The sequence below is a fragment of the Saimiri boliviensis genome, chromosome 21, assembly GCF_048565385.1.
Source record: "Saimiri boliviensis isolate mSaiBol1 chromosome 21, mSaiBol1.pri, whole genome shotgun sequence".
NCBI classification, from domain to species: Eukaryota; Metazoa; Chordata; class Mammalia; order Primates; family Cebidae; genus Saimiri; species Saimiri boliviensis.
The window spans coordinates 13,936,286-14,075,309 of record NC_133469.1 but is presented as its reverse complement, the minus strand read 5'-3'; the positions used below and the strand labels follow the sequence as shown (position 1 = coordinate 14,075,309).

The 139,024-nt window shown below is 54.5% G+C and overlaps 4 protein-coding genes and 1 pseudogene across 11 annotated transcripts; all 5 read right to left on the bottom strand.

The window, feature by feature from the left end:
* Nucleotides 1–14,188: 14,188 nt before the first annotated feature.
* IL2RB (interleukin 2 receptor subunit beta) lies at nt 14,189–37,549 on the bottom strand. The gene is made up of 10 exons (XM_003932892.4): nt 37,402–37,549; nt 31,494–31,614; nt 30,924–31,038; nt 29,853–29,931; nt 26,362–26,467; nt 24,844–24,992; nt 23,054–23,219; nt 20,977–21,091; nt 19,135–19,219; nt 14,189–16,253 (listed from the first exon to the last, which is right to left on the bottom strand). Exons 2-10 carry the CDS (start codon nt 31,579–31,581, stop codon nt 15,501–15,503), a joined length of 1,656 nt encoding a protein of 551 aa, XP_003932941.3. The 5' UTR covers nt 31,582–31,614; nt 37,402–37,549; the 3' UTR covers nt 14,189–15,500.
* A 30,564-nt stretch (nt 37,550–68,113) lies between these two features.
* C1QTNF6 (C1q and TNF related 6) lies at nt 68,114–87,537 on the bottom strand. 6 transcript variants are annotated; one of them, XM_074390790.1, is made up of 5 exons: nt 87,262–87,537; nt 82,799–86,408; nt 78,490–78,555; nt 71,737–71,974; nt 68,114–69,160 (listed from the first exon to the last, which is right to left on the bottom strand). In XM_074390790.1, the coding sequence occupies exons 4-5, from the start codon at nt 71,966–71,968 to the stop codon at nt 68,613–68,615; spliced, it is 780 nt and encodes a 259-aa protein (XP_074246891.1). In that variant the 5' UTR covers nt 71,969–71,974; nt 78,490–78,555; nt 82,799–86,408; nt 87,262–87,537; the 3' UTR covers nt 68,114–68,612. The 6 variants fall into 6 exon arrangements, 5 of the variants coding, with proteins under 5 accessions (XP_074246891.1, XP_074246889.1, XP_074246890.1 ...); XM_074390788.1 differs by lacking the exon at nt 87,262–87,537 and adding an exon at nt 77,268–77,437 and having other exon boundaries at nt 82,799–86,873; XM_074390789.1 differs by lacking the exon at nt 87,262–87,537 and having other exon boundaries at nt 82,799–82,928; nt 85,005–86,873.
* A 6,200-nt stretch (nt 87,538–93,737) lies between these two features.
* On the bottom strand, nt 93,738–100,147 carry SSTR3 (somatostatin receptor 3). Of its 3 annotated transcripts, none has more exons than XM_003932890.4 (2): nt 99,422–100,147; nt 93,738–95,511 (listed from the first exon to the last, which is right to left on the bottom strand). In XM_003932890.4, the coding sequence occupies exon 2, from the start codon at nt 95,477–95,479 to the stop codon at nt 94,223–94,225; it is 1,257 nt and encodes a 418-aa protein (XP_003932939.1). In that variant the 5' UTR covers nt 95,480–95,511; nt 99,422–100,147; the 3' UTR covers nt 93,738–94,222. The 3 variants fall into 3 exon arrangements, with proteins under 3 accessions (XP_003932939.1, XP_003932940.1, XP_074247021.1); XM_003932891.4 differs by lacking the exon at nt 99,422–100,147 and adding an exon at nt 98,161–98,591; XM_074390920.1 differs by lacking the exon at nt 99,422–100,147 and adding an exon at nt 96,092–97,158.
* A 13,618-nt stretch (nt 100,148–113,765) lies between these two features.
* LOC141582568 (uncharacterized) lies at nt 113,766–115,137 on the bottom strand (annotated as a pseudogene).
* Nucleotides 113,766–133,126, bottom strand: RAC2 (Rac family small GTPase 2). Its single transcript, XM_003932889.4, has 7 exons — nt 132,956–133,126; nt 130,084–130,155; nt 121,005–121,122; nt 120,170–120,232; nt 119,508–119,667; nt 115,197–115,329; nt 113,766–114,535 (listed from the first exon to the last, which is right to left on the bottom strand). The coding sequence occupies exons 1-6, from the start codon at nt 132,988–132,990 to the stop codon at nt 115,199–115,201; spliced, it is 579 nt and encodes a 192-aa protein (XP_003932938.1). The 5' UTR covers nt 132,991–133,126; the 3' UTR covers nt 113,766–114,535; nt 115,197–115,198.
* Between the last annotated feature and the right edge of the window lie 5,898 nt (nt 133,127–139,024).

Here is a 139,024-nt window from a genome sequence, read left to right as displayed (position 1 = left end):
GGGTGTGAGGTGTGTGCAGGGTGTGAGGTGTGTGCGGAGTGTGAGGTGTGTGCGGAGTGTGAGGTGTGTGCGGAGTGTGAGGTGCGCGTGCAGTGTGAGGTGCGCGTGCAGTGTGAGGTGCGCGTGCAGTGTGAGGTGCGCGTGCAGTGTGAGGTGCGCGTGGCGTGTGAGGTGCGCGTGGCGTGTGAGGTGCGCGTGGCGTGTGAGGTGCGCGTGGAGTGTGAGGTGTGTGCAGTGAGGCGTGTGTGTGTGCAGTGTGAGGCATGTGTGGTGTGTGTTTACTGTGAGGCGTGTGTGCAGTGTGCAGTGTGCAGTGGGTGTGAAGTGTGGGATGTGTAGGGTCTGGCTGGGATGGGACAAGGCCCTGCGCCCAGGCTTTTCCCTGACCAAACCTGGCCCCCGTTTAGCTGCAGGAACCCGGGCAGAATCCCTGACTTCGGAGATGCACTTCTTTGAAAAAAAGTTCACCCCTTCTTGATGAACAGGAAGTGTGTGTGAAGGCCCAGCACTGTGGGGGTGGCCCGGTGGGGTTCTCTCCTCCTCTCCCAGTGGCACACCGGTGTGTCAGGGCCAGGTCTGCGTGTGCACTGAAGTCCAGGTGATGATGGTTGCACATGTGTGGTGCCTACCCATGTGGCCCCTCACCCATGCCTCAAGCATGTATGTGCTCCATGCTCTCTGGTGTGTGCTCCCTAAGGAGGCCTGCAGCAGTAGGCGGGGGCCTCCCTGACATGCGCATGGGGGGCACCTGGGTGTCCTGAGGTGTGAAGGCCCGTGCCCATGGGGCTGGGCATGAGCTCAGTACAGCACCACCTCCAGGCAGGGCCAGGGCAGGAGGGCGCACTGTGGGGCTGGTTAGGATTCTGGGTTGAGGGCCCCTTCCCACACCTTCTCCTGTTCCGTAGCACTCCCCAGAGCCCTGGCCCCTGCCTGTGAGCCCAACCCTGACCCTAAGACGGAAAACCATAGCCCTGCCCCACTGTCCCTCATCCCAGCCCCAGCAACTCTCCCTTCTCCCCCCAAAATCCCCTCTTCCAGGCCCTGGCCCCCACCTTGCAAACGTTCCGAGGGACAGGGGCTTGAGACAGAGCAGGGATGGTGTGGAGGTGGGTGAAGACACCCCAAGCCCAGCCTCTGTACCCATCCTGTTCTTGGGAAGATCAAGAGGCCCGTGCCGCCTGCGAGCCTCACAGTCTGAAAAGCAGATCTTGCACAATCAACGTCCTCTAGACCTGGTGGCCGCCTGGCCATCGATCCGCCATGGCCCTGGGGGGAGGGGTGGCACTGAGCAGGCAGCAGCAAAATGCTGAGAGAGGTGTTCAAAAGCTCAGACGTGGCTGGGTGCGGTGGCTCACACCCACACCTATAATCCAGGTACTTTGGGAGGATCCCTTCAGCCCAGGAATTTGAGACCAGCCTAGCCAACATAGTGAGATCCTGTCTGTACAAAACATTTTTTTAAAATTAGCCGGATGTGGTGGTACCCATCTAGCTACTAGGGAGTCTGAGGAGGGAGGATCACTTGAGCCCTGAAGTTGGAGGCTGCAGTGAGCTGTGCCACTGCATTCCAGCCTGGGGGACAGAGCAAGACCCTGTCTTCAAAAGAAAAAGAAGCGGTGAGGAGAGAAGAGAAGAGAAAAGCAGGGACCAGGGTCCCAGAGAGCCATGACGGTGGGGGACAGCCTGCCAATGCGTCAGGGACTCCCTCTGTCAATAAGGGACACTCTTGTCCTCGGAGCAGAGAGATGCGTTCATGCGGATGGCACGGAAGCCCTGCTGCTCTGGGAATCTGCATTTCTAACACTGGCCTTCAGCCCCCTTGCTCTCCAAGGACAGAGAAGCGTCCTGGAGGCCTGGTGAGGGGAGCTGGGCATGGTGGGGGCCGGGCAGTGGGGAGCACAGGTCTGACCCCGCAGCACAGGGCAGACCAGGCCTTGGTGTGCCCACCACACTCAGATCACCAAGATCCAGCTGAGGGCTGGAGAGCGGGCAGACCCCACCAAAATGCCATTCCCTCCACCTGCTGGTGACCCACAAGACGTCCCCAAGCTACTACCTGATGGCCTATGAACTGTGGGTGTTAAAGCTGGGTTGCTACAGGCAAAAAAAATTAATGTAGGGTGAGCCCCTAGTCCATATGAGTGGTGTCCTTATCCAGGGGGGAAATTTGGAGACACAGCCTCACGCGCACAGGGAGAATGCCATGGAGGTAAAGGCGGAGAGCGTTGGCGATGCTTCTACAAGCCAGGGAACTCCAGCGATTGCCTGTGGGACACCAGACGCCAAGAGAGAGGCCCAGAGTGGTCTTCCTCACCCCGTCAGAAGGAACCAAACCTGCCGACACCCGGATCTTGGACGCCAGCCCCCTCGTCACTCAGCCTAGAGCAGTGCCTGGCGCACAGGAGGAAGACATATTTGTGGAATGAACAAAGGACACTGTTAACTCCTTGGATGATAAACAGGAAGGGTTTTGAGAGCTGGGCCCTCCAACATAATCAATCTCAATCATGCTGCAAATCCAGGCTTCAGAGTGGGAACATGTGCCTCCTTAGTGGAAGAGGAGACAGGTTCTGAGAGGAGACGTTGACCTGCCCCAGGTCCCACAGCCCACTGCGGGTAGAACATGGACCCCAGCCTGGTCTCTTTGATGGGGTTGTGTTGATGTTTTCAGGGGCTGTCCTAACAAATGACCCCAAATGGGGGTGGCTTGAAACAGCAGGGGTTTGTTCCTTCACAGCTCTGGGGCCAGAGGTCTGAAATCAAAGTGTTGGTAGGCGCATTCTCTCCCCAGAGGCTCTAGAAGAAACCCCTCCTTGCCTCTTCCTAGCTTTGGGTCCTCTGGCAAATCTCGGTGCTTCCTGGCTTGTAGGTACAATGCTCCAATCTCTGCCTCCCTCATCACGCGAGCTTCTTCCTTGTGTGTCTGTCTCAGAGTCCACTTGCACACACTTTATAAAGACATCTGTCACTGTGGATGACGGCCCCACCCCGTTTCCAAATAAGGTCATCTTCACAGGTTGTGGGTGGGCATGAATTTCGAGGGGACACTGTTCAGTCCTAATGTAAGAATAGATGGTACTATTCTGGGTGGGAAGAAGGGATCAGATGGCAGGAGGGTCACCCCCTCCTCATCCCCCACCCCCGTCCTGTGGGCTAGCCACATCTCAGAGCTCAAGGAGGCTGCTGTGATAAATACCTTACCACCTTCTCCACTCTCTGCTGAGCTGAGCCTGTCTCTGAAACCTGCAGGGGAGGCCCAGGGGCTGTGGTGAGGTGGTGAGGGGCGGGCTCTGTGTGCCCCAGCCAGACACGGTCTAGACGGTGGCTGGAAGCGTGGGGCTCCCCCGGGCTCCAGGGCTGGGTATGAGCTTCCCAGGGCTGCCAAAGCAAACTTCCACCAATAGGGTGACTCAAAACAGCAGACACTAATTCTCTCCCAGTTCTGGAGGCGGCCAGTCCAAACTTAAGGTGGCAGCGGGACTGCCTGCCCTCCCGGGTGTCTCCCGGGGAGGATCTTTCCTGCCTCTTCCTGGCTTTGGTGGTTGCTGGCGGTCCCTGGTGTGCCTTGGCTGGTGGCAGTGTCCCTCCAGTCTCCATCTCTGCCATCTGACGGCTGTCCCTGTGTGTCTCGCGCCTCCTCTCCTCTGCTTCTAAGGACACCAGCCATACTGGATTAGGGTCCAACCCTAAGGACCTTATCTCCTTTTTTCTCTCTCTCTCTCTTTTTTTATTGAGACGGAGTCTCACTCTGTCGCCCAGGCTGGAGTGCAGTGGCATGATTTTGGCTCACTGCAACCTCTGCCTCCCGGGTTCAAGCCATTCTCCTGCCTCAGCTTCCTGAGTAGCTGGGATTACAGGTGCCTGACTGTGCCTGGCTAGTTATTGTATTTTTAGTAGAGATGGGGTTTCACCATCTTGGCCAGGCTGGTCTCGAACTTCTGACCTGGTGATCCACCCACCTCAGCCTCCCAAAGTGCTGGGATTACAGGTATGAGCCACCACGCCCCACAGGACCTTTTCTTCTTTATATCCACAACGACCCTATTTCCAAGTAAGGTCATACTCATGGGTCCAGAGGTTAGGCCTTCAGTGTATCTTTTGGGGTCCCTTCCACACATATAAACACACCCACAGCCCCACAGATGTACATGGATGGAGACACGTGGAGGGACACAATCCAGCCCATAATAAGCATAAGCACGGTGAGGTGGGCAGGAGAAGGCTGGCTGTTGACAATGCTATGGGTAAGTGTCCCACAGGTTCCACGTGACCCTGAGTCCTCAAGTCACTTCTGAATCGTGTCCTCTGTCTACACCTGAGCTGCCACCATCCTTATCGCCTGCCTCAAATCACAGTTGTGACCTGCTTCCTTCTACCTCCCACGGGCCTCTAAAGCCTGAACTGCTCAATAGATGCACCTTTCCTGAGACTACCCAGGCAGGGTCCCCAGAGGCCACCTCTGCCACCTCTTTCCAATGCACGATGTCCCTGCTGCAATTCACTGGTTCATTCATGGGACTGGTACTGAGCCTCAACACAGCCACCAAAGAGAACAAGAAAAACCACATGACAAGGATAAGGAATCTGGGCCAGGTGGCTCATGCCTGTGATCCCAGCACTTGGGAGGCCAAGGTGGGAGGAATATTCGAGCCAGGAGTTCAACACCAGCCTGGGCAACATAGCAAGACCCATTGCACTGGCACTGGGTAAATGCTGTGCAAAGCCTATTCCTGTGGCTGGCTTCCTCCCGGGCTCCTGCACACTGCAAAAATACAAACATTAGCCAAGTGTGGTAGCGCGTGCCTGTAGTCCCAGCTACTAGGGAGGCTGAGGGGAGAGGATGGCTTGAACCCAGGAAGTTGAGGCTGTAGTGAGCCATGCTCGTGCCACTGCACTCCAGGGGCTGGGCAAGCCCCGGTCTTTAAAGAAGTTAAAATTTAAGGAATGTAGGAAGTGGCAAGGAAATATATATATATATATATATATATATATATATATATATATAAAATATATATAAATATATATAAATATATATAGATGTGTATATATATTATATATAATATATATAAATATATAATATATATAATATATATAATATATATTATATATATAATATATATAATATATATAATATATATATAATATATATAATATATATAATATATATAATATATATATAATATATATAATATATATATATATATTTTTTTTTTGAGACAGAGTCTCGCTCTGTTGCCCAGGCTGGAGTGCAATGGCGTGATCTCAGCTCGCTGCAACCTCCACCTCCCAGGTTCAAGGGATTCTCCTGCCCCAGCATTCCAAGTAGCTGAGACTAAAGGTGCCCACCATCATAGCCAGTGGTTTTTGTATTTTTCAGTAGAGACAGGTTTCACCATGTTGGACAGGCTGGGGAAGGATTTTTTTCTAGAGCCTTCAGGGGAGGAGGGAGCCTGCCAACACTTTGATTTCAGACAAGAATAAAAAGAGAAGGAACCAGGACGAGAGTGAAAAGGAAATAGAACAAGCCTGTTGCTGCCCTTGAAGAAAGCAGCCAAGCCTGGGAAGACAGACAGTGGGACAGACGCTTGACCACGGTACTTCCTGCTCCCCCCCACCCCCCATGTCACAGCACCCGGCAGAGGACAGGACCCTCAGCAGTACATGGAGATGCTTCTTATGTGTGTGGAGGAAAAAGAATCCGTCAGAATGGCCTGTCATTGACTCAGGTGTGAGACCTCTCAGGAGTCCCTGTCCCGGTGGCTTTTCTTCCTCTGTCTGTACAGAGAGGCAAGGGTCCTAAGGCTTAGAGTACTCTATGGCTTACAGCACAGCTAGCCAGGCCCAGGATAGGCCTGATCTCCAGTAAGAAAAATGGTCACTTTACCCCCATTTTACAGGGGGAGAATACAGAGGTTCAGAGCCGGGATTTGCTAGAGGTTACACAGTCAGGAAGCACCAGAAGCTGGATTCAAACCCAGGACCCTCTGGCTTCAGAGCCAGCTGTCCTGCCCAGTGCCACCTTCTGCTGTCTCTGTGTTCCTCTCCCCTGCCCACGACACCTTTCCTGAGCCCTTACCCTCTGTCTCAGCCCTGGGTCCTGGCCTCTGGCCTCTGTCTGAAGGTGTGGCTGGGTCAAACTTAGACCACCAGGCCCTGGCCTGCCCAGATGCCTCTTTCCCAGAGGGACGGTCAGGGTACAGATGCTAATCAGGGCTTTGGGGTTTGAGAGCAGCTGCTGCAAGCCACCTTGGGGACACAAAATGGAAACGCTGCATGCATCACTCAGCCTGACCTTTCCCTCTGCTGCGGGATTATAGCAGGTGGGGCTCCCAGAACAGACAGGGGGGACCGTATTAGTCCATTTTCATGCTGTTATGAAGAAATACCCAAGACTGGGTAATTTGTAACGAAAAAGAGGTTGAATGGACTCACAGGTCCACATGGCTGCAGAGGGCTCCCACTCATAGCAGAGGGTGAAGGAGGAGCAAGGGGCACAGCCTACAGGCGGCAGGTAAGAGAGCGTGTGCAGGGGGACTGCCCTTTATAAAACCATCAGATCTCGTGAGACTTATTCACTATCACGAGAACAGCAAGGTAAAACCTGCCTCCATGATTCAATTACCTCCCACTGGGTCCTTCCCACAACACGTGGGGATAATGGGGGCTACAATTCAAAATGAGATTTGGGTGGGAGCCAGACGCATTCACTCGGGTTCTCAGAGCGTCTGCGTAACGGCGCCCCCTTTCCCGCCTTCCTTTCTCCTTGTCTTTCTTCCTTCCTCCCCTTTGCCCATTTACCAACCTACACATGCATTCAACGATCATCTTGTGGCAGGTGCCGGGGTTCGGTAATGGATGGGTCACCAAGGATGGTGACCTGGAGAGTGTTGCAGCTGAGCTCAGAGAGCAGGGGTTGGGGGCGGGGCGGGGTGTGGGGACAGAGCAGCCAGCACAGCCGAGGTCAGGAAGAAGCGATCTTTACAACAAATCCCGTAAGGTGGCTGTCCATCCACCCTCTCTGTCTACTGTGCAGACACATTTTGCTGGACTTGTTTCCCGTTTTTAAAATAACATTGGCTAATATTTAAAAATAAGGACAGCTTTCAGGAAAAACTGAGTTTTCAGCCTCTCTTAAAAATGTGGAAGATCTAGCCTGACCCCCAACATGGCAGCAATCAGTGGTGGCTGCCCTGGAGCAATTTCAGTTTGACACAGACCCCACCACTCCCTATTGTATCACACTGCACAGATTAAAAACAGTCACTAGAGTCAGGAGCCTGGGTCTGAGTCCTGGCTCCATCACTCATTAGCCTTTACAAGCCTTTGCACTACAGGGTACTTGATTTTAATGGGCCTCTGTTTCCTCATACAGAAAATGAGACAATCAGCCCTAGTGTTGTGAAAATTAAAGGAAAGAATCCGGCCAGGCGTGGTGGCTCAGGCCTGTAATCCCAGCACTTTGGGAGGCCGAGGCGGGTGGATCACAAGGTCAAGAGATCGAGACCATCCTGGTCAACATGGTGAAACCCCATCTCTACTAAAAATACAAAAAATTAGCTGGGCATGGTGGCGCATGCCTGTAATCCCAGCTACTTAGGAGGCTGAGGCAGGAGAATTGCCTGAACCCAGGAGGCGGAGGTTGTGGTGAGCCGAGATCGCGCCATTGCACTCCAGCCTGGGTAACGAGAGCAAAACTCTGTCTCAAAAAAAAAAAAAAAAAAAAAAGAGAGAGAGAGACTACGTAGGAACTTAGAACAGGGCATCTGCTGAGTGTTCACTGTCAGCATTTCATCACTGTGGCTAATTTGTACCCAAATCCCAGCCCCTGTCAGCATCTGAGTTTGGGAGCCCAGCAAGGTAGGTTTCATTGTTAGTTTCACATTTGCATAAATCACACCCAACAGAATTCTCTCGCCAACACATACTGTTCCCGGCTGATTGCTCAGACCGACACTGTAACAGGTGCTCTCTTACACCCACTGTTACGAGAATCACTGGACCATTGACCAAGGACTGCTGACCACCCAAACACTGGGATTGGCTATCAAGCCCATTCCAAGCAATCCCAGCTCCTCAAACGGAAATGCTCGATTTGAACAGTCCAGTGCACAGAGTACAAGCTCAATAAATAGATTAGAATGAATGAGTAGTAGTTGGGCACAGGGTGGGCTACCAGACCTTGAAATTTCTTTCTTCCTTTTTTTTAAGATGGAGTCTTGCTCTGTCGCCCAGGCTGGAGTGCAGTGGCACAATCGGCTCACTACAGCCTCTGCCTCCCGGGTTCAAGCGATTCTCCTGTCTCAGCTTCCTGAGTAGATGGGACTACAGGCACAGGCCACCACACCCAGCTAATTTTTGCATTTTTAGTAGAGAGGGGTTTCGCCATATTGGCCAGGCTGGTCTTGAACTCTTGACCTCAGGCAATCCACCCACCTCAGCCTCCCAAAGTGCCAGAATCCACTTATTTCTTTCATCTTTCTGTGCCCAGCCACATCCACTTATTTCTTTCATCCTCACAACAGTCCTCGTATTCTCCCTGATTACAGATGAGGAAACTGAGGCACAGAGAAGCTTAGGTATTTGTCCAAAGTCACAGCTGGTAGGCAGCAGGGCCAGTACCTAATCCGGGCTGCGGGGCTCCAGAGTTAGGATCATAATCACTGCACCACACTGCCCCGAGGCAACCACAAAGGCTGAAAGGGCAGAACGAAGGGGATTTTTTTCACTGCTGTGTTGGAAATAGATGCTCAGTGCCACAAAGAAAACTTAGCACTGAGACAAAGGATTGGCTGATAACTTAAAACTTTTCTAAACAGGTAAAAGCCATGGAGAGCTAGGACATGTCTGTGAGCACATCTAACACACGTATCTTGGTTAAAGTACAAAGACGTAGAATGTGCTACGTGCCTGTAAGCATGGCAGGTCTAACAGCTACATAGGATAGGGCTCAACACAGCTATTAGCACACTTATTCTTTAATAAGAAAACTTTAAAGATGAACGTTTTTACTTCCCACAGCTGGATCCCCAGGACCGGGACTTGCATGTAACAGCCCCTCCTGTCTGTTGAAGGAATAAGTGAATGAATGAACAATTCCTCCCTCTTCTAAGAACCATCCTTCACCAACTATCCAAAACTAGCTGGACTCTGGCTGAGCCCTTCTTGCTAAAGCCCTTCATGGCATCCATCATCCCTGGCCAGGTTAGAAGGCTCCACCGGGGTGTTCATGGCACCATTTCCTGACCACAGTTTGTGCACACAGGACCAGGTTGATTTTCTTCCCACCGAGGGAGGGCTGTGACTGCTGGTCCACTTGTCTGTGTCCTCCAGGGTCACTCCCCACTCCCAGACAACGCTGGAGGCTCTTTGTGGACAGAGCTATAGCCAGCCTCCTCTCTATGGCCACTGCCCTGTGTGAGGCCAGGTCAATAGAGGAATGGAAGATGAGAAACCTCCTGCCAGCTCTGCTCCTCCCTCCCTCTGCATCCTGGCTTCCTGGAATCGCAGACTGGGCACACCACCCCCACCCTCCACACACACCAACCACCACCCGACCTGCGTCTCTCACCACTCAGTGCTTCCTGCCAGGCTCTATGATGGGAGCCTCGAGTGTGTAATAGCAAGGGTGGTGGAAAATCTCTGAGCAAGTCAGCCTAGGGGATGTCCCAGGCCCGTCACAGGTGCCGGTGGTGAGCTCAGATGTAAGCAACACTCCCTCCCCCACTGCCAAACGCACTGTGTGGCCTGGGACACAGCAGCATCTCCCCCTCAGGGCCTCTGGGTCTCAACAGCTGAACAGGACTCAGAAGCTCTGTCATTCCTGTCTTGCTGGGTCACTGTGTGATTGTAGAGGACATCTGGGGTGCTCACACTTTAAAAGCGGTGAGGAGCTGTGCCATGTGAGCGCTAAATATTGCCAGGGTCTAACCCCTTGCTTCACTGCATTCTGGCTGTGTGATTGTGGGCAAGTCACTTGACCACGCTGGGCCACAGGCCTAGCTATAAAATGGGCTAAGAATCGTACCTCCCTCATGGCATTCTTTTAAGGATCCAGCGAGTTAATAACACAATGTGCTTAGAACAGAGTCTGGCGCCTCTAAGTGCTCCATACATGCAGTTCTTGAAGAGATCTTGAGGGACCAAGAACATTCCACAGTGGCTCTCACGGATCCTTGACGCCAAAGCTGTCCCTCCCCACCCCACTACCCCACCTGTTGATAAAACCCAAATCGTCAAAGAGTGGCTACTAATCTGCAAGAATAATTCCTCTTTCTTTGAAACGCCATCCTCAACCAACTACATCTGAAACCAGCTGAGTCTCAGCTGAGCTCCCTTGCCAAAGCGCAAGCCAACATTCCCCGCTCCTTCCCCAATTAGAAGGTCCCTTCAGAGGCTTCTTGTGCCTGGCTTTTCTAACTAACGGCTTGTGCTAACAGGGCTCTGCCCGATGTTCTTCCAAAGCTATTAGTATCACCCTTATGTCCCCAGAATCGAGCCCAGGGTCTGACGCACAGCACAACAGCTGGTTAGAACAGAGGTAGCTCAGGAGGGGGACAGTAGGAGGAAGTGACCTACTCTGCTTGGGGGCAAATCAGAGGGTCTCCAGAAGCAGAGATGCTTGAGTGGGATTCTGAGGGATGCATGGGAGCCCGAGGGCAGACTGTTTGGGCTACTGAAAACTCAGGGATTAGCAGGTGCCAAGGCAAATGGGGCAGCTGCAGTCGCTGCTCTCATCCCCACTCCCCAACCCCAGCGCCAACTCTTGACATAAAATACATGGAGCCCAGGTCTCAAGCCATATTCCATGTGGCACCTGGAACCACAGACTATCAGGGCTAGGAGAGCACATTGAAACCATCCGGGCCAGGTGCAGTGCTTACACCTGTAATCCCAGCACTTTGGGAGGCCGAAGTGGGCCAATCACCTGAGGTCGGGAGTTCAAGACCATCCCCGCCAAAATGGAGACATTCCATCTCTCCTAAAAATACAAAAAAATTTGTTGGGTATGGTGGCATGCGCCTGGAGTCCCAGCTACTCAGGAGGCTGAGTCAGGAGAATCGCTTGAACCCAGGGGGCAGAGGTTGTGGTGAGCTGAGATCATGCCATTGCATTCCAGTCTGGTTAACAAGAGCAAAACTCCATCTCAAAAAAAAAAAAAAAAAAGAAAGAAAGAGAAAAAGAAAAGAAAAAAAGCAATCATCCAATCCAATCGGCCTGCCCAATTAACAGATGGGGCAACTGAGGCATAAGAGCAGATGGGACCTCCCCCAAAGTCCCCCAGGTCATAGATGATCACATTAAGGACCTCAGCCATTCTCCTGAAAATCACAGTGGGTCACTGGAGATTTAGCACAGGTGTGGTGTGGCCAGATATGACCCTTAGCCAGGTCAGCCTGGCAGGGCTCAGAGGTGGAAGGATCTGAGAGGCAGGCAGCCGTGGGGTCAGGCAGACCAAGGAGGAGACTGAGCAGGAACACGAGCAAGGGGTGAGGGTGTCAGGTCTGTGCCATGGGCGTCACCAGGATCGGGATGGGAGTAGCCAGTGAAATGCTAGCCCAGAGGGACACTGGGTCAGCTTGGGGGTGTGGGGGCAGCAGGAGGGGCTCAGTTACAGAGGAGGAGGAGGGAGAAAGGCCACCTCAGCCTGACCAACCTGCTTTGCCCTCAGCCTCCTCTCTTGGCCGCCGTTCAGCCCCATCTACCTACCAAGCTATCAAAGGGCTTTGCTTTTTCTCCCACAATCACAGGTACGGGTGGTGGTATCTTTTTGGCTTTTTTCCCCTCGGCTGACTGTCAGGAAGCTGAGAATGAAATTTACTAGGTATTTTCCCATTCACATAATCATCTCCTGTGTAGCCTTCTATATGCTAAGGACCAGAATCTCTGGAGTCAAATGTACCTGGGTTTCAATTCCAGCGCTACGCACCATGGGCTGCGTTTCTCCACCTTCCTGGGCCTCTGTTTCCTCCTTGGCAAAGTGGGGAGCGAAGCTCCTGCTTCTCAGGTTGTTCCCAGGCGATGAAAGACGACGCTCAGACCACACTGGCACAATGTGTAGAACAACTATGTGCTCTTGCCTCTTCTTACTGTGCTTTTTGGTCTGCTTTACAGCTGTCAGTGATGAGGACAGTGGTGGGTGATTCATCCTAGACTGGGCCTACAGTTTCGTTTCCCCCATAATTTACTTTGGAAATTCAGGCACCAGAAGTTGCTTGAATGAAGGACGGAAGGTGGGGGAATGGGGGAAGCAAGGAACAGACCTAATTCAACAAAGAGAAAACACGAGAGCCTGGAAGCCGCCCCCAACACCTCTCCTCCTTTTCCTCTTACCGATGCCTCGTGCTCCCTGCTCTGCACCTGACGGTTCTTCAGGCCCCCAGCGGACGCTGCCTGGCCGCCAGCTGGTGCTATTTCTCTCTCCTGAATCTGACCCAGGCCCCTCTTGTGATCTAATCACCACCCCCACCGCCAGCTGCTTCCTCTTTGTCTCCTCACCTAAGATCCACACTCGGCCCCACACTGGACATGACACACAGTGACCGTTGGCCCACCCCTCCATCTGCACCTGGTGTAAGGTGGCCCTGACTCTGCTCCCTGCCAGCTCAACTCTCTCACCAGGCATGGCAGGGACAGCTGGGTTCCCTGGGCTTGCCTCTCGCAGGTCCCTCTCAGCTTTCCAGTCTCCATCCTCTCAGCCTTAGTTTTCCCTGCCTGGGAAGTCGGAGTTGGGAAACATGAGAGCTCCTTTTGTTTTAGGAAGCTGAGGAATTGTGTGGTCCAGAGATGTCATCAGATATCAGCTGATGAGGCTGCCTATAGCACCATATCGCAGACTCCAAAGCTGTACCCAGGCTCTGCAAGAGGGCTGTGGTTGATTACAAATGTCTGCCACACATGGGTGCAATTGATTAGCAATGTCTGCTATGAGTATGGCTTTATAAATGCCAGAAATTGCCATCCACGATCTGGTCCAACTTTCATCAGGGCTCTATCCATCTACCTATTTATCTATTTACCTGGGGAGAGAGAGAGAGATCTGTCATCTAGTGCAACACTTCCCCAGGCATAGCCTTGTGGGATATGGCCACGAGATGACGCCTAAACACAGAATAAGACACACCTGACTCCTATTCGTGAAAAAGCTATTCCCTTTACTTACAATCCTATTCCTTTCTCTCAAGTAGGAAGTTTGCATTTGGCCCTGGAATTCCTTCAGCAGCTTCCCAGCTGCTTCTAATTTTCCCCTTTAAGCGAAAACAGACTTTCAGGCAATGAACATCAACACTATTTTCTTGCATTGTACTTACTTTGTACAGTTACCTTTTATTCATAGTGAAAATCGTTTTCTTTTCATTTACAGAGTAATATATTTTTCTTTAAATAAATGTATTTTAACAAACAATGAATTGACTTCAAGAAAAAGTATTAAGAAAATAATCACAAAGATAGCACACACAGATCATTAGAAGATACCGATGTATAGATTATTAAGATCACAAATGACTAACACTTAAAAACTGTAACCCTCCCAAGACGTGGGAGCCTCCCGGAGCAGGCACATACAATTTCCCTTTGGGGGATGAGGAAACTGACTTGTAGAGAGGTTTAGTAGGTTGCCCAGGACACACAGCAAAGGTGTGGCGCTCCCTGTGGTCTGGAACATGCAGGACCCTACAGCAGGAGGTGAGACTGTCCTGTGAATAAGCTCTTCCCAAGGCACAGACCCAAGACTCAGACAACCTCAAGAAAGGGGAATTTATTTTGGATATAAAGGCAACAGGAATCCCGACCAAATGGTCAGCAGCCCTCTCGGCAGTAGGTATTTTTCTATTGGGAGCCCAAGGTCCTCTGCTCAGTGGCTCAATTCTTGTCCACCTTCTCCAGGTAGCTTAGTCCGCAAGCGCCTGATCCCAGGGGGCTCCCTCCCTGAGTTCAAATGCCCAAGGCAGAGATGATCTGTTTGGCTAGTTCAGGCCCGGCCTACCTGATTGGACAGAGCTTGGTGCCAAGCCCCCTCATAGGCTACTGCTCAGCCTATGGGGACATGTGGTCAAGTGCCCAATCAGCTGTGAGCAGGGCCTATTAGTGCAGGCGCAATGCGATCTGCCTCGGGCAGAGGAAAGATAAGGGGAGGGGAGGGGAGGGGAGGGGAGGGGCGGGGCGGGGCGGGGAGGGGCGGAGTATGAGAAGGAAGGGGCCAGTTGTGTGAGAGGGGGAAGACTGTGAGGTGTGCGGATGCGTCCCTTGCAGAAGGAGGCATGCCGGACCTCATGGGCATGGGACTTTGCCTGTCTGTGTGAATGTCAGGCGCAGGGAGCCCAGATGAGGTGGCGCCAGGTAATTCATGTGTCCATCCAAGGTATACGATGGGGTGCTGGGCACTGTGTCCAGGACAGTGAAAAGATAACGAGACCCTGTCCTGTGGAGCTGCCCTTTTGAGACCAGTGTGCCAACCCCTGCAGAGCTGCAGAGAAGACCCCTCCAGTGGCGGGGGGACTGGGAGGTCCCAGGACTGGCAGCATCAAGGCCCAGCACTAGGAGGGGCTGCTGCCTGGGCCTCGGACCCCAGGGTTTATTCTCCAGCAGCTTCTCCTGTGGGTCTGTGAAGCCACTGTGGGAAGACGCAGCAGGCATCTACCTTGTGGGGGGACCTGTGCCCATACTTGGGGCCCAGCATGAAGGAGGCAGCAGCCAGGTACTCTGAGGTCTCAGAGATCCCAAGTGACAGGGCCTCTTTCTCCAGTCGCCCTGGGTCCCCGCCAGCTTCGCCCTGCAGCACTGACGTTAGAAATTTCTGGCAGATTAAGGGAGGCAGTGTTTCCCTCCAGGGGAGTTTGTCACCTAGGTGAGGGGGAGGGCACAGCAGGCTCAGGGAATAGCAGGTGTGACAGAGGGGGTGTGCGGGAGCTCTGAGCAGCTCAGAACTGTAGGGAGGGTTGCTGAAGGGACTGTCCTCACATGATGCGGAGGTGCAGGTGCCAGGCTGAGGAGCGGGGCTGATGGCAGCGGGAGCCATGCAAGATTTTTGAACCAGGGAGGAGCATAGCCATATTTGGGTTTTGGAAAGCATGCTCAGGCTGCTCTATGGAGGGGGAGGGAAGGGAGGAGGCTGGGGTGGAAAACCCAGGGAAGAGGTGGGCAAGGAGCCCTGGAGAGCTTTGGGGACTGATGGGGAATAGCCGCAGGGCTAGAGAGGGGCGATGCTTCAGAGACTAAACTCGTGGGACTGGGTGATTGAAGAGGGAATTGAGGAGTTACCTCCCCCAGCAACACACACAGTTCCCAGCTGGGGCAGCGGGACCAGGGAGCAGCCATGGAGGTTTGGAAATGGATGAGCCAAGTGTGCAGCGGTGGGGCCAGCTGGGTGGAGGCGTCCAGAGGCACCTGGACACTGAGTGTCCTCAGCAGTGGACTAGGCTTGGGCACAGAGCCCTCAACAGGCCCCCGCTCAGGCCCGGCACAGAGAAGGCAGCTGCCTGCCTCCCACCCTGGCCATCTGTCTACACCAAGTGACCTGGGTCCTGATCTTGGAGTTCTTGGAGGGACAAGTAGGCATCGGTGTTCAGAGGCAGGCGACAGTTAAGGACCCTGACCTGGCTCTGCCCAGGAGGACTGGCCCAGGGGAAATCAGCCCTCTCTCTGTGGCCAGGGTCAGGGACCTCCTCCCCTGCCTCTCGCAGCACCAGCTCTGCGGGTGGCCGAAAATCCACCAGGTCTGGGACTCCTGGGGTGGGAGGCCTCAGGGGCTGGGGGTCCCAATCTCTGGGGACTCTCTCCTGCAAGGAAGGGGGCAGCCTTTCTTCACTGGCCCCGCTGCTCCCAAGGGCAGTGTTTGGGGGGCTGGGGCCACTGAGGAGACTGGGGGAGAAGAGCAGCAGGTCATCCCCCGGGGGGAAGGTGCAGTAGGCATCGTCCTCCCCTGACAGAGGCCACAGCGGATGGGAGGACGACCCTGTGGGCGCCCCGGCCCCACCCTCATCAGGCTCCTCCTCCGTGCAGGGGTCGTAAGTGAAGTACACCTGGCAGGCCTCGATCTCCAGGGCGTCCGGGAGGCGGAAGAAGAAGTAGCCCTGGTTGGTGAAGCAGCTGGTCAGCGAGCGCTTGCTGCCTGAGGGTGCGGGCTCGGGCGCCTTGGCCTGCTGCAGGAGCAGCTGCGTCACCTTGTCGCTCTCCAGCACTTCCAGCGGCGAGATCTCAGGCGTCAGGCTGCCAGGGCTGAAGGACGATGAGGGGAAGGGCGAGGAAAGCCACTTCTGGTCGGAGAAAGGCCAGGGGTGGGTAAGTTGGGGCGTCCTTCACCCTCCACGCCATCCTCTGGACTCTCAACAGCTCCTGACGACTCATCCTCCTGAAGCAGTTGGCCCAGGGTTGCCTCCTCCAGGAAGCCCTCCCTGACTGTAGCTCTGCACTCCCCCAACCCACCCACTGGCTTGGGGAGCCCTCTGGGTCACCCGCCCAGGGAGACTGCCTGACCCACAGCCCAGCACAGGCCTGCCTGGCTCCCAGTCGTGCCCAGGAATATTGACTTGCTCAAGAGTGACTGTTTATTGAGCACTTGCAGTGAGCCTGGCACTGTTTTAGATGCTGGGGACACAGCAAGGAGAGAGTCCTCAGACTGGCCAGCGGGCACGAGCACAAGTGTGTGAATCGATCCACCCGTGCCAAAGCAGAAGGGCACTGAAAGCACAGCCTGTTCACCTTACAGATGCCCAGAGAGGGACATGCCCTGGCCCCATCAAGGACCCAGGGTCCCCGCTCACACTGTGGTGGGAATGTCTCTGGGGGGAGCTGATGGTTTCCTAATTCGCCTCCCCCTCAGTTCCCTGCAGCCCCCACTCCCTCTGCCTTCCATCCCGTCCCCACACAGGGAGAGGAAAGTGCCCATCAGAGCATTTCTCAGTTGCTCAGGAATCCAGAGAGCCTTGGCAAGGAGTGGGGAGACCTGGGTTCTAGCCCTGGCCCTGGCACTCACGGACTGCGTGACCTTGGGCGGGCTCCTGCACCTTTCTTAGCCTCAGTTTCCACAACAGTTAGCCACATCTCTCCTGACTTCCTCGCTGTCACCCATCAGGTCACCAGGGAGACGTCAGGTAAGCAAATGGAGATGTAAACACCCGAAACGGGGTAAGATGCAGACTGTACAGCAGCGTGGGGACAGTGATGTGGCAGGGCCTCGGGTGGGTGAGTTGAGGGTACTGCCAACCCTCTGTCCCGGGAGCCCTCAGCAGCTGGACTATGGCCCCCTAAGCAGAGGGGCCAGGCCCGACGGGCTCTCCAGCACTCTGTGCCCAGCGCGGGGCTGGCAGGTCTCATGGATCTATTTCAGATGAATTAATGAACCAGCAGTGAATGCCCAGTTCTCCTTTCCAGGGGGAGTCCCTGAGGCTGAACCAACTGCTTCACAGACACACACACACACACACACACACACACACACAGACTCACATGCATGCACACATGTACACGCATGCGCACATCACTCAATTAAATCTGCCCCCTTCCCACAACCGGGAGTTATGTCACAAAAGAAAAGGCCGAGAGGGACAGAAAGGGTCAACTGAGGATGGCAAAGAGGAGTCGCTGGCTGGGCAGAGAGGAAAAAGCATGGGTCAGGGGAGGTTCATGATACCTGGGGCTATGGCAGGGCCGGGCCGCGCCGCAGCCGCGAGTGAGCAGCCAGAGAGGCACTGGCCAGGCCTGTGGCCAGCGCCAGAGAGCCAGGCCCACTGCCTGCAGCCAGCCACTTCCCGGGCCTGTCCTCTGCCCACAATGCCTTGAAGGCCGCTTCAGGAGAAGCTCGTGCCCGTCACACACACTCCCACACTTGCACGCACATTCCAGGATCCCCTGGGAAGCGGAGGGTGGGCTTGGTGGCCTCTGTGGGCCCTAGGGTAGAGAGGATAGGGGTAGGTCTCTCACCCAGATGCAGAAGAAGTGGGGCCCGCTTGGCCAGCCCCAACCCCCAGCCACATCGTGCCTTCCTCCCAGTGCGATCCACACACTAGGCCCAGGCAGGATTCTAGACCCAGGATGCCCTCAGCTGGAATTGGACCCTCCCACCTCCCAGTGTCCTAGGCCCATAAAATCAGGACTTGAAGCCGGAGAGAATCTGAGCACGCAGCTAAGCTAGTCCAGCCTCCAACCGGCTCACTGGGGAATCTCTTCCACCATGCTTCTGACACACAGGCAGTCATGGCTTGCTTGAGTACCTTACAGATGGGAATCTTGCTACCTTTCAAGGCTGGGGGAAGAATTTTAAGGAGATACATTTCTGCACTCCAAGAGTACTGCAAGTAATGGCCAGGTGCGGTGGCTCATGCCTGTAATCCCAGCACTTGGGGAGGCCAAGGTGGGTGGATCACCTGAAGTCAGGAGTTCGAGACCAGCCTGGCCAATGGTGAAACCCTATCTTTGCTAAAAGCAGAAAAATTAGCTGAGCGTGGTGGTGTGTCCCTGTAATCCCAGCTACTCAGGAGGCTGAGGCAGGAGAATCGCTTGAACCTGGGAGGCGGAGGTTGCAGTGAGCTGAGATCACGCCACTGCACCCCAGCCTGGTGACAAAGTGAGACTCCGTCTCAAAAAAAAAGTGAGGTCGGTGTTTTGTGACTCAAAGTGACCGGAAGACTTGTTAGCATCTGAGCTAAGTTACGGAGCCTGCTCAGGAATTTTGGGCAGGGACAGGAGAAGCACAGGGCACAGGACATGTCTGCACAGACCGTAGGGTAGAGAGAGCCCACACTGACAGGTTCTGTTCATTCAGCAGACTGGCAACGCTAATACCAGATAGGGTCCTTTGGAACACTTACTGTGCACCGGCCCATGTTCTCAGGGCAGGACACATAATAGCACTGTTTTTCTCCCCATCTAACAGGTGAGGAAACTGAGGACCAGAAAGGCTCCACAGCTGCCCCAAAGTCATGCAACCAGAAAGTGGTGGAGCTGGGATTAGAACCCAGGAGGTCCAGCTCAGACAGAAAGTGCCAGAGATAGAGAAAAGACCCATGCCCACCCAGGAGGCTGCTCACTTCAGCGTTTTGTCCCCTCTGGAAAAACACAAAATTAGCTACTCCCTTGCCACCCCCTCGTCCCACTCACACCCCTGTCCTCCTCTGCCTCCCTGCCCCGGCCTCCTACCTGGAGATCTCCTCCATGCTCTGAGCTCAGCTGGGAAAAGAACTTCGAGGGGTCTGGGATGTGACATTTCAGGACCTTCTTCAGCCTGGACAGAGGAGAGGAGGGAAGGAGGGTGAGAATGGGAAGGGCCATGGCTTCCTGCTGTCAGCGCCACAGCTCCGGAAGCAGGGTACAGAGCCACATTTACTTCTGTATGCATTCTGCCGATACCGACGGAGTGCTCACTGCGGGAGGACATTGTGTTGGGTGCTGAGGAGGCAAGAATGGCCAGCAAAGGAGGTCCCTGCTCTCAAGGAGCTGACATTCGGACGGGGAGACAGATACAAAGCATGTGTTCGTTCCGTGGAGACAGAGAACGGGGTGCTACATGAGATGGAGAGGTGGGGGTCCGTGGGGGCAAACACACCCACCAGAGAGAGAGTCAGGGAGGGAGGAGTCCAGAAAAAGTGGAGTGAACCAGAAGGAGGGAGAGAAGAGAGAAGCTTCCTTGTCAGGGCTGCCATGGATGGTGGTTCAGGTTGTGTATTGCCCAACGGCATTAGGCTTGGGCAGGGAGTAGGAGAGGTGGTGGTGAGTGAGGCTGAATTCGAGCCCACGTCCTGCTTGCCAAGCTGAGTGCCTGGAAGAAAGATGCACCATTTTTTAGTTGCATAAAGGTTCCACATGGCTGGTGGAGGCTCTGAAGGGCCGGGGTGTACTTCGGTGCAACAGGCAGCCTCTGAAGAGAATTAAACAGGAGAATGACGTGGTCAAGAAACGACTGAAGGGACGCAAGAGTGGCAAGGAGGAGGGCGGTCTGGAGGCCACTGAACCCCTGCCTGGAAGAGGACCTCTCGCCCTGCAGGGATATCGTTTCCCTTGAAAGCCTGCAGGGAGCTGGGGGAGGCGACGGGTGGGTGGAGGATGCCTGTCTTCTTGTGAGGAAAGGGGAGACGGGCTCTGAACACTGCTAATAACCACCGATCCAGGACGGGGGTCCAGAGAGCAGCACCCCACCAAAAAGAAAAAAACTTCAGGGACTTTAGTGAGCAGCCACCAGCTTTGGTATCGGCAGGAGGGGCGGGGCCTGGAACCACTTCCCCACGGATCCCGAGGGACGGCCACACGTCGGCACCCTCCTCTGCCATCCTGACCCCGATGTGTTGTTACACGCCTGCGTGATTATCTGCCTTCCCCTCTGGGCTGTGGGCTGCACGGAGCTGGGGCCCACGCCTACGGCCTGCACCATTCCCAGCACACTGAGCGGCACCCGGCACGCAGCTGGTGCTCAGTGGGTATGGGAATAAGCCAACGGCAGTCAGACTGAGATGGACCGGCGGGGACCCGGACACAGGCACGCGGGCACCTCCAGTCCTGAGAACAGTGCTCTGAACAGGACCCCGGGGGCGCTCCCTGGAGGGCTGCACTTCCCACCTTCCCCTCGGGCTGGTTCCACAGGTTTCCCCTGTGGGGCCCGGACACAGGGAAAGGCCAGGTTTTGGACAGGAAAGACTGTCTGGAAGGAAGAGGAAGCAGGAGTGTATCCGAGCAGGGGGCCGTCCGGAATCTGACCCGGCAGGGTGGCATGTGTGCGTGTACGTGTGTGTGTACATGTGTGTTTGTGCATGTGCATGTGTGTAGTGTGTGTGTATGTGTTGGGGTGAGAGTGTATGTGTGTGCATGTGATTGCCTGTGCATGCATGTGTGCGTGCACGTGTGTGCATGCTGGGGCGGGAGTGTGTATGTGTACATGTGTGTGCATGTGCGTGTTCATGGGGGGGTGTGCATGTGTGCTTGTGTGTGCATGTATGTGTGTGTGTGTTGGGGTGGGAGCACAAAGGAAGGGGAGGAGAACCTTCTTACCATGGTCTGGTGTTCCTGCAGTTGACCAGCAAGTAGACCAAGAGGATGAAGCCACAGGCCCCGCTGACGCCCACAAGGAGGTGGCCGGGCCAAGGGAGGGTGTCCTTCCCAGGGGCTGCCCAGCGGCGGGAGAAACAGCAAGGAGAGGGATTAGAGAAGCGCCCCCACTCACCCTGGGTCACTCCAACACCCGGTCCAGGGCCCTGCCAGGCAGGCCTGCGTCTAGGGAGCTGGGGGCAGACAGAGTTCTGCTAAGCCTGTCCTCTCTGGGAAGCCAGATTTGATGCTAAAAAGAAATGACACGGTGGCCTTCCAAGAGCTCCTTCAGCTCCAGACGGATCCCATGGGCCCACCTGGCAAGCCCACAGCCACCCACCACCCCCACGGCAGCCTGGGCTCTGCCTGGCTGCGCCCCTCCCTCCCCCTCCCTCCAAGCACCACTTAGAGGACCCCAGGTCTTGCTTGTACTTGAACTCAAAATGTGATGCAATGAGGGACAGGCGGCAGCAAACCTGCTGAGGTCCAGGCTCCCGGGGCCTCGTACACCTGCCTCACAGCAGGCCTGCCTCGCTGTCACTGTACCCATTTCACAGATGGGGCCGAGAGGTGAAAGCAGCCACCCCCAGCCCCGGCAGAAACCAGGCATTTGACATTTCAGGTTGGAGAGAAGTGAAAAGAGCTTTTCTACCCCTCCCCAACTCACAGGGCCCATGGCAACCACGGTCCCCTCACTGAATCTCATTCCTGTCTGAAAACCCGGCCCCCTGCAGGGTTACAGCAAGTGAGGGATGGAGCTGACCGCTGTACCCTCACCCCAGGCAGGGAGAGGATGGAGCAGCTTCTCTCCCAGCTGCCCCCAGGGCCATCCCCAGCCACCCCTCCTGTGGGTAACCCCCCATATAGGCACCAAGGAATGAGGACTAAGCAGAACTCTGGCACAGTTAGGGCTTGAGGAATATCTCACTTTATAGTGTTACTACTCAGCTATTTCCTTTTATATAATCCTTTACATAATCATATATTAGTTTATAGAATTAGGGCTTGAAGTCTCCCTTTATGTAATCCTCTCTATATAACCATATAATAGTTGATAGTATGAGTGCCTAAAGAGTATTTCCCTACATACATACCTATAATTATATCTTGGTTCATAATTGGAGGGATGCCTAGAGTGGACACAGTACAGAGCATGAATTAAGGGATAAGCAGCTTATAATCGGAAGAATGTCTAGAGCAGATACAGTGCAGAGCATGATTTAAGGGAAAAACAGTTATACCAGGACAAGAATCCATGGCCCAGGCGGCAGCGTTCAGTATCATGAAGACACCCGCTGTATGGCAGGCTTGGGGCGAGAGCCACTCCTCCTGATAAAGGAGTTGTAGGACATTGCTCCAGTTCTCATGGCAGGCTGCCCTCGGAACGGCAATCCACCTTGGTGACTGCGAACTTTACCCGCTCTTGCTACTGTGCTGCTTGAAAAGCATCTTCCCACAGAATCCACTGGAAGCTGCCAGAAGGTGGTGGTAACCTTGACAGCTCTGTCACTGCTGTGTGACTTAAAGCATCCTCCTATACATCTTCTTAGAAGTAGTTTGCCCATAGATAGAAGTATTGCACACTGCACGCTCTTCACTGCGCACAGCCCACCTTCAAGCCTCAGTGACCTAATGGGGGTGGGCCCCTTACTGCACACGGCCCTTGCCTTCATGGGAACGGGCCCCTTGCTGCGCGCTGTCCACCTCCTGGCCTAGGTGACCTAATGGGAGTGGACCCCATGTTTTATTGCTCATGACCCTATCACTAACCTTAAAAATGATTTCACTCACTGCCCTGCCCTCTAACCTATACACAATAAACACTCATGCTTCTGGACATTCGGGGCCTTGCCTGACTCCGCTTATAGGCAGCACGGCCCCCCGAGCCCAGCTGCGTTTTCCTTGTGCTTCTGTGTCCTGTCTCTTTATTTCTCGGATCCTGCGCCTCAGCACAGCATAAGGCTCACCCGACAACCCTGTGGGACCCTCAGCCCTACATCTCCTGCCTGAGCCCCCTCCCACCCTTGCTGCCCGCCAGTACCTGCAGGCCTCGTCCGGAAGGTCACGGGCTGGCTCCAGGGGCTCCAGGTCGTGTACTTGCCTCGTAGAGGCCTGACTCGCACCTGAAGCTCATAGTGGGTGTCTGGGGTGAGCATCTCCAGGACGATCCATTCCTGCTGTTGCTTGAGGGTCAGCAGGGAGGCCTCCTGGGGCAGAGACAGGACTGTCAGTGCCCACCTCACCTCCCATGGCAGGGCCAGAAGGCTGGGCACCGAAGCACCCTCCTTGCCCCCTGCCAGCTGCACCCCACTCCCTTCCCACCCAAAGCCCCCTCACTACCCAGTTGCTGGAGCCTCAAACCCCAGGTTCATCCCCTAAAGCCCGAGCGTCAAGCTGATCAGCTGGTTCCACCCCCAGGGCCCAGTTCCACCCCCAGAACCCGGTGCCACCCCCAGAACCCGGTTCCACTCCCAGGGCCCTGTTCCACCCCCAGAACCCGGTTCCACCCCCCGAACCCGGTTCCACCCCCAGGGCCCCGTTCCACCCCCCAGAACCTGGTTCCACCCCCAGGGCCCCGTTCCACCCCCAGAACCCGGTTCCACCCCCCGAACCCGGTTCCACCCCCAGGGCCCCGTTCCACCCCCCAGAACCTGGTTCTACCTCCAGAGTCTCGTTCCACCCCAAGAACCTGGTTCCACCCCAAGGGCCCCGTTCCACCCCCAGAACCCGGTGCCACCCCCAGAACCCGGTTCCACCCCCAGGGCCCCGTTCCACCCCCAGAACCCGGTTCCACCCCCAGGGCCCCGTTCCACCCCCAGAACCCGGTTCTACCTCCAGAGTCTCGTTCCAACCCCAGAACCCGGTTCCAACCCCAGAGCCTGGTTCCACCCCGGAGCCATTCCAGAACCATCCACTTCTCTCCCAGCTGCACTCACCCAGGCCTGAGCGGCCTCCCTCTCCCATGCCTACAGCTGCTCTCTGATTTCTACCCATGCCCTGTTGCAGTCTGTTCTGCAGAGGACCAGACAGCAGGGCACCTCCTCACAGCCCTACCACACTGTGTCGCTCCCCAGACACACAGCACCATCCTGTCTTTGCGGGGCAGGTCCTCGTGTTTGCAAACTCTCCCCAGATCTTTGCAGGCCAGCTCTTCTGGATCCCCCGGTGTCAGAGGGGCCTTCCCTGGTCGCCTGAGTCTCAAATAGCCTGTGCCCGTCACTCTCAAATACCTTGCCCCACTTGGTTTTCTGATGGAACTTGTCACTACCCCATACAGTCACCGTCCCAGAGCCTGTTGATGAGGCTGCTGACTGCCTGCCTGCCCCGCCTCAGCGTGAGATTTCTGAGAGCAGAAGTTTGCTGGGTTCACCCTCTGCTCTCTCCCATCATCCAGCGCATAGTAGGTGCTCAGCAAATATTTGTTGAGTGAGCAATTGAGTCAATAAAGACTCGAGGATAAGGTGAATGCATAAGCAACAGACCCCCGTGGACCTGGAGCAGATGGGCTTTGACGCATGGAGGGTGGTTCCCAGGCCTCTGAAAGCCCACAGGGCTGGGCAGCTGCCTGCCTCCTGGGTGTCTGAATCTTTCCCTGGTGTCAGCCTGGAAACTGCTGCCAGCTGGATGCCCAGGGCTAAGGGGGCTAGATAAGGGGACGTGGAAGGAGGGGAGGCCGCCCCAGGCAGGGCAGAAAGAGCAAAGGACTGGACTGTCACTCACCGTCCGTCCACCTGAGGCTGATGGGATCTCGCCGAAATGACAAAGGGACAGGACATGGACCAGGACAGGAAGGAGGAATCAGAGCAGCCGGGGACTGGGCCACATTCTCACCTCCCAGGTGCGGCCTGGGGACAGCATCCGGGCCTCTGACTCCAGTTTTCTTTCGAAGTAGTGGGAGGCTTGGGAGATTTCCCAGCTTATGTTGCATTCGTGGGTCCCCATGTAGACGACTCGGAGGGAGATGGGGGCCATCAGACGAACTGGAGACAAGAGTGGGGAAGGAAGAGCCGCCAGGCATGACCCCCACCTCGAGCCTGGCACCTGCCACTCCCCCCTCCTGGCATGTCCTACCACCCCCATGCCCAGAGCCCCGGGGCTGCTCCCTCCCTGCCTCCAGGACCCTCTCAATGGTCCCCTGCAGAGGAGCCCTCCCTGAGCACCCCAGCTCGGCATCCCGTTTGCCTGCTGAATCTTTACTCCCAGTGTTCATTTATTATCACCTGCCCTACGAAATAGATGGTTTGGTTTCTTTATTCACTTTCCGTCTCCCCCAGCAGACTGGGAGCTCCTTGAGGGCAGGGACTTGGTTGTCTGCTGTGTCCTTGGCACCTGGAATATTACCTGGTATTTGATTCAGTATCTGCTGAATGAACGGCTCACGGCAGCTTTTCTCTGCACTTAGAAGTGACCTGAGAGCTTTACCTGGATCATCTCACTTATTTGAAATGTGAGGATTATAACACTGTGTGATTCTGAAGTTAAGTGAGTCTCAGTTTCTATACTTCTGAGATCTGTAGAACCACGTAAGTGATAAGCAGATGTTGAGTGCTGACTACGTGGTAAGCAGTTTCTGTGTCTTTTTCAAAAATGCCTTATAAGCCTCTGGGGTAGGTGTCTCCGATTCTCCCCAAAACTCAGGCTCAGACAGGTCTGACGGTCTGCCAGTCAGATCGCATCCAGTTCAGGCCTGACTCTCTTTCTACCCCACTGCTTCCCTGGATATGGCCCCCAAGGCCAGCAGGCAGGCACTCGGGCATTCAACAAACCTTCCCAAAGCACTGTCCTGACGAGACCTAGCGCTGGGTGCCTGGCAAGGAGACACAGGGGTGGCAGAGACTCTGCCCTCAGGGTGCTCACAGCCCAGTGAAAGAGACAGACCTACAATCAGGCAGTGACAACCCGAGACAGACAGTCCCTGAAAGAGGATGTACAAAGAGCTAGGGGAGTCTAGGAAGGCCTCCTGGAGGAAGTGGCCCTCGACTAAGCCTTGAAGCATGAGTGGGAATTTTCCAGGTGTAAGAGCCTTCCAGGCAGTGGGACTGGCATGTGCAAGGGCTCAGAGGCATGGGTAGGCAAGGTGGGTGTGGAGGACAGGCCTTTAGTTGTAGCAGAAATACAGGCTGAAAGAGGGGGAGTGCCAGGGAGGAGGCCCAGGGCTGGAGCCTGAGCAGCCTTGAATGCCAGGGTAAGGAGCCAGGACTTCATCCTGAGAACAGTGGGCAGTGAGGTGGACAGATGTAGGTGTGGAAGCTGCAGGGGAGAGAGGCTGGAGCAGGGAGGATCCCAGAGGAGGCGGGAGAAAGGGGGTGGCCAGCCCTGCCCCAGCCCCACCCTGGCTTCCTCACTCACAGTTCTCAAAGGGTTCGAAGTCCTGAGTGGTCATCATCCTCCATCGCGCCCCTTCACGGCACATCACCTTCAGGTTGACAATGTCCGCTGAGGTCAATTTCTGAGACTGCAGGGGAAGGAGAGCAGAGGTGAAGCTTCTGGCAGCTGGGGGTGGGGGAAGGGGAGGCCACCAGGATAGCCTGGGGAGGACGGGAGCTTCTCCACATACCCCGCCACCCAAGGCAGAGGCAGCAAACGTTTTCTATAAAAGGCCATATATAGCAACTATTTTTGGCTTTACAGGCCACATGGTCTCTGTCACGATGACTCAACTCTACCACTGTAGTGTGAAGCAGACACAGACAACATCTAAATGAATAGCAGGGCCGTGTTCCAATAAAACTTTATTTATAAACACAGGCAGTGGGCTGGATGTAGCCCGTGGGTCAAGGTAGTTTACCAAAGCCTGATCTAAAATGATCAGGTTAGGTCTTGAGCTACCTTGAGAGGTACCTCCAACTACCTTGAGAGGGAGTGAGCTCCCTGTCACAGGAGGCGTGCAAGCTGGTAAGTCACCACAAAGGTACACGTCTGGAATTGTACCTATTTAACATTTTTGAGTGTGAAAGGCCCTCTCCTTCCCCACCTCTCCCCATCCCAACGATTTGAATTTTCTGGAAGGAAACGGCCAGGTATTGAGCATCTCCTGTGAGCAGGCGCTGCTCAGATGCCCCAGCCCCTCAACGCACACAGCATCCATCCCACGGTGTGGCTGGGAAGCCTGAGGCTTGGGCTGGTCAAGGGACCTGCCTGAGGTCATGCAGCTGGACAGCAGGGGAGCCCAGGTTTAAACCCAGGCCCTCTGTGTCCTGCAGCATGACTGCGTCTCCGAGTCCTGGCCCGTCACACTTGACAGAGGGCTGCCGAGTGAGCGGCTTAGGGGAGGTCTAGTGCAGGATCCATCGATCACGCAGGCCTGGCTCTGTCTCCAGGATCGGATCGGGTGCCAGAAGCAAGGAAGAGTCCAGGCAATGGGAGCAGACACCTCCGAGCCTGCAGAGGCAGGGGGGATCTTCCCAGAGCCTGAGAGTGCAGGGACGCCTGGGTCCACAGCCACATCTGGACCAGAGGCCTGGATCTGAGAAGCATTCGTGCAGGCCTGTTCGGATCTGAGGTCCAGGATGCCGATTTCAGGGCCAGGACCGTGGGCACAGTCCCTCTGACCTGCGTTAAGACCCCCGATGAACAAACCTTAAACCCGGTCATTAGAATTCCCCAAACTGGCCAGTTCCTCTCCACCCCACAGATCCTGTCCTAGCCTTCTTATACCTGCTCTGGGGGCTGGATTTTCCCAGATAATACAGTCTCATCATTATTCCTAGTTTCATTGTAAAAATATTGCCAATCATACATTCCCCTTAGCACTCAGACTGTGCCAGGTGCTCTTTAGAGCACTTTACATATATCATCTCATTTAATTCTCTCAACACCCTTGGGCACAGGTACTGTTACTATTTCCATCCTATAGCTGAGAAGACTGAAGCACAGAGAGGCTTAGGGACTTGCCTGAGATCACACAGCTAAGAAATAGTGGAGCCAGGATCAGAAACAGGCCACCTACAGAGCTCCCTGCCCGGACACAGCATCGGGTTCCAGAGGCTGTGAGTTTATCAGCTCCACTGTGGGACTCCATCTCCACACTCTCCTGCCCCTCCAGAATATATATAACCCGATGGTGGTAGAAGATGTGGTCTGGGTGTCCTCAGAGCCCGCTGCTGCCCAAGAGGCTTTGACCGACAATAATTTGATGTACACCAACACAGACATGGCCAGGTATTGAGAAAGAAGCAAGAGGAGGCAGCCTAATGCAATGGTCAAAAGCCCAAGCCCAGAGCCCGCAGGCCTGGGTTCGATCCCAGCTCTGTACTTCCTGGCTGTGTGACCCTGGGCAGGGACCATACCTCTCTGAGCCTGTGTCTTCATTGGTAAGAAGGGGACAGTGCTGCAACCCCATGGGGTTGCAGGTGATGGCAGCAGCTGCCTCTCTGGAGTGACTGCTGCTAAAACACTGGCTGCAGCAGGGAGGTGTAGCTGGGGCTTCCCGCTCCATGGAGCAGGTAGGAGCCCTGCCCTCCCGGCCGCAGCTGCAGCTGCCTAAGTCTTGGCTGTGGACCCCGACCTCCTGGTGCTCTTGGGGGCTGCAATCAGGCAGGAGCCCCCACTCTCCCCGGTGCGGCTGCATCCCCCCAAGTCGCAGCTGCAGAGTCAAGTGTCCCTGCACTCTCAGGGTCCCGGGTAGAAACCCAAGTGCTCTTGCAAGCAGGGAGTAGTCAGGAGACCTGCGCTCCTGGCACAGCTGCAGCCGCCCAGGTTGTGGCTGTGGACCCAGGCGTCCCTGCACTCTCAGGGGCTGGGAAGATGCCCCCTGCCTCTGCAGGCTCAGAGGTGTCTGCTCCCACTGTCTGGTCTCTTCCCTGCTTCTGGCGCCCGATCCCATCCCGGAGGCACAGCCGGGGCTGCACGCTCCATGGATCCAGTGCAAGTTGGGGACAAGAAGGACCCCTGCCCTTTCCAAAGTAGCCAGGAGCTCCCCTGGTGCAGCTGTGGCACCCAAGCCTGGACCCAGGCATCTCTGTGCTCTCGGGGTCCCCAAGAGGACCCTCGCTGCCCCCACAGGCTTGGGGGCATCTGCTCCCACTGTCTGGCCTCTCCCTGCTCCCATGCCCACTCCAATCTCAGAGCAAGGCCAAGCCCAGGCGCTGCCACAGCCAGGCCAGACATGCGCAAGCTCGGGGCAGCGCTGACTCACTGGCCCCGGCTGCCTCGGCCCCCTCTACCCCCCGGACTTTGAGAAGGCAAGGGGGCACTGGGGACAGCTTGGCACTGGCCTGCAGGTGCCCCTGGCCCAAGCAGCCTGGGCAGAAGGGGGAGGGTCCCCGGTGAGGTCCCACCTTCATGCTGGGGAGGTCCTGAACAACAAAGCCTTTGTTGGGCCTTGACCCAAGCAAGTAGGTACTATTATAATGCCCATTCTACAGAAAGGGAAAGTGGGGCACAGGGGCTGCCCAGTGTCACTCAGCGGGTGTAAGGGGGAGTCAGGGCTGGAGCATCCAGCTCCTGAGTATGCAGCCTTTACCCCCACACTGCGCTGCGCCGCCGAGACTCCGGGAAGAGCAGGTGTGGTCATTATTAGTTACCGGGGACCATCTTACTTGATAAGGAACACAAGTGTCATAGGACCCACAAAGCGCTGGGGAGACAGCAGGAGCAGAAGCAGAGTGGCGGATGCCTCACAGGTGAAGGTTCCCTTGGCCCCGGGGCAGCCCTGAGGCCACGCTTTGGGGTGTCACGTGTTTTTCTCCACCTCCTCCTCTGTGCTGGGCGTTCTGCTTGGCCTCAGCCCCGGCCATTGGGCCCAAGCTCCTCCCCTGCATCAGGCCCACCCTGAGACTGCAGCCTGGAGCTGGGAGGCTACCCTCTCCCTGTACCCTCTCCCTGGGTGGTCTACTCACATCGGGGGGTCCAAGGATGAGGCTGCAGGCCCGGGATGCCTGGCTCACAGGGAGCAGCTCACAGGTTTGGTTCCACGGCCTTTCAAGGCAAAAGCACCTCCTTAGAAGAACAGGAAGGACCCACGGAGCTGGCCCAAGCGACCTTCTCAGATCTCTCTGCTGCCAGGATGGCTCCAGGCAGCAAGACCGGCCTGGGGCCCCTGTGCCAACCTCCATGAGGGGCACTGCCTCCCTCTCTGACTCCCAGTATTCCTCCCGCACAGGAGCCTGTCCTGCCCCTCACCCCAGCCTGGTCCCACGGCACCTGCAGTCATCTGGAAACAAACCAGATCAGCACAGGCGGTCCTCGCCACCCAGAGCCCTCCGAAGCTCCCTGAGGCTCAGCTCCTTAATTAGGCCTTCAGAACCCTGTGGAGTCACCACTCACCCAGATGCCAGGACCCTAACCCACCCTGGCCCTCTGTCTCCCTTCCCGATTTCCCCACCCCACACCCCACGGGATCCACCTGGGCCCAGGCCGCTCTCTGTGGCCTTCCTCTTCTCCTTGACCCTATCAAGCCTATCTGGGGTCAGTCCCTCACCGGCCACCTGGATGTTTATATCACAGTGACATCTGTCCCCCCAGCCCCCAGGCACCCCAGCCATTCCCAGGTTCCCTGTCCCCACGGCTGCCCACAGGGTCTCTCAAAATCTGAGATTACCCAAAATGCTTGGGGGACCCCGTTTCTCCCCACTTCCTCTCCACTTGCCTCCGGAGTGGAGCCCAGCCTTGGCATAGCAGGCTTGTAGCTCAGTGTCCCCAAACCTCCCTGTCTAGTTCATCCCCAGCCCCTCCACTGCAGCCTGGACTCCACCCAGGTACTAGAAGTCTAAATAGCTGACTCCCAAAGTCTCTTAAACGATCCCTTGATTCCGGGCCTGGGTCCCACCTCCTGTGATTCAAAGTGTCTGTGGGTCCTATTAATGCAAGATCCTGTAAATGTGGACTCCTTGGAGTCCGATGCATAGGATCCAGACTCTGAGCTCCCACCATCCTAAGATTCCGCAGTGCGGCCAGGAGGATACGCTCACCGTTTGTCCGGCCTGGCCTGGACTTGGCAGGGGGTGTCCTGCAGAGCCTCGGCTTGGCTCCAGACACAGGAGATGTTGGCTCTCGAGTTGTAGAAGCATGTGAGCTGGGAGGTGCCTGTTGGGCAAGAGGAGGTGTGAGTGCTGACTGCAGTGCCCATGGCCCCCCAAGGCATGCCCACTGCCCCTGTACCTGGCCCCCACATCTGCCGGAGGAGGAGGCGGGTAACTCTGACTAGCGGAGAAGGAACTCGTGGGCCCACTTTAGAGAAGAGGAAATGGAGCCCCAGAGCCTGCAAGTTCCCATAGGCAAGCTAAGGCAGGGCAGGGACAGAAAGCAGCACGTGCCTGTGGCTTGGAGAGGCGTGTGTGTGTGTGTGTGTGTGTGTGTGTGCGCGCGTGCGTGCGTGTCTACATTCGGGCACACGTGTCAGGGCAGGGGTCCAGGACAGAGGGTGAGGCAGGAGGTGGCCCCATCACCTCTCCCTCCTTTCCTTCTGGGAAGAGGCTCCAGCAGGGCCTTAGCCACCTCCCCTAGGGAAAGCACAGCTGTCCAGATGCCAGGCTCCTTACCATTCACCGCTGCGGATGCCCAAGGGGTCGCCAGGGACAGGAGGAGGGCGAGGAGGGGCAGACACCAGGACAGAGCAGGGGCGGCCATTACATCCACAGGGTGGAGCCGAGGAAGGAAGGCCTGGGGGAGAGGAGGGAGAGAGAGCCCACGTAAATACACACCCCAGGCCTTGCTGTCCCCAGAGGCAGGCTGGGCCGCCCCCTCAGTATTCGTGGTCTGCACTGCCCTGTGCCAGCTCAGTCCAGCCCCAGAGCCTTTGTACCTGCTCGTCCCACTGCCCCACGCATGCTCACAGCCTTCCTTCAAGTTTCTGCTCCATTGCCGCCTCCTCCAAGAGGCCTTCCTTGACTAGACTGCGTGAAGAAGCACCCTACTCACCATACCCCCACATTTTCATCATGGCACTATTTATTTGTTGTTTATTGACTGATTTATGTCTTCCTCTGTCTCTCTTCACAAACACACAGAGAGGCACATAAGCACACGGAGGACAGGGATTTTTGTGTTTTGTTCATTGCGAGGTCAGCAATTCCTAGAACAGCGCCCAGCACATAGTAGGCATCTGGCAAAAAAAAAAAATTCTTGAACAAGCAAGTGATGGAATAAAAACAGAGCGAGCTAAAGTCAGCAGGCAGAGGGGCTTCCAGAGGGCTCCGAGGCTAGCGCCTGCTTCTTCCCCTTGCTCTCCCCCAAGGGAGTGGAGGCCATGGTGTGAAGGCATCGGGACGTGAACTCGGAGAAGCGGAAAAGCAGATAAGAGCTCTGACCTGAAGACTGAGGAGCCCTAGAGAACAGGGGAAACTGAGGTACGGAGGGCCGCAGCGGCACTAGCCTCTATGGAGGACCTTGTACGCATTTGTACTCTCCTAGGTAGGGGAGCTACATGGAAGCTCCCTGGAGGCAAGACCACAAGACCAGGTTGATCACCCAGGTTATTCCCCAGGGAGGAAAGAGACATGAAATCTCTAAGCTTCCCAGAGTGTCTATTACAGACCGGACCCTGGCTGGTGCTTTTTCTTTTCTTTCTCTTTTTGTTTTGTTTTGTTTTGTTTTTAATTGAGACGGAGTTTCACTCTTGTTGCCCAGGCTGGAGTGCAATGGTGCGATCTCAGCTCACCACAACCTCCGCCTCCCAGGTTCAAGCAATTCTCCTGTCTCAGCCTCCTGAGTAGGTGGGATTACAGGTGCCTGCCACCACCCTGGCTAATTTTGTACTTTTGGTAGAAACAGGGTTTCTCCATGTTGGTCAGGCTGGTCTATGAACTCCCAACCTCAGGTGATTCGTCTGCCTCGGCCTCCCAAAGTGCTGGGATTACAGGCGTGAGCCACTGCGGCCGGTGGCCGGTGCCTTTACAGGCATCAGTCCAGGTCACCTTCCCTGTTCCTATTATCCAGGATCTGCACCCGGGAGTGCCTGCCGCCATGGCCCTTGGTGCCTGGGGAACCACCTTCCTGCTTCAGCCAACATGCTGCTCTCCTGCCAAGGAGACTCCCAGACTCCCCTCCCGGGGCCCCCATATTTGAGGCCCAATAAGAAACAGTGTCTGCCGGCGCCTCTTCTCAGGGAACCCCTAGCCCACCGTGGAAGCTCCGTTCAGCACACAGGTGAGGCGACCACCACTGTCGCAGGGGAAACGGCCAACCAAGAAATGTGGCTGCTCCCACCCCCTGCAGGGGCTGGGTGTGTGGAGGGGAATGAAAGTAGGCACTCCATCACTTCGGGAAGGCGAGGGGACTGCTGCCAGGAGAGTTGGTTGGAGCAGGCAAAGGGGGGGGGGCAGGGAGATGGGGGGGGGGCTTCCAGGGAAAGACGAGGGTGGCCCAAGTCAGAGGGGCGGGGACAGAGGGGAAAGGGGCAGATGAGTGGAGAACTGGGGAGGAGCTCTCTCATCCTGAGAGCTCCCAAGGCCCCTCGGCTCTGGGCTCTGCTGCCTCCTGCTCTTCCCTCTGCAGCGGCTCCTACCTCGAGCTCTCACTCCCCTTCTCTTCTCTCTCCCAGTCTCTCAATGGCCTCAGCCCTCAGCTTCCAAGGTCTTTCTCTAGCTCAGCCCCAAGCCCCTCCGTCTCTCCCGATGGTCTGCAGGACCCCCTCACAGGGGATGCTCCTGTGCCCAGCAAAAAGCCAGCTCATCCCCAGCTCTTCTCCGGTCTGACTTTCAGTTCTGGAACAATTGTACCCTTCCTGTTCCAGGGAACCTTTGTCCTCGTACCTAGCCAGCCAGGACACTCCATATACAAGAGGACAGTCCAATGATAACTTGCTGTCTCTTCCTCACCCTCACCGGGCCAGCCCTGTGATGGCACCACCCCATCAGCAGGCTGTCACCTGCCTTCCCTGAAGCCCAACTACCCGCCTCCCTGCCCAGAAACCCGCAGTGGCCCTGTTGCAACCAAAGCCCAAATTCCTGCTTTCGAGGCTTTCTGGGACCGGGACGAGATCAGCGAACCCTTCCAGGCTCTGCCCTCACAGAATCAGGGGCAGGTGCCCAAGCAGAAGCACACACACACTGCACCTACCCGCCTGCAAAAGCCAGTGGCTCCAGGTGGCCAGGAGAACGACGCTCGTCCTCCAAAGGCCCTTCCCAAGTGTATCCTTTCCCTGGGTCCCCTACAGATCCTGCCATCCTTCAAACCCATTTCAAACAGCACTTCATGCCTTTTCCCACAAAGCCCTCCCTGATTTCCACAATGGAGGATGAGGTCTTGCCCCTCTGAGCGCCTTGTTCCTTTCTCTAGGCTGGCAGCAGCAGGGCAGCATTGGCCAGGGGTTGGCTCAGCAGGGCACTCACTCCAGGAACTGCTGGGCACAGGGCCTGGTACACAGTTGGTGCTCAATAAATGCAGTAAAATGAATGCGTGTGGTCAGAGGCCTCAGTACTGCAAAAAAAAAAAAAGCAGAGCGCTTTGGGTGGCCCTGGGTTGTCTCACGGCTTACGTCGTAGCCAGCGTGGAGCAGGGACATGCGCCCTGGTCCCAAGAGCCATGGGTTCCATCTCCTAAGGCAGATGTCACAGGAATGAGAGTCCGAGGCCCACACATTGTCAGAGCTGCAAAGGCTCTCTGAGCAAGCCCAGTCCCTTGTTCTATATTTGGGGACACTGAGGTCCAGAAGTGGAACAGACTTGCTAACAGTCACATCAGGAGCCCAGCACAGAGCTGGGATCAGAACCCACCTGCACGCTGCTTGCCACCCCCTTCACCACACCAAAACCATCGGCTGACAGGTTGCTGTATGCCAGACTCCACTGAAATCTCTTTAAATGCTGCAATAAGGGCCTCTGGTGGCGATACTCTTATCATCTCCATTTTCCAATGAGGAAACTGAGGCATATGGAGGTGAAATACATTGCCTAAGGTCATGCAGTGGATAAGATGCCCTTCCGGAATCTGAGCCAGGGCAGACTGCCCACCTCCCAGGCAGGGATTCTCCCCCCGGGAACTCCCCGTATGTATCTTCCCACCACAACAGCTCACACAACAGTAAACACACTGGTGACCTACTAATACTCGTCATACGCACTGAGCACTTACTCTGTGCCAGGCCTGGGGCCAAGTGCCTCACATATGCCCAACAGCCTCACATAAGCTGCCCAATGCCTTTATTATCCCATTGCACAGATGAGGAAGCTAAGACTCCAAGCCCCTAACTTGCCCAGGATCACATACATAGCAAGAGGCAGAGCAGGGATTCCAGGCTCACCCCCTCATGCTGTCCCACCCTGCCAGACACTGGTCCCAAAGGTAAGGCTGCCACCCTCCCTGCCCTGGGAGTCAGGGCCCAGCAGGGCACAGACAGACTGGCAGGTGCATGTCCTGGGTACCATGGGCTCGCCCTGGCCTGGCCCATCGTCTCCATGGGAGCATGATCTCCCCAGGGTGGAGGCTGCTCACCTCTTTCTTGGGATCCCCCAGTAGCAGAGGGCACAAGGCTGGGACCCCAAAGAGTGCAGAGCCCAACCAGGGGACTCCCACAGCCCCTAAGAGCCCAACCAGGGGACGGACTCCCACAGCCCCTGTGCCCCTTCATGCTTAATCACGCCAGCCTGGCCCTCAGGCAAGGGCACCACCAGTGTTTTGTGTGGGGGTCCCCCTGATTGCCCCCGGTAGGGCCCAGCCTCAGGATGACCCCATGCCCAGGACAGGACCTTCGGAGAGCCCCAGGGTGGGAGGAAGGTGGTGGGGGACAAAGGGGCACAAGGTCAAAGGAAGATGAGGGACAAACCACAGGTCCAGCCTCGAGGCAGCCAGGCAAGCAGAGAAAGTGCCTCTGCAGTCTGCTTCCCGCTGCCTGGGCTGCAGCCATGCACAGACAGAGCAAAGTCCAGGGAAGGACAGTGCGGGGGTGCCAGAGGGGCTCAGAGCTGAGGGGGTGCCTGGCAGTCACTGAGGCTGCACCCTCATTCTGCAAAGGGGAAGCTGAGCCTCAGGGAGGCCAAGGAACCCACTCAAGGTCGCACTGCGAGGAGAAGCCCAGCCTCATGTGACAGCAAGTGGAGCACAGGGCCTCAAGTCCAGAGCTCCCTCGCCAGGTCCTCAGGCACAGCCACACGTGCCCTGTCTCTCATGACTCAAAACTGGTCACACCCACGGACGCCGATGTCCTCACCACAACCCTGCAAGGTGGGTCTCACCTCCCCCTCCCAATTTGATCCATGCCAGAACTGAAGCCCGGAGTGGCTGACCCCACCATCTGATTGCCAGCGAGATGCTGCTGCGGACAGGGACTAGTGCCCGCTCCATCTCTGTCCTGAGCTCTCAGGGGTAGTTCAGCATTTAGCTCCCCCAGCAGCCCCATGTGGAGGCTCCAGTGTTCCTCCTTTTTCCCAGATGAGAAGACTGAGGCACAGGTCAGCCTCTCGCCCAGGCAAGAAGGGCGCAGAGCTGGGATTTGAACCTGGTCAATGCAGTCTGGAGCCCTTGCTGCCATCAGGCGTACGTGGTGGCTTGGACAGGGTGGTAAAGCTCGGGAGCCCGTGGTGCGTCCCGCCTGACCTCTGAACTCGATGGGGCGCATGTCCCCTCGTCCCCTCTGGCCCCCTCCACCTGCCACCCCACTGCCCCATACACTGTGTTTGTCTCTTGCTATTGAACTTCAGGGGCTTTCCCAGCTGGGTGCGGGATCCTGGCTGTGAAGGAAGGAAGGGGACCTTGAGGATGGCTCAGTCCCTCACTCCACACCCCTGTCCCCCGAGATACTACAAACACAGTTAAGGGTGGGAGGCTTCGGCCCCCAGGAGAGGAGACAGCATGAGCTTGAGGCAGCCCCAAAGACGGGGTCCCATCCCCAGTGCCTGGAGATGCTACTGACCTTTCCACTCATGCAGCCGAGGAAGGGACAAACCCAGACTCAAACTCAGGACTCTGCCTCCAGCCTGGGGCTCACGGAAGCCACGCAGCACACTTCATTTCACAGCAGGCTCTCCAAGGGGACCCTCCCCTCCCCACTCACTCCACAAGCCTCCTGATAAGCACTCAACACAGAGAGGCCTCTCCCAGTATACGGGCCCCACTCCAGAGAGCAGGAGGGGCTCCCGCCTGTCCCACCCCGTACTTGGCACCCTCTCAGGGCACCCAGGCTATCCACCCACCGCTCCTCCACCTCTCCAGGCTGGAGGCCCAGCACACAGGGCCCAGGGAAGCCCCTCATGCCATAGCAGTCCCTAGCCTCCCCTGGGTGGATTGGGAAGGAGGGGTGACCTGGGACTGGGGACTTGTTTTTTCTCCAGCCAGGAACCCTGAGAGCCGGCCCCACTCCTTCCCCAGGGGAATTCTAAGATAAAGTTGGGGGATGGGAGTTCAGGCAGAAACCACTGGGTGAACTGAGTCTGAGCTGAAAGTCTCTCTGTGACCTTCACTCCCAGCCCCCTGGCTGGTCCACAGGGGCCGGGAGGGAGGAGGGGGCATCACCTGGCTGAGACATGGGGCGGTGGCAGCGCGTGCTCTCCAGTCCTCCCCGCTGCTGGGACCGAGGCCATCTCCCCAGGGCCCTGCTCAGCTCTGGCCCGGGAGAAGGCTGCAGCTATAAAAGCCCAGGGCCAGCCCACTTCCTGTGCAGAGAATAGAGGGGCAAGGCCTGAGGTGGAGAGGCAGAGAGATGAGGCTTATGAGAAAGCTTGAAACTCCTCAAGCACCCCGGGCCAAGATAAAGATCTGCCTCCTACGCTGGGGGCGGCACACATGCGCGCGAGCGCGCACACACACACACACACACACACACACAGGCACACACACTCACTCTCAAATAGGGGCCTAGCTGCACACAGAAGCCAAGGGAACCTAGACCCTCCCTCTCTCCCCTCCTACATCACCCCCACACCAACTCCCACAGGCCACCCCACACTTCTGGCACCGCCATCCGGTCACACACATACCCACTAACACGTAGGCTTCACACAAGCCCGTCCCTCTAGGTGACCCCAGCGCCTCACCCTCCTCCCAGCCTGCAACACACCATCCTTTGGAGATTCCCTTTTCGCCCTGCCTTCCAGGAAGCCCCTTACTCCATTTAGCATTCAGAGATGACTGGTTTTTTTTTTTTTTAATTTTTGATTTCATGGGTATGTGGTAAATGTCTATATTCATGAGCTACAAGAGCTATTTTGATACAGGAATACAATGTGTAATAATCACATCAGGGCAAATGGAGTATCCATCACCTCAAGCATTTATCTTTTCTTTTTGTTACAAACAATCCAATTATGCTTTTAGTTATTTTTAAATGTACAATAAATTATTGTTGACTAAAGTCACCCTGCTCTGCTGTCAGATACTAGATCTTATTCATTCTAACTCTATTTTTGTACGAGACAAGCATCTTCACTCCCCCTCGCCCCCATTGCCCTTCCCATCTCTATGATTTCAACTGTTTTAATTTTTAGCTCCCAAAAATAAGTGAGCACATGTGAAGTTTGTCTTTCTGTGCCTGGTTCGTTTCATTTAATATAATGGCCTCCAGTTTCGAACATGTTGTTGCAAAGATAGGATCTCACTCTTTTTCATGGCTGAATAATACTCCATTGCATATATGTACCACATTTTCTTTATTCAGTCATCTGTTGATGGGTACTTAGGTTGATTCCAAACCCTGGGTATTGTGGACAGTGCGGGAACAAACGTTGGGGTGCAGATGTCTCTTCCAGATACCAATGTCCTTTCTTCTGGGTGCATACTCAGCAGTGGGATTGCTGGATCATATGGTAGTTCTATTTTTAGAACCAGGTTCCCTATTCTGGTTCATTGGTCAGTGTGCCTGTTTTTATGCTAGTGCCATGCTGTTTTGGTTACTGTAGCTCTGTGATATAATTTGAAGTCAGATAATGTGATTCGTCCAGCTTCGTTCTTTTTGCTTAGAATAGCTTTGGCTGCTCTGTGTCTTTTGTGGTTCTGTATAAATTTGACAAAAGACAAAACTCTATTTTTAGTGCTTTGAGGAATCTCCAAACTGTTCTTTACAGTGGTTGTACTAATTTACAGTCCCACCAACAGTGTTACAAGGGTCCCCTTTTCTCCACATGCTCACCAGTATTCATGATTGCCTATCTTTTAGACAAAAGCCATTTTAACTGAGATGAGACAACTCATTGCAGGTTTGATGTGCATTTCTCTGATGATCAATGATGTAGAGCACCTTTTCATAGACCTGGCTGCCATTTGCATGTTTTCTTTTGAGAACTGTCTATTTAGATTGTTCTGATTTTTCATGGGTTTGTTATATTTTTTTCCTATGAAGATGTTTGAGCTCCTTATCTATTCTGGTTATTAATCCCTCGTCAGATAGCTAGCTTGAAAATGTTTTCTCCCATTCTGTGGGTTGACTCTTCACTTTGCTGATTGTATCCTTTGCTGTGCAGAAGCCTTTTAACTTGATGTCATCCCATCTGTCATTTCTGCTTTGGTTGCCTGTACTTGTGGGGTGTTGCTCAATAAATTTTTGCCCAGTTCCATGTCCTAACGAGTTTCCCCCAATTTTGCCTTCTAGTAGTTTCATAGTTTGAGGTCTCAGATTTAAGTCTTTAATCCATTTGGATTTGATTTTTGTATATGAAGAGAGATGGAGGTCTAGTTTCATTCTTCTGCATATGGATATCCAGTTTTCCCAGCACCATTTATTGAAAACATTCTCCTCCTTTCCCCAAAGGTATGCTCTTGGCACCTTTGTTGCAAATGAGTTCACTGTAGGTAAGTAGATTTGTTTCCGGGTTCCCTATTCTGGTTCATTGGTCAGTGTGCCTGTTTTTATGCTAGTGCCATGCTGTTTTGGTTACTGTAGCTCTGTGGTATAATTTGAAGTCAGATAATGTGATTCATCCAGCTTTGTTCTTTTTGCTTAGAATAGCTTTGGCTGCTCTATGTCTTTTATGGTTCCATATAAATTTGACGATTATTTTTTCTCCTTCTTTGAAGAATGTCATTGGTAATTTGATAGGGATAACATTGAATCTATATATTTCTTTGGGTAGTGTGGACCTGTCTCCATCAGACAGCCTTGGTCTAGGGCAGAGGGAAGGGCGGAAGAAATAATATTGATTCTTCCAATCCCCGAACATGGAATATCTTTTTATTTCTTGTGTCCTCTTCAATTTCTTGCAGCAACGTTTTATAGCTTTCATTGTAGAGATTGTTCACTTGTTTGGTTACTTTTATTCCTAGGTATTTTATTTTATTTGTAGCTATTGCAAATGGAGTTATTTTCTTGATTTCTTTTTCAGATTGTTTGCTGTTGGTGCATAGAAATGCTACCAATTTTTGTAGGCTGATTTTTTATTCTGTAACTTAACTGAATGTATCTGTTCTAATAGTTTTTGGTGGAGTCTTTAGGCATTCCAATTTGGCTGCCCTTTCCTTTTTTCCCTTGTCTGTGTGCTCTTGCTAGCACTTCCTAGAGATGACTATCAGGACTTTGTGAACAGTTTGATGGCCACTTATTAAACATTCTAGAACCTGCATCTTCCTCTCAAGTCATGGTTCCTAACCCTTTCCCCCATTTTCTGGTGGGGGGAAGGGTGGTGTGGGAGCTCAGCTCAGGGCGTTTTTTTTTTTTTTTTTTTCCTTCCGAGAAGGAGTTTTGCTCTTGTTACCCAGGCTGGAGTGCAGTAGCACCATCTCAGCTCACTGCAACCTTCACCTCCAGGTTCAAGCAATTCTCCTGCCTCAGCCTCCCAGATAGCTGAGATTACATGCACCACCATGCCCAGCTAATTTTTTGTGTTTTTAGTAGAAACGGGATTTCCCCATGTTGGCCAGGCTGGTCTCAAACTCCTGACCTCAGGTGATCTGCCTGCCTCGGCCTCCCAAAGTGCTGGGATTACAGGCATGAGCCACTGTGCCCGGCCTGCCGCCTCTCTCAGGGGAGAGAGAAGAGCAGGGAGGGCAGGTCTGCAGACAAGAGAAAGCGGAATTCAAGGTTCTAAAAAAAGAATCAGGCTCAACTCCCATATGCAAAGCCGGCACTGGAAAAGGAGAAGCGTGGAGCAGTACCACCAGGAGAAGCAGGACTGGAGATCGAGGCTGCGCCCCAGGCCTCCCTGGGCTTCAGCCTGCACACCTATAAAATGAAGGGGCAGAATCGGACAAGAAGGTGCGCATAACACCCACTTAACGTGGCCACGCCCACAGGCTTGCTGTGAGGGCCCGTTCCTTCCACACTGCCCTGCCCGCTCCCCTAGACTAAGGCTGTCTGGCAGCAGGACAGGATACCGAACGCAACAGCCACAACCATGAGCATAATAGCCAACATCTGTTAAGCATCGGATATTCTGGAAGCTTTGCAAGAAATTAGGAACACTGCTTGTCTCAGGGAGGTGAGCCAGGTGAGGAAGGGGTAGGAAGGACGCTTTTCTCTATAGACCCTTTTGTATGGCGTGAATGTATCTCCTGCACCCAAATAAATGAATTCAGTTAAAACTTGAAAAGCATATATAAAGAAAAAAACTGCATCCCCAGCCAAAGCCAGACGTCACAGATCCAGCTTGTAAGGAGCAGCTGCGTACAGCAGTTTCATTCATGAGACGGCATCCATCTGCCCGGCACGTACTGCCCAGGTCTCTTCTGCCTCCTCATTCTGCTTTCCTTCTTTTATTCATTCAACAAACATTTACTGAGCATCCCAGATGCCCTAAAGGCCAGGCCAGACATAGGAACCCTGAGGCGGGCAGCCCAGGCCAGTGGGGTAGGGCCAGGGGAGGGGGCCAGGGCTCTCTCCACCCTCGTGCCTCTGGAATGTTTAACAGCCAGGGAAGGGGAGCACAATGTGGAAGGGCACAGCCCCCACACACAGAGTCTCCCACCCCAGGTGACAGGAGTTGGAGTGGGTTTGTTCTTTTGCCAAGGGTCCTAGCCCAGAACGCCTCAGGTGGAGCGGCAGGGAGTGGGCTATGCGGAGAACAATCTTCCTTTGCATCCTCCACGTAACACCTCGTGGTCTGTGGGAGCGCGTAGGAGGGAAATCTGGGGGAATGCATCCCCAGGCCTCCGCGTGCACTTTCCTCCCGGATACAGCTAGGCTCCGCTTCCCAGCCTCCCTTGCAGTGAGCTGGGGCTCAGGGACCGAGCCTGGCCAGTGGGGTGTGGGAGGAAGTGATTTGTTCTAGTTCTAGACCTAAAAAAAGTCTTCCTTTGCGGTGGCTTACACCCATAATCCCAGCACACTGGGAGGCCGAGGCAGGCGGACTACCAGGTAAGGAGTTCAAGACCAGCCTGGCCAGCACGATGAAAGCCCATCTCTACTAAAGATAGAAAAAATTAGCCGGGCGCGGTGGCACACGCTTGTAATCCCAGCTACTCAGGAGGCTGAAGCAGGAGAATCACTTGAATCCGGAAGGCAGAGGTTGCAGTGAGCTGAGATTACACCATTGTACTCCAGCCCCGGCGACAGGGTGAGACTCTGTCTCAAAAAAAACAAAAAAAAAACCCTCACCTTTGATCCTCCTGTGTCTATTAATCCCTCTATCTCTTTCTCTCTCTCCCCTCCCCTGCCAGAATCCAGAGAAGTTTTGGATAGAGGAGCTGCAGTCCCCTGGAGGACAGGCCCTCCCCCGGCCTCAGACAATTCATACTGGGCTATTACTTGAGTGAAAAAAGAAAACTCTGTTGTTGGGCCTTTGAGCCCTAGGGGCTGCTGCTCCCGTCCTCTCTGACTCATACAGTCTGCTCCCCAGGTGCCAAAGCTGAACCTGAAACCAGGTGAGAAGGGGTGAGACAGGATGCCAGCAGAAGCCCAGAGGCCTGGGTGACCAGCAGGGGTGTGCGCAGAGGTGCCCGTGCTTTCTTCAGTGCCCCCACCCCTGCTCGCAGACGTGTCATCTCCCACCTCAGCAGGCCCATGGTGGTCTCCACCCTGGTCTCCCTGTTTCTATTAATACTCTGGACTCTCTGTCCTGTTTTCCACTCAGTGGCCAGAGCAACCTTTCCCAAACCCAAATCAGGTCATTTCACCCCCCAGCCACACCCCATCACACACACTCAACCTTCCCGGTGCATTCACAGTAAAATCCAAACTCTCAGTCTTGACCCGCACGTCCTGCAGGGGCTGCCCCACCTTCATCTCTGACCCTGTCTCCTGGGCGTTCACGCGCTGTCAGGGCTTTGTGCGTGCTGAGCCTGCTCTTTCCTTGCCATTTGACAGGCCAGGAAACCAGAGCTCATGAGTCATCCTACCAGAAAGTGGCAGAGCCAGGATTAGAACCTGGGTCTGTCCCAGAGGACATCTGATTCTCTCTGAGGCAACCTGAGATGTAATCCAGAAGCTTCTCTGATGGCCAGGCCCTGACAGAGCCCACTCGGACCTGCCCAGATCTGGGTCTCAGGAGCGCTGGGGGTGGACCGAGTCTCCACCGCCTTCTTCCTGTAACCACTTCTCTTGCATCTTCCACATCCCGTCCTGACCCTCTGCACTGGATCCTCATGGGGCCAGCTAGGACAAACCGCCTCACACCCTCTGCTTCCAGACACCCAGCCTCACCACCGCTAGACCCAGACCCCCCTTTCATAGGGGCCATGGGGACAAGCACCTACTGGGGTCTCGTAGCCCTGTTGTCCCGTGCTGACTGTGATTTTTCCGCTCCCCATCACGGGGCTGCTGCTTTCGGGGGCCAAGCCAGACCACATCCTCCTCAGACCTGTATCCGCCAAACGCCCCACCGGCCCTCTCCCTGCTCACTGGAGTGCTCGGCCCTTGTGCTCAGCCTTCCTCTGCACCTCTCGGGAGATGTCAGGGTCTGCGCTGTGGCCTCCACCCTCCTGTTCCCTCCGATCTGTTCCACAGCAGTCCCACGCGCAGGCCCGCACTTGCACGCTGCCATCATTCCGCCCTGTGTTAACCCAGGCCCCTTGACTGCCGCCTCAGCCCACCCCCTTGCTCCCATCACCCCTTCACTCTGCAACAGTGTCCCAGTTAGGATGGAGTTCAGCTGTCTGTGTCCAAAGAGGGCAGAAGAAGGAAACAGTGACCTAAAATAAGAGAGGGTTTTATTTCTCTCTCACATAAAAGAAGTCCAAAGGCAAGCCGTCCCGGGCAGGTGGCGTGGCTGTACGATGTCAGGATCCTGAGCTAAATCTGTCTCGCTACTGGGGCCTCTTCAGTATCGTTCTCCCACCTCCTCATAGACCTAGAGAGCTGTTCGAGCTCCACCCATCGCGTCTGCGTTCCTGCAGATGGAAGGGTGAGGAAGGAGAGAAGGAGGGCTCACCTCTGCCTGTTAAGGACCCTTCCCCAAAGCTGCTCCTGACACTTCTAACGTACCTCCCACTGGCTACGCTTGAGTCACATGACCAGCCAAGCTGCCGTGGAGGCTGGGAGATGCAGCCGGATATAAGTAGAAGGCACACAAGCAGGGGAGCATGCACTGTTGACCACTCAGGTCAACACAGAGCGGGGAAGGGGAGCGCATGTGTGTGAAGGCGAGCCTGCCTGCGTGTGAGGGCCCGTGCATGGTGTGCGTTTGTGAAGGGGCGTGGGAGTGTGTCTGTGAACTATTGCATACCTGCACGGGGCCACTCTGCCAGGAGCCCTGGAGACTGCTAGCAGCCAAGACCTCCGGTCAGTTTCCTAACCTGAAACTGCCCGAGTCACCAGACCCGTGGGACCACCCGCCCGCCCTCTTCACTATACAGAGAGCGCCCAGAGAGGGGGGGCTTCTGTCCACAGCCGCCAACACTGTCGGCAGCAAGACGGACTCCTCAGAGTCAGGCCAGCGTCCTGTGACAGGGACAGGCAGGAAAGCCCCAAAGACCCTCTCCCAGTACCCACAGTGGCTTCTGCTTTTCCCGTGGGAAACAGGTAGAGTGCAAACAATCTCTTTGCTTTTTCTTCTTCGGCAGGTTTCGCCAAAATCTGCGATCTTTCTCAGAAGGCAATCTAGGTGTTGCTGTGAGGAAAAAGGACGTGTGATATTTGCAAAGTGTCTGTGAGAAGTTCCTCTCTATCAAGAAGTAACGCTTGCTTTTTTTTTTCTTCGTGTTTTTATTAAAGAATTGGAAAAAATAAAAATGTCCCTCTAAGAAGGTGATCCCTGCCTGTCGCCATTGCCTGCAACATCCACTTGGCGAAAAGCAAAAAACTGGGTCAGAAACATGGTCTCACTCAGGAGTGGTGATGCCCCCAGTCAGGCCTGGTTCCAGGAGCCAGCCACCCTGGGCCCCCTGGAGAACAGAAGGCCTTGAACTCCTCTGAGCAGGAAAGATGCCCATTTCAGGCAGGGGGAGGAACACGACAGGCTAAATCTGGTTATCACCTGGCCCTACAACGTGCAGAGAGAGAAACTGTAAAACCTCTCCTCTGGGTCTCTGCCTCTGGGAGTCCCAGCATTTGTGCTCCGTTACCATCTCAGGAGCCTAAACAAGGTGAGGCCGCGAGAAGAGAGAGGCAGCTGCATTTTGGCAGACCCTAAAACACACCACAGTGAGGATGAAGAGAAGGTCTCCCCGGAACTAAGGGGCCGAACTGAGCCTGCAGAAGGGGAAGACCCGGACTAGGGCAAAGCCTCCAAAAGTGACAGGCCAGTGACAAGGATTTACAGAGAAGGACCCCCCCCCAACCTCGGGGGGCACTCGGGTGCTGGCGTGGGGGCCCCCTGTTGTTATTCCCATGGCCCCCGCGTCTGCAGCCCTGAGCCTTCCCCACCTGTCTGCTCACGTAGGTGCCTGGCCAAGTTTAAAACACGACTCTCTCGACGTCAGTCCTATGTATACAGGTTTGTGGCCGTTAATTCTAACTTAAACATGCAACAAAACTCTGCCACCACAGCTGGGCCGTATGTGGGGAAGGGGCACTTTCAGAGGGAGGAGCGAAGCCGAGGGCAGCATTGACAAAGGGGCCCTCTGCCAGGCCTGCTGCTTCTCAAGTGCCCTCCCGGATATCCAGTTTACGCCGTGTGTGCACTGCAGCTTTGCAAACCTTTATTGGGTTGGAGGCACCTTCTTCTTTAGGAGTCTTCTACCCCAATCAGTAGGCTGAAACTGCTTTTTTAGCCTCCCTTGCAGCTAGGGCATAAGCATGTGACCAGGCTGCCCAATCAGAAGCCTACATTCCAGACCTCAGGCTGGGAAAGTGAGCATGTGACCAGGTTCCTTCAATGAGAAGCCTCAGCACCAGACCTCAGGCTAGGAGACCACGTGACCAGCTTCCCCCAATCAGAAGCCTGGGTTCCAGACCACAGGCTGGGAAAGCATGTGACCAGGCTCTCCCATCAGAAGCCTGAGCTCCAGACCTCAGGCCTAAAGAGTGAGCATGTGATTAGGCTCCTCCAATCAGAAGCCTCAGCTCCAGGCCTGCGAGGCTGGTGAGGGTGGCATGGGAACATCGTGTTCGAGACGCAGCAGTTCTCCAAGCCTCTCCAAGCTTTTCTAAGCCTGACTCGTGGGTCCTGTCAGAGATTCCTGAGCTTCAGAATATCCTGAATGATTCCTTTTCTAACGACAGTAGGCAGTAGAGTTTTTGCAACTGAAATTCCTAGCTGACAGAGGTGCCTTAACCAAGCACAGGACACATGCATTTAGGGCAGATGTCAGATTTAAAGTCATCTTTAATTACAGCAAGGACTGACCATGTTGGGTGATATGGATAGAGTGAGAGGGCAGCAAGGGGAAGTGTGCCCACCCCATGGTTTTCTCTCTGTGGGCCTTGGAATAGGACCAGTGTTGTACCACAGGCCCTGGCGCTAGTCTGGGCGCTGGATGCTCAAGCACAGCACAGAAGGTCTAAGATAAAAACCTCCTCTGCCTAGTGTACTGGTGGGGTAGGTGACCCAAAAATGGGGGAGAGCTAACCCTGAGTTCACAGCCCAATGATTTGCAAGAAGGCTACCTAAATACCCACTTGGAAGGCCCGGTGAGGCCCATGCACATGCCAGTTGGCTGGCTGACCTTGAACCTGCCTTGCTAACTGGTTTCTACTTTGGATGGCTGGTGAGTGAAGAGGTTGCCAGAGCTCTCAGAACCAGCAGGGGCCCCCATGTTTGGTGAGTGGCTGGTTTCACTTTCAAAGTGAGTTAGAGACAGTCCCAGTGTGAATCCTTTGCCACGCAGTCACAAACCCACTCTGGTTACTCTGAATCAGGTCAGGCACAGTCTCTGTTTACCGAACTCTTGTTCCCTGGAGGACCCTGCATCTCTGACCCCCACCCCACCCTTCTACCCCAGATCAGAGTTCCTACCACATGTCAGGGGTACTGGGGAGAGGGCAGGGAATTGTGAGGGCCAAAGGTCACCTCTCTGATTGACCCCATCCTACCCCCGCCTGCCTCGTTCTATACACCTTCTCACACTCTGCCCCACAGTCAAACTACCAACACCCACACCGCAGCCTCAGACCACGAGAACACTCATTTCTTCCCTTCAGTTCCACTTCGTTTTAGTCCCACCCCTGTCCCCAGGCCAGAAGTTCCGCCCAGGGGGCATGAGCCCTGGACTGAGCATCTGCAGGCCTAACTTTGAGCATCAGCAGTACCATCAACTCACTAGGGTACCTCCCTGCAGTCGTTACTGCTCTGGAGCTGCAGACCCCAGGAACACGCCGTAGCTTGAGCCCAACAGAACTAGTTAAAGATCTGCAGTGGCTCTCAGGTTCTGGAGGGAGCTAAAGACCCAGACCTCAGGGATGGGCGGACTCCAGACCAGCCACGCCCACAGCTGAGTGTGGTCCAGCTGCAGGGACCCCACTGAGGCACCAACCTCTGGCCATTTCCTGGCTTTATTCCCTACCATTCCAAGTCTCACTGGCTAAGATCAGGTCAAATGCCCACCCTCCAGCTGGAAAGTGTGGGGTACTTTGATTGACAGCTCAACCAAGACTTCACAAAATGCAGGAAGGTAGCTCCCCAAAGAGAAATAGGGGGCCGCTTCTAGAAGCAGGAGGCCAGATGCCTGCTGAGCAAGCAGGAACCCAAGGTGCCTGGCCTCCCTGCCCCGCAAGGACAGGCTTGGGTTGGATGATCCTAGAAGCTCTTCCAGGAAAGGCATCCTCTGATTGGAGGAATCCAGACTGAGCACCTTGCCTCCCTCAAGAGAGGAGAGCCTCTCCTCAGCCCTTGGGAGGGGCTCCCAGCATGAGGATGCTTCACATCCCACCCTGAGGCCCCCCATTCTGGAGAAAGCCAGGCAGGGTGAGGCTGCTACCTGAGTGGAACAGAGGGACGCTCCTCTCTACCACCCACATGGGCATGAGCCTGTGACCTTGATTTCATGGGCCTCCGGGAACTCATGAGCAAATCCGAAAGCAGCAGGGGACGAAGGGCCCCAGGCTTGTCACCCTCTCACTGGGCCAGGCTGGAGGAAACAGACCAGCTCATTCCTCAGTGCCTGGAGCTGCTCTTCAAAAAACGGCCCCAAACTGGAGCTCAGGTGGCAGCCAGGGGCACAGGCCAGGGGTGCCATGGCCACTACTCACCCACAAAGGTGCTCTGCTGTTCCACATCGCTTTCTGTAGGTCACACATGGGAACCCTGGAAACAGCCCTGAGACTGTCACCCCCACACTTGAGGGTGCGTGAGGAGGGGTGGTGTGCTGAGCAGAGTGGAAGGTGACACTCAGCCACATAGCCCTCAACACAGGAGTCTCCCTCTGCACCCTCCACCCCTCGGCCCCTCCACTTCACCCCCAACCTCCTCCACCTCTCCACAAGTACCCGAGAAACCCGGCCTCACTCCTCCCCAAGCCAGGTGTCAGGGACCAGAAGAGACCTGGCCAGCACACAAGGGATCAGAGGAGGGGGCAGAGTGGGGACGGAGTGCGGGGACTCTTTGATCGGGAGGATGTGGTCAGTGGCTCCAGACCTGTGATTACAGCCTAGAGGTGCTGCTCTCAGGTTGTGAAGCTCGCATCAAGCCTGGACGCTCAAGTGAGGGGGCCAGGCAAGTCACCTCTCCCCACTGTGCCATCTTCCTATTTTTAAAATTCACCTCCCATCTGTCCCCTCAGGCCCAGAATGCAGACCACCAAGGAGGCTCTAACATCCCAACTCAGAGACCTCAGAGGCTCCAGCATCCCAAGGCTTCAGAGACCAGAGGGCCACCAGGGATGCAGAGGGCAGAATGCTATAGGGCAGAAAGTTCTAGAAGCATAGCCTTCCCAGGGAGGTACTAGGTAACTCCTCTAGCCCTTACTATGCCCCAGGCCCTTTTCGTTTCCTTTCTTTTCTTTTTTTTTTTTTTTTGAGATGGAGTTTCGCTCTTGTTACCGAGGTTGGAGTGCAATGGCGCGATCTCGGCTCACCGCAACCTCCGCCTCCCGGGTTCAGGCAATTCTCCTGCCTCAGCCGCCTGAGTAGCTGGGATTACAGGCACGCGCCACCATGCCCAGCTGATTTTTTGTATTTTTAGTAGAGACGGGGTTTCACCATGTTGACCAGGATGGTCTTGATCTCTTGACCTCATGATCCACCCGCCTCAGCCTCCCAAAGTGCTGGGATTACAGGCTTGAGCCACCGCGTCCGGTGCCCCAGGCCCTTTTCTAAGAACACGTGTTGATTCCCAATTATCCCAAGTGCAGTCTGAGGTGCAAGGACATCAGTGTCCCCCAGTAGCTGGTTAGAAATGCAGATGCCCAGGCCCCAGCCCAGACCTCCTGAGTCAGAATCTGCATTTTCACCACATCCCCAAGAGACTCAAGTGCACGCCGAAGTTTGAGAAGCTCTGTGTGATCTCAATGATCCTGACAACAACCCTTGCAGACAGGGACCCTCATCCTATTTTGCAGGTGAAGAAGAGAGCCACGGGAATGTGAGTGACGACTGGCCACATCTGTGCCTGCCCTGGCCATGCGGCTCCGGCCTTCCCGAAGCCACTCTGTCCTTCCCGCTGTTTCTCTGACCCTGGCCCCTCCAGGGAGAGTGATTCATGGTTTTCCCGGGCATGGAAAGCAGGAACACGTGCCAGTCGGCATGGTGCATTCGTCAAGCATCTGCATTACCCCGGCTCAGGGCTGGGAGTGAGGGTAACCACAAAAGATGCCCAAGACCCCACACAGCCCTCCAGGACTCCAGAGTCGAGTTGCGGAGACAGGAAATAGGCATGGGAACGAATGCAATGTAACCGCAGCTAAAGTGTGTATGAGATGTGCCGACAGTCCCTGGGCAGGGGACTCTTCAGGACAGGCTTCATGGAAGAGAGGGCTTTGAGCCAGGTCAACCCAGGGCAACTGCCAGAGGGGCAGAGGCGGGAAGGACACGGACGCAGAACAGCCTGAAGCGGACACCTGGAGCGGAAAACATCCTGAAGCCACCCATCCGCAGCTCCCCTCCGCAGCCTCTCCCCAGAGTGCCAGACTCCCCTGAATTCTCCCTATGGCAGGGAACTCATGCCTCGCTGGAGGAGTGAGCCCATGACCTGTGCGGTGTGCACGGGTGTGTGCGTCTGCGCTACGGGTGTGTTCTTTCCAGAACGCCTGTGCACAAGTGGACCTCCTTTGTACAAACGTGGGCCGTGCAGATCCTGCTCGGCAGATAGCTAGGCAGGGCGAGATGACCCCCTCCCCGCACAGGTTCAAGGTCTCTCTGTGGCACTGGACAGGGCTCCTCCACCCGTAGGCCCTTGAAGTCTTGGATCCTTGGAAACGCCCCCGCTACTGGGGTACCCTCCACTGCACCGAAGGACCACAATGGAAAGGGGCCCTCAGCACCTGAGCCTCCCCGCCCCCCACCTCCTGCCGAGAGGAAGCCCAAAATTGGCGCATCCACGCGGACAGCCACATGCCCCCTTTGAAGGCACTGTGCCGCTGCGTGTGTTAAACACAGAGCCTGTGCTTCCTGCGCCAAAGCGAGGCTGAGATGCACTCGACGCATTCAGCCGCTGAACCCTCACTGCAGCTACAGCTCTGCCCCACCGCTGTTCCATTCCCACTGTGGGGGAGGGTGCCCAGGCCTTGGGAGGGATCAGGAGCGCGGAGAGTCACGCTCGGGGCTCCACATACAGGATGCCTTCTCCCCCATCTGGACTGCCCACCTACATCATGCCTGCCTCAGGACTTTGCATGCAGAAGGCACTCAATCATCGCTTTAAGAATAAGTGAGTTAGAAAGCAGCAGGGCACCATGACGGGTGCGCCCAGAAGTTGCCAGCAGAGGGCAGTGCGGGCTCCTCCCCAGCCTCCACCAGGCTTGTTCTGCAGGAGGGAAGTGAGGTCGCAGCCAGGAGCTTGGCCACGCTGGACAGTGTCTGCTGCCTCCCTGGAAGTCCCAAGTGCCCACAGGGACAAGCAGGGGAAGCAAGCTGGGCCCCACTTCTGGGAAGACAGCATGAGGGCAGCCCGAGGAAAAGACAGCCAAGACCAGCCAATCTGCAAGTGGTCTCGGAGGCTCTCAGATCCAGCTCCTCGGGGCCTAGGTGATGATGTGTCTGGGCTCAGAGAGAGGCAGCGCTCAGCCTCAGGTCACACAGCAGGGCAGGAGTGTGAACTCTGGCCTCCAGCCTCTCAGGTCTCCTCATCTCTCACCTAAGCCCCAGACTCAGAGAAGGACACTCCACCCAAGCAGTTTTTCACCTTCCCCTTAGTTGGTATAGATCAGAAACGGGTGCACCTCCTTCTCCTGGCACCCACATTTAGAGTCTCTAGGACAGCCTTCTGCCCCTCCTGTATCTCTTTCCTTGGCCATGGGTGACGGCGCCCCTGCCCAGCTCTGACTGCCACCAAGTGTCAAGCACTCACAGTCCTCTGCCCCAGCCCCAGTCGGCACCCTCAGTCTCATCCTGCCATCCCTCTGCCTCCTGAGTCCCTCCCTGAGTCCTGTGCCCTCAGCCCCAGCCACTCCCCTTGTAAAGGGAAAACCAGAACCCCCAGATTTCCTGCGGCACTCACACGGCATCCAGCTCTCACCGTGGAAGGCCCAGCCCTGCGGCCTCTCTGGCTTCTTCTCTCCCTTGCCCCATGGCCCCTGTCTGCCTGGCAATTCCTGGAAGTTTCCAAGCCCTACCCTGCCTCGGTCCCCTGCCCACATTCTCTCCGCCCCAGACTTTCTCCACACCAGGTCACTTTCTCAGCGCAGCCTTCCCAGCCCCCCACAGATCTAAAGTGGGCACTGCCCTGCTTCGCCCAACCCCAGAGCAGCTGCTCGTATTCCCAATCCACTGGGCATAGGTGGGAGGATTTGCCTGGTGTCTGTCTTCCCCGCTGGACTGCGGCACCTCAAGGCCACAGGTGAAGGGCACGGAGTTCCACAGCCTGAGCTTAAAGCTTTGTGTGACTCAGGGTAGGCATTCGAACGTTTGTTGAAAGATGGGAAGGAAGGGAGAAAGGGAAGGAGCGCGGGAGGGAGGGAAGGGGTGCAGGAGGGAGGGAGGGCAGTCTTGGTGTTGGGCTGAGGCTATGTCTGTCCCCCTTGGGTGACTTCAGTAAGGATTTACTGACTACCTGCCTGCAGCATCGTGCTGGCCACTGTGGGAATGGCGAGGATGTGTGGGGTCTGAACTCTTAACTCAAGGTACCTTCTCTTGATAGGGGGGTAGGACAAATATGCAAATGATTATAACTGAGGAAATCATGTCAGTGTGGTGACCCTTGGCCTGAGCTTCCAGAACAGTCCTGATATCAGGTGAGAAGAGTAGACTCAAATGCATGTGATAGGCTGGTCGCGGTGGCTCAAGCCTGTAATCCCAGCACTTTGGGAGGCCGAGGCGGGTGGATCACAAGGTCAAGAGATCGAGACCATCCTGGTCAACATGGTGAAACCCCGTCTCTACTAAAAATGCAAAAAATTAGCTGGGCATGGTGGCGAGTGCCTGTAATCCCAGCTACTCAGGAGGCTGAGGCAGGAGAATTGCCTGAACCCAGGAGGCGGAAGTTGCGGTGAGCCGAGATCGCGCCATTGCACTCCAGCCTGGGTAACAAGAGTGAAACTCCGTCTCAAAAAAAAAAAAAAAAAAAAAAAAAAAAGCATGTGATTTGATTCTGAACCAGCTACGGCTTTATTAAATAAAGTAACAAAACAGAAAAAATACTTTTTCAGGCTGTCTGGGCAATTTTGTCTTTAGAAAATGTGGTCATAGGCTGCTGGGCATGGTGGTTCACGCCTGTCATACCAACGCTTTGGGAGGCTGAGGCGGGTGGATCATGAGGTCAAGAGACCGACTGGTGAAACCCCGTCTCTACTGAACGTACAAAAATTAGCCAGGCGTGGTGGCATGCGCCTATAGTCTCAGCTACTTGGGATGCTGAGGCAGGAGAATCGGTTGAACCTGAGAGGCAGAGGTTGCAGTGAGCTGAGACCGCGCTGCTGCACTCCAGCCTGGTGACAGAGCAAGACTCCGTTCTCAAAAAACAAAAGAAAAGAAAAAGAAAAAGAAAAAAATGTGGTTATAATGAGTATGAGAGGCACAGAGCATGCCCAGGTTGAAACACATGCAAATGACAAAACACAAAAACACAAATCCAAAAATAGAGCCTGGCGTGACTGCAACCAGAGGGGAGGTTCCAGAGGGTGTGGCATCGGTGCTGTGGGCAGTGGATCAGTGTGCAAAGGCAGCGAGGGCTGTGCCCCATCCCACCGTGGCCACTTCCTAGCTGTGTGATCTTGGATAAGCTCCTTTACCTCTCTGAGCCTCTGCTTCCGCATCTGAAACATGGGACTACTCCCCACCTCTTAGGTTCATGGGATGGCATGAGATCGTGCATACATAGAAGCCAGTCCCACAGTACCTGGCATGCAGAGGACACCTGAGGAAGGCTGGGTTCTTCTTCTTCTCCGGGAGGATAAGGGCGAGTGTTCCATAGGCAGGGATGGGTCCAGAGACAGGCCCTGAGACAGAAGGAGCTGCAGGAGCCAAGGCACAGAGCAGGCGGCCTCAGGCAGGCGGGAAACAGCAGTTATTGCCAGAGCCTCGTATCTCTCCAGCTCCATCTCCTTCTCTCCATGCCCAGGGCCAAAGGGGTTCTGTTTTCAGCGGGTTCCGTTTACACAGGGTTCCGTTCACAGAGGGTTCCGTTTACACAGGGTTCCGTTCAGAGACGGTTCCGTTTACAGAGGGTTCCGTTTACACAGGGTTCCGTTTACAGAGGGTTCCGTTTACACAGGGTTCCGTTTACAGTGGGTTCCATTTACACAGGGTTCCGTTTACAGAGGGTTCCGTTCAGAGAGGTTTCCGTTTACAGAAGGTTCCGGTTCTGTTTACAGAGGGTTCCATTTACACAGGGTTCCATTTACAGAGGGTTCCGTTCAGAGAGGTTTCCGTTCAGAGACGGTTCCGTTTTACAGAGGGTTCCGGTTCCGTTTACAGAGGGTTCCGTTTAAAGAGGGTTCCGGTTCCGTTTACAGAGAATTCCGTTTCCGTTTACAGAGTGTTCCGTTTCCGCTTACAGAGGGTTCCGGTTCCGTTTACAGAGGGTTCTGTTTACAGAGGGTTCCGGTTCCATTTACAGACGGTTCCGTTTCCGCTTACAGAGGGTTCCGGTTCCGTTTACAGAAGGTTCCGTTTACAGAGGGTTCCGGTTCCGTTTACAGAGGGTTCCGTTTACAGAGGGTTCCGTTTCCGCTTACAAAGGGTTCCGGTTCCGTTTACAGAGGGTTCCGGTTCCGTTTACAGAGGGTTCCGGTTCCGTTTACAGAGGGTTCCGTTTCCTGAGGGTTCTGGTTCCGTTTACAGAAGGTTCCGTTTACTGAGGGTTCCGGTTCCGTTTACAGAGGGTTCCGTTTACAGAGGGTTCCGGTTCCGTTTACAGAGGGTTCCGTTTATAGAGGGTTCCGGTTCCGTTTACAGAGGGTTCCGGTTCCGTTCCCGTTCCGTTTACAGAGGGTTCCGGTTCCGTTTACAGAGGGTTCCGTTTACAGAGGGTTCCGGTTCAGTTCCCGTTCCGTTTACAGAGGGTTCTGGTTCCGTTTACAGAGGGTTCCGTTTACACAGGGTTCCGTTTACACAGAGTTCCGTTTACACAGGGTTCCGTTCAGAGAGGGTTCCGTTCAGAGAGGTTTCCCTTTATACAGGGTTCCATTCAGAGAGGGTTCCGTTTACAGAGGGTTCCGGTTCCGTTTACAGAGGGTTCCATTTACACAGGGTTCCATTTACAGAGGGTTCCGTTCAGAGAGGTTTCCGTTCAGAGAGGGTTCCGTTCAGAGAGGTTTCCGTTCAGAGAGGGTTCCGTTTACAGAGGGTTCCGTTTAAAGAGGGTTCCGGTTCCGTTTACAGAGGGTTCCGTTTCCGTTTACAGAGTGTTCCGTTTCCGCTTACAGAGGGTTCCGGTTCCGTTTACAGAGGGTTCCGTTTACAGAGGGTTCCGGTTCCGTTTACAGAGGGTTCCGGTTCCGTTTACAGAGGGTTCCGGTTCCGTTTACAGAGGGTTCCGGTTCCGTTTACAGAGGGTTCCGGTTCCGTTCCCGTTCCGTTTACAGAGGGTTCCGTTTCCGCTTACAAAGGGTTCCGGTTCCGTTTACAGAGGGTTCCGTTTCCGTTTACAGAGGGTTCCGGTTCCGTTTACAGAGGGTTCCGTTTACTGAGGGTTCCGGTTCCGTTTACAGAGGGTTCCGTTTACAGAGAGTTCCGGTTCCGTTTACAGAGGGTTCCGTTTACAGAGGGTTCCGTTCAGAGAGGGTTCTGTTTAGAGAGGGTTCTGTTTACAGAGGGTTCCGTTTACACTGAGTTCCGTTTACAGAGGGTTCCGTTCAGAGAGGTTTCCGTTTATAGAGGGTTCCATTCAGAGAGGGTTCCGTTTACAGAGGGTTCCGGTTCCGTTTACAGAGGGTTCCATTTACACAGGGTTCCATTTACAGAGGGTTCCGTTCAGAGAGGTTTCCGTTCAGAGAGGGTTCCGTTTTACAGAAGGTTCGGTTTACAGAGGGTTCCGGTTCCGTTTACAGAGGGTTCCGTTTAAAGAGGGTTCCGGTTCCATTTACAGAGGATTCCGTTTCCGTTTACGGAGTGTTCCGTTTCCGCTTACAGAGGGTTCCGGTTCCGTTTACAGAGGGTTCTGTTTACAGAGGGTTCCGGTTCCATTTACAGACGGTTCCGTTTCCGCTTACAGAGGGTTCCGGTTCCGTTTACAGAAGGTTCCGTTTACAGAGGATTCCGGTTCCGTTTACAGAGGGTTCCGTTTCCGTTTACAGACGGTTCCGTTTCTGCTTACAAAGGGTTCCGGTTCCGTTTACAGAGGGTTCCGTTTCCGTTTACAGAGGGTTCCGTTTCCGTTTACAGAGGGTTCCGGTTCCATTTACAGAGGGTTCCGTTTCCTGAGGGTTCCGGTTCCGTTTACAGAAGGTTCCGTTTACTGAGGGTTCCGGTTCCGTTTACAGAGGGTTCCGTTTACAGAGGGTTCCGGTTCCGTTTACAGAGGGTTCCGTTTATAGAGGGTTCCGGTTCCGTTCCCGTTCCGTTTACAGAGGGTTCCGGTTCCGTTTACAGAGGGTTCTGGTTCCGTTTACACAGGGTTCCGTTTACACAGGGTTCCGTTTACACAGGGTTTCGTTCAGAGAGGGTTCCGTTTAGAGAGGGTTCCGTTTACACCGAGTTCCGTTTACAAAGGGTTCCGTTTAGAGAGGGTTCCGTTTAGAGAGAGTTCCGTTTACACTGGGTTCCGTTTACAGAGGGTTCCATTCAGAGAGGGTTCCGTTTACAGAGGGTTCCGGTTCTGTTTACGGAGGGTTCCATTTACATAGGGTTCCGTTTACAGAGGGTTCCGGTTCCATTTACAGAGGGTTCCGGTTCCGTTCACAGAGGGTTCCGTTTACAGAGGGTTCCGGTTCCGTTTACAGAGGGTTCCGTTTACAGAGGGTTCCGTTCAGAGAGGGTTCTGTTTAGAGAGGGTTCTGTTTACAGAGGGTTCCGTTTACACTGAGTTCCGTTTACAGAGGGTTCCGTTCAGAGAGGGTTCCGTTTACAGAGGGCTTTTAGTTTGTTGACAGGACCCTGCCATGTCATTCTTTCCCGTGCAGCCAGAGCAATTTTTGCACACAGCTCTTCAGGGGCCCCCACTGCCCTCAGGACCCTATCCAAGCTTCATGAGTCTGGCTTCAAGGCCCTCCCTGACTGGAGGCCACACCGGCTCCTGAAGATTCCCCCTAGGCATCCAATCCTGTGGCCACACATAAGGGGAATGGCTCGTAGGCCTCCCCTTCCCCCCAAGGGTTTGGCCCCTCCCTGCCCTGCTTGTGACATCCTTCCTTTCCTTCTTACCCCACAGCCTCCTTATCCTTCAGGTCCCTGGTGTTGCATCCCCTATGCAGCCTCCCAGGCCTTGACCCTTGCTTTCTGATGGGGCTAGATACCAGCCAGAGGCCTTGCTTCTCTCCCTGACTTAAATGGGTGCTCCCCAAGCGCAGGACCTGTGTCCCCTTCGCTCTGTGTTTCTTTATGCTGCCTGGTATGTGCCTGGAGCATAGGAGGTGCTTAGTCATTGTGATGTGGATGGAAGGGTGGTTAATGGATTAATGGAAAATGGATTGATGGATGAACAGAAGAAGGATGAATGGGGGATCATAGAGGGAATGATGGAGGGAGAGAAGGAATGATGGGGAGAAGGATGGATGGATGGATGGATGGATGGATGGATGCATGGATGGACAGACGGATGGATGGACGAACAAGCCTCCCTTGGAACCATCACCCACCCAATAGGGGTCAGAATGAGGTACAGAGATGAGCCCAGAGGTGGGGTAAAGGGTTGAAGTTTTTGGGGTGGGCAGTGGTGAGGGGTCCCTGGAAAAGAGTTCTTGTGAGCCTGGGGCCATACCCAGAGCACCTCCTTCCTGGGCCCAGTCTCCACCCAAGCCCCATTTCTAATGAAGGCCTTGTTTTGTAAGAATTTTTAAACGCTTTAAGTAGAAATTGGCAAATTGCAACATCTGCCAGTTTCTAGTGGTATATATCCTGCCACCATGACCCATTTCAAGCTAGCATCGTGATGTCTGTGAACCTGTGATTGGGAAGACATCCCCACAGTCGGCTCCAATGCAAGCCGGCCGCCGCCACCATCAGCTGTGCAGCTGAGGACACAAGGCTTCTCATAGACTCCTGTAAGGAGCCCTGCCTTGTCGTGAGAACCACCCAAAGAGCTTGAGGGCATGTCACAAAGATGCCTTCCCTTGTGACGCTTACAATCTAGTGGGGGAGACAGATAGATGGACAGACAGTGGATATGGATGGACAGAATAACAAGATTTTTTCAGGAAGACCAGAACACAGCAGAAAAGCCCTGAAGAAAGCCAAGGCCGCTACAGGAAGTTTGGTGTTTACCAAGGTTGGGGATGAGATTAGCTATCTGTTTTGCAGAGGAGATGGGTATGTTTTACCTGCCGTGCAAGCCCCAGGCCATGCACCCTGTGGTGGCCACATCACAGAAGCTGCAGGTCCCAGGACCTAACAGGCGTGCAGCTGAGAAGAGCAACCGCTCCCCTCTAGGCCGGCAGTGGGGGCGGACTCTGCACTGTCCCCACTGCCCTCAGCCGTGGAGAGATGCGTGTCTGCCACGGGGGAAGCAGCGCCACCCAGGGGCTGGGGAAATGACAAGCATGGCCTCTTGGGGGTGGAGGGTCTAGAACCCAGACCTCCATCCCTCTCTGGGGAGGCACCATGGGAATCGGCTCGCCACTTCTGGCCACCTCTCAGTCCCAAGAGTGCCCCATGTGGGGTCATCCACCACACAGTCACGTCTTGATGTGGCTCATGGCCTCCCGGCCTCACTGCACGGGCTGCACTCACCCCCAGCCCCCTCCCGTTCCTTTCCTCCTTGTCTCTGCAAACACACAGATTCCTGCTGCCTTTAGGACTTTACTGCTGATCTCCAAAGAGATGAAGCAATCTCAAAGATAAACACACAGCAAATCCAAAGATATCCTGCAAAATCCAGGAAGCGCCTTTCTCTGGTTGGAAGTTGGGCATGTTGTGGGATGATTCTGCCAGCCTGTGTAATTTCTGATATTATGGATGAGGATGGATTTTCTGAAATTCTAGAACTCATGCTCTTTCTTTTCTTTTCTTTTTATTTGAAACAGAGGTTCACTCTGTTGCCCAGGCTGGAGTGCAATGGTGCGATCTCGGCTCACTGCAACCTCCGCCTCCCAGGTTCAAGCAATTCTCCTGTCTCAGCCTCCCGAGTAGCTGGGACTACAGGCGCAACCACCATGCCAGGATAAATTCTGTGTTTTTAGTAGAGACGGAGTTTCACCATGTTGGCCAGGCTGGTCTCAAACTCCTGACCTCAGATGATCCACCTGCCTCAGCCTCTCAAAGTGCTGGGATTACAGGCATGAGTCATCACACCCAGCCTCATGCTCTTTCATTCAAAGAGTATTTACTGAGGAACCACTCCGTGCCAACCTCTTTTCCTAGGTGCCTAGGACACAAGAGTGAACAAAACAAAGGCGCCTGCCCTTGTGACGCTTACAGTCGAGTGGGGCATAAGGTGAGAAACAGACCAGAAACATAAGGACTAAGTTTCATAGGAGGTTGAAAGATGACAATACGCTCTCAGAAAACAAAAAATGGGAGACAGAGAATCAGGAGCCCCATTTTAAACACAGCCATCAGAGTAGATGGACCTCATGAGAAGGCGATGGGAAAATCTGAAGGAAGGAGGGAGCCAGGCAGACCCGGAGGAAGGATGAAAACTATGGAACACTTCCTGAACATACGAGGCAATTTATAACTCCCTGAAATGTGCCACACGATTCCCAGTGCATGCCTTTGCCCACGTTAGCCTGTAAGCGCCACGTGAGAAGAGACTGCTTGACTTGCTCTCAAAGACGATTGATGGGATTTATAGCTGCAATTGTACAGAATAGAATGCTGCTCACAATCCTCTTCTTCACCCTTCCTCCTAGGAAACTCCTACCCAGCCTTCAAAACCCAAACAAAAATGGGCAGGGTTGGATGCTCCTCCTTTGAGCTCCTTGTGCCTGCACCTTGTATAAAGCTCTTTTCTAGCCCCAATACGTGGTGTCTCCCTCGTTTTACTGCAGGTCAGAGCCTTCCCCTGGACTGAGAACCCACAGGGGGATCTGAGCTGCTCAAGGTGTTTATGGATCCCCAGAGCTCCTTCTTTCTTTCAGTTCCTGGGAGGGGCTGAGCAGCCTCCTACCTCCTGGCCTTGACGTGTATTGGCCCCTCTACCCGCCGCACTGCGTCTCTCACTGATCTTTGGGTCTCAGCTGAACCACCCCTTCCTCAGACAGGCCTTCCCTGACTTCTCCCTCCCAAATTTGCTTCTCCCTTGACAGCACTTACCCCACGCTGAAGCCCTGCTGTGATTGTGTAATGTCTGTCTCCCCTGTTAGACTGGAAGCCACATGAGGGCAGGACACTGTGAGGTTTGGCTCACCACACTGCCCCCCATGCGTTGCACAGGGCCAAGCCTGTAGAATAGGGATCAGTCCATAATTATTGATTGGATGAACAAATGACACATGAAGGAAGGAAATTAATCAGTTTCTTTGTACTTCACAGTTTCTTCTTCTGTATGATAAATATAAAAAAGCGTCTACCTTAAATAATGTTTAACATTTATAGCGCACCTCCTGCGCTCCAGTACACTTTCTCCTTTAATCCTCACAACAGCCCTGTGGGGTAGATAGTGTTACTATCCTCCCCATTTTACAAGTGACAAAACTGAAGCACAGAGAGGTTCAGTGACCTGCCCTAATTTACTCAGATTTGAACCCAGGCAGTGCCTTCAGCAGCCTCAGCCTTAACCACACACTAAGCTGCAGAGGGGGATTGGGGAGGGGTCCCAGAGCTGGTAACAGTGGCGCTGCTCCAGCCCTAGTTAGAAGAGCTTGAAGCCTCATAAGCAGGGCCAACCATTGCTAGATAGTATAACCAGGACATGCTCAGGGACCTGGCTGCCTCTCACGTCTGGCAGGCTTTCCTGGAACCAAGACCCCCTGGCTGAGTCAGGTACCCACATTTGACAACATGGCCAGAGAGCTTTTAGGACACGTGAACCAACTGGACTCTGGACAGCGTCTCCCTGCCCCACCCCGACCTGTGGGTGGGACTCTGATCTTGCCTGGAGGGTCCAGTTCAATCCCTCAGGGTTCAGAGGTAAATCTTGCTTCCCTGAGGTTGGGTTAGGTAGGGTCATGTGAGCAGTTCCGGCCAACGAGAATCGAGGGGAGGCTGCTAGACAAAAGAATCTCTGATTCTCTTTCACCCGCCCTTGCCATACTCATGAAACGGAAGGATTCATCATCTCTGGGTTTTGTGATTTCTTTCCATGAAGCTGAGGGCCAAGGGAGCTGAAAGCCTTGCCAGCAAATGCTGAAAGTTAACCTTCATTGGCTATTTCAGAGGTAACCTTCATAGACCCAGGCACGGCGTCTCACGCCTGTAATCCCAGCACTTTGGGAGGCCAAGGTGGGCAGATCATGAGGTTAGGAGATCAAGACCATCCTGGCCATCATGGTGAAACGCCATCTCTACTAAAGATACAAAACAGCCAGACGTGGTGGTGCTGCGCCTGTAGCCCCAGCTGCTTGGGAGGCTGAGGCAGGAGAATTGCTTGAACCTGGGAGGTGGAGGTTGCAGTGAGCCAAGACCACATCTTTGCACTCTAGCCTGGGCAACAGAGTGAGACTGTCTGAAAAAAGAAAAAAAAAATGTATAGGTTACCATGGTAACGGTGGCATCAGTTGTTTTTCAGGAATTGGGCCAGCTGAAACTTGTTGAGACTAGTGAATCTTCCACTGGGCCTGTATATGTGCCGAAGAGATGGCCTTTGATATTGGAGGCCAAAAACTCCACCCTCTGATCAGGCCAATGCCTCTGTTTTCTGTATGTGTCCTATGAAGTGCAATGAACCCCAGCTACGCCTGCACAGAACAAACCAGTTACTTCCTTCTTCCCCACTGCCAATCATCCTTCCGCACACCTTAGGCTCATTTCTCTAACCCATACATATCCCTAAACCTTATCTTTGGGGAGGTAGACTTGAACTCTGTTCTCCCACCTCCTTGCTTGGCAGCCTTGTGAATCAGTCTTTTCTCTTTTGCAAAACCCAAGTCACAGTGATTGACTCCACACTGGCAGAATGGGACCTGGTGGGTGACACCCAGATGTGACACCTGGACCCAGAACAGAAATCTCTTGGCCACCTCCATGGGACTCTCATCCTGTGGCCCTGAGGAAAGCTGGCTGGATTAGTCTGTTCTCTCACTGCTGTGAAGAACTGCCCGAGGCTGCGTAATTTAGAAAAGAAAGACGTTTAATTGACTCACAGTTCTGCCTGGCTGGGGAGGCTTCAGGAAACTTACAATTATGGTGGAAGGCGGAAGGGAAAGCGAGGCAGGCGACTTCTTCACATGGCGGCAGGAAGGAGACGTGCAGAGTGAAGGGGGAAGAGCCCCTCATAAAACCATCAGGCCTCGCGAGAACTCGCTCGCTATCAGGAGAACCGCCTCACTATCCTGAGAGTAGCCGCCTGCATGATCCAATCACCTCTCACCAGGTCCCTTCCCCACCGTGTGAGGATTGCAATGTGGATTACAATTCAAGATGAGATTTGGGCGGGGACACAGAGCCAGACCATGTCACTGGTCTACGAGCACAGCCGTAGTGCTGAGTGGAGATACGGGGCACACCCAGATCCTTCGTGAGCTGCCGAGCTGCTGAACTGACATACCCTGAAGCTGCCCTACCTGGCACTTAGGGAGACTTTTCTCTCTTGCTGCTTTGGGTTGAGTATGTGTACCTTGCACCCAGAAGCATCCTAACAAATACAGAGGGCTACGTAGCCAAAGCAGAGGGGGAAAGTTTGCAGTTCTTGGGGTTTCCGAACAAGCTTCCTCCAGAAGCTCTAGGTGAGGCTGCCTTGAGCCTCCTCCTGACACTCAGGGGAGTTCAAGGTACCCCTAGATGATGGGGTGGTCAGGTGCAGAGGGGAAACAAGAAATGTGTTAGGATTGGGATTCCTGGCCAGAGTGATCCTGTCGCTCTTCCCCAGGCTGACCCCCAGCAGGTTCGGGACATCTGAGCTTCAGAGGAGCCATTCCTCTCCTCCTGGGCAGAGCTTAGGAAGGTGGCTGAGACCCCAGCAAAGAAATGTCCCCAGAGTGTATCCAGGCAGATGGGGCTGGGTCAGACAGCCCTCAGAGGGCCAAGGAATTGGTGTACAGGGAGCAGCCGGGTGTCCCAAGAAGGATGAGGACCCAGGAGGTGCTGTGGGAGTGAGTGTGATTCAGCAGCTATGGGAGCGGGACCCGGAGCCCAGAGCAGACGGGACATTGCCAAACTCAGCAGAGGATACGTGGACATGGAGTGCCCCAGCTCCTCCCGCTGGCAGGGAGGGGCACTTAGATGCAGCCGCAGGGAAATGTCGGGGGAAGGGGGGAAGAATCTCAGCTGGCCAAAACCACATTTCTTTGACTTCAGCCCATGGAAATGCCTAATGGAAGCGAAATTTACTCAGAGAAATAAAGCACGGCCTGTTTTGCAAATATCTGCATTTGTGTCACCCGTTCCTTCCCACCAGCAGCGACGAGCAGGCAGCCACCTCAGGAACCGCCCCCCCCTCCCACCCTACTGCTGACCTGCAGAGGGGTCACCTCTTTCCTCCGCGTGCCTACGGCCGGCTGTCTCCCATGACCCCTTTCTACTACGGCCAATGCCACCAGCTCCAGGCTGCAACTCCACAGCCCGCCTGACCGTGCGCTATGACCCCAGCCCCCAGGTGCCGGCCACCGCCGCCTCCTGCCCTCCTGGGTCTGAAGGCCAGCTGCTCCAAAGCCACGCCAGCTTAGCCCCACGCTCTCTTGACTCGTGTCCTGGAAATCCCTCCTTCCTCTCTGGCTCCTGCGGCCACCCGCTGGCCTCGCCCGTAATGCTCTTGACATCTGTTTCTGGTCATGCTAAGTTTCTGCCTGTGTTTCTCCTTTCCTCCAGATGCACACGTGGCAGTGTGTGGCTACTGTGACGGGCCTGCCAAGTGGAGGAGGAGAGGGGAGAGGAGCGGGGCTGCAGGGCTTCCCCCCACCCCCGGCCAAGGGCTGTTGCTTCTCCCTTCGCCCCGCACCTCTCCGGGGATGCTCAGGGAAGTCACTCATCCAACTCATGCCATCAGAGCACGGCTGTGTGCCAGGCACTGCTAATATCCAGATACACCGTCACACGCGGTCCTCTGCTGAAACCAAGCCAAGACTCACAGCGGGGAAATGACAAGCCCGGGTCATACTATAGGAAAAGTGATGCTGTGTGCCCTGAGCCAGGAGCTGGTCTAGGGAAAGGGTGCGCAGGAGTCAGAGCCCGCAGCTGGCTCCAGATTCCATAGGCTCTGGCGTCTGAGCACTCACCGCTCGCTCGGGCTTCCCCAGCCCTGTCACGTGCTCTTAGTATTCTCTGGCGCAACTGCTGCTATTTTCATGTTTTCTGCCCCACTGCCACTTCTCCATGGGTCCTGATTTGTGGTTTCTAAAAATAGCCATGCCTCTGTCTGCAGCCCTGGATTCCCTGAAGTCCTCAGAGGGGTAAGAGAGAAGGGCTTTTGCATCCAATATTACAGATAAGGACAATATGGGGGCCCCAGAAGGCTAAACAACTTACCCAGCACCCTCCCTCCCGTCCTCCAGCCAAACAAGCGACTCTCCTGGGCAGAGCTGGCACAGAAGCCCGCCTCCTGGCACCCCGGCCTGCTGGCTTCCCACTGTCTAAGGAAAGCCTTGCGGGAGCAACACCCTGGTAGACCCTTTATCCAAGCTGGACTGCCCACCTGGCAGCCCTCCTCTCTCCTCTCTGCTGTTGAATCTCACCAACTTCGAAGTCCACTGGAGACATGCCTCCTCCTCCAGGATGACGTCTTCATGATTCCCCCAGCTTCTGGGCGTTCCATGTCCTCCCCTGGACCACCATACAGGCCCCCTCCCTGCCTCCAGCGTCACCCTCTGCAGTCTGTGCTCCTCCTGGCCACAGAGTGATCTGCCTCTTAAAAGTGCCCCAGCACCTAAGAGATCAACCCTAGACTTGGCCTGACATTCCATTCCATCCTTTCCCTGTCTCAAACCCCATCCTGCTCTCTCTGCCTCCCTCCCAGACATTTATCTAACCTACTGGCCTCTCCCACTGCCCAGAGCATAGACCACACTGGGCCACCTGCAATCCTCTCCTCCCATCGGCTTCTTTCCCTGAGCCAAGTGTCTTTCAAACTCCTATTCATCCTCCAAGGCCTTTCCCAGATGGCTCCTCCACTAAGAAGCCTTCCCAGATTACCACATCAGAATTCTCTGCTCCACGGCCCACACTCCCGTGTGGCAGAAGAGCTCCTGCGCAGAGCTTCTTCCCAGGAAGACCGAACACTTCCAGACACAACCTAACGTAGCCGGTGAAATGGCTGCAGCCCACCCATCCAGACTGCAGGTCAAGCTAAATCCCTGCATCAGCTCTGCCCGATTTTAACTCAGGTTCCCATCTCATCACCCTTTCCCCCATCGATCTTCCCTGTATTTGCCCCCGGCCACTCAACAAAGCAATGGCAACATGGGGGCAAGGTTGCCCTGCCCGGGGCACACTCCTTGTCAAGGGTCCTTCATTTCCCATGCCGCGGCTCCTCTTGACCACCCTCTCCTTCCCCTTCCTCATGGCCTAATGTTTCAGGCAGAAAACATCATTTTCAAAATATGTAATGGAAAGGGCTGGCCCAGAGGTGGTTACACGGGCATTCAACCAGCTTGCAGAAGTCACCAGCACTGAGCATGGTGGACCTCCCGGTCTCAGTTCCCTGAACTAACGTGGCCTTGTGATCTGCCCACCTTGGCTTCCCAAAGTCCTGGGATTACAGGCATGAGCCACTGCGTGTGTCCCTTTTTATTTATTTATTTATTTATTTATTTATATATTTTTGAGACCCAGAGTCTTGCTCTGTCACCAGGCTGGAGTGCAGTGGCCCTATCTCTGCTCACTGCAACCTCCAGCCTCCCAGGTTCAAGCGATTCTCGTGCCTCAGCCTCCCAAGTAGCTGGGACTACAGGCACGCGCCACCACGCTCAGCTAATTTTTGTATTTTTAGTAGAGACGGGGTTTCACCACGTTGGCCAGGATGGTCTCGATCTCCTGACCTCCTGATCTGCCCGCCTCAGCCTCCCAAAGTGCTGGGATTACAGGTGTAAGCCACTGCGCTTGGCCTCGGAGGTCACTTAAATAGATTTATGTGAGTAGCCTCCAGGCTGGCCTAGAAAGTCCAAACTTGACTGCATATTAGAAAGCCAGACCTGTCAAGCTGTTCCACCATCCAGTGGATTCGTGTTTTCCCGGAGAGAAGATCCGGCAGTTATCCTAATAATTAGACACAAAACACGAGACGGGGTCCCCGGGGCACGAGAGCGGGCTTCCGAGGGCCTCACTGGAATGTACGTGGCACAGGCTCTCAGCTCTGCGCCACACAGTAGGCACTCAGTAGATGCTGAAAGTGAGCGCGGCACTCACGGGGCAACCTGGCATCCTTACGTCCACCGCACAGGGTAGATGACCATCATCCCCATTTCACAGACAGGAAGCCGAGGTGCAGAGATGTGGGGGCTTGCCCTAGGTCACGGCCAGAGAGCGAAACGGCAGACTCCGTTCGGGTTCCACTAACTCCAAGGTGCACGGGTTGTGTGAGCCGGGGGCTGGTTTCTTTGTGGGCAGAGGGAGCGGAGCAGAAAGAACCAGTCTGAGTTGCCAAGAGGAGACAGCGTTGTTTAATCATGCTGGACGGAAGGGCAGGGCATGCTCGGGGGGAGTCGATAGCATCAGTCTTCCTGGCACTGGTCGGGCCCTGTTTCTGTCATCCAGCTGTGGAGCGACAGCTCCCTTGGCTGTGAGCACCAAAGACCACCCCCCACCCCGGCACCTCGGTCCCAGAGTCCGCATGAGCACCAATGGGCAGAGGCCGCCTCCCTCTAGGGAGAAGAGCAGGCCACCTGGGTTTGGAAGGCTAGGGGGCCACTGGGCCACCCCACCCTGAGAGAAGAAACAGAAGGCCCGAGGTCCCTCCTCTGCCTCAGCCTCTCCCAGTGAACAGAACATAGTCTGCATCAGCTCCCCAGACCTGCTGAAGGCTCCAAAGCCTGGGGCTTCCGCCCTGGCCCTGCGCCTGCAGGTGTCTGGAGAGGCAGCACCAGGCCGGGGGAGGGCTCTGAGGTGAGCAGCTGTCCACTGGGGCCTTAGCACCTTGATAAAGCCTGCAGAGTCGGGGCACTGGGCCAGTGGGAGGGGAAGGAGGGGCAGACAGCACCTGGGGACAGACATCAGCATCTGAGGGCAGCTGGAGGTCCTGGGGAAACTGAGGCTCGGATGCCTTTGGTGGAAGGAGGTGAGCAAGGCCCTGGCAGATCCCTGGGAGGAGCAGGAAAGGGATCTCAGTGAGGAGGGGAGGTGTCCTCACAGGCTGCCATATCAGCTGTGGGGAGAGCTATGGGTGTGGGCTCCATTCCTCGGGGGCCCCTTCGCCCCCAAAAGCCCCCACACTCCTGAGTCCTCTACTCACAGCACCCTTGACCTGGACAAGGCCCCCTGGGGTTTGCTTTAACGATGGACATTGGGCAGGTGGATGAGAAGCGGGGAGGGGATACCTGCCCCTGCCACCGGGACCCCGCCCTGCCTGCCTTGGGGAGCGGTACGTTATGGAGGACCAGCAGCGCCTGAACACCCAGAACACAGACCCGTGTGAGCTGTGGGTCTGCTTCAAAACCTGCGTACACATCTCTCCCTGCCTGGCTGGACCGGCCGGTCACTGAGGCAGGGGCAGGGCCTGTGTCTGACTGCCTTACCCTTCCCGGGACCCAGCACAGAGTGAGCACTCAGTGTTTGATGAGTGAATAAATGAATGGTGGCTGTGGCAGTGCAGGTGTGAGCAAGAGAAGAGGGCGAAGGAGCAAAGAGAACACAGCACAGGGAGCCCTGGAGGGAGGAGAGGGTTTAAGAATGTTGGGAGAGGCCAGGCGCAGTGGCTCACGCCTGTAATTCCAGCACTTTGGGAGGCCGAGGCGGTTGGATCACCTGAGGTCAGGAGTTCGAGACCAGCCTGGCCAACAAGGTAGAATCCCATCTCTACTAAAAACACAAAAATTATCTTGGCGTGTTAGCGGGCGCCTGTAATCCCAGCTACTAGGGAGGCTGAGGCAGGAGAATCACTTGAACCCAGGAGGTGGAAGTTGAAGTGAACCCAGATCACACCACTGCACTCGAGCCTGGGCAACAGAGTGAGACCCTGTCTCCAAAAAAAAAAAAAAAAAAAAAAAAAAAAAAAAAAAATTGGGGAATATTCTAGAATGTGTGGAGGATTCTAGAATGTTCAGAAAGTACTAGAATATTGAGAAAGTTTTAGAACCTGGTTCCTCCAGTGCGGTTCATAGACTGATAAATAGCATCAGCATCACCCAGGAATGTGTTAGCAACGCAGAATCCTGGACCCACTCAGACCTACTGAGTCAGAATCCGCATTGAACACGAACCCCGGGTGATTTACGTGCACGTCCAAGTTTGAGAAGTGCTGGGCTACGAGGTTGGAAAAGTTCTAGAATATTTAGGTTAGAAAGTTTCTTAAAATAGGTCCAAGAGAGAAGAGAGGAGCAGAAATAGTCTGGGAGGGACGGCGGCAGCCAAGAAAGCAGCCGGGTCTCCAGAACGCCAGGTCCCCGGGGACCTCCCTGGCCTTCCCGCTTCACCGAGACGCAAACCGAGCCTGGCAGGGGGCGGGGCCGGCCCCTGAGCGCTCCGGCCGGGAGGGTGGCCCAGACGGAGGCCCTCAGTCGTCCCCGGCCTTGATGAGGTGGCCGCTGAAGGTGATGTAGGTGTCGAAGTTGTTGCTGTAGATGGCATTGTCGCGCTGGCTCTTGAAGAGCCGCACCCAGACGCGGTCCCCGGCGGCCAGGTCCAGCATCACGCTCTGGCTCTGCATGATGCTGCGGGCGTTGGGCTGCGCGTACAGGACCACCACCTCCTGCTCGTTGTGCATGATGTGCACGTACGTGTCCTTGTAGTTCCAGCTGTGCACGTTGAGGCTGAAGAAATAGATGCCGCGCAGGGGAGCGGCGAAGTGGCCGGCACCCATGTCGAAGCACCCGTCGAGGTTCACGAAGACCTTCTCGAAGAGCAGCGTCTTGAAGTCCCCGCCGCTGTGCAGAGCTTCCTTGCGGCCCACCGAGAAGGCGAAGAAGTGCTTCTGGCAAGCGGGGCCGGGGCTGCCCATCTCCCCCTTGTCGCCCTTGCTGCCCTGCGGGCCAGGCTCTCCTTGAGGACCATCCATGCCCCTAGACCCTGGGATACCCTTTGGGCCTGGGTCCCCTTTGTCACCTGTGGGGATAAGAAGGGGACAGTTCAGGGTGGACATCTGAGCCTGCTCCAGGGAGGTACCCACACTCATCTGTGAAGGCTCTGCCCCTGTCCTGGCCCAGAGAAGAATCCAGGATTTATTTATCACCTACTATATGCCAGGCATTGCCATCCCAAATGCCTACCTAAAGAAAACATGGCCCAATGCGGTGGCTTATGCCTGTAATCCCAGCACTTTGGGAGGCCAAGGTGGGTAGATCATGAGGTCAAGAGATTGAGACCATCCTGGCTAACATGGTGAAACCCCGTATCTACTAAAAATAAAAAAATAAAAAATAAAAATAGCTGGGTGTGGTGGCGTGCAGCTGTAGTCCCAGCTACTCGGGAAGCTGAGGCAGAAAAATCACTTGAACCTGAGAGGCGGCGGTTGCAGTGAGACGAGATTGTGCCACTGTACTCCAGCCTGGAGACAAAGCAAGACTCCGTTTCAAAAACAGAAAAGAAAACATCATGACCATCTTCACTTCACAGAGAGGTTAAGTGACTCCCCCAGGGCCACACAGTGCAGGAACAGAAGAGGCAGGACTTAAAATGTGTTCTATCCTCAGGGCAACTTGGCGTCCCCGCACCCAGCAGGGAGGGTCCGACTGTTGTCTCTGGGAGGCCAGGCCCAGGCCCCCACCCCAGGCCCACGGCGCCACAGTCCAGGCTGGCGGGGATGCGGGGCGTGCTGGAATGCACTTTGGGTTTCTTACCCAGGGAAGAAACCAAGAAAAATACCTTCGCCCACCTGGAGGAAAAGCCCAGGTTAGGAGCCAGGAAGCCCTTGGTTGGCCGTCCTGCCCCATGTGACCTGGGGCACTCCACGGCTGGGGTCTATGTTTTACAGAGGATGATGTCCATCTCACAGGGGTGGTTGTGACCTCTCAATGAAACGTCCTATGGGAAAGCATTGTGCAACCTCTGCAAATAAGGGGCCGAAGAGTTCGCCCAGCATGGCTGGCCCATCCCGACCTGCTCTGACTGGCAGCACGTGCAATGGCCCCCAGGCAGGCGCGGCCCTTAGTCCAGGTTGCTTTCAATGTAAGAGAAGCTGGTGGCCGCCCACGCCTGCAGGGACCCGACCTCGCACAGCTCCCTGCCACCTGTCACAGGGCCTGGAGTCACACCAGCAATCACACCCTTGCATGGGCTAGAAGGCCCTGTGTTTTCCACAGGTGGGGGACAGGGCAGAAAGGAGGGCACAGTCCCTTGGGGCAGAAGCCCAGAGAGGGGAGCAGGGCAAGTCCACAGCTCTGCAGAGGTCGGGAGAACCGCCCCTCACCTGCACAGCCCCAGACCCCGTGCAGAATGCTGGACAGCTCAGCCCGAGAGAGGGAAGGAGTGGAGGTGGCTGGGACGAGGGGGCTATCTTCTTTGACTAATAAGGTGGCAGGCTCAGGGCCAGGGAGAGAGACCAGCCTGACCTACTGGGCAAGGGAGCCAGAGTTGAGGCTGCGACCGAGGACTCCCAAAGCCAGCCCAGGGTCCCTCAGCCACAGCAGCCAACCCAGCTCCCAGCAGGCTGCTGAGCCGGGACCAGAAGCAGTGACCCCGTCTTTGGGGAGGGCAGTGAGGAGGGGCCATCAGCAGCCGGGCACCTCTCCAACCCCATGCAGAGGGCTAAGCCGGCCCTGGGGAAGCTGGGTGGGGGCGGGGGGTGAGGAAGAGCAATGTCCTCTCCATGAAATCAGTGGACACGCCACAGGACCACTGGCCGTGCAATGGTGTGGCCCCGTGGACAACTCAGGAACAAATCAATCCTGGCTCCGTCCATGACAGCTGCGTGTCCCCAGGGAGACGGAGTTCCCCATCCTCGAAGTGGGAGGAATAGGAAAATACTGACCTCACGGGCTGCCGTGGGCCGAGACGGAAGCTACGGGTGTTAAGGTCTGGCCACAGCCCTCAGCCACCACAGTCCCTGTGAGGGAAGCGAGTCCTCCGTGTCTGATTGAGAGAGCGGGAGCCAGCCCTACCTGGATGGCGGCCCTGGGAGCCCCACAGGGCTGCGGGCTCCGACCCTTGGCCCCTGCTGGCTCTTCTCCACCCGACATTAGAGGGATCCATTTGAAACCTGAGGGGCACCAAGTCTCTCTTCCACTCAAACCTGCCCCTGTTCCCACACCACTCAGTGGAGCCCAGGTCCCTACGTGGCTGGTGGTGACAGGTGCCCGTGTGATCTGAGCCTGCTGCATCTCGAAGCCTGCCCAGGGCCTCTGCACCAGCCGTGTGCTTTGCCAGGATGTGCCTCTCCCGCCTCTTACGAGCCTGTGCTCCGTGGGTCCTTCACTGACCACCCGTTTAATATGCAGCCTGCACCCCAGACCTGCACTCCTGAGGCCCCTTTTCCTTTCCCAGAACACTGATCACCATCGAACATTCCACTCCGCTAACTTGGCTGACGTGTCCCTTGCTCACGGCCTGTCTCCCCACCGAGAATGGGCGCGCAGGTGGGAGGCATCTTGGTCTGGACTGGTTTCCGCCCTGCCTTCTACTCCCTCTGCCTCAGCTCCCCGGCCCTCCGTGCCCACTACCAGGTCCCACAGGAGGGCACTCACCCTTCAGGATGGTAATGTTAATGTAAGGCCTGACCTCAGGCAGGGCGTGTGGGAGGACGGAGGGAGAGGCTGCGGACACAGGGTCAGGCGCCAGGGGGTCCTCAGGGTCACAGCATCGTCGGCAGCCACTGGTCACATCTCTGTCCAAGCTGAGCTCCACCGCAGGGACCTCACACATCAGGAGAAAGAGCAGGAGCACTGCCGAGAGGGAACCCAGGGTGGCTGTCCCCATGGTGACCTGGAACAAGGAAGGAGGGACAGGAACTGAATTTCACTCAACATCTACTATGTGCAGAGATGCCCGGGTGGGCGGGTGCCGCCTCCCCCAGCCAGAGGGATCCTGACCTAACGCAGGAAGGAAGGTTATTGTCCCCATTTATCAGGCAAGAAGACTAAGACCTCCGCAGATCAGCAAGCTCCCTGAGACCAGGAACGGACTGTGGCAGAGCAGGGCCTGGACCCTGAGTCTCCCGGCACCCAGTCCACGGAGGCTTCTGCCCCACACAGGTCTGGGAAGAAGCCCCTCTGAAGACAGTCACAGCTGACAGCAGAAAGGGATCCCAGGAGGCGTTTGCCGGGGCAGGTGAGAGGACGCTCCAGCTGCCCATGGCTGGCAACCCAGGAGACCGTCCAATGCTCTCCCGCCCTTGCACCTCCCTCTGGCATTGTCTTGCCACAGACTCCACTATCGCTAGCAAACACGTGCCTCCCGGCCCCCAGCAGGAGGACAGAGGTTAGTGGGCATGGGAGACAAACACGAAGGGTTCTGCAGGCTTTTCTCGGAGGGGGGGACAGGTGGCCGGGCCCATGCTTTGACGTGGGAACACCATAGTCCTGTCAAAAGAGATAGGAGTTCGTTTATCCTAGCAGACAGAGAGCGACGTCCACGAGAGCATGCGGGGTGTGTGTGCTGACGGTGTCATTGCGTCACTGAGCAGTCAGGAGAAGGCATACAGGGGCCTGACTGCAGGCCATTGCTAGCCTTTAGAGTGCCTTTGTGCAGTGAGGAAGGTGCCCTCTGGACAAATTAGAAATGATGAGTCCCCTTTGGAGGGAAGCGATGCTGAGGGTGTGCGGCTTGGCAAGGGCTGGTGCTAGCCCACTGCCCAGTTCAGCACCTGTGTGCAGTTAACAACCTGTGCAACCCAACCTTAGCCAGAAGCCCTGCAGGGAAGGCTCTGGAGAGTTCATTCATTGGGGCCAGGCACGGTGGCTCACGAGTGTAATCCCAGCACTTTGGGAGGCTAAGACAGGCAGATCACGAGGTCAGGAGTCCAAGACCAGCTTGGCCAATATGGTGAAACCCTGTCTTTACTAAAACTACAACAACAACAAAAAATCATCCAGGCGTGGTGGTGCATTCCTGCAGTCCCAACTACTCTGAAGGCTGAGGCGGGAGAATTGCCTGAACCTGGGAGGCGGAGGATGCAGTGAGCTGAGATTGCCGCACGGCACTCCAGCCTGGGCGACAGAGCAAGACAGTCAGTCTCAAAATAAAAAAATCATTGGAAGTTGGTTGTGTCAATCTTTGTAGACCTCCAATCAGGTGCCATGGTGGTAGATGGGAATTAAGAGGTAGGACCAGGAGGTCTGAAAAATTCTAAAGGATCAGAAAAGTGCAAGCGTTGCTAAGGTTCTGTCTCTGGCCTCGGACAGGAAAGGGTCCAGGGTTCCAGGAGAGCGGCAAGAAATAGCCTGGACACCAGGCGCTAGAGACAGGCCTGGGTTCGGTGGGCAGGAAGCCGGGCAAAGACCTTTGAGGTGGTGCAGCTTCTGGGGGCTGGTGCCGAGTTATCGCAGGATCAGAAACTCTGCTTTGAAATCAGACTGGTTTTTACACTTCTGGCGTTTCTTTGTTTATTTCCTTTTTGCTCTCCTTTAACATTTAGTAGAATTCAAAAATATTTTTCTGTGGTTAATACATGTAGAGAAGGTACAATTATTACTTTGTAAAATGCCACCTGATCTCAGCTGAGCACCAGTGAGGGCAGAGTTTTAAAGGGACAGGATGGCCAGGTGCAGCGAGCTTTCCTGCAATCCCAGCACTTTGGAAGGCCGAGGCAAGAGGATCACTTGAGTGCCGGAGTTCGAGACCAGTCTGGGCAACATAGTGGGAGCCTGTCTCTATTTTTCAAAAATTAAAATTAAAAATAAATAAAGAGGCAGGACCCCTGCCCCACCCCCAGAGCTGGGTGGTAGCAGCAGGAGAAGGGGGCTGGGCAGGAAGTCTCCAGAGCCACCTCCCTCTTCCTCGAGGTGACCCTTCCCAAGCTCCTCTCTGCCCACCCTGGTTGGGTTCCTGGTTCTGCTGACTAAGGAAGTCAAATCCTCAGAGATCAACATCCTCCCAGTCTGAAACTACCATCCTCTACTTTTGCTTATAAATGACAAATCCCAGTGGCTTTGAGAAGAGCGACATTTCCTTCCTTTTCCCAGCCATAGATATAACCTCATGAGAAAAGCTGAGGTCTTCGAGTCAGATCTGAGACCCAGAACAGTTTGCAAGCTGTGTGATCTAGGGCTAGCGGCTGAACCTCTCTGGGCTTCCTGCTCCTTGACACTTACAAGGAGATGACACCACCATCTCCTTCCCAGGAAGGACTTCAATGCAGGGAAAGTGCTGCCTTGTAAAAGACTTTAAAAAAAAAAAAAAAAAAAAAAAAAAAAAAAAAAAAAGAAAAGAAAAGAAAAAGAAAAAAAAAAAGCGTGCTCCCATCGCTTCCCTGTGCCTGCATGGGATGGGATGGAGAACTTCTCCCAGAGGACTGGCCTGGTTTGGGAGCATTTCTGATTCCTATTGGCCCCAGCCAGATGGGAGTCAAAGGCTGTGAGACACAGAACCGTGGCCTGGGAGCAGGAATCAGGAAGCTGTTAACGAGGAAGAATAACCACAGCAAGGATCACGAACTGGCTCTGGGGGAGGGTGCCAGGCAGGGACCCAGTGTGGGGACCAAGCCACAGGGAGGACTTTTGGGGTCCTTACCGCTTCCACTGGGGAGCTGGGACCTCTCTGGGGAGAGAACGGCAAGGCAACTTTTCTCAGTCCAGGCAGGCTGTGCAGAGCTGAGTTTGTGTATGCCCGGGCAGTGCTGTGCCCGGGCAGGGGCAGGCAAAAGCCGGGAGCAGCGGAGTGCAGCCCTCAGCCAGAGGCAGGAGGAAATGTGGGGGAGAGCCTGGAGAGGCTGTCCCAGTCAGAGGGAGAGAGCAGGGCCCCAGATGCTTCCGAGAAGCAAGGAGGGAAGAGAGGAATTCTAGGCTCTGACCCCAGCCCCCAAGCTAAGGAGCCTCTGGTCACTCACCCTGTGTCCTGTGGCCTCCCCGGGCGACTCACGGACCCTGAGCCACTGCATGGCCTCTGACTCCTTGGCCCATGTCTGCAATACTAACTTGTTGCTGGCCCAGACCCCCAGGCTCAGCAGAGGAGGGAGAGAGGACGGGATGGAGGGAGAGAGGGTGGAGGGAGGGCGGGCGGAGGGAGCCGGCAGAGCCGCTTCCCACTTCCCCTCCTCCCTCCTCCCTCCCCTCAGCCTCTGGGTTCTGGGAGATAAAGGGAGACAGGGATTTCCTTTGCTTAACTCTTTGGTGATCCAGTGGGGTCTTGTTTTGTTCAAAGGCCTACCAAGTCAGAGCAGGAAGGAGTCTGAGGCCCCCTGATGATTGGGACACGGACATAGGGATGGGGCACAAGAGCCCCGAGGTTGCTCAGGAAGGGGGCAAGAAGCCCTGAATCCAGCCTGAGCTAAAGTGTTCAACTGCTCCGAGTCACAGAGGCAGGGTGGGTACCAGAAAAGGTGCAGGTGTTGGCCCTCCAGCCACAGGCTAGAACCCTGGCCCTGCCACCGGCGATGGGGCCAGACACATCGTCTCTGTGTTCCAGAACCGCAGTCTTCAGCTCCCTTTGTGCCAGACACATGGGAGGGCATCACCCAGGTTTGTTGGGTGAATGAGCAGGCTGATCTCCTCAGGTATCATGCAGGTGTTAGAAAGGAGTCCTGAGCCAGCCCCCAAGAGAGGATTCTTAGATCTTGCGCCAGAAGGAATGTGAGGCGCGCCCACAGAACCAAAGTGAAAGCAAGCGTATTAGAGAAGCAAAGAAACAAAGGAATGGCTGCTGCACAGGCAGAGCACCCCAGCACTCCAGCTGGCTATTCCTATGGCTATTTCTTGATGTATGCTAAACAAAGGGTGGATTATTCATGAGTTTTCCGGGAAAGGGGTGGGGATTTCCTGAAGCTGAGCGTTCCTCCCCCTTTTAGACCATACAGGGTGATTTCCAGACGTTGCCACGGTATTTGTAACTGTCAAGGTGCTGGTGGAAGTGTCTTTTAGCATGCTGATGCATTATAATTAACATACGATGAGCAGTAAGGATGACCAGAGGTCACTGTCATTACCGTCTTAGAAGTGGCAGGTTGTTTACCTCATCCTGTTTATCAGCAGGGTGTTTCTGACCTCTATCTTGTGATACCAGTCCTGCCAACTTCCTAGGGCGTCCTGTGACTAAAAATGCCTAACCTCCCGGGAATGCAGCCCAGTAGGTCTCAGCCTCGTTTTACCCAGCCCACATTTAAGATGGAGTTACCCTGTTCCTTCCCTACTCTCTTTTACAAGGGAATCCTTAATCTAAAGGGTTGTGAGAGACAAACATCCATCGTCTGTAACTTCTTCAGGCTGAACAGGGGGGATGACATTCCTAACTATTAGAGTCTCCTGCGTTCATGCAGAGCAGAGTTCAGTAAGAAAGTGTTGGGATGTTCAGAATTGTTCATTAAGTCAGAGTCCTGGCAAAAGGTGACATCTGGAAGATTAATATGTGTTCAATTTAAGAAAGCTTTGAGTAAGCTTATCGTGCATTCTTACACAAAGAGTATGACAGCCATATATTCCACAACAGCAAAGTCAAATAAGTAAAATTATCCCAAGTAAACTAAATAAGAAGGCTTTCCATGACCTGGGCAATGGTTGGAAATGAGCTGATATGAATGGCTAGCTGATTCCAATCCATGCGCAGAACTAGATACTGATCCAGATTTTTCTGTTACCCATCCCTCTTGTTTCTGATGAGAAGCAGTCAAGAGATGACTGTTTGAGTCACAGAAATAAGCAAGGTCAGTCTAAATTGCAGAAAAAAACTCAAAACGACAAGTAAGACTAGAATCTAATGACAGCTGTGCTATATTTTTTGAAACATCACTTTTCTCTCTCCAGCCTCCTATTTTTTATTAAAAAACAAATCATGGTAGGAACAATTTCTTTGCAAAATAAGCTTTAGTCTTATTATACTTGCTTCGTTCTTTGCATAAGGTACAGCAAGTACAATTATTTGCCATAGAGGCTCCTTTTAAAACTGGCTGTGACGGAGCTTGGTTTCATAAAGCATCTTAGATCAGATGTTTTAAAGCCTTGAGCCCAGCCACGGATTGAGCTATGCCTGCAAGTACCTGTATGTGTTACATTAATTCCTCTCCTCTTGAGGTCCCAAGATAACTTGGGGCTCCTGGGCATGTCCGAAAGTGACATTCTTTACTTACTACAGGTCAGGAACCATGTGCAGGACTTCATACACAAGGTATTAGACCAGTTTTTCCAAGGGGCTTTTATTGGCTCTATTAGTCCACTTCATTCCTTAAAGCAGTCTGTTCATATTTGAAAGTATGTCATTCCAGTCAAACCCTTGTGAAACAGTTTCTCCAATTGTGTTCTGTTACAAAAAGAAAGAAAGAGAGAGAGAGAGAGAGAGAGAGACAGAGAGAGAGAGAGAGAAAGAAAGGAAAGAAAAAGAAAGAGAGAGAGAGAGAAGAAAAACAGATTCTTACTGAACTAATGCAAATAACAATATTGCCATAAGTAAAAACACTCACAAATAGTTTCCAAATTCTGGAGAAATCAGGTAGAGCGAAAAAAAATATATTCTGAATTTTGTTTTTGGACAAAAACCTTGTTTTATACTCCTTGCGGGAGCATACTTTATTCAACTGTTAAAAGCTGAAAATAGCTCAAAAAGAGGGGGTTTCTTGACTGTGAAAAACAAAACAGAAAGATCAACGTTTCAAGCAAAAAGTCCTAAAAGATTACTTCAGTCTTTTATTACTTCAGTCTATGCAATTAATTCCTGTTTTGTCTGATAGATATGTGTTCGTTTTCCCAGAGTCTTGGATGTTGTTTTCTTTCTCCCTGCATTTAAAAGTACTCACCAAAGTCCTACAGCTGATTATAAATCCCCTTTCTAAGAGGAAAAAAAAAAAAGATAATGAAAAGACAATTGTCTATGGATGACAGAAAGGCTTAGGGCAGCCACGGTTAAAGAAATTAATATCACTGAGTGGGAAATCTGGATACCTCTGTGGCACACAATAACAACATAACAATTACAATGATTTTAATAATGTACATTAAGTCACGTCAGAATTATAGGAGTTTCCCATAATTTTGGAACACATAACAATAACATAGTTATATACAAATACAGCCCAAAGAAAGCCCAACACAATTTCATCCTTGACAATGTTTCCTGTATTATTTTAATGCACCAAATAAGCCAAATACGTCATCTTTGGACTTAAGGGGGCCTAATATCTAAAGGACTAATCAGGTTAGAAAAAGACATAACTTAGAACTTGATTTTGAAAAGTTTGTCAAATATCAAAAATTTAAAACATTTGGTACTATAAAATAGCATCCCAGGTCACCATAAGTCATTTATTTGGCCAAAACAACTCAAATATATTTCTAAAGGCAAAAACCTTTACTCACTGTTTTTCTTCTCTTTCTTTTTTTGGGAAGAAAGTCTTCAGGAATACTTAGCTTCCCCACCTCCCCCTGCAAAAAAAAAAAAAAAAAACTGTATCTTTTCTTTCCCTTCTTTTTTCTATAGCTTATTCAAAAGGCAAACAAAAATCTTTAATTATTTTTCAGCAACACATGAAAATCTTGTTCAAGAGAGAAATTTTGCCTTTGCATTTGTGTATTATTCATGTCAAACTCAATTCATAAAGCCTTATGGACAACTCTATCCAATTTTACTGTTTGACCCTGAAGTAAGATTCTCATAAACCTTTTATAGCTCTTTACAATTTTCTTGTTAAAGAGTATACCAGTGCTCTAAGAAAACCCCATTATACTTTTATTCCATATTAAATTTATGAAAAAACTGAATAATATCCCTTTAACGTTAGCCAATAGATTCACACAGAATTTCTTTCACAAGATTAGTCTTTCACAAACCTTCCACAACTTGCTCAAACCTTCAGCTTTATCCTACCTAACTTAAAAACAATCCTTTAGCCCTCTACAGTGAGGGAAACAAATCCACATTCTCATGCTTTCTTCTAATCTTCTTACATTCTACTTTCCTTACACACCTTGCATATATAACTGCTTGTCCAGCAGTCTCAATTACATATGTTACAATGTTAACTCTTAGCAACTTTTACTTTTGGTGAAAAACCTGGTAAGTAAGCCATTTTAATTATGTTCCAAGTGTGGAGCCTAGGACACCAGGCAGAAGGGCAGATAAAGTCTGACTCTTTCTAGCATAGCTGGGGGCATGGCTAAGTTGACAAGTCCCAGGTCTTAACTAGAATCTAATGACCCCAAAACAGGTAAGCTGGACAATTTTCAAAAGTCAATGATGCAGTTTATGACCTTGAAGCATTTAGCACACCTAATATCCGACCTGCCTAATTTAGACCACATGTCTAAATTTTGAAGATATTTTAATTTTATCAGTAATCTTTAAAACTGTCTTTATTTCCCAAAGATTATTAAAGTCATGTGAACCAAAAGGTGTTACTGTTTCTATTTTTTCTGACAAAATATTTGATTTAAACACTTATTATTTGTCAGAGCTTTTTCATATATCAACATCACACACACAACACATACAAATACACAGACAGAAGATCCAGTAGTTGTCAGATTTTTCATTTGCCAGTTTTTAAGTTTCTTCATTCGATTACTGACGTCAGGGTGGAGCCCTTCAAGGAACAGGGCCAGGAAACCCTGCAGTTTCTAATGAGTAGGCACAGCTGAAGGCAAAACAGATGCCCAAAATTAAAGGGTCCCATTTTTATATTGGATCCTGGATCCCAAAGAGAGGCAATCAGCCCATCCCGCATGGGAGTCTTATCTCTCAATGGAGGCTGGGGATGCTTCCATACCTTCTAGGTGGCCAAGAGCATGCTTTTCCGATCCAAATGTGCAAGCCAAGTATCCCCCGACAACTGCCATTAGCCATCCCTAAAACTGTATTTCCCACCTAGTTATTACATAACAAGGCTACAAGCTCTCTTACAATGCAAACTAATTTCTGATATCCCCAAAAGTCAAAACCGTCAGATAACACAATGCAAAACAGAACAGAGCCTTAGATTCTGAGAGGGGTCTATCTGCTTTCAGTTCCTAGGGGTCCATGAGGAAAATAGAGGTGTCTTCCAAAATGGGGTCTGTGGCACCTCCTGTTTTTCCCAAGGAGTCCCAGGCTATTAAAATTTATCGGCCAGGCGCGGTGGCTCAAGCCTGTAATCCCAGCACTTTGGGAGGCCGACGTGGGTGGATCACAAGGTCAAGAGATCGAGATCATCCTGGTCAACATGGTGAAACCCCGTCTGTACTAAAAATACTAAAAATTAGCTGGGCATGGCAGCGCATGCCTGTAATCCCAGCTACTCAGGAGGCTGAGACAGGAGAATTGCTTGAACCCAGGAGGCGGAGGTTGCGGTGAGCTGAGATCGCGCCATTGCACTCCAGCCTAGGTAACAAGAGCGAAACTCCAACTCAAAAAAAAAAAAAAAATTTATCTTAGGTCCTCTCAGATAGGGCATCAAGAGTGGCGAGAAACAAAATGGAGAAAATAATTCAGTTGACTGAAAAGAAAAACTTTTTTCAGAAAAATAAGATCCAAGAAGAGAAAAAAAAAAAAAAAAAAAAAAAAAACCAAAACCATAAAAGGCCTTTTCAATGTAGGTATAGCTTGGATATCCATTTTTAATTAAGCTGACTTTTAACCAAATCTTGTTACCAGACTCCAGCCAGGACAAACAGCCAATATTTCTGGCTTTTGGACTTCACAAACAGTAGCCTCCCAGGTGAAACCAGTAAGCTTTAACTACGGTTATGACTTAACCCAGGTATATGAGGTATTTTCAAAGAGGTGATAAGCAGTTTTTACCAGATCTAGACTCGCCAAAGGTAGGTCAGAGAAAGAAAATTCAAATGAGAAGTCAGACGCTGTTTATGGAGGGGAAGAGAATCAATAAATGGCAAAGGTCACACAGATATTAAACCAGAAAGGACTCACTCCCTAAGGCAAGAACTGAACCTGGGTCCCCACTGCGAAAAGACAAAGCCTTAGCTTCTGGGCCACAGAACTGGATGGCTTTTGTCGTTTTTCCTCGAAGGAGACGAGAGAAGCCAATTTCAAACTTGCAAAGGCTGTCCACTGCTCAGGATAATTTTTACGGCTATCACGTGAACCTCCAGCTTCCTGTCCTCTGGATGATGGAGACTAAGAGAAAGAACTCCCAAGGACATAAAACAAACCAGACAGAAACCTCATGTAGTTTTTATTTCAGGGACCTGCCACAAAGTTTGTAACTGACCAGTTTCCTGGGCCAACTTGAGTAACAGGCTTACGGGGGTCCCAGGCCCTATCCTACAGTACCTCTTTTTAGGACAGATTGACACAGAAAGATAAATTCACAGCACAAAGTACAACAGATTCTCTAAAGCTTAAGACCGCCCCCCACAAATCCTTTTTCTTTCTTTATGTATTTGTTTATTTTTGAGACAGAGTCTTGCTCTGTAGCCCAGACTGGAGTGCAGTGGTGCGATCTTGGCTCACTGCGACCTCCCGGGTTCCAGTTCAAGCAATTCTCCTGCCTCAGCCTCCCAAGTACCTGGGATTACATGCCTAGCTAATTTTTCTATTTTTAGTAGAGACAGGGTTTCACCATTTTGGTCAGGCTGTTCTTGAACTCATGACGTCGTGATCCACCTGCCCCCGCCTCTCAACGTGCTGGGATTATAGGTGTGAGCCACCGTGCCTGGCCACCTTTTTCTTATTCCTCAAATTCCTTGCAGGAGAGACAAACAGTGATTTTGTATCATTTATTCAACCAGTTTGCACAAAGAGAGGGAGGCCAGAAGCCTGACTGGTAAGAAATTCTTACCCTTTACCAGCACGCCAGGCTTCTGGGTTCCCTTTCTCTGTGTGGCTTTGATGGCCCTGCTTGCTGTGCCATTGCTATGGGGGCCAAGCACATTACAAAAGAAAATCGTCTTTTCCATTTCATGGAACCACAAAAGCCTCTGAATTTTGTAAGGTGCCGCCCAACTGCATGGGAAACCCAATTAACATTAATATTTCCCATTCCGGGTCACCAGCCGCCCCAGTCAGTGCCCAACGTCAACCTGGCAAGGCTCAAACTTGCCCCCAGCGGCCCTTGTCATCTTCGATCCTCTCTAAGTGGGGTGGAATGGCCTCCAACCAGGAATTTCAACATGTGGTCTCTGGGCAAGATGGAAGAGCGGACAGTCACCCTGAGCGACAGAAAGGGTAGGAAAGAGAAAGGAGAGGGAAAGAAAAGCATTGCCTCCCAGAAGGTGGAGAAGGCCCAGAGCTAAGGGAGGCTGGAGGAAGAACCACGCATTCCATCGACACTGGATGGGAGGTTCAGGTGGTCGCTTGCCAGCAGCAAAGTTATCTTTTCCAGCAATCCCATCAGCTCTGAAGTTGCCCCCTTTAGGGAGAAGAAAGCTCCCCATGTCCCATGATCCTGTACATGCCTAATCCTCTGTCCCACAGCTGTCGGCAAACAGTGCAAGGCAGATTATTCCAAAGACAATAGGGCTTTCATTTCTCCTCACCAAGGCACTTTATCAAGGGGGACCTCTAGCCCCCTAAATCTTAGGCAAGCCTCCAACCTTCTGAAGTTGGGCCTCTAACCCAATTTCTGACAACCACCCGTGCCCTTTACTAAGAGGAGCCCTTCACCCCTATTTCTTAGGAGGGACCCTAAACCCAATCCATACTTGACGCAGGATGAAACACCCCACTGCTTACCCAAGGTCGGACCCTCGATGCTGTAGTCTGGTTCCTCTGCGTCGGCGGTTTCTCTGGTATCGTCCCTTCGTGGTTCAGCAGAAAAATGATACTAGAAAGGGGTTCTGATCCAGACCCCAAAAGAGGGTTCCTGGACTCTCACAAGAAAGAATTTGGGGTGAGTCCACAGAGCAAGGAAAGCGAGTTTATTAGAGAAGTAAAGAAACAAAAGAATGGCCACTCCATAGGCAGAGCACCCCTGAGGGCTGCTGGTTGGCTATTTTTATGGTTACTTCTTGATTATATGCTACACCAAGGGGGGGGAGTATTAATGTTTTCCAAGAAAGGGCCTTTCCCCAGAACTGAGACCTCTTCGCCCTTTTAGGCCGTATAACGTGATTTCTGGACGTTGCCCTGGCATTTGTCAACTGTCATGGTGCCGGTGGGAGTGTTATAATTAGTGTACAATGAGCAAGGAGAACGCCCAGAGGTGACTTTCATCACCACCTTGGATTTGCTGGGTTTTGGCAGGCTTGTTAACCACATCCTGTTTACCCGCAGGGCATTTAGGACCTGTACCTTGTGAAACCAGTCCTGCTGACCTCCTAGCTCATCCTAAAAATGACTAAAATGAGGAAAAATGCCTAACCTCCTGGGAGTGCAGCCCAGCAGGTCTCAGCCTCATTTCACTCAGCCCCTAGTCAAGATGGAGTCGCTCTGGTTCTAACGCCTCTGACACAGGGCCAGGGCAGCAGCCAAGTCGCTTCCCCATGCCCCAGCCCCCGCTACCAAAGCCGTCTGCCCCTAACTGCAATCCTGCCAGTTACTAACTCATCCTGGTCTTCTAGAGCTATTCCCCTGTGGCAATGACCCCCAAGAAGTTCATAGGAGGGTAGCCTGTGTGCCTCTGGGTCTGCACAGGGGCCTGCCTCAGTTTCCTTTTTGTGAGGCTGAAGTTGGGCAAAGACTCTCTGCCCTGGCTTCCTGGGGCCCAGGACTCCTGTATAAAGACTGTCGCAAGCATCCCTTGCCCTTCCCCAAGGGATCTGGTGGGTTCTGACTGGCTTCTTTACTGCATCTTCCTATTCTACATTTGTTGGGGACTTCTGCCTGAACCAGGTCTCATCTCTCTAGGAGCTTTTGGCCCCCAAAGGGTGTTTATATCCATTACTTCAACTAGTCCTAGGGAGCTGGAGTCAGGCTGCTAAAGTGACTTGTCCGAGATCACATAACTGGTGGAGAGGAGCAAAGCCCCCCTACAGATCAGAAGACTCACCAACCTGATGGAGTTCCCTCCGGGCTTGCGCACGGGCGTGGAACGAAGCTCACAGATCAGGGCCATCCCCAGGAGAAGGAAAGTGCAGGAGTGCAAGGACCCCATGGGGAGAGGGACATATTTAAATCTAGGGCTTTGGGTGCTAAATCCCAGTCCCCGCTCACAGCTGGGCAAAACGTGGAGAGGATGGAATAGCCTCTGGGCTGTGTGTCCTCGACCAGGACTCATCCTTGGGCCTCCAATTTCCAATGTATTTGGGGGATAATCAAACAGAAGAATATGAAGCCTGGAGAGATCCTCAGAGATGATCTCGTCTGATTCTTTCATCTGACCAGCAGGGACACTGTGGCCCAGGGAGGATTTCTCTTTGGCCCAAAGGTCAAACGGCACACTGGAGTCCAAGCTGGGATGACAGCCAGACCCTCCTAACCTCCAGCCTTGTGGTGCTGCCCCTCCCAAACGAACTTGGAATGCCCCAGGCCATCCATTCAGGGGTGCAAAGGGGCCCCGAGGAAAGCAGACTGAAGGACTGTGGCCGCTGGGAACACCCAAAGGCCTGCACTGACCCTGCCCTCGACGTGGCCCTGCCTCAGGCAGCATTCCCAGGGCGCAGAGCCAGGGCTGCAGACACAGGGAGCCAAGGGAGCCTCCCTCCCTGCAGCCTCTAAGGAAAAAGGGTTGAGTCGGCAGCACTGGAGAAAGAGACAGCTCCTGGCTGGCTCCAAGCCTTGGGGCTTAGAAAACTGACCTTCTGAGGAAAGAGGGATGGGGAGAAAGGTAGATGGGACTTGGGGAGAAACAGGCTAGGGACACAGGAATGGTTTTGTCAAGGGCCAACTGTGTGCCTGGCAGTGTATCCCATGCTGCCCTCAACAGCTCCCCAGCAGGGATGAGCTGCTTACCCCACTGCACAGGTGAGGAGGCTGAGGTCTGGAAAGGCAGGCAACTCACCAGGTTCCAGGGCCACCTCATTTGGCTCCCAGGGCATGCAATGCCCCAGAGAAGGGCTTCCTGTTCCTCTAGGTGCAGGGCAGCTGGCTGGAGTCAGAGCAGGCAAGAGAACAGAACTCCAGAATATTACACTTCGGTATTTTCCCTCCCACTTGCTTTCACCGTGCCTGAAAATTCTTCCATTCATGCGTCATCCGTTGGTGTCCCAGCCTTTCTGATGATCTCCTCAGCTGGTCAGGTGGCCTGGAAACAGAGCTGCAGCCCTGGGGCAGGAAAACCTGGATGATGACTCAGTTCCCCTCCCAGATGTATGACCTTGGGCAAACTTGCCTCTCTCAGCCTCGGTGTGCCTGGGCCAGATAAACATGGGGCGGCCAGGACCATGTGAGCTGACTGGTGAATGTCCAGTGGCGGTACTCCCCACTGGTCACCCATCAGTAAGGGGTGTGTGCCCTTTCTCAAGTACCCTGGGACCCAGGACAACAGCATGACCAGGAGTGTGGGCCCAGGGTGGCTCTCATGACCCTGCTATCATCCCCAGCAGCAAAGCAGGAACCCCAATGCAGAAAGCCAGGGTATGGGCCCCTTCCCCAGGCACCTCCACCCTCTCCCCTACCCCTAAGACGGAGGGCTTTTGCCCCACCCATTCTGAGGGCCTTCCATGTCTTGACTCCCCTAATCCTTCCAACAATGCTCTGAGGTAGGAACACGTGTTAACTCATCTATTTTACCGAGGAGATAGATGAAGCACAGACTGACAGCAGGATGTGGTCAACAAGCCTGCTAAAACCCTGGCCACCATCCTGCCCTCGCCCACGTTACAGCCCAGGGTCAGGAGAGGATGTGAAAACAGGCACCTTCGAGCCAGGGCTTACAAAGCACCGCGCGCTTCATCTATTTAAAAAATAAAATGTGTGCCTGTCAGAAAAGGAGACAGGACGGTAAACATGCTGACTCCTGGCTTCTGCTATAGAGGCTGTGAGTGGCCAGTCACAGACCTGATTGTTCTAGTGCAGAGATCAATTTCAGCAAAGGAAAACGCGAGCGCCTCCTGCTGGGCAAGTCGCCGCGCCCGGGAACCGGGGAGGCTACCCGGCCCCGGCCCCGGCCCCCGGCTGTCCCACAGCCCGTCCCACCAGCCTGTCCCCTCCTCAGGGAACTTTGGGGCAGGCCGGGGCGCCAGGTACTCGCTTCTTCCTCCAAAGCCCCGCAGTCCCCGCAGCACCCCGCAACACACAGCGGCTTCCTCCCGCGGGCACAGCGCCAGGTCCTGCTCTATCGAATCCCCCCGTGTTGACACGTCCAGGGGCCGGGAAAACTTTCGCTCTCCGGACCCAGTGTCCCCGTCCTGGGCTTGCAGTAACGCGCGTCGGATCCCAAAGGTGTTCCGCGGAGTTGGGCGGTCTGTCAGGTTTTACAAAAGGGGAAACTGAGTCAGGAGAGCGCCAGCGCCGCACCAGGCACTCGGCCCCAGCGGGAAACCTACTGATTGTTGGAGGAGAAACCGAGAGTCAGGGACACCGCGGGGCAGCAACCTCCCCCGACACGACCGACCAGAGGCAGAGCCAGCAGGTTCCGGCCTGCGGTCGGCGCCAAGCTCTCCCCCTTTCCCTGCAGAAGGAAGGGGAACGACGCCCCAGCGCCAGGCTCGGGGAGCGCCTCGCTCTCCACCTGCTTCGGCCTCAAGCCCTGGCTCGTGGCTTCCTTTGCACAGCCCAGGGCCCAGGCAAGCGGGACCCGCACCGCCAGGGCAGCACCAAGGCCCCAGGGCCGAGGAGACGACCCGCCACTTCGGCCTACACACTCCAGGGCCTCGCGCCAGCACCGAGCCGTAGCCGCGCCGGGGCAGGGCCTTTGCGCTTCCGGCGCGCAGCGAAGCCGAGCAGATCCGAACGAGGCCGAGTCTGGCCGAGTGTTGCCGAATGCAGCCGAGCAGAGCCGAGCCTGGCCGAGTGGAGCCAAGTTCAGCCGAGCGCAGCTGCAGGTCGGACACCACGTGGCGACTGGGCGAGGCCTGAGGACCCGCGGCGCCCCCTGCCGGGCCTGCGGAGCACAGAGCCCCCCCCCCCCCCCGCCCCCTCGCCCTCCGCCGCCTGTCCCAGCAGCCCTGCGACTGGCCGGTGAGATGGGCGTGGAGCCCATTTTCCGGATGAGGAAACTGAGTCTACGAGAGGTTTTTGAAGCTGGCTGAAAGGCACTCAGCGCTAAGAGGTTGTGGCGCTGGGGTTCAGACCCGACTGCGTGGCGGAGCGCTCACCTGCCACTGCCGCCCACGTTCCGTTCCCTCCCTGGTAGCTGCGGTCTGAAACGGCCCAGCAGGTAGAGCCCCTCCCTTCTGAAGAGCAGGTGCAGGGTCCTGGCTGGAGTTCAGGGGCTACCCCCGGTCTTACAGAGGGAGAGACCAGGCGCGCTCCGGGGGCTGTCGAGCGAGCAGTTCTCCGGAGCAAATATTGACACATCTGCTGGCCACTGAAGCGGACAGAAGGGTGGAGAGGCCGCATCTCGGCTCTTCTGCTGGGCTCCCTCCGATACACCCCACCCCCACCGCAGGCCTGCCTCAGTGTCCCCACCCGTAAGATGGTGACAGAGGCCGTGGGCTCCAGGAGAGTGTGAGCCAGAACCCGAGGTGTCTGGGACCCCGCGGGATGCTGAGTGTGGCCCGGGCACATTTTTTCAGCCTATGAGAAAGCGAAGGCTTGTCACCGTCCGCACACACGTGTGCACTGTCGCGCGCCTGTCATTCACCCCTCGGTGCGGGCATGCTGCTATGAGGCTTGCTGGAGGGCTGCTGGCTGCTGGGATTCTGGGGAGGAACCAAGGTCCCGGTGGCGCCTGGGCTGCCCTCTGCCTGGTGGGTCTTCCTGTAGGGTGTTGTCTCCCCGCCCCGCCCCGCAGCATCACTCCTGGCCGCTCAGCCCCCATTTTCATAGTTGTCTTTTTAAACTATGGTCCCTGGACTAGGGCCTAGGAAAACAATGTTTTGGGTCCGGCTCCCGGTGCTGTAGCCACATGACCACATGACCATCCCGGCCCCACTGTCTTCAGGGGTAATATTCGTATCAGTGATGTCTTTGGGAACTGGAAGGTCTATGCCTTCCCTGTGGACACACTCTGGTTCTCTCTTTTCACTCATCTGGACTATAATCCCTTCTGGAACACTTTCAGCCCCACCGCAGATGGATTCCTGCTCCTGCTAGAGCTCGTCTCCTGTCCATGTCACACACAGCACCCATGGTGTGCTGGGTGCTGTCCTATGCTGTTGCAAATATTAACTCATTTAAAAATCCTAGCAATAGGACAGTCACTCTCATGCTCATCTCAGAGAGGAGGAAATTCAGGCACAGAGTGGCCAATTAATTGGCTCAGAATCAAAGAGCTAGTGAAGATGAGCTGAGATTCCAGCCCAGGCACTTCCAGAGTCCGTGTGCTTAAGAATTGCTTTCTGGGTCTCCTCCCTCCCCGAACTTAAGTCTCTGGTAAGAAGTGGAGAGAACTCATTCTCTTTTCTCTCCTCCTTCCTTCCTTCCTTTCTTTTCTTTCTTTCTTCTTTCTCTTTCTCTCTCTTTCCTTTTTCCTGCTGGCTTTATGCAAAGGGCTGGCATTCTGATGGTTCTTTTTTCAGGTTTAATCCTTTAATACAGTTTTCAAGTAAAAAGTAAAAAAAAAAAAAAAAAAAAAAAAAAAAGAGAGAATTGCTCTCTTATCGCCACCATGACTCCCTTGGTTCCTGGAAGACAGATAGGCCTTGTACTGGACTTCTCTGCCCGCAGTTTTTTGCAGTTGGCAATGTTATAAGTAAAATTGCGAAGCCACAAAAGAAATAGCACTGGAAGATGAATCCTCCCAGAAAGGCAGTTCACTTCCGTAGAAGGCTGCAGTGCGCTCTGCTACTCACTTAGACAATGGAGGAGGAGGTACTCACTCCCGACAGGGGTTGACCCCACGGCTGTGTCACCCCCTATTGGCTAGGGTTAGGCGGCACAAGCTAGACTAATATCGATTGGCTATTTTAGAAAGAGCGGGGGTCCAGGCTGAGTGGCAGGGCGGATGTTTTGGCAGGGAGGAGAGTTACAGGTGTGTCAGAGCAGGTAGCCAAAGGTGATCAGGTGACCGGGATGAGTCAGGATGGGGGGCGGGCGGGGAGCAGATGTGAACTACGGATTAGAACAGGTGGAGAAGGTTGTTTACTGGAATTCCAAGGAAATTAAACTTTAAAATAGAGAATTAAAGTCTAAGAGAGCTGCTCAGGACATCCTGATTCTTTGAAGAGAAATGTAGGGTTCACTATAACTGCAACCACCCAATACATTCTTGTTGGAGAGTTTGAAGGAACGAATGGGTTAACCCCACTGGTCCTCTGCGAGCCCCGGGAGAGAAGGGGCCACATCTCCATTTTGCAATTGGGAATTAGGAGTTTGCTAGGCCTGCCTTAACAGAGCACCACGCACTGGGTGACTTTAACAACAGTAACTGAATGTCTCACGGTTCTGGGGGCAGAAGTCCAGGCTTGGCCACTGCAGATTAGTTCCTTGTGAGGCTGCAAAGGAAGGAAGGGCTGCTCCAGCTTCTTCTGGGCCGGCAATCTTTGGCATTCCTCGGCTTGCAGGTGCCTCGTTTGATCTTTACCTTCATGTTCGTGTGGTGTCTCCTTGGGTGCCTGTCTGTATCTGAATCTCCCGAGATGGAGTCTTGTCCTGTTTCCCAGACTGGAGTGCAGGGGCGCGATCTCCACCTCCCAGGCTTAGGTAATTCCCGTGCCTCAGCCTCCTGAGCAGCTGGGGATTGCAAGCACACGCCACCACGCCCGGCTAATGTTTGTATTTTTAGTAGAGTCAGGGTTTCACCATGTCGGCCAAGCTGGTCTCGAGCTCCTGACCTCAGGTGATCCACCAGCCTCGGCCTCCCCCTTTCTTAGGGACACCACTTGTATGGGATTAGGGAGCATCCTCAGTGTGACCTCTTCACCACCTACGCCTTCGATGACCCCATTTCCAAATAAGGTCACATTCTGAGGCTCTGGAGGTGACGATTTCAACATAGGGATTTCAGAGGGGAGACAATTCAGCCTTAACAGGAATGGATGCCCTAGGAAGCCCTGTGTGACGCAGCCTCTGTCCCGAAAAGGGGGCCTCTGCTACCTTTCCTCCTTTCGCTCACTGACTTCCTCCAGCCCAAGGCCTCAGCACCTGCACATGCCTCTTCCTGGAACACTTAGGCTGAAACTTCCACTCTAGACACAGCCCCCATCAGCCCCCAGCCCTCCTGAAGCTCTCCAGAGCACGCGGCATGTCCCGCTCGGCACTGAGCCCCCAGAATTGGGCTACACTTCCTTGCGTGGGTTGCCTGTGAGTGCTGAGTGAGGACCCCAGCCACCTGCCAGGGCTTTGCATACAGCTGGTGCTCAGAAAAGCCTTTGTTAGCTAAGCGAACTACACCCAGAGGTGAAATAAATGGCCCAACGCCACACAGTAGGTTTGCTGTGGGAGGCCTAGGGCCCAGGCCTGCTGACTTTGGCCCCAGGACCTTGTGTGTGTGTGTGTGTGTGTGTGTGTGTGTGTGTGTGTGTGTGTGACGGAGTCTTGCTCTGTCGCCAGGCTGGAGTGCAGTGGCACGATCTTGACTCACTGCAACTTCCGCCTCCCGGACTCAAGTGATCCTCCCACCTCAGCCTCCCAAGTAGCTGGAACCACAGGCACACACCACCACACCCGGCTAACTTTTTGTTTTTTTGGTAGAGATGGATTTTCACCCAAGCTGATCTCGAACTCCTGGGTTCAAGCAATCTGCCCACCTTGGCCTCCCAAAGTGTTGGGATGACGGGCGTGAGCCCGGCCTGTCTCTGTGCTCTTCTGTGTCTAGCATCCTGTGAAGTCCAGGCCGTCAGCTCTGTGGGTCAGTGGCCTCCACCTACCCCACCTCTTCTAGGTAAAGAGGATCCCAAAGATCTGGGGCGTGGTCTTTCCTGCCCCAGGCCCTGTGGGTTCCCAGCTCCCCTCTGATAATACCGATGCTGACGCAGGAAGTCCCGGTCCAGAGCCTGGTGGCCCAGGGCTGTTGCCTGGCAACCACCTCTGAGAGACAAGTTCAAGGTAAAGGCTCAGGTCTGAGCAACCTCAATGGCTGGAGGAGGAGGACAGGAGTGGGCAAGGTGCGTTATCGTCACCCCTTCCTCCCTGCTCCAGCTCACAGCTCCAGAGCCTCCCCTCACCGACAGATTCTAGCCCCGAACCCCCATACAAGCTCCGTCAGCACTCCCGTCCCCTATCGCTCATTTATTCAGAGCCACCATGTAGTTTCACAGGAGGTCAGAGGCACAGCGTGAACAGGCCCCCCTGGAGTTGTGACATGCAGTGGCTCCCTTTGTTCCTTCATTCCAGATACTCCTAAGAAAGGCCACGGCAGCACTGCCAGGCCCTGGGAGCACAAGGCTGGCAGACACGTGTGTGTGGGGACAAGGACACACACACACACAGGCTGCATGTGAGCAGGCACTGGCGAGGACACCCAGTGTGGTGGGGAAGCAAGGGCTGCCAGGCCCCAGAGGAGGGACCCTGCCCGGGAGCCACTCCCACCCAACGCTGGGGCCCCAGCAGTTCCTCCACTCCCACCACTTCCACACCGGCCGTGTGTCACACTGCAATGCACATTCACTCGTGGACGCAGCTAAGACGTCCCAAACAGCTGCTATGCGCCCTGCACTGGACTCACACACACCTTGACGCACAATATCACACCAGCAAAGGCAGCCACACACAGCAAACCCCACACACACCCAGGCCCATGTGTTGTTGGTTGCTGGTGCCTGGCCCACCTCCCCTAGCCATTAGTAGGCTGTCCTGGACCCACCCCTGCCCCACGGACCAGGCCAGACTGTCCATCACACTGCCCTGCCTTCTCTCTGTCTGGCAATGTAGGCACGTGACCTGCACCCGGCCAATCATGGCATCCTATCACTGTGTCTCTGCGACTGGCCCAAGGGACCATCATGTGACCTAGTCAGAGCCAATCCACTTTCTTCCCTGAGATCTGCTATTTGGATGACGGGAAGAAAGGACATCTGCTTTTGGATGGAGGTCTGTAAGGATGTGGGCTCAGGGCCATCAAGGGTATCTTCCATGTCCCCTGAATGACCTGTACCCTGGGAGGTCACACCTGGAGAGACCAGGATGCTCAGAGCCCACACACACCGACACGTTCACACCCATCTGGTGGCAGGTCTGGTGGAGAAACTGGCCCAGGCCACAGCTGTTATCAGATGTCACCATCTTTATTGACAAGAGCTAGAGACAAGCAGCAAAGAGTTTCCTGAGCAGCCTCCCAGCACCCTTCCAGGACATTGCGCTCCTGTCCTGACATCAGGAAGGCAGGGCCATCCAGAGAAGGCCAGAAGGCCAGGGTGTCCCTCCTCCCTCAGACCCTCAGCTCTTCCTTAAGGAACCCCAGACCAAGCCCCAGGGCTGGGCCTCCAGCCTCCATTTCCACACAAGATGTGGTTTTATGAACTTCCTTCCCCTCTGAGGGTCCCACACCCTCCCCACACTCTGCCTCCCTGACCCCTGGCCTTTGACCCCCCAGCTGCCCATTTCTCACAGTCTACAGTGTCCTCACCCTAAAGGACAGACACAGAGAGGTCACTTGATGAAGGAGAGGGGGCGTAGGCCTAGCCTGGGGCTGAGGACACCCCCACTTTATAATCTGATACACCCCACCCCACCCATTGCAGGGAGCCTGGAAGTTACCTCACATGACTCATTTTCTCCTCAGATCCCAGGAGGCAGCCAAGCTGGGATTCATCTCCATTTGCTGATGGGGAAATTGAGGCCCAGAAGCCCAAGGCCAGCCAAGGACCCTGAGGTGTGCTGAAGATCCAAGTCTCCAAAAGTCTGGTTCCTGTGCTTTCCCTGAGGCCCCCTGCCCTGTGCAGGAGGTGGGGAAGCAGAGGGATTTCCCGGGGGTCACACCCTCCCAGGGCCAGCCTCGCCACAGCTCGAGGGTTCAGCTCTGGGAGGGAGTCCAGGCCCTGCCTTGGCCAGTGGCTGCTCCCCTGGTCCCACGGCACGGTCCCACTTCAGCCTCTTCTTGTCATCCCTGGGCCTCCCAACCTGTAGTCCCCAGGATTCTAGAGCATGGGGAGACCTGCTCACCATCCCCCAGGAGCACGCCAGGCCTCCCAATGTCCCTGGTAGGCAGCTCCACCCTGGGGCTTCTCTTAAAGCCCGAGTCCTTGTTAGCAGCACTCTCAGGCCCCTCGGGGACCAGGGCCCTGTGCCTGTCTGTACTGTGTGCCTTTGCCGTTCCACCCTGGCCGTGTGTTTTCCTCAGTACTGGTTGGGGCCCTTGTCAGCAACTCAGGTTCACAGATGCTACCATTGTGCTCAGCCCAGAGGGGCCAGAGGGGTCAGAGGGGCCAGAGGGGCCAGAGGGGTCAAAGATGGCTCCAGGAAACAAATCTGTGCTCCTCCTTCCCTCTCCCCCTCCTCATCCTCCCCCTCCCTCTCCCTCTCCTCATCCTCCCCCTTCCCCCTCCTCATCCTCCCCCTCCCTCTCCCCCTCCTCATCCTCCCCCTCCCTCTCCCTCTCCTCATCCTCCCCCTTCCCCCTCCTCATCCTCCCCCTCCCCCTCCCCTCCTCATCCTCCCCCTCCCTCTCCTCATCCTCCCCCTTCCCCCTCCTCATCCTCCCCCTTCCCCCTCCCCCTCCTCACCCTCCCCCTTCCCTCTCCTCCCCCTCCCCCTTCCCCCTTGTGTTCCTCTTTCTCTTCTCCTCACAGTGCTCCTCAGACACTCTGCCAGTCCTCGTGGGTTGGGTCCCTCCCTCAGTCTCCAGGAAGGAGCCTTGGTTCATCCCTCTGAGGGCCAAGATTCAGGCTGATCCCCCAAAACACTCCATCCCTGGGGGGGTGGAGCCCAGTCTGCACCCACCTCTTCATCTGGGTCCCGCTCAGCAAGGTCAGCCCAGCAGCAGTGCCCTACAGACCTCCCATCTGACATAGCTCCTCCTGGCTGACGACTCCTATCCCTGAGTCACAGAGCAGAAAACAAGGCCCAGAGAGTGGAAGAAACCTACCTAAGGTCACACAGAAAGTCCTGGCAGCGAGAGCATCAAAGCCCAGGCCCCTCAGCGTCCCATCGTGGGCCTCTCACACCTCGAGAAGTATGCCCCAAGCACGCCCACAGCTTCTGCCCCTTCCTCGGGCCACCCTGGCTCTCCCCAGGCCCCTACAGATAGCTGGTGTGCTGTGTGCTGGGTTTCTCCCTGGTGGAGGGCTCTTGGGGAAGGAACTGCTGCTCCTTGCTGGTGGCTCTGCTGGGCGGCCGCTCCTGCCCACTAGTGCCAGGCTGCGTGATCTGGCTGACCCGGCCGTTCATCTCCTTCCCCTTTCCCCGCCCCCTGCTCCCCTCCCCATCCTCCTCCTCCTCATCTTCCTCCTCAGTCTTCTCCGGGGGACCCGCAGTGGGCTCCTGGCTGCACACGCGGCGGGAGGGTCGCAGCAGGACCCTGCGGAAGCCCTGCTTGAAGCGATAGGAGAGGAAGCCGTAAAGGATGGGGTTGGCACAACTGTTGGCATAGGGCAGCGCCACCACCAGGAAGTAGAGACCGAAGAAGGCGGGCTCCTCAGGCAGCGGGCACACCACGTTGACGATGTTGAGCACGTAAAAGGGCATCCAGCAGAGCACGAAGAGCGCCACCACGGCCACCACCATGCGCGTGACTCTGCGCTCGGAGCGTCGCCGCCGCTGGCATGAGGGTGCCCACACCCGGCGCCCGGCGGAGCGCACCTTCACCACGATGAGCAGGTAGCAGAGGCAGATGACCAGCAGCGGCCCGAAGAAGCCCAGCGCGGCCGTGTAGATGATGAAGCCGGCTCGCCAGGCCGCCGCCGGCTCGGGCCACTGCATGTGGCAGGTGCTCATACCGCGGGGCACTCCCGAGAAGACCACCACGGGCAGCACCACCACGGCCGAGGCCACCCACACGGCCGCGCTGACTGTGCGGGCCACCGGAGCCGTGCGCCAGCGGGCCGAGCGCGTGGGATGCACCACGGCCAGGTAGCGATCCACGCTCATGACGGTCAGACAGAAGATGCTGGTGAACTGGTTGATGCCGTCCACCGCCATGACCAGGCGGCACATGAGGGAGCCGAAGGGCCAGTAGGACAGGGCATTCTGGGCGGCCAGGAAGGGCAGTCCCAGCATGAAGAGCTCGTCGGCCAGTGCCAGGTTGAGGATGTAGACGTTGGTGACCGAGGGGCTGGCCGTGTGTCGCAGGACCACGTAGATGACCAGCGAGTTTCCCAGCAGGCCCACCACGCACACCACCAGGTAGACCAGCGGGATGAGAACACCGCTGACAGCCAGCCCCGCCGAGCTTGGACCTGCCGACACGTTGCCCAGGGTGGCATCTGGGGGCCAGGCTGAGGAGGCATTCTCGGGTTCTGAGGTCGTAGACACCGATGATGGATGAAGCGTGTCCATGGCCGAGGGCGTGGTCAGCAGTCAGTATTTGTCTGGGGGAAGGAAAAAGCTCGGTCACGGCAGAGGATGGCTTTGTCTCTGCTGCCCCTCCCGTCATGCTGCATGCCCATCCTCCCATCGTCTGAGAGATTTCGCCATCTCATTCACCCTGCACAGCCACACAAGGCTGAGTGGGGGTATCCCCTTTCCTCCGATGAGGAAACCAAGGTTCAGGGAGGCTCCATCACGCAGCCAGGTGTGCTGTGTGGCACGAAGTCACACCGTTTTGTCAACCAGTATCCGCCCTGTCTACAGGTGAGGCCCCCGCTGGCAGGGCCCTGGGAAGTGAGTTGCATTGCCACCAGCGGGTCTCACCCTCGCATCTGAAAAACACTGCTTCAAATCCCAGGACCTTCACCTGGAACCCCACTCCCTAGATGAACCTCAGAGGATCCACGAACGCCCTAAACTCCAGCTGAAGGTCCATGGAGTCCTCAGGTTCCAGATGCTGTTAAGAAACACAGGCTCCGGCGTCCCCTCCCCTGAGAGTCAGAGCTCTCTGGCACCCCCTCAGCCCGGGCCATCCCACTGGGCCCCTCCCAAAGACCCTGCCCAGGAAGGTTGGCTGCAAACCTGGGTTTGCTGAGGCCCCTTCTCCCCAGCGGCCCGGCCAGGGTTCGAGAACTTCACGATTCTCTTGGTAGGTGCTATCCACGGGTAGTCCCTCCCACTGGCTGGCGGGGCCAGCCTCCCGGAGAAGGGGCCAGTTTCAGAAGGGACTGCACTCCAGGGCTTTCTTAGTGCCGTTCTCATCCCATGCTTGCGTATAAGAAGTGGGGCTCCTCGGGGCTCCCCTGCGAGACTCTGCTCCCCTCCCGTGTGGAATCTCCAGCCAGCTTCGGACCCTCCCCACCGCCTCCTGGCGTCACTCGCGCACAGGCACAAGCTCTGCCTCAGTGTTAGGCATCAAATGAGCCAGAGAAGCCTGGAGTGGACCAATTCCAATGCCGGGGGGGAAGGCAGGCCCCGCTGCGGAAAGCCACGCTCAGGAGGAGGCCCAGGCAGAGCCAGGCCGGAAACAGGAGCCTCCTCTGCCGCCTGGACCACGCCCTGCAGCCCTTCTTCCTAATGATCCCCCGATCCCCTGGCTCCTGGCTGTCCTCGGATTCTCCCTGCAGGAAACCCTGAAGGGAAGAGAAATCTCTCAGAGGAGAAGCCCTTCCTCTGGCCTCCCTGACCCTCGGCCTGCAGTTCCTGAGCGCAGTGGGAGCTGCGGTCTGCACTGCCCTATACGGACGTCACTGTTGAGGTGCAAAGCTCCTGGGAAGGGAAGGCACCCCAAATGCAAACAAACGCCTCTGAGCACGCCTGGCTGCCCCTGCCCCAGGGACCTGGGGCTGCAGAGAGCATCGAACCAGAGAAGGTTCATTTGATGAATGGACTTAGAGTGCCAGGCTGGGCGAAGACAAGGGTAGCCAGGAACTCCTAGGCCACGGAATCTCCAAATCATCCCAAGCTGGCTGGGCTGAGAGCATCTCCCCCCTGTTCCTGGAGCTGGGAGAAGAGGATTCTGAGCCTGGGTCATCCCCCAACCTATCCTCAACCCATCCTTCTCCTCAACCCCTCATCAGCTCTCCTGAGCCTGGGACAGCAGCACTAAGGGAGGGGCACCTGGACAGTGGGCTGGAGGATCCCAACGGGGCTGCCAGCTGCTTATCACTGAGCCCTGACTGTGCCAGGTGCCAGGCTAAGCCGGTGAACTACAGCACCCTAGGGTGTCCTATGAGGGAGGCGTTCCTGTCGCTCCCAATGCACAGATGGGGAGCAAACGTGAGGTCACGTGTTCTATTCACAGCTAGGAATGGGCAAATCTGGAAAGGCCTGTACTGACCACACCCCACCTCTATGCCCATTCCGCCGCCTGGCAAACTGAAGCCAGGCCTGGGAAGGCACCTGCCTAAGTGCCCACCTGGTATCCAGCTTTCCCAGTTGCCCCCAGGGCTTTGAGCTATGACGATCATGGACTCAAAGCCCCATGGACCTTAGAGGGCTAAAAACAGAATTTTGAATTATTAGAACAGTCAGAGAATCTTAGAGCCATCAGATCTTATACCCAGTGTCCCTGAATCAGAGAACATTCGAATTTCAGAATGTTAGAATGAGTCCTTCTTAGGCCTGGAATTGTGGAGCCTGGGACCTTAGAGTCCTGCCTTCTTGGTTGGGGGACCCCCGCGTCACCACCCACCTTGCCGCCCTGTGCCATGCACAGATCCTCTTCATAACATCCCTGCTGGTTGGCCAATCGCAAGCCAGGGCTAGATCCGGGAGGGGAGCACGAGGCTCCAGAGAGGAGCAAGGAGCTGGGCAAGCCCAATTTCCAGGCTTCAGGGGCAGATGCTCCTGGGGTAGCCCGCAGGGGGTAAGCTCTGAGGTTGCCCGCGCCCCCACGCCTGCCCAGCACACGTCTGTGCACCCACAAGAGCATGCGCTAACCCACACATCATCCTGGCAGGAACACGGCGTGCCTAGCCAGACCCACCTTTATACCAGGGAATGCAATTGCCCCTCCCAGAACCCCTGTCCACCCTCACCCCCGGAAAACCCTGCCTCCACCCTCATCTCGACCCCTTCCCAGTCAAAGTTTGACCGGCCCAGGCAGCAGAGGCAGGGAAATTACAGTTTTCCACGCGCGTAAGCCAGACCTGCAGTTGAGGGGCCGTCTTTTCTTTAAAGAGCCGGAATCCTGTGCCTGATCTAGTTCATCCTTGGGAAGGAGGGACTTTTCCTCCCTGTCTGGTTTATCTTTGGCACAAGCTTGCCTGAAAGCTGGGGGCGGACTCCTCGGAGGACTGTTCAGGAGGAGATGGCACAGAGCGGGTGAGTGGCTGCCTGAGCCCCACGGCCCTTACAGCTCAGGGAGGCCAGGCACACCGATTATTCTCCGCTGGCCCGTCTCCTACCCGCTAGAACAGTGGCTCTTGAATGCAGGGGCCCTGAATGATGTTTTTCTTAACTTCAGAACCTAGGACGTGACCCAGAACATCCGGAAGTATGAACAGCCAAGCAGTGCAGCAAGGAGAGAGCTCCGAAGTGGGACGTTGTCCCTGGGGGGAAGCCTCAGATCCGCATCACCGGCTCCTCGAGATCCTCAAGAAGCCCAAGAGGAAGAGTTTTTAGAGAGGGAGAAGTTGAGGCTCAGAGAGGTTCAGTAAGTTGCCCAGGGTCACCCAGCTGAAGAGTGGGAATTCGAACCACTTCTGTCTACTTCTAAACCATCAGTACCTCCTGGCCACACTGGCTCCTCTGAAGGCCTCAGGCTGAGAAGAATCAGAGGCTGTGACAGCCCTGACAGTGCAGGGTGATGGCCCCTGGATCTCTGCTTGTCCTCTACATCCTCGGGCCTTCTCCCGCAGAGAGACGTGGCTTATGCTTGTCAGTGCCGACTGATGCACGCGCACCCCAGACCTGGGGTCTGATCCCAGGAGCACACCCCACAGGCCCGGGTTGGGGGCTTGGGCTCCACTGCCCAGCGACAGTGCCACATTGCTACGTGGCCTTGGACAAGTCATTTCTCCCCCTGGGACTTCAGTTTCCTGGTATGGAAGACAAGCGGACCCACCTCCCAGGGTGGTTGCAAAGATTACACGAAGGCGTGCCCAGCCCAGGGCCGGGCATGGAGAGGAGCTCGGGAGAGCTGCCACGTGAGCTGGGGAAGCCAACGTGATGCATCTGGCTTCCTCCAGCCCCAACAGCCTGCGATTCTGCGATTTTGAAATCCTAGAATCATGCAAGATTCTGAGACTAATGCCCCCGCCCCTGCAGCCCACCAGGCCTCCCCCCTGCCTCCCTGGGACTCCCCACCCTCTGCCTCCCCAGCCCCAGCCTCCCAAGTTCATTCTGAGTGGAGAAGGGGCTTCCAGGACCCCACCCTTCGGGGCATCGCCCGGGCCCCAGCCTCCTTACCTGCCCATGGGGTGAGGGCTCCCCTCCTTGCCGCCAGGCTGGTTATCATTCTGCTGTCCCCTCTCCCTGCCCAGTCCCCAGGTGCCCCAGGGCACTCCTAACTGGGGTCCCCACACGGCACCCACTTCTAGTCTGCCTGCGGGCTTGGGTGCCCTCCCAGGCCCTTGGCCACAGCTGTCCACAGAGCCTCTCCCATCTGGTCTCCGGCCCTGACTTCCCAACCAGTGCCTGGTACGTCACCCCCCATCTCCAGGACATATCCTGGGGGGGCAGGGGCACGGATGGGGGGAGAAGCTTCCCAGGGTGAAGAAGAGAAGGGGAAGCAAGGGACGCAGAAGCCAATAGAAATAGAGGGGAAAGGGGGTCGGGAGGAGGTGGAGAAAGAGAGAGGGAGGGAGAGGAGAGGGAGAGAGGAGCCGGTGAGTGGGAGGAAAGGCAGAATGAGGGGGAGTGATGAGAGATGCGTGACAGGAGACGGAGGAAAGGCGAGGAGACACTGGCGAGAGGGAGAGATGCAGGGAGAGGCAGGAGGGAGAGGAGGGAGGAAGGAGAGCGAGGGGGCGGCCAGGAGAGTGACAGAGAGGAACTGTGCCACAGATGGTGACATGGAGCCGGCGAAGGAGGGAGCCAGTGGGGAGGGGCCGAGGGCCGGAGAGCAGGTGTCGGGGGTGGGGGGCCCGGAGAGGGAGCAGGAGGGGGCAGACCCTGTTACCGGGGAGATTTCAGCCACCCACGCCGCCCGGCCTTGGCTCCTGCTGGGAGTTGGAAAAAAGAATGTTCTCAGTGCTCAGGGGAGCTGAGGCTGCCAGCCAGTGGCCAGAGCAGCTCCCCAAGGCCACTGCGGCACAGGTCCCCCCGGGGCGACAGCTGTGTCCCCAGGCAAGGCTGGGTGTGGGGCCGGCCAGCCCGGGAGTCCACCGTCCGGTCCTGCAGTCCGGGCTCACTGCGGCAGCACCGGCCACCAGGGAGGCCCGATGGGGGTCGTTAGTCCTGGGATTGGTTAAATCTGGAGAGCCCCGGGCAGGGAGGAGTGGAAGGACAAGGTGGAGAATCAGTAATTTAGGCCTTAAGGGGAAAATCGTTGTGCAGCGAGAAAACAGATTTTCACTGTTTTGTGATTGACAAAACTCAAAATAGAATGACAATAATCGAGGCCAGTGTTTTGTAACGCAGGTCCACTAATGAGAAGAATAGAGTTCTTTTTAGGGGCATCACATGTTGCTTAATTCGAGTTTAGAGTTAGTGTTTTCTATCATCAAATTGATTGCAAATGGTCATCTGTAAAAACCATTCTTAGCTTGTAGGCCGAACAAAAACAGGCAGTGGGTGGGTTGTGCCCGTGGCCATATTTACTGATCTCTGGTCTAAGGGACTCTGCCCTTCGGCCCGGAGCACAGGCTAGCTGCCTCAGGACACCAAGCCCCAGCTGTGCCGATTCTTGCCTCAGCGCAGGAGTGGTAAGGAAAGGAACAGTCAGAGCTGAGAAGGAAAAGGACACCCGTCTTGGCTGAGCACCTACTATGTGCCAGGCACCACTGAAGCTCCTATCCAGACTGGGCCATTCCCTGGGACCAGGGCTGGACCCCCTTTGTCACTAGGCACCTGGGGCTGCAGAGAACTGGAAGTTGAATTGGTCCAGATGTGCCACTGTGCATGCGGCAGCACCCAGTAGGGCACACCCGGAGTCGGCCTGGCCTCTGAACGCTGCCCCTCCATTTGCCATGCTCCAGGTCTCAGCCTCCCGTTGTCCTTGTTCGTACAATTTCATGAGGTGTGGGTAGGCTCCTGGGAGCGTGTCCTCAGGGGCGAGGGTGGGTTTTCCATGGCACTGACCCCCTCCCCTCCCCACGGCTTCTCACTGCCCTCAGAATAAAGCTCTCCCCCGGCAGCCTACGCAGCACGCCTGCTGATTTCCCTCCCCGCTCTCTGCTCCAGGCGCGCCCCTCTTCTTGTATTCATTCACTTGTTCTTGCAGGTTGGGGTACAGGGGCTGAAGACTGGACAGGGAGTTGGAGCCCCGGCTCTGCCGCCACCATGCAGTGACCTTGAACGTCAGTTTCTCCTGATCGTAGGCACCTGACTGCCCGGCCCCGGGCTTCTTGTGAAGGTTGGAGGAGTAAATGGTCATCAGGTCCCCCGCCACACACCTCCCCGGCACCCAGCCTTGCTGCTCCTCCCCGGAGCCTGCCTGCCGCTCTCCATCCAGGCCAGGCCACTGAAGGAGTTCAGCACACATCACTCCAGAATCTGCCACTTTGCCATATCGATTTCTTTGGACTAAAGGCACTCCAGAAACAGCAGGTGCAGGAAGGGTACTCTGACCACTCCTTTTCTTCCAGAAAGCAGGAGATACAATCCCCCTGGGAAAGACGCCCTCCCTATGCCCGGAGGAAGAAAGGCATTCTTATTACCAGATAACGAGAGCTGATCTGTACCCATAAACCTTTTCAATGAATGCGTATCTTCCTAATTACACAATTGCCATTCTTTGTTCAACCTGGTACAAAAGTACTTATCCCTAGTCACTTCTTAGGGTCTTGGTCATTTGTGTGTGTGTGTGTGTGTGTGTGTGTGTGTGTGTGTGTGTGACTCGTAAATGAAATCTGTATGTTTTTCTCCTGCTGATCTGTCTTATTCAGTGTAATTCTTCAGCCCAGCCAGAGACCCTAAGACAGTAGAGAAGGCTTTTTCCGTCTACACCCCATCATCACCTTGCAGTCTCCTGCTTCCACCCTCACTCCTACTCACAGAGTCCATTACGAACATAAATCTTGCCAGATGCCCCCTTGAGACTCTCCTATGGGCACCTGTTCCTTATCAAATAAAATCCGCAGTTGCTACCGTGGTCTAAAAGCCCCATGTATCGAGCCTCAGCCTGCCTCTGCCACTCGGCCCTCTATCTTAACTTCGCACAGGACACGCCGCTGTGTCGCCGCTTCACCTCCAGCCTGGTTAGGCATCCCCTGCTCTGGCGGCCTTCTCCAGAGCCCTCCCCTTCTCCAACACTCCCTCCGTCTAGCTTCCTTTTTAGCTGTAATGCAGTGTTGGTTTTTTGGGATTGTTTTGTTTTGTTTTGTTTGAGGCCAGTGTTTCTCGCTCTGTCGCCATGCAATGGCGCCATCTCAGCTCACTGCAACCTCCACCTCCTGGGTTCAAGCGATTCTCCTGCCTCAGCCTTCCAAGTAGCTAGGATTACAGGTGCCCACCACCACACCCAGCTAATTTTTGTATTTTTAGTAGAGACGGGGTTTCACCACGTTGGCCAGGATGGTCTCGATCTCTTGACCTCGTGATCTACCCGCCACAGACTCCCAAAGTGCTGGGATTACAGTTGTGAGCCACCGCACCTGGCCAATGCAATGATTTTTCATTTGCTTTTATTTTATCAAAGTACTGTTTACAAGTAAATTTAAAAACCAATCAAGACCCCGAGTGGATGCCTGAAATCGTGGATAGCAGTAAACCTGTATCTATATGCTATTGTTTTTTTCCCTATATGATGTTTGCATACCTATATTTTTAAAATTTTAAAAATAGAAACGGGGTCTCACTATGTTGGCCAGGCTGGCCTCAAACTCCAGGTCTCAAGCAATCCACCCACCTCAGCTTCTCAAAGTACTGGGATTACCAGGCATGAGCCACCTCACCCAGCCTGATAATTTTTTTTTTTTTTTTTAATAAAAGATCCCAGCCGGGTGCGGTGGCTCATGCCTGTAATCCCAGCACTTTGGGAGGCTGAGGTAGGTGGATCATGAGGTCAGAAGATCGAGACCATCCTGGCTAACATGGTGAAACCCTGTCTCTACTAAAAAAAAAAAAAAAATACAAAAATTAGCCAGGCCTGGTGGCGTATGCCTGTAATCCCAGCTACTTGGGAGGCTGAGGCAGGAGAATCCCTTGAACCAGAGGTTGCGGTGAGCTGAGATCGCGGCACTGCACTCCAGCCTGGCAACAGAGGGAGAGTCTGTCTCAAAAAACAACAACAAAAATCTCACATATGCATTACTGAACCCCACCCACTAGTGCATATAAATAAAGAGAAAAAGTACATTCCCAAGCAAATATGTCCAGCTGTCCGGATAGTGGCGAGGTTTTCAACTTGATGTGGGAAGATACCTTGATCATGACCTTGATACATACATGTGCCATCTCATGTTCAATTCCTTAGAGACCCAGCTCGGTTCTTCTCCAACACCTCCTTTTGGAGCTGTCCCTAATGTTATTACCAGTTTTCATACAAATCCACTGGGAAATGGGACCATTTTGCTTTCATTTCTTGGCCAGAAATCGCTTGACCCTGAAAGTCTTGTGAGAAGCTGTGGCAAAAAACCGAGTCAACCACACACCACGATGGTGGAGAAAAATAATGTTTAATTTATAAATTAGGCACAGCTCAGAGGTGAACAGCAATAATTAATAATGTGATATACAATAGAACAATCATAACAATATACTGTAACAGAAGGTGGTCTCACTCTCTATCTCTGTCATTTTCTTTCAAAATCTATTAATATTTTTGGACTGAGGTTGATCACAGGTAACAAACTGCATAACGTGGACTGTTGCAGTGCTGAAAAGGCTTCTAACAGCAAAAAACGGCAGTCCCCCTGCATCCCGCCCGCCCCTCCCGCCCCTGAGGTAATCCTACCCACTCAGCAATTGCTCCCTCGGTTAAACTCTATCTTGCTAAATATCAGACAGATTTTTAAAAATCTCTTAATCCTTCAATTTTACCCTTCATATACAGACTCCTCTTACGGCAGAGGAGAAGTTCACATTTCTTACACACTCTCAAGCCCTCCTCCCCATCTTCTCAATATGATCTGTTAAATGCATATCCAGTGTTCCCATTATTAATGCAATGTAAATATTACTTCCCGCTCAGCCACAAGTTCATAATTGCTTCTTCTTCTTTTTTTTTTTTTTTCATTTGCTTTGTTTTTTGGTTTTTAAAAATCTCTGCGAATTTTTTGGATTAAGTGTTTCCACACATTCCTACAGCTTTGTAAAAACCACACAGTAGCCGGGTGCAGTGGCTCATGCCTGTAATCCCAGCACTTTGGGAGGCTGAGGTGGGTGGATCACCTGAGGTCAGGAGTTCAAAACCAGCCTGGCCAACATAGTGAAACCCAGTCTCACTAAAAATACAAAAATTAGCCAGGTGTGGTGGCAGGCACCTGTAGTCCCAGCTACTTGGAAGGCTGAGGCAGGAGAGTCGTCTGAACCCGGGAGGCAGAGGTTGTGGTGAGCCGAGATCATGCCACTGCACTCCAGCCTGGGCAACAAGAGCAAGACTCCATCTCAAAAAAAAAAAAAAAAAAAAAAAAAAAATCACAGTGGAATTTCCAGAGTCCAGCCTCAAGGATGGTTTTCGTCTTACAGACTGCTGAGCTTTGACCTGGACCAGCTGCCCCTTGGGTGTGTGTGCAGCTGATATCCTGAGATTCTCTCTCCACTGTCGCCTGGGGATTCTCTTCAGCTTTTTCCTGTATGAATCCAGTTTCTGACATTACATATCTTCCTGTGGATGTTTTACTCTCTAGTTTTTTTTGTTTGTTTGTTTTTCTTTTTAGACAGGTCTTGCTCTGTCGCCCAAGCTGCAGTGCAGTGGTGCAACCTCGGCTCACTGCAACCTCTGCTTCCCAGGCCCAAGCGACCCTCCGTCCTCAGCCTTCTGAGTAGCTGGGACTACAGGCGCCTGCCACCACACCCGCCTGATTTTTGCATTTCCAGTGGAGATGGGGTTTCACCATGTTGTCAAGGCTGGTCTTAAATTCCTGGGCTCCAGTGATCCAGCTGCCTCGACCTCCCAAAGTGCTGGGATTACAGGTATGAGCCGCTGCGCCTGGCCTCCTCTCTGATTTTGATGGCGCATAGCTCCCAGTAACTTCCGGAGAAACTGTGCATGTTTGAAAATAGTGGATTCCCCTCTCGCACTTGTTGATAGGTAAGCTGGGTATAGAATCGGAGATCGAGAATCACTCTGACTCAGCTGATGGAAGGCGTCTGTTGGGGTCTTTAGCTTCCAGCACAATCCTCAGTCCCAATCCATTGTGTATAAATTAAGGTGACTTTTTTTCCTTTATTCTGGAAGTTTCTGGGATCTTTGCCTTATCCCTAAATTTCTGAAAATTTTATAACAATAAGATTTGATTTTTTTCCCATTTATCATCTGGGGCACCAAGTAGACTTTCAATGTAAAGATTCGTGTTCTTTAGTTCCGAGACGCAATTTTCTGCATTTTCCTTCTGTCACTCCTATTATTTGAATACTGGGCCTCCTGGATGAAATCTTTACTTTCCTTGCTGCTCATTTTTACCGTTCCGTTCTAGTTCCTGGGAAGTTTTTTAAAAATCTGTTTTTATCTTCCAATCCCTCTTTTTAAAAAAAAAAAAAAAAAAAAAACATATTTTTTTCATTTCTAAAAGCTCTCTCCTTTTTTTTTATTTTTTGTTTGGTTGGCTTTTGGGGGTTTTGGTTTTTGTTTTTGAGACACAGTCTCACTCTATCCCCCGGGCTGGCATGCAGTGGCACAATCTCGGCTCATTGCAACTTCCACCTCCTGGGTTCAAGCGGTCCTCCTGCCTCAGCCTCCTGAGTAGCTGGCATTGCAGGCGCCCACCACCACACCCAGCGAATTTTTGTAATTTTAGTAGAGATGGGGTTTCACCATGTTGGCCAGGCTAGTCTTGAACTCCTAACCTCAAGCAATCCACCCACCTCGGCCTCCCAAAGGGCTGGAATTACAGTCACAAACCACCATGCCCAGCCAGCTCTCTCCTGATTTCTGCCCAGTCCTTTGCTGTGGCCTTCTGTACTCATTTGTGGATATGCGTTTCCTTACCTCTTCAAGGATGACAATAATGGTTTTGTGAAAGTTTTCTTCTGCTCACGACATCATCTTTATTACTTACTGATATTCTTTTTCTTCTACTCATTTGATGGGGTCTCTGTCATTTCTCATTTGGGGCAGTGCTGTTATTAGAGCCTTCTTCCACCATTCTCCCTGTGTCACCCACTCCTGTTTCAGAATGAGGCATTAAAAGCTGGCCGGAGCTCAAAAGCAGTACCCGTACAATAATGGGCATCTCCGTGGGGCAGATGGATCTTTTGTCAAGGACACCCAGATGTCAGCATCTGTAAGACTTTTCTCTGGGGTGACCAGATCCCCCAATTTCCTTTCTGGGGTGAGTATATGGCTGGGTGGTGGCACCCCTGAAATGGGCCGGGGAAGGGGGCTCGGGTCACCATGTTCCATATTTAGAATTTCATTTGCTCTCCCCATATCAGTCAGATAGTGCTGTGTAACAAACAACCACAAAAATCTCTACAGCACACAACAGTATTTCTTCTCTTCACACATCTTCAGGTCAGTTGGGATGGGTTGGTCCAGACCAGGTTTGGCTGGGCAGATCTGTGTCAAGTTGCAGGTCTGGAGGTCAGACAGACAGCTCTGTCCCATGTTTCTCTTTTTGTTTGTTTGTTTGTTTTGTTTTCGAGGCACAGTCTTGCTCCGTTGCTCAGGCTGGAGTGCAATGGCACGATCTCGGCTCACTGCAACCTCCGCCTCCCAGCTTCAAGCGATGCTCCTGCTTCAGCCTCCTGAGTAGCTGGGACTGCAGGTGCTTCCGGCTAATTTTTAGTATTTTTAGTAGGGATGGGGTTTCGCCACATTGCCCAGGCTGATCTCAAACTCCTGAGCGCGGGCAATTTGCCCACCTCAACCTCCCAAAGTGCTAGGATTCCAGGCCTGAGTCCCCACATCCCACTATTTCTTTTACTCTGGGAACTAGCAGCCTCATCCAGGGCATGTGAACTGTTTTGGCTCCACAAGAGAGCATGTCCAAGGAGACAAGCTCATGAAGTCCCTCCTGATGCGTGTGTTGACATTCCAGTAGCCAAAGCAAGTCACGTGGCCAAGCCCAGCATCAGGGGAGTGGGGAAACATGCCCCTCCCATGGAGGAGAAGGTGAAGGAGTGATTATTTGCAAAGCATCATCGAACTGACAGCATCTTCAAAAGCAGTCTGGTGCCTCACCCCACTCTGCCCTGTCGCAAATGTCCCTGGGTCCAGAGAACTCTGGCTGAATTCTCCCTGCTGGGGTTAGGGAGGGGTAGGCACCTTGCCACATAGTGCAAAGAAAGAAGATCGGGGGTGGGGGGGTGCTGGAGGGAATCTCACTCCTCCCAAGCAGACTTCCACATAACCCCCTGTCTTCCGCCTCCTGCCTCTCCTTCCATGGTGTCTGGGTTCCCTAATTCTGAGCCTCCCCAGGATTCTGCAAGACCAGGTAATTTACATCTTTTCAATCTCCAAAGCCCCGACTCCACCACAGCATGTAGCAGCAGGCACTTAGGTTTGTTGTCCTCAGCTCTGCTCAATCACCTACCACCCCCGTCTGCGCTCGCTGCTCATACATTGTGGTTTGGGGTTACAGGTGTCTCCTGGCTTCTTTGAAGGTGGGAGTTTGTGTTTCTGTTTCTTCTTCTCCTTATTGACGTGGCTGCTTTTCAGCGAGGAGGAGGGCGTGGAAATGTCCCTACCCCAGCCCCTTGAGGCCAGAGTCTCTTCCTTTCTGCCCTGAATTTATTTCTGTGATGATGTGTGGATCAAGCCACATGGTGGGTGTCTATGTACACACCTGTCTCTCCCCTGGCCTCTGGGCCGCTGGTGAGTGAGTGCCTCACGCCTCTCTGCACCTCCAACTCCCGCCACAGCTTGATATGAAGCGTATAGTTAGTACATGGGAACTGTATGGATTGCATTTTGGATTCTGCGGGAAAGTGCTCTTTCACCTTCCTTGGGGTCCTCCCCAGAAGCCTTCTAGGGACATCCTGGATCTGCCTCTCCCTCTCCAGGGCCTGTCCTGCTCTGCCTCCCATATCATGTGAGAGCTCGATGGAGTCAGATGTCCCCACATGTCAATATCTCTCTCGAGCATGGTAGGAATGAATGGTGGGTAGGGAGGGTAGGGAGGAGAGGTCAGAGATCAGAGGAGTTGCCTCCAAAAAGTCACGGGTGCAGTATCAGTGCCTCTGTCACAACCCACCCCAGCACGTAGCAGCTTACGCCAGCCATGTCATGATTCCTCATGATGCCGTGGGTTGGCTGGGCTTGTTCAGGCCATTCTTCTCTTCTTTGATGCTGGCTGTCTGCTAGTCGTCTCGGGACTCAGCCAGGCTGGCACATCCAGGTCAGCTCTCACACAGGGGGGCACCTAGCTGCAGTGATTGGAAGCTGGGCTCAGCTGGGTCACTGGGATGGTTGAGTCTCTTTTCATTGAAGTCCGTTCTTTCACCCACTTACTTATTTATACAAGTAACAAACATTCATCCCACATGGATTAGGTGGCCAGAACTCAATAGGGTCTTAGTGTAAAATAAAACACATAGGTCCTTGTGTGTGTTTGAGCTTATAGCCTAGAAGGAAAGCACGTTAGAAACAAATAGACCTATTTAATAAACAGCGATGAAGACTGTTCTTCACCAGAGGCACCCAGAGAGAAGCAGCAGGAGGAGGTGATTGAGACTGAATGTGGGGTGATTGTGGAGGACACTCTGGGAGAGTAAGTGCTGTGGGCAGAAGGAGCAGCTCGAGCAAGGGTCCCAAGGCGGGAAGGTGCCTGGCACACAGTGAAAATCCTGGGAGCAGCCTGCGTTCGTCGGGGCTCACGCTGCTAATAAAGACATACCCCCAGCCTGGCCGACATGGCAAAACCCTGTCTCTACTAAAAATACAAAAACTAGCTGGGCGTGGTGGTGCACACCTGTAGTCCCAGCTACTCAGGAGGTTGAGGCAGGAGAATCGCTTGAACCTGGGAGGTGGGGAGGTTGCAGTGAGCTGAGATTGTGCCACTACACTCCAGGCCTGGGCAACAGAGCAAGACTCTGTCTCAAAAACTAAAATAAAATTTAAAATAAAAATAAAGACATAACCAAGACTGGGTAATTTATAAAGGAAAGAGGTTTAATTGCCTCAAAGTTTAGCATGGCTGGGGAAGACTCAGGAAACTTACGATTATGGCAGAAGGGGAAGGAAGCACGCGTCCTTTCTCACATGATGGCAGGAAGGAAAAGTACCAAGCCAAAGGGGGAAAGCCCCTTATAAAACCGTCAGATCTCGTGAGAACTGACTTGCTATCGGGAGAACAGCATGGAGGGTCAATTACCCCTCCCACTTGGATTGTGGGATTCAGTTACCTCCCACTGGTTCCTCCCTTGGGATTATGGGAACTACAATTCAAGATGAGATTCGTGTGGGGACACAGCCAAAGAAGACCGCAGCCCTTGCGGCTGGAGCTTTGCAAGGAAAGGGAAGACGGGGCCAAGCGAGCTCTGGAGGCAGAACCTGGAAACATCCTGCATGCCTGGTAGCTGAGGGCGGAGGCTTCGTGCCAAATGTCCCGAGATGCCATTGGAGGGTGTTATACGAGGGAGTGATTTGATCTGATTGGTGGTTTAACATGATCTCTCTGGATGCTCCATGGAGATAACCCACGGCCAAGGGCAAGAGGGAAAACAAGGAAAATAGGAGGTATGAGCATCAGGACGGTTGCTCGGCAAATACTTCTCTTCCTCCAAGTCTGGGAGGAGTTCCTGTCCCTGCCCCGCTGGTGTTGGGCTCAGCCAGGCTTGCATGGCTCGGCTTGGCTTCTCGTACTCCTGTGATCCGCCATAAGAAGGACGTGTCCCCAGGGAATGCCGGTCTAAGGAGGCCGAGACATGGACGGAGCCAACCCAGACACACCCGTCCCCAGCCTGAAGCCAAGTCACCAGGAAAAGCCTCCTAAGTCAGCAGACCCACTGCCCAGCTGTGCCCAGTGAGTACAGGCTGCTGCTGCTTGCCTCTGGATTTCAAAGTGGTTTGGTTTGTTACACAGCATTATTGCGCCTATCGCTGACTGTGGCAGGAGGCTACCGCAAGACTCCAGGGAGGAAACGGTGCTGGCCTGCACATTAGAAACCATGGCAACGCCGAGAAGGGGGACGCTGGGATGCTGGGGAGGTTGTCGGTGACGGGTTGGAAGTGGACGCTGAGGGAGTGGAAGGTGTCAAGGAGGCCTCCCAGGTTTTTGGTTTGGAGCCTGGACGCATTTATGGAGTGATGAAGGCTGGGAGGGGCGTGGGCGTTTGAAATGCTCAGGAGACATCCAAGCAGAGGGGCCATTTCCCAGGACTCTCGAATGGCTGGGCCTGTGAGCTCCCTAGAGCGGGCTCATGCTTGCCCCTCCCCCAAGCCTTGGGTTTGACACACGGTCTCAATAACTATTTGCTGAAGGACTGGAGATGGAATAAGTCCGTGGTTGTATCAGCATTTTGGACGGCACAGCTGTTTGTAAATGGGAACGATCCCTCAGGCCACCTGGTGGAAAATGGAGCATAGGCAGAGAGAGGGAAGGCAGAGGCCATTGGGGAAGCTGTGGCTACTGTCCAGGGGAGGCGTGGCAGGTCTAGGTTAGGGAGCAGCATGGCGACAAGGGATGGACTTAATAGATATTGGGGGGCCGAATTGTCCAGGCTTGGTGGCCAGTGAATGCCAAGGTGAAAGGATCGGAGGAGCTTAGGGGACGTCGGGCCTCTGCTTTGGAAGAAGGGACAAGGAACAGCCAGTGCCTAGAATACAGAACACCAGACGAAGGGGCCTCGCCTGGCAGGCACTTTCCTCGACCACCAGGCCCTGATTTCACTGCAAGAAGGGGCTGAGTGAGGCATCGAGCTGGCTGCCAGCCCAGGCCTGGCACTAGTTGGGCACTTGGGAGGGGTTGTTGTCGAATGAGAGAGCACACCATGGTGTCAGCTCCTGCCCGCAACCAGCAGGTCTTCCTGTTTCAAAACAGGTTCTCACTGACTCCCCACAAGCTTTCTCTTTCCTGCATGAGGGGCCTCCGTCCTCAGCCAATTCGCAGAGCAGAAACAAGCCGCTCTCCTCATGAGCAGTGGCTGCTGGGAACCGTTCTATGGTGGAAAGAGCACTGCGCTAGGAGTCCCATCGCCTCAGGAACAAAAGGCCTGACCAACCGTGACATAAACAATTAGGGAGTTCCATTTTCTTTTGTCCTATAACCAGCCAGCTGTTAGCATCGGCTCAGCTGCCAATTGCTGCTGCTAGAGACCCAGGCTCTTTTTATCTTCCTGCTCATCCACTCTCAGCCTGTGGCCTTGTATCTTTATGTTTGTGACTTCAAGCTCACAAGAGGGCTGCTGCAGCTCCAGACATCCCATCAGTATTCAGGCCAGAGAGGGGACAGCACAAGGGGCAGTGTCCGCTGGGCCTGTCATTTTTTTATGGAAGAAAACAACTTTCACAGAAGCCATCTTTCCAGCTGACTTTCACATATGTCTTCTTGCCCAGAACCTATGTGACCCGAAAACCCCAATGACAAAACCAGCTGGGAAAACAAGTATTTTGTTGGTGTTAGGTGCATTGCTGCTGTGCACGAAACTAGGATTCTGTTAGCAAGAAGGATGGCCACAGAGGCAGAGGGTGGGAAGGCACAGCATCTCCCTTGTCAATCCGAGCCGAGTCCTGCCTGTGCCCTCCCACTTCTTCATTTCCTCTTCTGCAAACCGTGGCTATGAGTACCTATCTCGGAAGGTTATTAGAAGGTTAAATGAGATAATATGTGCATGGGAGACAAGACAATGAGTAAAGGAAGTTATTTACTGACATTATTATTATATAGAAGCAAAGATTGTCTCTACGGAGGTGGGCCTAACGGGCTGAACACACATGGAAGGAGACCCCAGCCCACCTTTGACCTTCAGGGAGGTTCCAGGAGTGGAGGAAAGGGTCCGAGGAAAGGGGACCAGTAGGTACAAAACCCTGGAAAGAAAGAAGCGTGAACGTGGGGTGGAAGAAATGAGAGTCCAGTCTGATGGTACAGGCATGAGTGCAATGAGAGTCCGGTCTGACGGTAGAGGCGTGAGTGCAATGAGAGTCCGGTCTGACGGTAGAGGCGTGAGTGCAATGAGAGTCCGGTCTGACGGTAGAGGCGTGAGTGCAATGAGAGTTGTCTGATGGTAGAGGCGTGAGGACAATAAGAACAGGAGGCAGAGGATGGCCAGGCCTCCAGGGTCATGGTTTGTTGCAGACACTCTGGAGTTTATCCCAAGGCTCTGTGAAGAAGAGGGAGCAGAGAGAGGCTTCCTCAGACTCTAGCTAACTGCAGGGACTGACTCAGGGACCTCAGACACCAAACGTTCTAGGATATGGCGTCCTGGCCATCTCCGTCTGTATTGTGCCATGGATGGGCAGGTTTTAGTATTTCCTTTCTGTTTCGGAAGAGAAGTAACTTTAAAAACATCATGACTTTATCTGACCTGAAACTAAGAAAAGCAAATGGGTTTCCCCTCTGCAACCAGTCCCTCTTAAGTGGGGGGCTCCCAGGAGGTGAGTGAGCTGCTGGGGGGCTCTGCTTCAGAGCAGGGGGACTTATGGGGACAATGTGGTTGGCTGGGAGCTCTGGGAAAGCACAAGGTGGAAACTCAAGCATTTCATGGGCTGGAAATTGGGGTCTTCTGGGTTGTCAGGGGTGGGCTCTTAGATCTTAGTCTCTCTAGAGTGTCTGCCTCCCGAGGGCAGGGACTCTTGGGCATTGCTGGATCCCCTGCACCTAGAACAGTGCCTGGCACAGGAGAGGTGCTCAATAAATGTGTGTTTGATGAATGAGCGAGAAGTTGAGATAGAGGAGAGTGAGTGTCCGCAGGAGGGGGAGGGCCGGCACCTCCCCAGAACTTAGCAAGCCCTGAGGTGGGACCGACTGGATCAGGTGCTGCGGAGCTCCTGTCTGAGCTTCTTAAATCCTCACAACAACTCCGCCTCGCTTTTAAAGAAACTTTCCTTTGCTTAGCACCGGCCGGGTCCAGCACCATTTCTTTTCACTCCTGGAATGAACACTTTCTCACGACCTCCAGTAGCGGAAGTTGAGGGTTCCGGGCCCAAATTCCCAAATTCCCGCCAGGCTCTCAGTCCACTTTGGAACCCACCGTCCCTCCCCGACACACATGCTCTCCCTGGGGTTGCGGCGATTCTGTTCTGGCCCGGCATCTGGTTCAGACCTGGCCAATCAGAGCACAGCACAGCACGGCTCTGACAAATATGATTGGTTGCAAGGGCGCCTAGGACCTAAGCTGGTCCAATCACAATAAACCTTAGTTAGAACTTTGCCTGGGATAGACATTTGCTCTCTTTGGCTTGAACTTGAACTTGGAAGGACGAAGCCCTAAGTCACCTGCCTGAGAATGAACCAGCCAGCAGAAGGCAGAGCCTAGAGCTAAGCAAGCCTTGATGACATCATTTGAACCCCTTGATCAAGCTGCACCTGAAATCATGATATCTCCAAACTTAAATCAATACGTTTATTTTCTGCTTAAGCAGGTTGAGTTGGGTTTTCTATTTGCAATAGCAAAAGTCCTGACTGGCAAGGTTTAAAAGGTTTAAGACTCTCACAGGTTAAGTGCAGCTCAGGATCCTGTGAGTGGAGCAGAAAGTCTTAAGAGATGGCAGGGACCGTGTTGAACCCAGACTTTCCACTGGCTGAGCAGATACCTTCAGAGATGTAGAAAATTCTATTTGTTTTATGTTGTCCCAAAGAAGGAGAACTGAGGCCAGAGGAGCACACTTCTGAGACACTCATTTTTGCTGGGCAGAAGAACTCTCCGACAAGCAGGACTATCTATATTAGAGCAGGCTGCCTCAGGAGGGAGTAAGAGCCCTGTCCCTGCAGGAACACAGTGGTGGCGGCAACCAGCCGGCCTGCAGTTTCCAGAGGGAAGTCAGGCGTGGGGTGGGACTGAGTGAGCGGGTAGATGCTTCCACGGGCGGCAGCTGGCACTGACGGCAGGAGCACAGGGGTGGTTGAATGGGTCCTGGGGCTCCCCTCTGGTCCTCAGGAAGGCAGGAGCATGAGGGGCTTGGGAGGCAGTGCCTGCAAATTTGCATCTTCCTGACCTCAGGAGGCTTCCGGTACAGAAAAAACCATTGACGAAGCTCTGCAGCCATCTGCTAAGGAATGCCAGAGGGAGGGGATGGCATGGCCAGCCGGGGTGCCATCGGGCTTTGGGTGGGGATCCTGGAAGATCAGACCCATCTGGTTGGGAGAGCTGGGGTGCAACCTGAAAGGAAGGTAAGCAGGGGGAGAGAATTTGGGGACATGCAGAGTCCACAGCTCTCGCCTTCCTGGCTCACCGCTCATTCCCTCCTCTGGGCCTTTGCTCAAGGTTTGCCTCCCCCCAGGACTGGCCGCGCTGCCCCCCCCACCTCGCCAGGCCTCTCTGTCCTTCTCGTCCCACACTTCCAGGGAGCCTTGTGGGCTGCGTCCAACTCATACGCACCCCGCCATCTGCCCTCTGGGTCTCATAGCTCAGTCTGTCCCACCTCCACCCGGTTTGTGGGTGCAAGGTCTCCCTAGCTCAGCGGGGTTCTCCTGGGGCCAGGGGCCAAGGCATCTTTTCCATCACCCCCTGCAGGAATGGGCAGAGTGGAAGCCCCAGGACATCCCACTCCCTGGTCCGGTGGGTCACGGGGCGGGGGGGGGGGGCGGGAACCAGGCATTTGTTTGCACCTTGGGCCTTGCCTCTGAGAGATGAGCTTCAGAGAGTGGGACTGGCCCAGGCAAGTGACAAGTAGGCTGGGGAAACTGAGGCTAGCTCCATACCCAGCTTCTTTTTGTCCTGACCTAAATGCCACTCACAGTGAACCAAAGGCCACATCTCATCCAGGGCCTGCTGTGTATGGGAGTTGGGGGTCACGGAGCACTAGAGCGGGGACTCTTACCCCTAGAGGATGCTGCAGGGGCGCTTCTGCGGCCGCGTGGGCTGAGGGCACAGCACGGCCCGGATGGCCTCATCAAACACGGTTTTCAGGCCTCTCTGGGTGAGGGCTGAGCACTCCAGGTATTTCACCGAGTCTGGTTGGGGGGATAGACAGCAAAGCCTGAGTCAGGGAAGGGAGGGGGCTCTGGTCCAACACCCCTCCCATGCCATACAACTGAACACCAGGCTGTGGGAGCCACTATCCCGGTTCCAGTCCCAGTGCGGCCACCTGGGGGCTGTGTCACCTGGAGCAGGGAGTTTAATGTCACTGTGCCTCAGTTTCCACACGTCTGAAATAGCGAGCTTGAATTCACTGAGAGACTAAGACCTACAGGGCAGGTCTGTGTCTTCCTTGGACACATAGCTCTTTTTTTTTTTTTTTTTTTTTTGAGACGGAGTTTCGCTCTTGTTACCCAGGCTGGAGTGCAATGGCGCGATCCCGGCTCACCGCAACCTCCACCTCCTGGGTTCAGGCAATTCTCCTGCCTCGGCCTCCTGAGTAGCTGGGATTACAGGCACGCGCCACCATGCCCAGCTAATTTTTTGTATTTTTAGTAGAGACGGGGTTTCACCATGTTGACCACGTTGGTCTCGATCTCCTGACCTCGTGATCCACCCGCCTCGGCCTCCCAAAGTGCTAGGATTACAGGCTTGAGCCACCGCGCCCGGCCGGACACATAGCTCTTAATTCGTGGAAAGCAGGCAGGAATTTTGATGCTTTTCTGGGAAGGAAAGGGCTCAAGCATCAGTGACCAAATCTCTGGAAGCCTCACCTTCTTCTAAAAAATTGCCTTGTCCAAGGTCAGGAGTTTGAGACCAGCCCATCCAATACAGTGAAACCCAGTTTCTACTCAAAATACAAAAATTAGCCGGGCGTGGTGGCACACTACTACAGAGTCCCAGCTACTCGCGAGGCTGAGGCAGGAGAATCACTTGAACCCTGGAGGTGGAGGTTGCAATGAGCCGAGATCGTGCCAGTATACTCCAGCCTGGGCAACAGAATGAGACTCCATCAAAAAAAAAAAAAAAAAAAAAAAAAAAAAAGGAGAAAAAAAGAAAAATTGCCGAGTCCATCCCTCCAGGATTCTCCCAGGGTTGCAAACAATCCCCAGGAGGCCTGAAGCCCTCGTGACCCCTCCCCAGAACTTCCCAACTTCATCTGCCCCTTCCTTAGCACCATCCTTATCTTACAGACGAGGAAACCGAGGCTGGTGCAGAGCGTGTGACTCACCCAAAGGCACACGCTGGGCATATTCCCTCTAGCTGGGCACAGCTGGGAGCCTTCGGGAGGAGTGGAATTAGAGAGCTCCCGCTTCCTCCCATGGGAGGCCCAGCCTTCTCCCACATGAAGATCTCTCAGGGCTAGAGCCCGGGGCACAGACGGGGAGAAAGGCAGGCTGAGCCCCCACCCCCAGGGACAGTGTCCCACGACCTTCTGCAAAGAGTCTGTGTGACTTCCCATGTCCATTTCAAGCCACACCGTTTCCCTGAAATGAAAAACCACAAAACCCCTTCTTCTGAGACACGTGCTGGCCTGGGGACTGATTTTAGAACCAAGAGGAAGGCCGAGAGAGGAGGGGGCGCTCTGGGCCCTCCGCCAAAGCCCACTTGCTTCTCTGCAGCAGGAGAGAAGGGGATGGACGCTGGTCACCCCCGGCTCTGTGCCAGGCACTGAGCTGTGCACTTCCGACAACACCGTGAAGAAACACTGTGATTTCCCACTCCACCAACTCGGAAACAGGGGAAGCCACGGCCCAAAGGCACGGAGCTGGGAGGAGGAGTCGGGGTTTTGGGAGGGGCGGCCCCTGGAACAGGGGAGCCCACTGAGGCCCCGTGCTGCGGAGAAAGGAAGGGTGAGGCAGGGACATGAGGCTCAGAGAGGATGTCACTTGGTCTGAATCACATGCTGGGGGTTTCCCCTCTATTTGGAGCCATGTACACCCACCAGGGATCATGGCAGTGGCTGGCGTGGGGCTTGGCTGGCACGAGCAGGGTGCCCTGAGCCCAGGCCAGGGTCTGGTCACCACAGCCCCCTCTGTTGAGGAGGCGTCACTGGGCACTTGGCCACTGTCTCCCCACAAAGGACCACATCTGCGTCCACTTCCCCCACATCCACCAGCTGCCTTTTCTCTGGCACCCAGCCATCCACCCACCCAGGACACATGTCCTGAGCCGCCAGGGGGCCGGGGCTCACCTTGGTTCTGCCTCTGACCTCTCTAGGACTTAGCTGGTTCCTTGTCTCCGAGCCGCGGTCTCCTGTCTGTCTAGGACTTACTGCCAAGCAATGGCTAGTCAAGCTGAAGCTGGGGCAGGGGAGCCATGGAGCCGGCGGGGAGGGCGAGGGGTTGGGGGAGGGCAGATGGCCCTCAGCTTTGTGGCTCGGGTAGCCAGTCCACTCGCACTGGAATCTGGGCTGGGCCACGTCCTGGCTGGGTGGCCTTAAGCCAGCAACTTGTCCTCCTGAGCCTGTTTCCCCGCTGTAAAGCGGAGGTGACGAGAGTCCTTCATCGTAGCTGCTAGGAAGTGGCTCCCAGGAAGTGCTGGGTCCACATCAGCCGTGATTATCAGCTGCGCTCAGGGCTGCCCCCAACACTCGTCATCCCAGGGCTGGGGAGCCCAGGTGGGCAGAGGCAGCTGCTGCCTTCCTCACTAGCCCTGCCAGTCCCCCCAGGATGCCCCACAGGCCTGGGCTGGCCTGAGGCTTGGTCAGAATCACTGCCCAAACCCAGCTCCCTGCAGGGTCAGCCAGGAGAGGTTGGCTAGAGGCCAAGCCAGGAGGCCTGAGTCACCACCCTAGAGGAGAGAGGGCCTATGGGAACTGTCCAGGCCAGCTTATGCGGATAGGGAGACTGAGGCCCAGAGAGGAGCAGCCACTAACCCAAGGTCATACAGCCAATCAGTGTCACAGCCAAGACCAGGACCCAGGCCTCCAGAACCCTCCACATGATCCCAAAGCATGCACTTTGCAAGGGAAGGGTCAGTGACAGCAGACCGCAGGCTAGAGAGCTGCCCCCTGAGCGGAAGGAGTCCAGGGGTGGGGGTAGGGGCTGCTGTTGGTCAGAAAGAGAAGGCAGGGATGAGTCCCTGCTATTTGCAAGGAAAGACCAGCAGGCCCCAGGGAGCTGTGGCCCCAGGACAGGGGAAGGGACCCAGGGTGTGAGCCATCGTTCAAGGCCCCTGGGGAAGATGGCCGTGTCACCACGCCAGTCAGGGGAGGAGGGAGGTGGTGGCTGCGGTTTCCCTTCCTGTGACGAGATGTGAGTCCCCAGGGCCCTCCCAGTTCCGTCAGGGGGAGGAGTGGCGGGGCTGGGGCAGTGGGGCAGGGGGGAGGTCTAGCGGATTCAATTCGGGGGCCAAACCCCGGGCCTGCAGAGCCCTATGGTGAGGCAGAGGGCACGGCTCACAGTGACCAAACTCAGCTGGTGGCCCTGGGCTCTTGGGCAGGGATCCCTGGGCTACATGCACATTGGGACCTACCAGGGACAGGGACAGAGCCAGCAGTCCTGGGCGCCATGCAGGAAGCCAGACCCATGGTTGTCACCTCCCTGGTGCAAGCAGCCCTGAGCCACTGCAAAGAAGCCACCTCCCCCCCTTCCCCCACCGCCCCAGCAGTAAGCCAACAATTTCATGTCCTTCCTTCAAAAATCGCCGGGCCACCTGCTAGCTGGGCGACCTTGAGAAGTTACCATTCTTTTCCAGCCCAGTGACTTGGAGGCAAAGAGGAGCGGAGCTGAGCTGAGAAGTCAAGGGGATGGGGAAAGGGAGGCAAGAAGGCAGTGGAAGGGAATGGGTCACCCTTCAGATCTAACTCAGGGCCACCTCCTCCAGGAAGCCTTCCCAGAACACCCAAGTCTGACTTGCCACTTATCCTCCAAGCAACCACAGCACCCCACTCAGTCTCTGCTTCTGTCTGCTCAAAACACACCTCCTTATTTTCAGTATCTATTAATAGATACTACTAATACTACTGGGACAACTACTAGCTAACACAGAGTGCTTCCCACACGCATGTGTGGGAGCTCCACCTGTATTAACTCATTTAATTCCCCCAACCACCCCAGGAGGCAGGAGCTATCACTATCCCATGCTTTCCTGATAAGGAAACAGACACTGAGAGGCTACGTGACTCGCCCGAGGTCACACAGCAAATACACAGCATAGGTAAGTTGGAACAGCATAGCCTGGCCCTGCAGCTCGTATGCACAATCATACCACGAGGCCAAGCCAGGGCTCCCCTGCAGCCAGCTCCCCTCTCAGAGCCCAAGGCCCGTACCAATCTCCTTGGCCAGTGCCAGGCCCTGCGGGTAGGTGATGGGAGCCAGCTTCTTCTCTTTCAGTTTCTCGATGGTGTCCTTGTCGTCTCGCAGGTCCAGCTTGGTGCCCACCAGGATGATGGGTGTGCTGGGGCAGTGGTGCCGCACCTCCGGGAACCACTGGACAGGTGGGGGCGGGGAACGCAAGGTTGTATGGGTCAAGAGGGGGCACGAGGTTGTTTTGGGGAGCAGAGGGTGTGGGGAGAAGAGGGGCACCAGGCTGCGAGAAGATCAGAGGTGGGCATGAGGGGCAGGAGAGACGCGAGGTGGCACCGGGAGGGGAGGCCGCGAGGTTGTGCAGGCAGGAGGGTGCGGGGCTGTAGGAAAGGGGGCGGCAAGGTTTTGTGCAGACATAAGGAGCCAGCACGAGGCTGTGTGGCGATCGGAGGCGGACGTGAGGCTGCAGGGGAGGAGGAGGAGAGCTAACCACCGCAGCGCCTGCCCCACCTCAGACCCTCCAAATCTCACCCCCTCAGTCCCCTTGCCAGCCCTGGTTGGCACTGGGAACCCTCTGCATGTGGCCTCTGCTGCCCCCGGGACCAGCCTAGAGTTACCAGTTCCTCCCTCTGTCCCGCAGGGTCACCTGCCCCCGCGCCCCCAAGGCCCACTCTGTCCAGCTCACCTTGGCTCGGACGTTCTCGTAGGAGGCAGGGCTGACGAGGGAGAAGCAGATGAGGAAGACATCCTGGGGATAGAGCAGGGAGGGTCGCCAGTGAGAAGGGCCCGAAGGTGTCCCCCGTGGCAGCCACCGAGAGGTGGAGCTTGGGGCTCCCTGAGGGTGGAGGAGCCCAGGGACGCTGGGGACATAGGATCTGGGCAGAGCAGAGACACCCTTCTCGCCTCTACCAGCAGGCTGCCGTTCGTTAGGACGCTTGCTAAAGGCCCAGTGGTTGTCGTCACATGTCACTGCAGCAAGCACTGCTGCTAGCCCCATTCCTCAGATGGGGAAAGTGAGGCGTCCAGAGGCTAAAGAGTTTGCCAAGGTGCACCCTGGCAAGGGGAGGATCTGGCATTCCAGAATCCAAACTCCAATCCATACTGTCTGCCATCTTGATCGCTGGCCTCAGCCGCCTCCCTGCCTGTCCTGGAGGACGAGTGGGGACCCGGGAGCCACCTGCAGGCATCCTCCGCCTCTGCCCTTCCCCCCGCACTCCCAGGGATCACCATCCTGGGCTGCTCCTGGGGCCCTGTGCAGAGTCCATCACCGGAAACAGGGGGTGCCCGGGAGGCAGCGGGGTGGGAAGACGGGCACTGTGAGGACGGGGGACCAGCGCAGGGCTGGGGGAGTGAGAGGAGGCCCCGCTCTGCCTGGGATGTGCAGGGCAGGCAGACCCCTTGAGCTGGGCCTTCGGGGGACGGTAAGCGTTTCCCGGGCTGAGCTGGCTGGAAGGGCATCCCAGGTGGAGGGAACGGAGGCAGCGAAGGGCAGGGCGGCAAGGGGAGTGAGAGCAGCACACCGTCTGTGGGTAGGAGAGCGGCCGGAGGCGGTCGTAGTCCTCCTGCCCGGCAGTGTCCCATAGCCCCAGGTTCACGGGCTTGCTGTCCACCATCACGTTGGCTGAATAGTTGTCAAACCTGTGGGGGGCAGGCAGGGCAGCGGCAAGGTCAATCTCAAAGCCCAGAACCTGGGGACCGCGGCCCAGCCCTGTGTCACTCCATTCGGAGGCTGAGACCCAGAGACGGCCTGACACTGGCCCAAAGTCACACAGCATTTGCAGTTGGGTTGGGTTTGTTTCATTACTGATTCATTATGTTTTTTAAAAATCTAATACAAGTAAACAAGAAGAGAAAAAGATGATCTCTTGATCCTTTTCCTACCCGTAACTGTCCTTTGGAAAGGTCACTGTTCAAGGCTATGTAACTTTTCCTCCGAGTCTCGATGAGAATAAACTTAATTATTTTCCTAGGTTGCGCAGCGAGGTTATCACTCGATGTTTGGTTTTTGCTTTTTTGGTTTTTGGTTTTTGAAATGGAGTCTCGCCCTGTCACCCAGGCTGGAGTGCAATGGTGAGATCTCGGCCCACCGCAACCTCCGCCCCCTGGGTTCAAGCAATTCCCCTGCCTCAGCCTCCTGAGTAGCTGGCATTACAGGCATGCGCCACCACGGCTGGCTAATTTTTGTATTTTTAGTAGAGACGGGGTTCCACCATGATGGTCAGGCTGGTCTCAAACTCCTGACCTCAGGTGATCCGCCCAGCTTGGCCTCCCAAAGTGCTGGGAATTACAGGCATGAGCCTCAGCGCCCAGCCTCAATATTCGTTGAATGAATGTTCATCCCATCTCAGGCTGGGTTCCCCCAGAAGCAAACTCTGAGACAAGGAGGTGGTGCGAGGGGTTTATTTGGAAGGTGTCCCCAGGATGCTGCAGAAGGGGACTGGGAAGGAATAAGGGAGGGGGCAGCAGCTGACACAGGGCGGGCGGTCGAGCTGTCACGGCAGTGGGCCGCCAGTGCTCAGTCCTGCTGGGGCTGCCTAGGAGACAGTAGAAACGGTGCCCAGGACATCTCCAGGCGGCAGGAAGCTGGGGTGCTGCCATTCATCTCCCATCTCCCAGGGGAAGAGGGCTGCTTCTGGAACCTTCTAGCCCACCCCAGAGTGCATGTGAAAGCTGTCAGTCACGGACCACTGGAAGGGCCACGGCACATGGTGGAAAGACGCGTGCTGGCCGGGTGTGGTGGATCAGGCCTGTCATCCCAGCACTTTGGGGGGCCGAGGCAGGAAGATCACAAGGTCAGGAGATCAAGACTATCCCGGCTAACACAGGGAAACCCCATCTCTACTAAAAATACAAAAAGTTAGCCAAGCATGGTGGTGCACGCCTGTAACCCCAGTTACTCAGGAGGCGGAGGCAGGAGAATCGCTTGAACCCAGGAGGCAGAGGTTGCAGTGAGCTGAGATCACGCCACTGCACTCCAGCCTGGGCGACACGTGCTGCTGAGGGGATAGCGTGGGGCACCGACCTTGACTCCCAACATCTCCCGCCAGACCCAGAGGGCCCTGCAGGGCCACGGAACAAGCCTCCAGATGCATTTGCTGAGCACCTACCATGCATCGGGTGCAGAGCCAGCGCTGGCGCCACCGAGGAGCGCAAGCCTGATGACCCTCACAGCTGGCAGGAAGCCAGACACGGGGCGAGGGGCCTGACAAACGTCAGAGAGGGGGAAGCCCAAAGAACGCTGGGAGGGCCAGCCCAGGACTCCGAGCTCGGAGCAGGGGAGGTGTTGCAAGCCAGTTCTCACTACACATATCCCCTCAAGGAAGGTACTGGCTCCCCAAAGCTGTGGAAGAGAAAACTGGGTGGAGAGTGATGCAGTGACTTGCCCAAGGCCACACAGCCAGCGAGTGACCAAACTAGGTAAGAAACCAGTGATCACAAGCAGCGTTCACTGCCCCAGGGCACAGCTGTGCCTCCGGGAATGCCCACACACTCTGCCCCGAGGGCTAGGGAATCACTCTCACTTACACACTGTGGTCACCCACACAGGCCCTGTGCCTCATCTCCTGACCTGGTCCACTGAGACCTCCAGCTCCTCCTCGGGTTTCTCCTCCTACTCCTCCCCTCACACACCAGCCAAGCTGTTTCCCAGGAAAGGCTCACACTGCCCACCTCCCCGTGCTGTTCCACAAGAAGCCCCCGCCCAGAATGTCTCTCCCACCTTAGCTGTCCAAATGTTCTCACTAATCTGGCCTCCGGCCCCCGCACCCTCCAGGCTGCCCAACCCTCCAAACTTTTGTTCCTGTTACTCTGAAGCATTAGTGCTTCTGCAGCCCAACACTGAGTAGCATTCTCTGAGGACTTCCTGGACGAGGTGGCATCCGAAGGGTTTCAGCTCACTTTGGTTTAATTCCCTTCCACCTGCATTCACCGGGTGCCGGTGGGCAGCCCAGCCTTTTTAAGACACTGTGCTTGTCCGGCCCTGGACAGGATTCCTGGTCACCTCTCAGTTCCTCAGACGGCCCTGTTCCCACCTGTCTGGAAAGTGCCTGCAAACAGTGGCCTCTGGCTTCCCGCTTTCCTTCCTCTCTCCCTTCTCTTCCTTCCCACTGCCAGGCTTTTACTCATCCCTCCAGCCCCTGCTCAATGTCACCTCCTCCAAGAAGCCCTTCCTGACCTGCAGCCATGTCGGGGCCCCCACCCCACCTAAACCAGCACTCCTTGGGGAACTCGGCCTCCCAGACGGCAGGCACTAAACCTGACCTGTTTGTCGCTGCACCCTGGGGCGGGCCCGGGATCTGGTGCACAGGAGATGCTGCCTTGCGCCTGCTCTGGGTACCACCTACCCTGCTGTGGAATCTCAGGAAGAAGGCGCTGTCCAGGGAGACACAGCTGGGTGTGATGGAAAAAGCAGTTCCTGTGTTGTTTTTCTGGTTTTGACCAGGAACACAGCTTTGGGAAATGCTTGGACACTCCCTCCTCTAATGTCTAGCTAAAAGGCTAGTGCCAAGAAGCCCCCCGATAGTCCTCAAACCAAAGGCACCCGTCTCCTCTGGGTCATCCCTGGGATCTTGGGGCCACAGTGATGGCGAAAGAGCTGGGACCTTGAGAAGCACCAGCCACCTCCTCTGGGGCCAGGCAGGGGGCTGAGGTTCTTTGCATGTTAGGTCTTGAAGGCTCATGTGATCTAACACAAAAGGATCTTAAGTTACTTCCATTAGACAGATGAGGAAAGTGAGGCCTGAAGAGGTCAAGAACCTTTCTTGTTGGGAGGGACAACGAGTTCTTTGTGAAGCCAGGACATCCTAGCTGTGTGACCCTGGGTGAGTAACCTAACTTCTCTGAGCCTCAATCTCTTTAAAGTGGAGGGGGAAATTATTTCTTGGGATCATTAGGAGAATCCAAAAAAACAGAGGATGTTCAAGCCACCCCACTGGGAGATGCTAAGAAGCTAAGCAGTCTCATTTTCCATGCCCCTAAATGCCCCTGCCACTGGGCCCCTCCCCAGAGGACCAGAGGGGCAGCTACAGGGATATGTCAATGGTGTGACACCTAGGAGGGTCCCCCTTACATAAGAGACCCACAGGTGGCCGGGCACTGTGGCTCATGCCTGTAATCCCAGCACTTTGGGAGGCTGAGGCAGGTGGATCACCTGAGGTCAGGAGTTCAAGACCAGCCTGGCCATCATGGTGAAACCCCATCTCTACTAAAAACACAAAAATTAGCTGGGCGTGGTGGCAGACACCTGTAATCCCAGCTACTTGGGAAGCTGAGGCAGGAGAGAGAGGAGAGAGGAGGTGGGGAGAAAGAGAGAAAGAGAGAAAGAGAGAGAGAGAGAGAGAGAGAGAGAGAGAGAGAGACCGAGACCTACAGGCAGCCAGGACCAGAGAGGAACCTTACACACCAACCACCATGGCCAACCCTCACCCAATTTTCCGGATGAAGAAATTGAGGCTCACAAAGAGGAAGGGAATTGCCCAAGATCTCCCAGCCAGTGGGTGGCAGAGCAAGGCTAGATCCTGTTACCCAATTCAGAAAAAGCCCACATGGTAAGCGCCGCCGCTATTTCATGGCTGAAAAAAGAGTTGGAGACAGTGGATACCGTGTTTTCACCCAGAGCCTGTAGAAGTCTGAGGCCCGGCCTGGAATGGAGTGGAGGAGGGGAATGGAGCAGGTGGAAGGGGGCTGGGGAGGCCCGCGCTGCAGGTACCAGATCAGCTCAGCCTGAGAGCTGGCTCCCCCGCTGCCAGCCACGAGGGGTTCGCAGCAAACGTGGATCTGAGTCTCCGCAGCTGACACCTGCATGAGCAGCCAATCAGGTGCCGGGACTCTCAGGCCTGCCCCGTGATTGGCTCTCGCTGCCCCGCCTGCTCCGTTGTGCAGCCCCCAGGGATCCCCGGCCCACCAGTGAAGCCCACCCCCAGGGAGGAAGGATGGTGCCTTGGAGGAACCCAGAGACCACAGGGCACCCATGGCTGGTGACTTGGGGGTGAGGAAGGATGGCAGTCAGAGGGGCCTGGACCAGTCAGATCTTTGTTCTCAAGTCAATGGGGAGCCCCCACGGCGCCAAACCAGGCAGGGGTGATGAGGTCAGATTTGTATTTAGAAAAGGTCCCTGCCGGGCGCGGTGGCTCATGTCTGTAATCCCAGCACTTTGGGAGGCTGAGGAGGGCGAATCATGAGGTCAAGAGATCGAGACCATCCTGGTCAACACGGGGAAACTCTGTCTCTGTTAAAAATACAAAAAATAGCTGTGGTGACGCACACCTATAGTCCCAGCTACTCGGGAGGCTGAGGCAGGAGAATTCCTTGAGCCAGAGAGGCGGAGGTTGCAGGGAGCCAAGATCGTGCCACTGCACTCCAGCCTGGCAACAGAGTGAGACTCAGTCTCAAAAAAAAAAAAAAGAAAGAAAGAAAAGAAAAGAAAGGAAAAGGTCCCTCTTGGAGAAGTCTTAGGGAGGGGTCAGAGGGGAAAGTGGCAGGTCAGCCGGGAGGGGAGGCCCTTACCATGTCACTGGTGAAAGATGAAGGCAGCTGGAGGTGTCACAGGGTGGGGAGAGGTGGAGCAGGAGGGAACAGAATACCCAACAGAAGAGGGGCCTGAGCTAAGGCAGAGGCTGGAGCCTGGCGCACACAGCTAGGGAGGCTGATGTCATCCTGCTCACCGGAATCCCAGGCTGGATGCGCCAGTTCACCCAAGAGAGGATTTCAAATGAAAGTGAAAATTCAGTGCCAAACGATTCGACCTCAATTAGCAACACGCCTTCTTCCATGCAGAGCTGACCCCTGCCTGCCTGCCTGTGGGGAGCGGGGGGCGTTCATGACGGAGCAACAGGGATGCGCTCAGCTCTGTTCTAGAAACTGGCACAACGGCAGGGAGCCAGGCAGATGAGGGCCCTGTCCTCAGGGAGCTTCCATCCCCGAGGAGGAACGGCAGTGAAGGAGCAGTAAGATGAAGCTGGGGTGTGGGGGCTGTGAAGACAGCTGAGCAGGGTGGTGGGACAGAGAGATGGAGAGGGCAGGGTGGAGGAGGGGAGCTGCTTTAGACAGGGGGTCAGGAGGCGATGTCTAGGCAAGGAACTGAATGACGGGAAGTGAGGAGGGTTCTGGGTATCAGAAGGGGAGTGAAGAGGTTGGGGGAAGGCTGAAGTCATCAAGGCGGTCTATGTACTTGGAGTGAAGTGGGTAAGTAAGGGAGTGTGGTAAACGAGGCTGGGGAGAGGGGGCTGTTGTTCACGGTTTGAACGTCAAGATGGGTTTTAAGTGTGAAGGGAGCCACAGAAGGGATTTAGGCCAGGATCACTTTCCGTTGTTTTTGTGTGGTTGTTTTTGAGACAGGGTCTCACTCTGTTGCCCACTGAGCTATGATCATGCAGTAGCATGATCATAGCTCAATGCAGCCTCAACTTCCTAGGCTCAAACGATCCTCTCACCTCACCGTCCCGAGTAGCCAGGACTACAGGCATGCACCACCACGCCCAGCTACTTTTTGTATTTATTTTGTAGAGATGGGATTTCTCCATGTTGCCCAGGCTGATCTCAAATTCCTGGGCTCACATGATCTGCCTGCCTCAGCCTCCCAAAGTGCTGGGATTACAGGCATGAGCCACAGCGCCCCAACTTTCTGTTTTAAAAGCTCACCAGGGCTTCCATTGGAGCAGGATCTAAGGAGATGAGGTGTAAGGGGGAGCCCCTCGATGTCACAGGCACCCGAGGGCACCGTCTTCCTGCCATGTTTCTATATCCCCAACACCTAGCATGGGGCCATCCACAGAGCAGGCTCAGGCTCCCATCTGCGAAATGGGGGATTTGGTGCAAAGATCTCATAGCGCCCTGCCGGCTCCAGTATAGGGTCTCTACAACAGAGCAGGCGGGGACGGCGAGAGCCAATCACAGGGCAGCCTGCGAGTCCCGGCAACTGATGGGCTGCTCAGGCAAGTGTCAGCTCCGAAGGTTCAAATCCACTCCTTTGCTGGGAACCCCTCTTGGCTAGCAGCAAGGAAGCCAGCTCTCTCAGGCTTCTCTGATGTTGTCTCTGCAGCACCGGCCTCCCCAGCCCCCAAACCTACCATCCCTGGCCCAAAAGCTCTCTCCATCTTCATCTCAGATGCCAGAGATCTGGGGCTGCCTGTTTTTCTCAACCCATCCTGTCTTCCCCATCCCCCTTCAATGTCAAAGGCCCAGTGTGATGACGTTACGAGCCCTTCACGGAGGCACAGGCATTGGCAGTAGCAGGATAACCCTCTGGGGTCTCAGCTGGGACTGAGAAACCGTGCCAGGAGCCCTAGGAGCGTGTGATGCAGGATTCACCATGCAACTTGCAAGACCCAGTGCAAAATGGAAACGCAGGTCCCCTGTTCAAAAATCAATAAGAATTTCAAGATTCTGAGACACCAGAGCATTAAACAAGGTGAAGGACCCTTCTGAGCATGGGGCCTTGTGCAGTTGGATAGTTGGCCACATGCACGGAGCTGGCCCTAGTGGGATACCTTCCCCCAGCCCTTCAGAGAGTCTTGGGAAGGTAGAGCTGGCCGGGTCCATTCCTCCAGCTTCTGCGAGGTTGCCCAGGATGACAAGAAAGTCCACTGGGAGCCACCAGGGACCAGGGGCCTCCAGGCTGCTGAGGGCACCTGGCCGTAGCCTGGCGTCAGCAGCCTCAGCCGTCCATCTCAATGGAAGCAGCTTGGGACTTCCAAGCCTCTACCTCTTATAGAAAAGGAAATCGAGGCTCAGAGAGGGGAAGTGATCGGTCCAAGGTCCTTCAGCAACTGGGTCCTCCAACCCGGCCAGGAGGCACCAAGGCGGGGCGAGGTCTCGAGCCAGCATCCAGAGACCCAGGGACACAGGCCGTGACAACGCCCTGCCGGTGACCATAGCCTTGAGCAGGAGCCGCCACGCCTAATTCTGCCTCCTGCTCAGGTTTGCAGCCAGCCCTCTCTCGGCACTGAGAGGCACCTGATAAAGTCTGCTGGTCGACAGTGAGTGGGCAGGAATCCCCGTGCCCATTTTGTATGTAAGGACAGGTGCAGAGAGGGGCGCTCACCAGCATCAGGACCGAGCTGGGGCGAAGTCGGCCTTCTAAGCTCTCCGCCCGAGTTTCCCTGCCTTCCTCCAGCCTGGGCCAGCTGAGTAGAATGTCACGAGGAGAGAGATCAGCAGAGGGAACTCAGTCCACTCAAGTCTGGGGTAGGGGTGGGTAGTGGGGGACCCTCTGTGGGGGGCTGGAAGCATCTCAGCTCCAGGGTCTCTTCTCCCTTCCACCTGCCTCCTCTTCCTAGGAGAGCCTGATCCCTGCTCCTAAAAGGGGGTTTCATTAAGATCAAGAAATGAGGGTCCCAGAGAGGCTCTGCATGGACCTTGCCTCTGAAGCCAGACAGGACCGTGTAAGCCTGGGAAGCAAGCCTCTTCGTGGCTGTGAGGCTCAGCTTCCCCATGGGTGTCCTGCGCATGCTAATGGCCATCTCCCAAGGGGGATCCAATGAGATCACATGTGCGTGACATCTTGTGCAGGGCCCAGCACGCAGCAGGCCTTTGCTAGGTGGTGGCTATGATCGATCTTCCTGCGGTCCCTCCCATGATGTTCAATTTAGGTCAACTCAAAACCCGTGTTGTGTGTAAGGCAATGTGTGTCTGATACCACACAGAATGTTCTGTACTAAGACAATAGGGAGACCCAGAAAGGACTGGCCAGGGCTCCCTGTCCTCCACAGGCTCATGATCATGGGAGAGACCAGATAAAGTCACTCTGGGGAGAGGAGACCCCTTCGCCGTAGATCAGAAAGGCTTCCTGGAGGAGGGGGCACTGGAGCTGGGTCTGGAGGCTTTAGGCAGGTGGATGTGGTGAGAAAAAGCACTATGGGGAGAGGAACAGCTTGAGCAAAGGCCCTGGAGTAGGAATGTGCAGGGAACTTGTGGTGAACCGTAGTGTCTCGGGGAGGCAGGGTCTGAAGCCAAGTAATGGGTGATGAGGCCAGGCGGGAGGTTGAGTGAAGGGCATCAGGGGCCTTGAGAGCCATGCTAGGGAGTCAAGGAAATGTCCTAGGAGTGATGTGGGCCCCTGAGGGCTGGCTGGAGAGGGGCTGGTGACTCCCCAGTCATCCTTCCCTCCTGAGTCTAACACCAATACACTCCCGCCACGTCCGATGACAGCCCTGCCTCGACGTCCTGCAATAGAGCGCAGAGCCTCTGAGGCCTGCAGATGGCTCTGTTCCGCCCCTCGGCACGCCACAGCCCCAGGTGTCCCTGCTCCGTGGGGCTGGACCCTCTGGATCACCTCCTCCCGCAGCCCAGCTGGCCTCCTCAGAGGCTCCTCCCCAGCCTCTGCTCCTCCACGTCGCTTTGCTTGGAGACCCAGCGTAAAGGCCACTGCCTCCTTCCTTCCTCCCTTTCCAGCCCTCCCCCCAACCCCACCCCCAGCACTTCTCAGCGTCGGTGCTGCTTCTCGGCTGGACCATCAGGCAGCTCTGCCCGGCTGGAGGCTGTGGCTCTGGCACCCCGTCGGGTGCCTACACAGGGTCTGGCCCGCAGGAAGTGCCTGAAAGCGGGTCGACTTGGTGACGTTCCCCACCCTCCTCCCAGCACTGCGTGTCCCCAGGAACTCACACGGTGGGGATGTACTCTCCGGGGAAGGCGTTGGTGGTGTAGCTGATGAGAAGGCAGGTCTTGCCCACGGCCCTGAAAGACAGGAAGTGCAAGAGGGCGGCGGTCATGGGCTCTGCCGGAGACATGGGGAGGTTTCTGCCCCGTCCTCTGCGAAGAAGACCTCAGCATCCACCCAGCCTAGCCCTCTGGGTCCCTGTCTCCCCATCTGAGATGCCACATGTCTGTGTTCTCACACCCGAGAGCCTGCAGGTCCTGTGCGTGTTTGTTCAAGTGGAGACTTCAGGGTCCAGCCCCAGAGATTCTGACCCATGGGTGTTCGCAGAGCTGGGAATCTGCATTTCCCACAGGTTTCTCCAGGGACCAGAGATGTGAGACAGATGGGGTGCCCCACAAACTCAGGCCATCCTGAGGGGCCCCCGACGCCTGACCTGGGCTTCAGACCCCAGCCGGACCACCTGCCAGTGGCGTGACCCTGGACGAGTCACTTAACCTGCCTCTGCCTCAGTTTCTCCATCTAGAAAATCAGGCTGAGCCCATCCTCATAGGAGTGCTGAGGAATTAATCCAACGATGCCTGTGGAAGCACTTAGCACAGGGCCTGACACACGGCAGCAGCCGGTGGCTGCCAGGGAAGGCCTGACCGGGCTCTTCCCTCTCACCAACCCACGGAACAGAGCAGTTACCGGGCCAGGGTTTGAGTCAGAGTGGGCTGGGTTCAAATCCTGTGAGGCTTTGGGCAAATTGCATGGCTTCCTGAACTCGTTTTCCCACCTGTAAAATGGACCTGTTAGGTTTGGTGAGAGGATAAATAGAGAAGGCTGGGCTAACCCCAGAGCTGGTACATAGGAAGGAAGGGATCGATAATCGGAGATCGCCATTATTTGCGCGCCTTCTCCACCCCCAGCGTTCGAGACTGGGAGCAGGTGCAGGTAGCTCATCCAAAGCCCCGAGACCGGGGTGGGGGTGGGGGGCAGCTCTGGGCCTTCCCCTGCCCTGCTTGGTTCTGTCACTTCCTGCTCAGAGGAGACAACTCATCCTCTCCTCTCTACCACCGCCCTCCCCAGGGCCTGTCCCGAGGTAACTTTGAATGACTGGGACGTTAACCCTTGACTTCCGCCTGCCCCTCTTCGGATCAGATACAAAGCAGAAGTGAACAGGGCCAGGCCGGTACGGGCAGATAAGTGGCCATGTATCAGAATCAGCTGAGGCTGGTGGGCAAACGGGCCCACCCCCACCTGGATGAGTCAGAGCCGAAGTCGGGGCCACAGGACCCAGGCCGGGAGAGCTGAGTCTCTCACAGCCTTGGGCTGCTCCTCTGTAGCATGGGAGGGCTGGACAAGAGGCTCCTTCTAGCTAGAACATGCTGGGATGGATTTACAGAAAGCCCCAAGCTGGGCCTGTGGGTTCGACCCTAAGACATGGCTGCTGGCAGGCACGACAGATTGACAAATGGGACCTGTCCTTTTATTTTGTGTTTTTAAGAGACAGTGTCTTGCTCTGTCACCCAGTGGCACAATTATAGCTCACTGCAGCCTCAAAGTCCTGGGCTCAGGCGATTCTCCCACCTTACCCTCCCGATAGCTGGGACGTGCTCCCACTCCTGGCTTTTAAAAATGTTTTTGTGGCCGGGCTTGGTGGCTCATGACTATAATACCAGCACTTTGGGAGGCCAGGTGGGCGGATCACAAGGTCAGGAGTTCGAGACCAGCCCCTTACCAACACGGTAAAACCCTGTCTCTACTAAAAACACAAAAGTTAGGGAGGTGTGGTGGCATGCACCTGTAATCCCAGCTACTCAGGAGGCTGAGGCAGGAGAATCGCTTGAACCTGGGAGGCAGAGGCTGCAGTGAGCCAAGATTGTGCCACTGTACTCTAGCCTGACTGACAGAGCGAGACCGCCCCCCCCCCCCAGAAAAAAACGTTTCTGTAGACATGGGTTCTCACTGTGATACTTAGGCTGGTCTCAAGCTCCTGGCCTCAAGCAACTCTCCCAACTTGGCCTCTCAAAGCGCTAGGGCTATAGGCATGAGCCACTGCACCTGGCCTAGACTCGGCATTTTACAGATGAGGAAACTGAGGTCCCCAGGAGACATGACAGCCTGGGGTCACTGGGATCTAACAACTGAGAAGGTGTCAGCCCAGCCTGCCCCTCCCCTGCAGACCCCACAATCACCCTCCAGCCTGTGGCCTCCTCCTTCCTCCCCTCTCTCTCAGCATCCCTTTGCCCCTTCTGCTCCTCGCCCACATCCCCCACACATCCTCCCCACCCCAGCAGGCTGAAGGGAAGGGAAAGAAAGTGGGGGTCCCAGCAGGGGGTGGTTACTGAGCACACACTACAAGCAAGACAGCCACTCAGCTTATGTCCAGTGACCCCGCAGCATCCCTAGGGCATAGGCCTCCTCCTCCCAGATGGTTAAGCTGAGGTTCAGAGAGATGCTGCGACTTGCCCAAGGCCACATAGCAGCACCAAACCAGTGACGAGAGCCCAAGTCAGCCTGGGGACGAAGGCTGAATTTCGGGTTTCCCACTTCCCGCGTGCTTCCACAGAGTTGAAGGCTGAGGCTCACCTCCGTGGGAGACCTGCCCCCAGCTTTGGGGGTGCAGGTGAGGGGCCCGGGCACACTCAGGCGTTGTCCTGCACCCTCCACCCAGATGGCTTTCAGGGTGGGGTGGGCTGAAGAGGGTGAAACTGTCCTCAGCCCACCCCAGGGTGCTGGCTGTGAGCCATAGGAGAAGAAGGAAGCAACCCCTCTAAGCTGCCTTCCAGGGACACCTCGTTCTGCAGGGCCAGGGGCTTCCCCAGGGACACCAGGGCGGGAGGATCTCACGGCATCCTGGTTGGGGGCTGGGACGAAGTCCAGCCAGGCACCTACCCATCTCCAACCACCACACACTTGATGGCTTGCATCGTGTCCGGGGCCTGGACAGTGTCGGTGGTGACAGCTCAGGGCCAGGCGCGTTTCTGCAGGCACAAGGGGTGTGGAGGCTGGCAAGGCGCCTGCTGAGGAGCAGCAGTGGTGGGGCGGGAGGAAGCGGAAGGGGAACTTACCCAAGCTGCCGCCTTCAAGGTCGTTTGCAGGGGGCGGAGCATGGGTCTGGCAGTGCAGCTGGTGGGCGGGGCGCTCAGGTGCTGGGCTGAGCCCTGGCCATCCCCACAGCACCCCCCACCCCCACCCCCCGGCCTGGACTCCCCTCTGTAGTAGGAAGCTCACTTCCTGACCACGGGGCAGGCCCAGAGGCTGTTCTCCATCAATGTAAGGCTTCCAAGTACACCTCAGTTCTGAGCACAGCATTTAATGAGGGCCTACTGTGTGCCAGGCACAGTACCAGGTGCCAGTGATCCCGGGATGCAAGAGACAGCTGGTCCCTGGAGTTTACACCATTTGCAGAGGGGGTGGCAGGACTTCAGCACAGGAGATTAGAAAGCGGGCAGGAAGTGACTGGGGCGATGGGGACTCTATAGAGAGGGCCTCGGGGTTACCGAGAGGGAGAGCGGGGGGCCTGCACGCAGCCCTGGAGCTGGTTCTTGACACATGTGCCCTAAAGAGGCCACTCCAGGTCCAGGGAGGTTTCTCGAGCCAGGACCCAGAGGCTCCGCCAGGCAAGGGCCTGTGTGGGAGGATGAGGCAGGAAGGGAAGGTGTGGTCCACGGATGGAGAAGGGCACGTTGAGGGGAAGAGGCGGGCAGTGCCCCACAGGCGCCAAGCCTGTCCTGAGGCCGCCCTGGGGGACCAGGCACCCTGGAGCTAGGAACTGTGGCCCATTTCCCTGATAGGAAAACTGAGGATCTGAGAAGTCATTTGACCACCTAGCCTGAAACCAGCCGGAGGCTCAGTTTACTCCAAGCTCTTCTCCAACTGGAGCTCTTGGCTCCAGCTGCTGTTTGAGGGGACAAAGCCTGCGTTCTCCAGCTCTCGGGGAACTCCCTTAGCCACGAGGGCTCTCTGGGGGGCACTCGGGAGAACATTCGATCACCCCAGTTGGCACCAAGTTCACTGATCATTGTGATCACTCCCCACCCCCACGCCTTTCCAGCTCCAGGGGGAAGGGACAGAGGTGGGGAGAGGAAGAGCCACTGGTCACCCACCCTGGACCGTCCTGCAGGACAGGCCAGGAATCCCGAAGGAGGGTGCGGAGGGCCAGGGCCTGCTGGCTGGCAGAGCCCAGGATTCCCACCAGGCACCTGGAGGCTGAACCCTTTCAGAGCAGTTCACACAAGTTACTGGGTTCACAACATTGACTTTTACAGAAAGGGAAATACAACTTCCTCAAGCGCCTGCCCCGGCACCGGGCAAGTCAACTGTGAAAGTTACCAGCGAACCGGTGTCTCTCCTCTGCACTTTGCATATGCTGTGCTGAGACCCTGGGTCCGAGAAGCCAGGCATTCCCTGTGGCCACCCTGGGGCTTCCTCCCTCACTGCCCCTTTATTTTTCCTTCCACTGCTAGTCCCTAGGGCAACCTCCATGTTAATTCAAACAAAAGAATAATGTATTAAATGCAGGGCGGTACCCCAGATTACAACCTGGAACAGAAAAAGAGCATTCGTGGAGCTTGCGTGAGACAGGAAGAGTAAGTTCTGGTGTTCTGCCACACAGTGCGGTGACTACGGCAAATCACAATGTCGCGAATATTTCAAGAGAGCAGGGAGACAAGTTTCAGATGTTGTTGCAGCAAAGAAATGATAAATGTTGAAAGTGATGGACGTGGGAATTATCTGGATTTGATCATTATACGGCATATGCATGCGTCGAAACATCACATCATACCCCATAAATATGTACGATTATGCGTCAATTACAAATAAAAAAATCTTTTAAATAAATTTTTTTAAAGAATCATTTATAGTTCCTGAAGCTCACCACAACCTCTGCCTCCCAGGTTCAAGCAATTCTCCTGCCTCAGACTCGCAAGTAGCTGGATTACAGGCATGAGCCACCACACCCAGCTAGCAACTTCTTAAATCAATTTAAACAATTAAACCGGCTTTAGACCAGGTGTGGTGGCTCACGCCTGTAATCTCAACACTTTGAGAGGCCGAGGCAGGCAAATCACCTGAGGTTAGGAGTTAGAGGCCAATCTGGCTAAAATGGTGAAACCACGTCACTACTGAAAATACAAAAAATTTAACAGGGCATGGTGGGGGGCATCTGTGATCCCAGCTACTCGGGAGGCTGAGGCAGAGAATTGCTTGAACCCAGGAGGCAGAGGTCGCAGTGAGCAGAGATTGTGCCATTGCACTCCAGCCTGGGCAGCACGAGTGAAACGCCATCTCAAAAAGTGATAATAAAAATAAAGAACATCATTGGAAAAAGTAGTAAAATCCAAATCAAGTCTGAAATTTTAATAGTATTGTACCGACAGTCATTTCTTCGTTTTGACAAGTGTACTGTGGTTCCACAAATGCTGTTAACATAGAAACTGGGTGAAAACTATATGTGAACACTCTATCTTTGTGCCTTTCCTGTAAATCTAAAATGCTTCCAGAATAAAACATTTTTGGTTTAAAAATGAGAAGAGAAGAAAATAACACACTTCTCCAGGAATACACAGCCAATGGGTGCAGCCAATGGGTGCAGCCACCTGACTTGGAAAGCAATGTAGGTACAGCTAGTGCTCGACTTACGACGACCACGACTGGTCCCGACAGACCGGTCGGAACACGATTTGCACGCGGAGATGGCAGTGCTGCCTGCCGGAAGCTGGTCCTCACTGTCGTCCGCCCAGCTGGGCAACGTTTGCGCTGCCAGACGCGGAGCAGTCGTGGCTAGCGACTGTGGTCGTAAAGTCGAATGGTCGTCAGCTGCATAGGTTGTAAGTCGATCAACACCTGTACTGAGTTTTATCTTTCGTTCACCCACAAGGGCAGAGGTTTTGCTGTTGTCGTTGTTGTTGTTTTTCAGTACACAACCCACTTAACTGGTCGTGGCCATAGCGGTCCTAAAATTGCAACTGCTCTCCATCCAAAGAAAGCCACTTCTCCAGGACAGCCCAAGGACCAATTCTCCCTGGCTTAGGCCATGGATTCTCTCCGTCATTCTGCATGCATGAATGACACACCACCTGAATACCCAGCTCTGGGCTTGGTACTGTAGTGAATACAAACTATGGAAGAACAGAAAGCTATCCCTGAAGCACTGTCACCCATGCTGAGAATGACACAGGAGCCCTGGAGCCACTGTCTGGGAATGTCCCCCATCTGCAGGTGGCCCTGGGATTGCATGGACAGCCCAGGGTTGGCAGGATGGCCAGAGTGAAGCTGCTTGGACGACAGCAGTCAGGCCCAAGTCTACGTGACCGAGTCCATGAAGCAGCAGCTCTGACCCCTGCCCCAGCCCACCTCACCTTTTAGTTCTTTTCTTTAAAAATATCTATATGGCCGGGCGCGGTGGCTCAAGCCTGTAATCCCAGCACTTTGGGAGGCCGAGGTGGGTGAATCATGAGGACAAGAGATCGAGACCATCCTGGTCAACATGGTGAAACCCCGTCTCTACTAAAAATACAAAAATTAGCTGGGCATGGTGGCACGTGCCTGTAATCCCAGCTACTTGGGAGGCTGAGGCAGGAGAATTGCTTGAACCCAAGAGGCAGAGGTTGCAGTAAACCGAGATCACGCCATTGCACTCCAGCCTGGGTAACAAGAGCAAAACTCCGTCTCAAAGATAATATATTATATATATATACACACACATATATGTGTGTGTGTGTGTGTGTGTGTGTGTGTATAAGGCGGGGTGCGGTGGCTCACGCCTGTAATCCCAGCACTTTGGGAGGCCAAGGCAGGCAGATCACCTGAGGTCGGGAGTTCCAGACCAGCCTGATCAACATGGAGAAACCCTGTCTCTACTGAAAATACAAAATTAGTAGGGCATGGTGGCACATGCCTATAATCCCAGCTACTCGGGAGGCTGAGGCAGGAGAATCGCTTGAACCTGGGAGGCGGAGGTTGCAGTGAGCCGAGATTGTGCCTCTGCATTCCATCCTGGGCAACAAGAGCAAAACTCTATCTCAAAAAAAAAAAAAAAAAAAAAAAAAAAAAACTATATGGAAGTATAATTTGCACACAATAAGTTGTATCCATTTAAAGCATATAGTTCCATTCATTTTGACAGATATATGCATCCACGAAACCTCCCAGGATACAGAACATCATAGAGCATTTCCATCACCTTGAAGAGCATCCTTACACCCCAGCATAGCCCACCTCTCCCTGTTTCTCCCTCCCCACCCCTCCAGCCACCGCTCAACTCACACACACAAACTCTGATCCGCTTGCCATATAGATGACTTTGCATTTTCTAGGATTTCACAAAAACGGCATCACACACTGTGTGGCCTCTCATCCAAGTCCTTTCACACAGCTTGTTTTCGAGATTCATCACGTGGTTGCATGTGTCATGGTGTGTCTGTCCCAGTTACTGCAGTTCTGTATCAGATCTTTATACCCAGCAGGGCAAATCCTCCACTCTTGAACTTTTTCAAAATTGTTACTGTTGCCACTCTTTCATATAAAGTTTACAATAAGCTTGTCAAGTTCCAAGAAAAACTTCGTGAGGATTCTGATTAGACTTGTATTCAATTTCTAGAGGAATCTGGGGAGAATTGACATCGCTATAATACTGAGTCTTCCTGTCCATTAACATGGTATATTGCTTCTTTATATCTTTTAATAAAGTTTTATAATCTCCCCCAAGAAAGGTCACGCACATTTTTCAAAAGGTTCATTCCTTGATACCTTATTGCTTTCGGTGCCATTATAACTAATGTTTTTTAAATTGAATTTTCTATTTGTTGCCCACGTGTAGGGAAAATGTCACATTTTGCATATTGAAATTATACAGAAACCTGGATGGAAATTCTCATTCTAATTTATGTAGAGATTTTGCTACCAACAAGTCTAAGGCTGTCTTTATAGACACTCTAATCATTTATGAAAAGTGACAGTTTTATTTCTTCCTTCCCAATTTTTATAGTATTAATTCCTTGGCTTGTCTAGATCCTTTATTACAGGGCTGAGTGGAATCAGTGCTGGCGGGCATCCTTGTCTTATTTCTGATTTGAAAGACATTGTTTCCAATGTTTCCCCATTGCACCTGATGTCTACTGTAAGCTTTTGGCAGATATGATTGTCAGTTAAAGAAGTTGCCCTGCTATTCTTAGAAGCAGCCGTTTTGTTTTATCTTAAGTGTTTGATTTGATTGTATGCTTTTTTCCATATCCATGGAAATGTTGTGAATTATATTAATACATTTTCTGATGTCCAATTCTCTTCAAATTCCCGGATAAGGCTAATTTAGTTAATCTGGGGAATATTGCTGACTATCCCTAAGCTAGTATTCTCTGCTTTTTTTTTTTTTTTTTTTTTTTTTTGATATGGAGTTTAGGTCTGTTTCTCAGGCTGGAGTACAGTGGTGCAATCTTAGCTCACTGCAGCCTCTGCCTCCTGAGTTCCAGCGATTCTCCGGCCTCAGCCTCCTGAGTAGCTGGGATTACAGGCGCCCGCCACCACTCCTGGCTAATTTTTGTATTTTTAGTAGAGACGGGGTTTCGCCATGTTGGCCAGGCTGGTCTCAAACTCCTGACCTCAGGTGATCTGCCTACATCGGCCTCCCAAACTGCTGGGATTACAGTCTTGAGCCACCGCGCCCAGCCTCTCTGCATTGTTCAGATCTTTTGTATTGTTGCAAATAAATTTATATCTACCTTGCTTGATCTATCAGCTATTGAGAAAAGTATGTTAAATCACCCACCGTGGTGGTGAATCTTCAATTCTCCTTGTAATTCTGTCACTTTCTATTTTTGTTTTTAAACTCTTAGGTTATGTCATCAAATGCATGCAAGTTTAGAATTATTAGATCATGCTAAAATATTTAAGCTTTTATTGAAATAGCAGCCAACATTTTAAAAGTCTTTGTTAAATCCCAAAATCTGACACAGAGGTAGC

Coding starts and splice junctions, on each gene's coding strand:
- RAC2 (XM_003932889.4), bottom strand. CDS start 132,990: ATGCAAGCCATCAAGTGTGTGGTGGTTGGAGATGG. Junction 130,156..132,955: donor TGTGTGGTGGTTGGAGATGG/GTAGGTGCCTGG, acceptor CCTGTCTTTCAG/GGCCGTGGGCAAGACCTGCC. Junction 121,123..130,083: donor GGAGAGTACATCCCCACCGT/GTGAGTTCCTGG, acceptor TGCCCCCCACAG/GTTTGACAACTATTCAGCCA.
- SSTR3 (XM_003932890.4), bottom strand. CDS start 95,479: ATGGACACGCTTCATCCATCATCGGTGTCTACGACCTCAGAACCCGAG.
- C1QTNF6 (XM_003932894.4), bottom strand. CDS start 75,086: ATGCAGTGGCTCAGGGTCCGTGAGTCGCCCGGGGAGGCCACAGGACAC. Junction 71,975..75,035: donor GGGAGGCCACAGGACACAGG/GTGAGTGACCAG, acceptor TCCTTGTTCCAG/GTCACCATGGGGACAGCCAC. Junction 69,161..71,736: donor TAACATTACCATCCTGAAGG/GTGAGTGCCCTC, acceptor TTATCCCCACAG/GTGACAAAGGGGACCCAGGC.
- IL2RB (XM_003932892.4), bottom strand. CDS start 31,581: ATGGCCGCCCCTGCTCTGTCCTGGTGTCTGCCCCTCCTCGCCCTCCTC. Junction 31,039..31,493: donor GGCATCCGCAGCGGTGAATG/GTAAGGAGCCTG, acceptor CTTGCCCAACAG/GCACCTCCCAGCTCACATGC. Junction 23,220..24,843: donor CCCCAGGCCGCACCTGGGAG/GTGAGAATGTGG, acceptor TCTCTGCCCCAG/GAGGCCTCCCTGCTGACCCT.